At 32.4% G+C, this 144,179-nt stretch overlaps 1 protein-coding gene and 1 long non-coding RNA gene across 3 annotated transcripts; both read right to left on the bottom strand.

Moving 5' to 3' along the window:
• Nucleotides 1-39,939: 39,939 nt before the first annotated feature.
• LOC143058297 (uncharacterized) lies at nt 39,940-50,169 on the bottom strand. Its single transcript, XR_012972990.1, has 3 exons — nt 50,073-50,169; nt 41,680-41,938; nt 39,940-40,347 (listed from the first exon to the last, which is right to left on the bottom strand). It is a non-coding gene; the product is annotated as an uncharacterized LOC143058297 (long non-coding RNA).
• A 9,160-nt stretch (nt 50,170-59,329) lies between these two features.
• Nucleotides 59,330-121,808, bottom strand: LOC143058563 (tyrosine-protein kinase JAK1-like). 2 transcript variants are annotated; one of them, XM_076232053.1, is made up of 23 exons: nt 121,687-121,808; nt 107,512-108,510; nt 105,985-106,146; nt 103,392-103,549; nt 101,908-102,170; nt 99,500-99,640; nt 93,571-93,692; nt 89,633-89,845; nt 86,905-87,056; nt 86,202-86,361; nt 84,954-85,389; nt 84,524-84,673; nt 82,481-82,644; nt 81,200-81,404; nt 78,452-78,570; nt 77,809-77,981; nt 76,662-76,928; nt 73,169-73,230; nt 71,409-71,950; nt 70,158-70,463; nt 67,814-67,983; nt 66,934-67,212; nt 59,330-65,010 (listed from the first exon to the last, which is right to left on the bottom strand). In XM_076232053.1, exons 2-23 carry the CDS (start codon nt 108,433-108,435, stop codon nt 64,980-64,982), a joined length of 5,199 nt encoding a protein of 1,732 aa, XP_076088168.1. In that variant the 5' UTR covers nt 108,436-108,510; nt 121,687-121,808; the 3' UTR covers nt 59,330-64,979. The 2 variants fall into 2 exon arrangements, with proteins under 2 accessions (XP_076088168.1, XP_076088169.1); XM_076232054.1 differs by having other exon boundaries at nt 71,409-71,914.
• Nucleotides 121,809-144,179: the final 22,371 nt, after the last annotated feature.

The following is a 144,179-nucleotide window of genomic DNA, read 5'->3' as shown; positions in this document are numbered from 1 at the left end:
GAAGCGCAAAATGTGAAAATTGATAAACTAACAGCATCTGTGCGACTTAATCGTTATGCGATTGATGACCAAAATCAGTACAGTCGACGAGAGAATATCAGAATTTTCGGCATACCTGAAAATGAAGGTGAGAATTTAATTGACATTATCAAAGACTTATGTAAAGCCATGAAAGTAACTGTTAAAGACTCGGACATTGTAATTTGTCATCTAAAGGGCAAGGGCCCAGCAGTAAACCACGTATAATTATGTTACGGTCCAGTCGTGACTTAAAAGTAAATATGTTCACTAACAAAAAACTCTTGAAGGATAACCCTGTTTATAAATCGATATTTATAAATGAAGATCTAACTTCAATGAGATTCAAGTTGTTCCAGTTTGTTAAGAAGATTGAAACGGTGAAATCTGTATTTACTCGTGACGGAAAGATTCATTGCCTGACGAAAAACAATTCTAAGTTTGTTATTGAATCACCCGATGACCTCTTCAAAATTGGAGTAGACCATGTTGACTACAGTCTGTTTGGAATGGGAGATCTTGATTAGTACAGGCATGGAAGGCCTATAGCTAAAGCCCAAAAATGTAGTGAAATTATTCAAATATCAGTCAATTCTAGTGTTTGTGATGAAGGAAGGGATGGTATTCCTTGTATTAATGATGGAAACAGTGTGGAAAATGCAAGTGTGTCTTTCTATAATAATGTAAAATCCGATATTAATAGTGTTATTAAAATCTTGTCTTTGAATGTGTGCGGTATCAAATCCAAATTAAAAGCACCTGATCTAGAGGAATTGTGTGCAAATTATGATGTATTGTGCTTTTGTGAATCGAAATTGGATCAGTATGATGATATTGAAATTGAAAATTTTAAGGCATTGCCTCCTTTGAATCGTTCAAATGCAAAATGTAAATCTGGGGGGATTATTGTATTTGTGAGGGAAAATATATATGAAAATGTTAAAGTGCTGCATAGTTCATGTGAAAATGTATTATGGTTTGCTGTAAATGATGTGTTATATAAGAATGTTCTTTTCGGTTCTGTGTATATACCACCAGAAAATAGTAACTATAGTAAAATTGACATTTTCGATGTAATAGAAGCCGATTTAATCCGCCATACTGCTGAGAAAGACTACAACGTTTGCCTGCTGGGAGATTTCAATGCTCGTACGGGCATTAAGTCTGACTTTACTCTGCTGGACGGTTACGTGTGTAATTCTGTCCAGTTAGAAGACATTGTTGATGTTGTAAACTTGGAAAATTTTGATGTAAAAACTTCTCGCTATAACTTTGACAAAAATGTTAATAATTATGGTAATAGACTATTACAATTATGTAAAAATTTTGAAATTCTTATAGCAAATGGTAGATTAGGTACAGATAAGGAAAAAGGAGCCTTGACATGTAAAAATTGTTCTACTGTTGATTATTGTATTTTGTCACCTAATTTGTTTTCCTTTGTTTCTGATTTTCACATTTTACCTTTTGATCATATGATAAGTGATGTGCATAATGCTTTACACATTGAATTACTATGTAATCCAATTGTTACATGTGACATTGAAAATTTTGATAAAAACAATATTGTCAAACCTAAATGGGATAATAATAACTGTCAACTGTTTAATGATGCTTTAAATGCTGATAATATCAATGACTTGTATGAGCGACTTGATTCACTTGATGTTACATCTGTTACCAAAGATATGATTAATGACTTTGTTGTTGAATGTAATGATATTATTATTCATGCTGCTACTGATAGTAATATGTTAAAAGAAATAAATGTTAGTGAGAAGAAATGTAGAAAAAAACCTAAGTGTAAGGTTAATAAACCATGGTTTAAGGCAGATTGTAAAAGAAAAAGGAGTGATTATCACAAAGCCAAATGTTATAATTGGCGTGTCAAAACTGTTGATAGCATGAATAACTTAGTCAGATGTAGTAAAAATTATAAAAAGGTATTGAATTGTCAATATAATGAGTATAGACGAAACTTTGTCAAGAAACTCCGAAATCTTAGTCTGAATGATCCAAAATCTTAATGGACATTGTTAAATAGGTCAGGAAATTGTAATGGTAAAAATAAGGTACTTGAAAAAGTGTCGAATGAATGTTTTTTTGAGCATTTTAAGAAGTTAAGCAATGCACAAGAGGACAATGATTGTGATTTTGTAGATGTTGATAGAAATACTGTTACTAATCTGAATATTAATGTAAATGCTGTTATCACCGAAAAAGAGGTTGAAAATGCAATTAAGAATTTGAAAAATAACAAATCATGTGGTACAGATTTAATTTTGAATGAATTTTTAAAGTATTCAAGCCATAAAATGCTTCCTATATTTGTGAAGCTGTTTAATATTATTTTTGAAGCTGGTATTGTGCCAGACTTATGGTCGATTGGTGTTATATGTCCAATTTATAAAAACAAAGGTGATGTCACTAACCCTGACAATTACAGGGGGATTACAATACTTAGTTGTTATGGTAAACTTTTTACAGCTGTACTAAATAACAGACTTAATGTTTATCTTGAAAATATGAATGTTCTCTGTGAAGAACAGGCAGGTTTTAGAAAGAATTATGGAACTTATGATCATATATTCAATCTTAAATGTTTAATTGATTTGTACTTACACAAGAATAAACCACTATATTGTGCCTTTATTGATTATCGCAAGGCTTTTGACTCCATTAATATAACAGCTTTATGGAATAAGTTACTGCAAAACTGTATTGATGGTAAAATGTTTAATATTGTACATGCTATGTATGAAAATGCTAAATCTTGTGTACGACAGGGTAGTCAAATGTCAGATTATTTTCAAAGTAATGTTGGTGTTAGACAGGGAGAAAACCTGTCGCCTGTACTTTTTTCGCTGTTTCTTAATGATTTAGTCCAGTTTGTATCTAATGCATATGATGGGTTGTCAGATGTTTGTAATGCTGTTCATACTGCTCTTGATACTGATGAAATTTCTGTCTATTTAAGATTGTATCTATTATTATATGCTGATGACACTGTTATACTTGCTGAATCTAAGGCTGAGTTACAAGCTGCACTTAATTCCATGTATTTATATTGTAAGACTTGGAAACTTGAAATTAATGCTACAAAAACAAAAGTTGTTGTATTTAGGAAACATAAATCCCCTGATAAACCTGTATTTACACTGAATGGGGAGGTTTTGAATATTGTTGATGATTTTGCTTATTTAGGTATTATATTTATGTATAACGGTTCCTTTAAAAATAACCAGAATAAATTGTTAGAACAAGGTAGAAAAGCCATGTACAGTATGTTAAGAAAATGTAGAAGTCTAGGATTGCCTATTGATTTGCAATTACAAATGTTTGACACAATGGTAGCACCTATATTGTTATATGGGTGTGAAGTGTGGGGTTATAGTAACAATAATACTGTTGAATTTTTATTCTTACAATTTTATAAGATTATTTTAAATGTTAAGAAGTCAACTCCAAATTGTATTATATATGGAGAACTAGGTAGATATCCTATTGATGTATTTATTAAAAGTAGGATGATTGGTCTATGGAAAAGATTCATGTGTAGTAAGCAAGATAAGATTTCATCTATTTTGTATAAATTGTTATACACCATGCATAACAGAAATATGTACCATTCAGAATGGATACGTTGTGTTGAAAATACTCTAAATGAATGTGGTTGTTCTGAATATTGGTTAACTCAAAATGTGTCTAAATCTGTCAACCTAGCTAAGATTGTAAAGCAAAGGTTATGTGACCAATTTAAGCAGAAATGGTGTGCTACTGTGTATGAATCACCTAAATGTCTCAATTATAGAATTTTTAAAAGAAAGCATTGTTTTGAAAAATATTTAATAGAACTTCCTACAGATTTAAGGAAATCTTTATGTAATTTTAGATGTGTTAATAATAAACTGCCAGTTGAAAAGGGCAGGTTTTGGGGAATAGCAAGAGATGATAGAATTTGTGATATTTGTGACTGTAACTCATTAGGTGATGAATTTCATTATTTATTCCAATGTTCTTATTTCAAAAACGAGAGGAAAATGTTATTGCCAAAAGAATTCACTACAAATCCAAATGTTGATAAATTTCATGCTTTGTTTAACTCAGACAATTATAATGTAATATTCAAAGCTGCAAAATTTTGTAAAATCATACTTTCTTTAGTAAATGATTGAAGTTACTGTTTATATAATATGTTCGTCTTCCATATATTTGGAAATGTATATCATGTATATATGTTAACTTGTTCATTTAATCAACCTATTTTGTTATATTGTGTTAAATTGTATTCAATTGTATTTGTTCACATACCCTGGTTAAGGGTCTTGAGAAATAAAAACTTGAAACTTGTACCTTTAAGGAATATTTAGTCTCTGGTTGAAAGTTGTTTCTTATGCAATGATACCAATACTTATTCTAGACCTATTTCGATTAACAATATAGTATTAAAAAACATAACTAGGAATGAAGCATATTTTGTTATTTTTAATCTTGAAAGAAGAAATGGGCATAATAAATTGCTTTATTCCGTATATAATTTTGATTCGATCCCTACTGGTGTATGGATACTTAAGGTCATTACTCAATTCCTACTTGTGCTGAATAGGTGGGACTGTATAAGGATACTAAAAGTCCTGATTCGATTCCTACTTGTGCTGAATAGGTGAGACTGTATAAGGATACTAAAGATCCTTATTCGATTCCTACTTATGTTTAATAGGTGGAGCTGTATTAGGTACTAAGGGTCCTGATTCAATTCTTTTTTGTGCTGAATAGGTGGGACTGTATAGGAATACTACAGGTCCTGATTCGATCTCTACTTATGTTTAATATGTGCAGCTGCATTAAGATACTATTAAGGGTCCTGATTAGATCCCTACTTATGTTTAATAGGTAGAGATATATTAGGATAATAAAGGTCTTGATTCGATCTCTACTTATGTTTAATAGGTGGAGCTGTATTAGGATACTAAAGGTTTTGATTCGATCCATACTTATGTTTAATAGGTAAGACTGTATAAAGGATACCACAGGTCCTTTTTAGATCCTACTTATATTTAAAGGGTGGGACTGTATAATGATACTAAGGTCCAACCTATTAAACAAGATTAGTAATTGAATCATATATTTGTTATCTCCTACGGTTCATAATATTTAAAAAAAAAAGGAATTGAATCAGGACCTTTAGTATCCCCTTGCAGTCCCACCTATGAATCATCCGTATGAATTGAATCAGGACCTATAGTATCCTCCTACAGTCCTACATATTAATCATCCATATGAATTGAATCAGTACCTATAGTATTCTCCTACAGTCCCACCTATTAATCATCCGTAGGAATTACATCAGGACCTTTAGGATCCTACTACAGTCCCGACTATTAATCATCCGTAGGTATTGAATCAGGACCTACAGCATATAGTAACTAGGAATGAAGCAAATTTTGTTATTTTTAATCATTAAAGAAGAAATGGGCATACTAATTTGCTTTATTCCGTATATAATTTTGATTCGATCCCTACTGGTGTTTAATTGGTGAAACTGTAGCAGGATACTTAAGGTCATTACTCAATTCCTACTTGTGCAAAATAGGTGGGACTGTATAAGGATACTAAAAGTCCTGATTCGATTCCTACTTGTGCTGAATAGGTGAGACTGTATAAGGATACTAAAGATCCTTATTCGATTCCTACTTATGTTTAATAGGTGGAGCTGTATTAGGATACTAAGGGTCCTGATTCGGTTCTTACTTGTGCTGAATAGGTGGGACTGTATAAGGATACTACAGGTCCTGATTCGATCCCTACTTATGTTAAATAGGTGCAGCTGCATTAAGATACTAAGGGTCCTGATTAGATCCCTACTTATGTTTAATAGGTAAGACTGTATAAAGGATACTAAAGGTCCTTATTAGATCTTACTTATATTTAAAAGGTGGGACTGTTTAATGATACTAAGGTCCCACCTATTAAACAAGATTGGTGATTGAATCAGATCTTTGTTATCCTCCTACGGTTCCTATTATTTAACAAAAGTAGGAATTGAATTAGGACCTTTAGTATCCTCCTGCAGTCCCACCTATAAATCATCCTTAAGAATCGAATCAGGACCTTTAGTATCCTCCTACAGTCCCACCTATAAATCATCCGTAAGAATCGAATCAGGACCTTTAGTATCCTCCTTCAGTCCCACCTATTAATCATCCGTAGGTATTCAATCAGGACCTATGGTATCCTATAGTCCCACCTAATCATCAGGACCTATAGTATCCTCCTACAGTCCCACCTATTAATCAGCCGTAGGAATTGAATCAGGACCTTTAGTATCCTCCTACAGTCCCACCTATAAATCATCCGTAAGAATCGAATCAGGACCTTTAGTATCCTCCTACAGTCCCACCTATAAATCATCCGTAAGAATCGAATCAGGACCTTTAGTATCCTCCTACAGTCCCACCTATAAATCATCCGTAAGAATCGAATCAGGACCTTTAGTATCCTCCTTCAGTCCCACCTATTAATCATCCGTAGGTATTCAATCAGGACCTATGGTATCCTATAGTCCCACCTAATCATCAGGACCTATAGTATCCTCCTACAGTCCCACCTATTAATCAGCCGTAGGAATTGAATCAGAACCTATCGTATCCTCCTACAGTCCCACCTATTAAACATCCGTAGGAATTGAATCAGGACCTTTAGTATCCTCCTACAGTCCCACCTATTAATCAGCCGTATGAATTGAATAAGGACCTTTAGTATCCTCCTACAGTCCAACCTATTGAACATCCGTATGAATTGAATAAGGACCTTTAGTATCCGCCTATAGTCCCACCTAATGAGCATCCGTATGAATTGAATCAGGACCTTTAGTATCCTCCCTCAGTCCCACCTAATGATCATCCGTATGAATTGAATCAGGACCTATAGTATCCTCCTACAGTCCCACCTATTAATCATCCGTATGAATTGAATCAGGACCTATAGTATCCTCCTACAGTCCCACCTGTTAATCATCCGTATGAATTGAATCAGGACCTATAATATCTTCCTACAGTCCTACCTATTAATCATCCGTATGAATTGAATCAGAACCTATAGTATCCTCCTACAGTCCCACCTATTAATCATCCGTAGGAATTGAATCAGGACCTATAGTATCCTCCTACAGTCCCATCTATTAATCATCCATAGGAATTGAATCAGGACCTATAGTATCCTCCTCATTCCCACCTATTAATCATCCGTAGGTATTGAATCAGGACCTATAGTATCCTCCTACAGTCCCACCTATTAATCATCCGTAGAAATTGAATCAGGACCTATGGTATCCTCCCACAGTCCTACCTAATGATCAGGACCTACAATATCCTCCAACAGTTCCACCTAATGATCAGGACCTATAGTATCCTCCTACAGTCCCTCCTATTAATCATCTGTAGGAATTGAATCAGGACCTATAGTATCCTACTGTCCCATCTATTAATCAAAAATAGGAATTGAATTAGGACCTTTAGTATCCTCCTACAGTCCCACCTTTTAATCATCGATAGGTATTGAATAAGAACCTGTGGTATCCTCTCAAAATAGAGAAGAGTAGAATAGCATAAAGTATATCTAATAAATGAACGTGATTGTTTTCTTCTTCTTTATAAATTTCATTTACGGAATAAACCAAATGATTATTTCCTGTTCTTCTTGAATAATACGAAACAACAAAATGAAGGACATAGTTAATTCCTATATGTTTTTTTTATACCTTACTGTTACTCGAAATAGGTGTAAATTAAGCAAGTCTTGGTTTAATTGAAAATGAGTCAACAATCCATCAAGGATACTGAATGTTTAGATTTGATCACTACTTATAAATGTTAAATATGTGGGACTGTATAAGGATACTAAAGTTCCACCTATCAAACAAGATTAGTGATTGCATCAGACCTATGGTATCTTCCTGCAGTTTCACCTATTTGGCATAAGTAGGGATCGAATCAGAACCATTAGTATCCTTATACAACTCCACATATCAAACATGAGTAGGGATCGAATCAGGACCTTTAGTATCCTAATACAGATCAACCTATTGAACAAAAATAGGAATTTATTCAGGACCTATAGTATCCTCCTACAGTCGCACCTATTAATTATCCGTAGGTATCCAATCAGAAGCTAAGGTATACTCATAAAATAAAGAAGAGACTTACATCTAATAAATGAACCTGATTTGAATTTCTTTTCTTTATTAATTTCATTTACGGAATAAAGCAAATGATTATACCCTGTTCTTCAAATAACTAGAAATAACAAAATGTAGGACACAGTTAATTCCTATATGTTTTTGCTATACCATACTGTTACTCGAAATAGGCGTAAAATAAGCAAGTGTTGGTATAATTGTAAAATGAGTCAACAATCTACCAAGGATACTAAAGGTTCAGCAATCCCTACTTGTGTTTAATAGGTGTGACTGTATCATTGTATAAGGATACTAAAGTCCCACCTATCAAACAAGATTAGTGATTGAATCAGACCTATGGTATACTCCTACAATTCCACCTATTTGACATAAGTATGGATCAAATCAGGACCCGTGTTATCCTTCTACAGTCCCACCTATTAAACAAAAATAAGGATTGAAGCAGGATCTATAGTATCTTCCTACAGTCCAACCTATTAATCATCCGTAGGTATCGAATCAGAAGCTATGGTATCCTCTTAAAATAGAGAAAAGACTTTACATAAAGTATATCTATTAAATGATAGTGATTTGAATGTTTCTTCTCTTTCAATTTCATTTACGGAATAAAGCAAATGATTATACCCTGTTCTTCTTGAATGATAAGGAATAATAAAACGTAGGACATATCTAATTCCTAAGTTCTTGATGTGTAGGAGTCTATCTTAGTTCCTGATTTGATCCCTACTTATGTCAAATAGTTTGAACTATAGTAAGATAACATAGGTCCTGATTAGATCCCTGCTGATGTTAAATAGGCAGAACTGTACGTAGGAGAATACTAAAAGTCCTGATTCGACCCCTCCTGATGTTTAGTTGGTGGGACTATAGGAGGATACTATAGGTCATGATTTGATTCCTGCATATGTTCAATAGGTGCGACTGTAGAATGACAACAAAGTTCCTGATCCTATCCCTACTAATGTTTACTAAGTGATAAAGTGTAACTGTAAGAAGATACCATAGGTTCGGATTCGATCTCTACTTATGTTTAAAAGGTGGTGTGACGTAGAAGGATGCCATAGTTCATGATTCTATTGTATCTACGTCTATCTTGCAAGGTCAAAGGTCGATGTTTGCCTTTTATAAAACTTTGTATACGTCTCTCTTTGTGAAGATTCAAGGTCATGTTTTGCATGTTTAATTTTAGATAATGTATACGTCTGTCCTTCAAGGTCATAGTTCAAGGCCATATTTGCATTTTTTTTAAATGTCATACGTGCATCCTTCAAAGTCGAAGTTACAGATCATTCTCTTTTTAATTATGTATGCGTCTGTCCTTCAAGGTCAAAGTTCAGGATCATTTTTGTCATGCTTAATCTTACATTATGTATATATGTCTGTCCTTCAATATTTCTTCTTTTTAGAAATGGCATACATCTATCTATCCTTTAAAGTCAAAGTTCAAGGTTATTATTTTTTAATTGTGTATGTGTCGCTCCTTCAAGGTCAAAGTTCAAGGTCATTTTTCTATGTATTCCCCCAAAAAATTCCTAGCCCCTTTTTTTCTATAATACTCCAAAAGAAAAACCCTTTCAGAATGCAATTTTAATGTGTTTTGTATATAAGTATATTATTTCATATAAATTTTTTTGGAAATCAATAATTAAACATATAAGGTATTTATTATTCTGGTTTAAAGATGATTTTTATATATAAGACACATATATATTAATCCTGTTTCAGTCCCACCCATATAGAAAATTTAGCGTTTTAACATATAGGGTGGGACTAAAACAGGATTAATATATATAATAACAACTTTATATTACTCCATTTTAATAGTAAAGACACATATATATTAATCCTGTTTTAGTCCCACCCCTATGGAAAATTTAATGTTTTAACATGAAGAGTGGGACTAAAACAGGATTAATATATATAAAAACCACGTTATATTACTCCGTTTTAGTATGTATGACACATATATATTAATCCTGTTCAAGTCCCACCCCTATGAAAATTTTAGTGTTTTAACATATAGGGTGGGACTAAAACAGGATTAATATATAACACTGTTTTCTCATAATAGTATATATTTTTTCACTTTTTTTCTAATATTTGTGTAATTATACTTATAATTATTCTAAATAAAACATTCCGGTCGTCTTTATTCCAATAATCAAATGTTATTATAATTTTAATTAAAAACATAAAATCGATTAGATTCGAGGCAATTAAAAATGTTAAATCCTACGTGGGACTAAAGTAGCATTATACCGAGACTGTCGTAAAAGTGAGAGGTTTAGCGACATAAAACCAGGTTCAACATTTTCTGTATTTGAAAATGCCTGTACCAAGTCAGGAATATGGGAGTTGTTGTCCATTCATTTGATGTTTTTTGTCATTTGATTTTGCCATGTGATTAAGGACTTCCTGATTGAATCTTTCCGGAGTGCAGTATTTTGTGATTTTACTTTTTTTTCTACACATTTCTAGGAATATCATTGGTTCAAAGCAAACACGTGGATGACGTTAATTTCACATGTTGTTAGTGCCGAGCTCCTTTTAATACATGGTTAGTAGTGATGTTACGTCCCTTTATAAAAACTGTTGTTGAGGTGAAATCTTTAAAGAAATTGACGATGAGCAATTGAACAAAATAATTCAACACATTCAACGCTAAAAAGTTTTAACTGTTTGCATTTGTTTTTGTAAAGACCAATTGATGTAGGTTCGTAATACCAATTACTGAAGACTTGATCACATCGAAAGGCCACTAGTCTCAATACTAATAGTCGATAAGATAAATATCTTAAACATTGTGGTAGTGACCTAATACAATTTAAATGGGGACAGTAAATTCCATACTGTGAGGTCAGCAGTATACTTAGTAATAGTAGTGTAGCTTGTAAATAATTGTTTTTATACACAATGATTGTTATACATAAAAAACAATTGAAAAAAAAAATCTCTCAAAAACTGTTTTGTGTTGTACAATGTATACCTTAATTAACTTATTGCTTCTCTTATTGTTGTTATTTTTATATTTGTCATCATCATCCTTTTGACTGAAGCTAGCCATTGGGAAAATTTTGTACAGATAATGCAAAAGTGTCTATGAAATCTGTCAGTCCGCTGATCGAAATAGAAAGATAACTTTTACGGGATCTCGTAATAATCGTTGGTAATATACTGACTGATTATTATGAAATTGTACACATATATTCATAAGAGAAAATAAGTTATGTTCTTAATAAATTACAGTATTTATCAACCTTTTAATCTTTGCATTTGCATATACATTTATCCCTTTTAAAAACAATTATAATTATTACTATATCACTGTTATTTATTTTTGTATGTTCAGTAAAATGTATACCATCAAACAGTGACACCAATCAAGAAGGATACACTATTTCATAACGTATATGTTACATTCATTACCTATGCAAGTTCCTCTAAAGCGGAAATACATTGAGCAACAACTTGACCCTCCATTCTTTGTCCTGCAATGTTTTTACATTGTGTCAATTATTATAAAACAAGTTGCTTTCTTTAAAAAAAAAAAGAAATGCAATCGTAAACCCAAATGCTTGTTTGGCATTGAATATTATATAATAGTTTAATAAAGATGTATTGTTTTATATTATTTTTGTGGTATAAGAATAAGAAACTGACATTTATTATTCATTTAATGTAACTACAGTTCAATGTCATGTAAAAGGAATCATTGCCCGCTTCCATAGAATATTTTCTCTCTACTCTCTCCCGAAAGACATCCACTGGATTTTTTATTCTAAGGCGCTGTTTTTTTGGTGTTTTTTTTTAATAAGAGTTAGTTTCAAATGCAAAGATTATTTGTGTTTAAGAAATGCAATACGTGAACCTGTAAAATAGCTGTTTTTATTGAAATTTGATATATGTTCATGGTTATTTGAACAATGGCTTGGTGTTGATCATTATCATTCCTTAAGCCCCAGTCCCACTAGACCACGATCGCACCACGCTCACCGCGATCTAAAATAAATTTGGATCGTGGTGAGGTCGCGGTATGAGCGGCATGAAAATGTATATTTTCGTTGCTTTCACGATGCTACTACGTCCTCTCTACGCTTCTACAAAGATCCCGCTACGATTACACTACGTTCTCACCGCGCTTATTCTGCGATCTCACTACGCTTATCAAGATCTTTCTACGCTCTTCACGTTCTCACTACGACCATACCACGAGTTATCCGATTGCAACACGATCTTACTGCGATTATTACACGTTCTTACCACGATTATACTACGTTCATACTCATAGCGCGATCTTACTACGTTCTCAGCTATAACGTCAACATCGTGTTCCATATCAATACAGTTCAATTCCTTCTATTTCTGATTAAATCGTAGATTTCTCGGAAACAATACAGTCATGCCACCAAAATCTACCAGAACACGTGGGCATAGTGGTAGGAGTTGATGTAGAGGCAGAGGGAGCAAAGTAACGAATCCTGATCAAGCAGAGATGTCGGACCGACCAATCCAACCTAAATTACAACCTATTGCTGTTCGATGAAGCTCAATGACGATATTTTAGTGAACGATAACAGAGATGACATAGATGTATCAATACATATAGGAAGATGTGGTATGAGTGCCAATGAGACAACTCTCCATCCAAGTAACAATTTATAAAAGTAAACCATTATAGGCCAAGGATCGGCCTTCAACGCGGAGCCTTGGCTCGCATCAATCAGCACGTTATAAAGGACCCAAAATATTACTAGTGTTAAACCATTTAAACGGGAAAACCAACGGTCTAATCTATATAAAAACGAGAAGCATGGTTGAGCCGTTAGAGCAAATGGATAATTACATTCAAACAAACAAAATCTAGGGAACTTTTTTATATATTTTATGTGAAAATGACAATGAGAATGATGGTCGTAGTGTGAACGTAGTCAGGTCGTAAGAAGAGCGTGATGAGGACGGCAAGGGCGTACTAGAGTCGTACTATGGTCTTGAACAGCGTGGTATAGTCGTAGAGGAAGCGTAGTTGGGTCGCAGTGAGAACGTGATGGTCGTAGTGAGGTCGTGATAACGTCGCTGTGCGATCGTAGCGCAGTCTCTCCGAATAGAATCACGCTTTCGCTACGCTCTCGCTACGATTGTACAGCGACCTTTGCGATCTTACTACGATCTTAGTGCGCTCTCACTACGCTTCTACTACGACCTGATTTCGCCACGACCGCACCACGATTGTTTTGAACATGTTCAAAGTTGGCCACGCTCTTCACGATCTCGAAGACCTCACCACGACCGTGATACGACCTTACTGCGATCTACACGATCGCACTACGATCATCAAAATTTGCATTTTTTTCACAGATCGTAGTGCGATCGTGGCCTAGTGGGACTAGGGTATTACATCTGCTCTGCAAGGTTTTTGTGATGCTTAGGGTAGTAAGCATTGACAATCTTAAGTTGTGTGTGTGTGCTTTTAAAAGGTTTAGATGACAAATCTCTTTTGTTAAAAACAAAAACTTTTTTAAACCTTTTACTTTTTGAAGATATTTTTTGAAAGTCCCTTTTTATTTTGATGTTTTCATATATTTTAAATTGTGGGTCATGCAAAAGGTCAGCAAGTTTAATTGTAAATATATATAATTTGAATTACACTGTATCCTATTCACCTTGATGACCGAAACCAATTCATCAATAAAGTTATTTAAAGCCTAGACAAAACAGCTTACACCTTGTACTTATAAATTAACAAACAGAATTGAAAACAACAAAAAAGCTAACATGGTCAAACCTGAAACTACCACTGAATAACCATTACCTAAACATTAGTTTATTTAAGGTAGATTCATGGTATACCGCCATCTTGGATTGAACAATCACAGTAAAAAATCGGTCTAGTTATTTGCCTAAATCTGCAAATTTGGAGACAGATTTGCAATTTGATGGTTAGACTGTTTAATTATATAAAGAAAACTTGGCAATGTATTGTATAATTCAAAATAATTAAACAAATATCATTTTATTTTGCTTTTTGAATCATTTATTTCAAATGAGCCATTTAAGGGAAGATAACTCTTTTAGTAAAAAATTTATACTGGACAGATAGGGAATTTTTTTCTTTTTACTTGTAGCAAGAAAACAAGTTCGGTGACACCATTTTTTCTTTTTATTTTCTTAAAACATATTACAAAACCTATCTTTTCACAATTTATTTCAAAATTCTATCTCATAGATTTTTTTTTATGCACACAATTGTGTTTTTCCATAAACAATCTAGTAACCAAATTTTGGCAATTTTCAACGACTCATAGCTTGAAAAATAGCACGGTGACCCCTACTTTTTATTATATTTTTGAAAAGAGCATATTAAAATCTTCATTCTGGCTAAGTATAAGAAAATTCTGTCTCAAAAAAGATTTACTTATGATCTACCTTAAAGGCTACTTTTATTAACTGTTGTAAGGTGCTCTTTTTTTTTTATCTGAACACGATTTTTTCATTAACTTTTTTAAAGGGTGTCTTTTACATGGTAAAGTTACACTACTGTCTAAAAGTCTGGAGCTGGCATGTCAGTTAACTGCTATAGTAGTCTGTTGTTATTTATGTATTATTGTCAATATGTTTATTTTCTTTGACTCGGACTTTTCTTGAACTGAATTGTAATGTGCGTATTCAGTTCTAATGACTGTCTTATAAAGGAAACTGTGTTTTTAATTTGACTGTGAGATGTGGGATGTATTATCATTTTAAGTTTAAGCATGTCATCTTTAGCAGTATCTTTCCACTCCGAATTGATTTTCATGGAGTCAAAACATTTAATAACGAAAAGGATATAGATGTAGCTATAACAATCTGATTTGTTATTTTAATCAAGGAGGTTATGTGATCTTCTTGTTTTAATTAAAAAGAAATAATGTTGCAATATTTAAACAAAGAAAAAAAAAACGGAATTGTATTTTCATAATTAATTTAAACGGTATTTTCAATAAGCGATTTTTTGTTGTTGAAAAATCCTCGTTTTTTACATATATTCAAGGACGTATATTAGATTATATACGTCCTTGGTCTATTTCTGACGTAAAATTTTAATAAAATGCAAGAACTACTTCCTTTTAATTTCAGTATAAAACATAAATTAAATAGCCTGCTTTGTACAACATGTACATCTTTCCAGGGACCATAGACTTATAATCTTTAATGAAATGCTAGTAATACTACTTTTATAGATTTTAGTTTTGACAAATCTCGTTTCCGAATATAAATCGCATTGTTAACATGAAATCTTATCTCATATCTAAACACAGCTGGTTTCAACGTTTGACTCTAATTAAAGTAACTACTCATATATGTAAGGTGAATATTAGCAGCTTGTAATTGCGTGTAAGGAATAGAAGTATTAAAATGCTCATTAAAGTACCTTTCGTCATAATAAATTTCGAATCATATGTAACATATCTCTATAGCAACTTTAAGATGCTATTGCTTAATCGACAGGTCAATTAATAAGCTATAATTGCGCATGTATATGAAAGGTGGCCATAGAAAGAACGGATGTATTCCGAATAACATCCGAGGTTCCGAAAGACTACGGACATCGTCCAAAATATACTGCATAAACCCTCAGGGGTTTACGCAATTATAGGTGACCATAAATTAACCATTAAATATTAACATGATTAATATATGGCAAATCAAGCGATAATACACAATTGATTGCTTAAGTATAATAACAATTGTAACTCTATATTCCTATCTCTTCTTGTTCATATATAATACAAGGAATGATTTGGGATTGTCGTACATAAACCTAAGAATGTAAACAAGGAATGTGTCAAATAGACAACATGCTTTCTGAAAAATCTTGAAATGTATTTTAATTAGTAATAATATCAATAAATTAGCACACTAGCTTACGAATGGACAGAAAAGAAAGAAAATTGCTTCCAAACTTCATAATTCATATTCATAAACAATAACTACCACTGTGATAACAATTTCAATGACATTCTATGAGAAAATTACAATTGTAACACGTCAACAAAGCATAAAATGTATTGCATGCAGCTTTCGTTATGGGTTTCTGGATCAAATATGATATTGAAATCGTTTGGGAAGGAAATTGAATCATTATTTTCCAACGCCGCCAACCAAAATGGTTTACACATTTTTTGGAAACAGATTAATGAACAGGACGAAATTGAGCAACCAAAATAACGATATACTAGTAATTTTAAGGCATTCGTAAAGGCAACGAAGAGGAAATATACATTTTAGAACTGAAATGAAGAAGATGTGGTTTCAGTTTCTAGTGGGTCATTACAATGCATTTGGTTCTGACTCAATGAAAGATTAACAATTGCAAATCAATATACAACTGAGAAGATGTAGTTTGATTGACAATGAGACAACTTTATAAAAGAGACAAATTGACACAAGATATTAAACATAAAACGCTTCTAAAAAGTTATCAAACGTACTAGGATTATAATTTAGTACGCCAGACGCGCGTTTCGTCTGCATAAGACTCATCAGTGACGCTCATATCAAAATAGTTATAAAGCCAAACATGTACAAAGTCATTAAAATAAGATGATTGTATTCAAAATGTAACAAGACATGAAATAGAACAGAATTGAAATTATAAATTTAAAATGAAAAATAAGGAGAAAGTATCCATTAACTGTGTACTAATTATATCTTAATACAGACATTAGGTTTTTGACTTCAGAAAGTTCAAAAACAAGTTTTGCTGGTTTGAAAATTTAAGGTTGAAATATAGGTGCTATTAAAAGGGCAGACGAGTTAAACAAATAATACAGTAACATTCGCCTCAGCATAAGCAAGTAGAATAACGCTGATTTTATTATTTTGTCTACAATGTTTGATTAATTAACTGTTGGTGTGCAACGCTACTTTCAGCAAATTTGGAACGCCTGGAGAGGACAACTGGTCTTCTGTAGGAAAATTTAAAATCTTAGTCAATAAAGATCGATATCGAACTGCTAATCATTGCCAAGAATCTGTCCGGTTTAAGGGAGATAACTCAATTTGATAACAATTATTTGTATCGACAAGGACGATAATCCACCCTCGCTCCACTTGGGGTTCCTAGATAATTTAACATGTGCGATAAGACGCACAATTAAGGGGTTGAACACCCGCTGGTCTGTAAAGATAACTTCAGTGAAACCAATACCAGATGTTATCGCTAAAATAATTTTGATTCATGTTTTCTGTATTTTGGTGCAATTTGTAAAATTAATTGAAGGCCGGAGCTCCGATCTTTGTTGAAACTGGGGACTACTGAATAAGTGTATTAGTCCTAGTTGAAACATTGAAACGGCGCAAGATGTTTGACACAAATCGGTAAATGAAAACTGCGTATAAATAAATCAGATTTTCTTATTCAAAGTGGCTTGATTATCAAACTGACTAAAATGTATTTGAAATTTTAGTTCAACTAACACAATTGGCCGAAAGGTCGTTGTTTTACGATGTTTTTTTTATTATTATTTTTATGTGTATATATATAACAGGTACCTCGAGAATTCGGATTTCTGTCGTTTAATTCAATTTTAAAATTCATTGACAGTTAATAATCATTAAATTTACACTCACTTTGAGTGAGGATAACAGCACAATTCCGCGAGTTCTGATTTGTTTTTTTTTGTAAATTCTTTTGTTATAAAAGCTCTTTTCATATGTTAGTTTTCTCAATTGAATAATTCCATATTTTTTTTAATGTTGGGGCCTTTTATCATTTTATATCAGACTATACGTACGGTATGTTTTATTCCTCAATGTTGAAGACCGTACGGCCAAGTTGTCTATAGTTGGATACGACCACCTATACCAAGTCAGGAATATGACAGTTGTTACATGTATCCATTCGTTTGATGTGTTTTATCATTTGATATTGCCATTTGATTACGGACTTTTCGTTTTGAATTTTCCTCGGAGTTCAGTATGTTTGTGATTTTACCTTTTTTCGTTTGAACTTTGGTGGACAGTGGTCTTATTGGCAATCATATCACATTTTTTTAATTTACATATGTATGTTCGATGTGTCACTGGTAGATAACTTATCTTCAAATCGGTACTTTAGATCTTTTGTATTCTGTAGATACGTTTCGTGCACAATGTACAGGGAAGCATTTTCCTACTAATTTCAACAGTTTGGTCTTGTGTTGTGCTTTTATACCAAAGATAAAGTTGAGCACTCACAAACATTTTTAATCCCGCCAAACGCCACGGTTTCTAGTTCTGTTTTATAAAGTCAGGAACAAATTATTTGTAATTATGAGGTTGTAGTTTCTTGCTATCCACAAGAGAAAATATGACACAGAAATTTGGTTAGTCTTATGTGTGTGTGTGGTTTTTTCAATTTTGGTTTATTTATATGTTACAGAGTTTTGTGTGACGTTCCTTTCGCTTAACTATATATATAGAGAATAATACATGGCAAAATCCGTATCATATGTCGTATCATCCCGAGACATCAATATCAGCCCGAGGGCCTTTAGGCCCGAGGGATGATATTGGTCGAGGGTGATACGGCATGTGATACGGATTTTGCCATGTATTATACGCTTTATCATATATTTCAACAGAAGAGTATTATATTATATATGAACTGTTTGCTGATCCATAGCACTGGGTTACCTTCAGTTCTGCTTTTTTCTTGTTTCAAAGCCTTAAAAAAACTGCTCAATTATTTATACGAAGCACCTGGGTTACCTTACAATCTGTTGTTTTAAATATTTTGTTTATTATTCTATATATATTTATTTGAGTGTTTTGTATATTTTATAGTTGCATTTAGTGTGCCAAAAATATGTTGTAAAAACGTAATGTTCGTGACGTCACATAGAATATGAAAACTTAACGTTCGTGACGTTACATACCAAACAATGACATCATTCAAAAAATTGACCTATTTTTTGGAAAAATTTTCTAAGCAAAAAAACCCTAAAAAAACTGACTTGATGTATAAAAAAAAAGGTATGCGATACGGGTTTTACCATGCGATACAGGGTATGCGATACGAGTTTAGCCATGCGATACGGGGTATGCGATACAGGCCGGTAGGTGATACAGATTGGAAAAAAGAACCTTTATTAGATATACAAAATAGCTGTATTTTGTACTAAATATATGATAAATAGAGAATAATACATGGCAAAATCCGTATCATATGTCGTATCATCCCGAGACATCAATATCAGCCCAAGGGCCTTTAGGCCCGAGGGATGATATTGGTCGAGGGTGATACGGCATGTGATACGTATTTTGCCATGTATTATACGCTTTATCATATATTTCAACAGAAGAGTATTATATTATATGAACTGTTTTCTGATCCGTAGCACTGGGTTACCTTCAGTTCTACTTTTGTCTTGTTTCAAAGGCCTTAAAAGAACTGCTCAATTACTTATCCGAAGCACCTGGGTTACCTTACAATTTGCGTGCTGTTGTTTTAAATATATTTTGTTTATTATTGTATTAATGTGTGTGTTTTGTATTTTTCATAGTTGCATTTAGTGTGCCAAAAAATATGAAAACTTGACGTTCGTGACGTCACATACAATGTGAAAACTCTACGTTTGTGACGTCACATACCAAACAATGACGTCATTCAAAAAATTTACCTATTTTGAGGAAAATTTTTCTTAAGCAAAAAAAAAAACAAAACTGACTTTATGTAAAAAAAAAAAAAAAAAAAAAAAGTAGGGGTGTGATAAAGGGTATGCGATAAAGGGTAGGGGTGTGATAAAGGGTATGCGATAAAGGGTGCGCATCAAAGTTGCGCGATATGGATTAAACAGCAGGCTATTTATCACATATGCAAAACTACTGTATTTACTACTAAACATATGATAAATAGTTATAACATTATTGTATTGAATATCCCCCCCCCCCCGCCTTTGCGTTAAAGACCCATTGGCGACTATGGGTTGTTTTCTGCTCTTTTGTCGGGTTGTTGTCTCTTTTTATAACACATTTACGGTTTCCATTCTCAATTCTATTGAAGTTATAAAGCTACTATACGATATGGGTTTAGCTAATTGATACAAACCATACAGTAACTTATACGGTTGCACGAAGATAGTGAGAAAGCGTCATTTCAAAAGCAGATTATACATTTTGTTTGTATCTACGCTATGACAACAAACTTAAATCATACCTGAAAATGAATCTCGGAAATGTCATATTTATTGACCCTTTCCTGTTTTTGATAAAATAATACAAGCTTCCAGCATCGTTTCCACCATATATCCACCTCGAGTATCCACAGGTATATAGCCTGAAGCTGACATGTTAATTGTCATACAAGTACCTGTTCAAAGCTAACAATCTTTATCGTTTTGTGAAGAAATTATTGACTTTTTATTTAATATTGTTTCGGTTCAATGAATTTTAATTCAGTTGAAGAGCTTGGGATAAAATAAAATGACAAGGCAATTCTATAAACAGCAGTTTATTTTCATTTTATACAAGAATACTGCTGTTTTTAGATACGATTATTTTGGTCATCAACAAGTTTCTTTTTGACGGCGAATGTAAATTTATATCATCATGGTAAAACGTGTCCTAAAAGGTGCTAACTTTCTAATGTATTGTGCGCACACATTATTCGTATATTTTGTTTTAAGAAATTAATAACAGAAACTTTGATGAAATGATGAAAAATCTATAATCTGATTTTAACTTGCCGTACCAAGTGGTCGAATTAAGTGGTGTATTCTATATGCTGCATGTTTTATGCACTGTTAAAGTGCGACGAAATGGAATTGTTCTCCTGTATGATTGTGTATTCAAATCGTGAGAAAATATCCTTAAAAAAGGTTATACAAGTTTTGTTACGAAAAAAAAGCCAAAAGGACCAGTTAAAATGCAACTAGTCACTGGGGGAGTTGTCTCATTGACAATCTGCAATCATACAGCTACTGCTGAACTCTTTTTTTCCCCAAATATGAATAGAAACTATTTAATCCCATTAATTAAAAAAAATGTGATTGTGTATTGATAAAACACTCAGTTGAACGTACATCTATTTTAACTTTTAGATTACGATTGCATTCTCATATTTTATTTAATATCGGTTATAAGCACGTGATAACAAACACAAACAAAAACTTTGAATATATAATTAACTTCAATAATAAAAACGTGAATTTCATATTATTTATTATTTTGTAATTCCTTCAGCCCTAAACCAAGTTAATACAAAACGTCGTTTAGACTATATCACATGAATTATTATGTCTCAGCATGACTGTATAAACAAGATTGTGTAACAGGCTACTATCTGTTTACACAAGCAATGTATCCTGTTGTCAAATAGAAATTGATAGAATAAAAACTTAAAATCGCCTACTTTTAAATCAAATTTGGTGCAAGGAGACAATAACCAATTTAAAAATAAACTACACCACATTAAACTATAACTTTTCATCTTTCTCTTGGTCACAACAGCTAAGGAATGTCACCAGTAAAAGTATTTTATTTATTTTTTCAAAGCTGGCCACTTTTCCCTAAAAAGGACATTTTCTGTAGGTATAACGGCAAATGTAAGCCATTTGACATCACTGTATGAAAAATCTAAATTTGTTGCATGAAGTTTAAACATTATTTTAAAATAATTTATATCATTAAAAAGAAGACACATTAAGGATTATGGTGATCACAACAGCTAAGAAAAGAACTGAGAAGAAAATTGAATATCGTCTGTTAAAGATTATTTTCCACATAACTTCTATACATGTAACGATTGTCTCCATGTAGGGTATCTGAATTCACGCATGCGCAATGTCGACCGGACTGATTCTTGACAATGTATAAGTTCTGCGATCAAACCCGGTAATGAAAGTAAGAATCTGATCTGAAAAGACTACATGGAAAATTTATTTCTAACCGAATATCAGTTGTTCTCTCCAGGAATTCAAACCTCCAACGCCAATAAAACTGACCTATTCTTTTTGATAAGGTTTTACAACTTTGACAAATAGTAATGTCATGAAAGTGGACACGGCAAGATTTTAAAGTTAATATAACTTACTGAAAGTATTTTGGGGTAAGTTACACTGGTAAAAGAAAAAAAAACATTCCAGTATAAAAAATTTGTCAATTATATAAAATAAAAGAAAAGAAGACACGTTAACAATTCATTATCGTTAATTACTAGTCGAATGACGGACAAAAAACACATTGAAAAACAAATGACGAATAGTCAAACATAAATTAAAAAAAAATAATCATGAAGCCTTCAATGAAATAGGGAATGAAGTCATAAGATCAATAACGTTAGCGGTTCCTTTTATATCAAGGTGTAATACCACCAAATCATGGTACGTCACATCCGGTTGTATACGAAAATAGGTCGAGCAAAATATTCCTTTCAATTTGACAGTTTTAGGTAAATAATCCTACATTTTATTTCAGTAAAATATTTCTGTGTCATAAACATATGTCTTGTGTATTTTAAAGCACCATTTTATTTTGTTCGGGGTTTCTAGAAAATATTTTGGAAACTTGAGGTTACATGGTTCCTAAATCTTGTACACCGGTTAAAGGGGAGAAATTTGATTGGTTAACTTACAGTGATGGTTATTTTCTTATATGCAAAGAATTTTTCTGTAGTACTGGACATGATAAAACTCTACTCATGACAAGTATTTCTTTATTTAAAACAAAGATAAATCTGTTCATTTTTTTGAAAATTACAAATTTAACAAAGACTAATAGGGGAAATTCAATGGTGGTATTACACCTAATACGGGCAGCTGTACATGCACCTTTAACCTTGTGAGTATTCTAATGTGTTAAAATGTCTTGCTGTTTAAGTGAAATATTACTAAAAATGAGACATTCTGAGTGGATTGAGTCTCCAAAACACATTTTATGAGAAAATGTCCTTGAAATATGACTCTACCATGAATATTCAGTTGACAGAACAAGCCATACTTAGTGTTTTGGGAGGCTTTTTCTCCTTATTTCTTATATTCTGCTATGATAGAACATTTTCCTAGGAAATACTTTAATGAAGATATAGTTATTAAGTAAATGAAATTGCTTTGTATGCTGTAACAACAAATTATTCTCTGGAACGCGGCGTAAATTTAGTTTTTACGTAAGGACTTATTGAAACCTCCTACGAGATAGTAAACTTTTATATGGATTGTTAATTCTGCTTGGATACTTCAATTACTCATTTCTTATAACATTTATATCATAAATGAGTGAAAATTTCCCCATTATTTTTATTTAAAGTTCTGCAAAGTTGAAATATTTAGGGAAGAGAGGTATAAATTGACCAAAAGAGACCTTATAAAGAAGACAAAGAGTCCATTAGTGGTATTTATCTGCCTAAAATCATCTTGTGTATCATATTTAACTGTTTGTAGGCAGATGAGAAAAATATTTGATCCTTTATTGGTCCTCACTATATTCTCCCTTGATGCGGCATGATTTGGATTTGTCGAAGAAATTTTGCTCAAATCGCTGTAGATGTCGTCTTTAATTATACTAGATTTTTTCTCAAACTATTGAACTGATTATGACAAAACTTGACAGGAACGCTTGAAATAACCAGTATTACACAAGAAAAAAGTGAAGTTCAGTTTATTAAACAACAATGTCTTCTCAAGAACATTTCGTGAAGTTAATTATTGCAACTAAAATATCGATATTATGTTCATTAGATGAAGTTAGGACCGTGGAATAAAGAATGTAACTGTTGCAATGATAATTGGCATTGGATATGTGTTGACAGAGATTTAAGCAATAACGGTTTATAAGTCGATGATATATAACAATAACAAACCTACAACCATTGTAGCGAATATATGATGAACAATGGTGTAAATTAAACAGTTTACAGCTACTAAACATGCTAAAGGCAAGTTTAAAACTTTAAGATCAAAAATCAGATTTGAAACCACCAAATTAAGGTGACTTTTAAAGTATATTTGGAAAACAAATTCTCATGATATTTTATATGCCAAATCTCCTTCCATTCGCTATACTAACAGTCTTATGGTCTAACTTCAAATAACTTAATTCATTGTTCATCGATTTATGCGTTTTGTTTCAGATTTCTGTGTCTTCTGTCTCTCAAGATAAGCATTGTGCATGTCTTTACACTTGTGTTACCGTTAATGTCATCGTTAGCTGATATTCAATTGTAAAACTTATGTTGTTGAAAACTACGATTAGATTTCCTGAACATTATTTTGGTCATATATACATGTATGTGTCAATAAACATCAATTAATTAGAACTCACAAAAAGGTTCCACGAAACTTACGTGCACATTCCCCAAGGTATATTGGCCATTTCTGTAAAATATATGTCCAATAATAAAACAAAATCCAACTGTTCTAACCAAATGAATAAAGTTTTTGAATGAGTTAATACACTCACACTTGATATTTATATAGATCCATTACAAAGCTATTTACTCGATTTCTATAAATATTTCCTGGTCGTGATATATATTAGAAAAATGTCAAATTAACACATATTTAAAAAAAAAAAATACAGGCCTAATTATTGTTCAATCAAATGAACGAACATAAGGTGTCATCGTACAACCTTCAACAATGAGCAAAGCCTATATCGCATAGTCATATAAACAAGGCCCCGAAATGACAAATGTAAAACATTTCAAACGAGAAAAAAAAACCCGGCCAAATTAATGTACAAACAAGTGAGCGGAACAAAATGTAGCACAGCCACAAACGCAAGCCACTGAATGCAGGCAATTGACTCGGGATAGGCAGATACATGCATCATTTGGCGACTCTTAACTAATCCCCTAACCTTGGCAGGTGATGTAACAGTACAATATGAAAACGAACTAAAAAATATTTAAATCATCAGATGAATACAAACGTAAATGCATGTAAAGAAAACACAGAGTAGTCCTGGCCGATTATCTGCTAACAACAAAAAGACACGAAGTACAGATATGAGAGTACTCGAAGTAAGTGACAGCTAGTTCAAAACGAATAACTTCTTATAAAAGAAATCACGCATTTGTTAATAGAAAGATATGACGTTTTATAAGTGCCAATGAGACAACTCTTCATCCAAGTCACAATTTGTAAGGTCTTCAACACTTGGCTAACACAGAATAGCCAGCTATGAAAAGTCCACAAAACTACTAGTGTAAAACCATTCAAACTTGAAATCCGATAGTCTAATCTATATAAAAAAAAAAGATCAACAAGATCAACACATAACAACCACTGAGCATCATGTTCCTTTTATTGGTGAAACATCACTTGTGATAACAAAATAGAAACAAATATAACACATGAATTCTACAACCATATATAATTCATATGAATTTTCGACTCAAATATAACCATGCTCTATAGACCATGTAGACCATGATTCAATAATTTATAATTCATGCGATTGAGCTCAATTTCACAGCCTGAGATGACGATAAATGATTGTCGAATTAAACAAATACAAAGTAGAAATCACAAAAATAAATAACTCCGGGAAAATTTTAAAAAGGAAAATCCCTAATGAAATTGCAAAATCAACAGTTCACACGCATCAAAAGTATGTATGTTCTTGTCGGAACTATGAATTGGACATATTCTCATGTTGTACTGAACCGACATAAGGTCATCATCTGTAATTGTTTTTTGTATTGTTTCCGCTCAAATATACAATAAAACTTATGTTTTAATAGTTGTACTTATAAATTATGACTTTTTAAAAGTGGCCACTTAAAAAAGATAAAGCAGATATATTTGTATCAACAAAATGCTGCTTTGATAAAAAAAAAAAATGAACAATAAAAAATAGGCAATTTTTCCAAATGGAAACAGGATTAAAAAAAACGATAAGATAAAAGAATTCGCAAAATGTTCAGTTTGTTGGAACGATCTGCGACAGTAGTCTCATTACAATAACATCAATTTGCAAGATTGAAGAAAAAAATGACACATTGTACAGAATCTGACGAACGCTTATCGAGCCAAGAGATTGTTCTGAAGGGTTTTGAAAATGTATAACTTGAAACAAAACTCATGGATTCCGTTGTCCTGATCCATAATTTATTCTATTACCATTAATAAGGTAATTCAAATTTTCATTGTCATGTATTCTTCTGTTGAACATAACTTTTAGATATTCGTTCAGACGGTTTCTAAGATCCCTTAATCTGAAATCAATTGTAAAAAATAAAAGTATTATTTCATGTATATATATGTACTCTACCGAAACAAACCGAGATGCGGAATTCTGACGTAGATGAAACTGACAGATATTTACCTTAACGCGCGCAAGCAAACCTTTACCATTCTAAAAGACCCCATAAATTCAAAAGTATAATGCATCTACACCTTAAAAGAGGGACGAAAGATGTAAGAGGGATAGTCAAACTCATAGATTGAAAATAAATGGACAACGCCAAGGCTAAAATAAAAAGACAATCAAACAATTATAGTACAGCCTATACAACATAGACAGACAACAATAGTACAAAAGACACAACATAGAAAACTAAAGACTAAGCAACAAGAACCCCACCAACAATGGGGGTTATCTCGGGTGGTTAAGAGGCATATTCAGTCTATTAAATATTGAACTGTTCAATCTTTAGAAGTATTTAATAGGCAGTCTGGGGAATCTCAGTCAAAGTCTGAAGGATCACGAAAAAAAAATTGAATTAAAATATTAAAAAAATACAGACAGTCTTTATTGTTGTGGTTAGCGTTGAGAGGCTGCTCCTACTTAGTGAGTAAATATTTTGTTTGTTTAATCACTCTGAAGATATAAAAAAAGAAAATGTTGTATGATTGCCAATGAGACAACTGTCCACAAGACACCAAAATGACACAGAAATGAACAACTATAGGTCACCGTATGGCCTTTAACAATGAGCAAAGCCCATACCGCATAGTCAGCTATAAAAGGCCCCGATAAGACAATGTAAAACAGTTCAAACGAGAAAACTAACGGCCTTATTTATATAAAAAAAAAAAATAGCGAAAAACAAATATTTAACATATAAACAAACGACAACCACTGAATTACAGGCTCCTGACTTGGGACAGGCACATACATTTTGTACTTAAATAATGTGGCGGGGTTAAACATGTTAGCGGGATCCCAACCCTCCCCTAACCTGGGACAGTGGTATATAACAGTACAACATAAGAACGAACTATAAAAATCACTTGAAAAAAGGCTTAACTCATCAGATAGACAAAAATAAAACTGTTTGACTTAATAGTTTAGGAGAACATTTTTAATTCATAACTTAATCTATAAGAGCTACAATAATTGCATTTTATTCGACTTTTTAATCAGAACAGATGTGCCCATAACCTTTATTTATTTTCCTATTAAGTGAAATCAACCATGAACTCACTAATCAGAAGGCTATTTTATATATTTTATGATGGTATGAAACTTAACCCCTATCAGTATTTTGTTTTGATTTTCATATGACGAAAACATAATCTAAAATTAATTAAATTGAGGTCTGGAGCTGGCATGTCAGTAACTGATAGTAGCTAAAGGGACCTATATTAATTTATGTATCATTGTCATTATGCTTAGTTTCTTTTATTACCTTTTCTGACATCGGACTACGGCTTCTTTATAAACTGAATTTTACTGTGCGTATAGCTAATTTTTGTTTACTTATTCTACATTGGCTAGAGTTTTAAAAGTGCAGGGTTGATGAAACATTTTTAACCCCGACGCATGTCCGATGTTAATAATACCAACTTTTGATTCCGTATAATTTTTCGACAGGTTACCTTCTACGTGGTAGAACATTCTTTTACTTGGTGAATAACGAGCAAATAAAAAAGTAAAATCAAATATATAATCGGTGCAATTAGGTCGGAAAATTGACTGCTTTCCGAGGAATAAGTTATGTATAGACACTCTTTGGTCACTGGTGAGTCTTATGTAGACGAAACGCGCGTCTGGCGTACTAAATTATAATCCTGGTACCTTTGATTACTATTTGACAATCAACGTTCCCTCAAAATTGTACCGATTAAAATCGTGAGTTAACTTATTTTCATTGCCATAGCTTGGCCGATTACCAGGATGTCCAACCACATTGAAGATAACTTGTCGAAAAAACACTCATTTAAACGGCTTATATACAGACCCTAGTATATGTCTTGCAAGATGTTTTGTAAGTAGATAGCCGCTTTAACGTTAAGTTATTGTTTACATTGATAATCAATTATGGCCGAAACCAGTCATGCCAGTATAATTACATTACTATTTTTTAATTTTTGTAATCGAATTTAATCCACAATTTCCTATTAAACTATCCTGATGGAAGTCAGGAATAAGGCATTTGTTATCAAATAGTTCGATTATGTGTTTGTTGGCTTTCTCTCAATCGATTTATAATTGCCAGTTCTATTTTTGATTGATAGAGACATTTGTAGATGACTTATCCCTTTTACACGTTTGTTGACTAAACATTTTGCAAGTTTTTGGTTTCTATGGAGTGTGGCTTTTGGTTGTTCTTTTTGTCCTTAATAATGTACACCTCTGAGGAATCAATAAAATTGAGAATGGAAATGGGGAATGTGCCAAAGAGACAACAACCCGACCATAGAAAAAAACAACAGCAGAAGTTCACCAACAGGTCTTCAATGTAGCGAGAAATTCCCGCACCCGGAGGCGTCCTTCAACTGGCCCCTAAACAAATATATACTAGTTCAGTGATAATGAACGCCATACTAATTTCCAAATTGTACACAAGAAACTAAAATTAAAATAATACCAGACTAACAAAGGCCAGAGGCTCCTGACTTGGGACAGGCGCAAAAATGCGGCGGGGTTAAACATGTTTGTGAGATCTCAACCCTCCCTCTATACCTCTAGCCAATGTAGAAAAGTAAACGCATAACAATACGCACATTAAAATTCAGTTCAAGAGAAGTCCGAGTCTGATGTCAGAAGATGTAACCAAAGAAAATAAACAAAATGACAATAATACATAAATAACAACAGACTACTAGCAACATTTATAGAATTTTTCTTCTGAACCTGATTTTTGGGTTTATGTGACTGTGAAGAAATAATTTGTGAACAAATCATATGGTGGTGCACTTCTTATTTTGCTACGACCCTTTGGTAATGCCCAATTTTGATGTTTTCCCCATTTTTCATCAATTTCGACATATTTTTTGGCTATTATCGTGAAAAAATCACAGTTTAACAACTTAGTTTTTCTCATCCTTTAAATAAAGATGAAGTGGACCAATCTGAATAAATTTAACTAAAAAAATATAGGTAGGTGTAATTATAAGAAAGTTTAATCAAATTTGATGCTTTTTTGTGTCAAATTTACCATGCTTGTCAATTTTGTAAATTTGTGAATTTTCTCATATTTTTAGAAAAAAAAATCATATTATTTCAACTTTTTCCTTATAAATGATTGAAAAAATACATATTTGAAAAGACAAAAATGATATGGATGTACATGATTCTTGTAAAATATTGTTTTGTACCCCTCACCCATTTTCTCAAAATTTTGGCTTAAAAGACTGACTTGATAGTTGTACAATTAACAAAACTGGATTGCTAAACTTTATATTGTAAATACACAATTTTTTCACAGACTTATGTTTGATTATAATGTTTTTTTTCTACTCTTACCACATGTTTTGCAAATAATTCAAGAACGATATTTCAATGAGACTGAACTGTCAGAAGAATACATCCTTAAACATGGTCAGGTTTGCATGTACAGTCTAAACACAAGCTTTATTGTAATATGTGTGTTGTCTATGGCATACATATGTCCAGATTAAATTTTATTTAGTATGTAAATGAGGAATAATGTGAACAGCAAAATTATTGTGGCAGTTTAATTTTCGAGGAAAGAAGTGAAACGCGAAAATTAAAAGACCGCGAAAATTTCAGAGGTTGGCCCGTTGAAGCATACTTTATGGAATGTTTGCTCATGAATTGTCTTCAACTTCATTATTATTTTGGATTTCTTGCGTTTTTGATTTGAGTGCCACTATCTGTGTAGACAAAACGCGTACAAGTGTCATTCATTAAATGACTTGTACATTTGATTTATCAGGCTGATACCCAGTTGAAATAGAACAAAAGAATCTAAACTCTTTGTCAGAGAAGGCGATAAATGCTTACTGTGATGTTTACTATAGTAACAAAAATTTGTAAACTTAATTGAAACAAATAGAACGAAAATTTTCTTCTCAATTACGAAGTGTTTTATTTTAAAAACACCATTTGCATAAGTTTTCAAATTATCTATTACAAAGTAATGCAGAACAATTAGATATCAAGTCGACGACATGGCAATCTTTCAAGTTGGATGTAGAAAATGCATAAACTCCGATGTTTTCCCCCTACGACGGAGAACATATCAATCTATTAGTTCAGTAATTTTCGTGTCTGCCCTTCCATTATGTGTCTCAAAAACCAAATTCCAAAAATGGGTAACAATTGTATCGAAAAGAGAAAATCGAGTGCACCTTTTTATGTCAGGGCGTGTTTGAGGTGTATATTTTGTTTGCAAAACGTACAAAGCTAGAGTATTTGTTACATGTATATCATCTCGCTTCAGATTCTATCATTTTTATATATCAAAGCTACAGGTTAACTTTATAACATCAAACAATCACAGTACGAATAGATGAAATATATCGTTCAAGTGAAATACCTTTCTAATGAATCACAAAAACAGAGTAGGTGTATTCGAATAACTATTTTTTTTACTAAAAGTACTTAACCACAGTCTTTTAAAGTCTTTTAAGTTGATGATGAAAATGCATATCTTCGAAAAAAAAAGTGCTGTGTGTGATAACTAGGGTTTATAGTCTTCAATCACTGAAAATGTTAGTCTGCCCTTCCACGAAATATTTAATTAGATTTTTTTTAAATGTTTAAGAATTTTCGAAAATTCCCCCTGGCAACCGATTAGACAATAATTTTAAGTCGAATCAATGCAGACAAGATCATTAACTGATGCTCATTAGCTAATTGATACATTTGTCTTTTAAAATACAACTGACATATAAGGATCGTAATGGTGCTATGTGAATAAATTTATCTATCGGTTTTCAAGAGCAAAATTGGCAGCGCGTCATCCCTACAATGGCTACTATTTCTACGATTGTGGAAATGAACTGGCCTAATGGGGAGATAATTTTAATGAAGTAGAATCTTGACTGTTATGTGAACCACTATATGTGAAATCACCGATATTTTTACACATTATATGATTGGGATACAATATGTACTACTTCTGAACTTGTAGATGACTAGGGATGTTCTACATTTTCCTTTTTTTAATTGAATAATAATGTCTTGAAATCCTTTTGAAAGTGCCGCAGATGTCAGGTTAACAGAAATGCAACATTTATTTCAATGCAATTTTAATGATTTGTTTTTCTTAAAACAAATAATACAGATCATGCAGATCGACTGTTCGGTTGCTATATACTTTTTTGCAATCGTCAGCTATTCTTTAAAAATTCAAATGATTCAAACACTTCGTGTATTTATTTTCAAAAACAAGTTGTTTATAAATTAACAACCACTGAAAAGAACTTCCAAATGTTTGCCTGGTTAAAAATAACAGAGGAAAAACACCAGTCATTTGCTACGAATAGAATAATGCATTATCTACAGAACAAGTCTGTATCTGTAAGAAAATTAATGCAATTACATATTGATACTGATTCAAAATGACAAATTTTTCTAGTGGTTATATAGTTTAAGTGTTTGAAGAAAAGTTACTCCAATTCCAAATTGATTCATAGACATAACCAGCATTGCATTGCTTAACTTAACAAAAAGAACCCCAAAAGAACCACAACCACGTAAATTTCGAGTACCTGTTGTGTCTGTTGTGTCTGATGATGATATTACGACACGCCTTGGCTCTTCTCGATTTACAGGCACCAGTCGCGGTACTGGAAGAATTACACGTCTTATGTTTTCTCCTGAAGGATTGAAACCTCCATTTTCTACCTGTCCTCTACATTGATAAATGTAGCACATAACAAAGACCACGACTTTTAATTTACTCGGAATAAAAAACTTCTTTTCAAATGAAAGAAAGACATTTGTAATCAAGTTAAATACTTAACTTAAAAAATAAAAGAATTCATTTTCTCATGAATTTGAAATAGGAATACTGAAGAAAACAAATTTTCGACAGCAACTTAAAACATTACATTGTCAGACTTATTCTCGTGGATGATCTCAGTGCCCGAGTGGTTGAATTACTGTATCACCCTGATGTTGAGTTTTCGACAGCATTACATTGTCAGACTTATTCTGTTGGGGGATCTCAGTGGCCGTGTGGTTGAACTACTGTATCACTAACCTGCAATCCTGATGTAGAGACAATGCATTCACCAGGTGGTAGATGTGCTCGAATCTAATATGTATTAACTAAAATTAAAAGTATTTCCTACCAAAGGTCTTCGGGTAATCTATTCCTCGGATCATAAAATCCTTAGTTTTGCAAAACATTCAGGGTTTTGTGAACAGGAAATTTATAAAAATGACCATATAATTGATATTCATGTCAACACACTTTTCACAGTTAAAAAATAGTTTGCAATTTTACTGACCAACCGAAATAAATTCAACATTTATTGTTTATTCATGTCAAATAAAGATGGTCGTTTTATTAACATTTATTAGTTTCAAGTTCATATTCTGCAAATTCAAGATACAAATAAAGAAGTAAATTGGTAAAAAAATTATATCAATGTATCAATGATATTATGCGAGTATTAACTTTAGCATTTTATAGTTAATATATTACTTTTATTCTTAAAACTAAGGAGTTTCTTATCCCAGGCATTACCTTAGCCGTTTTTGGCACAACTTTTTGGCATTTTATGTCCTCAATGCTCCCCAACTTTGTACTTGTTTTTGATTTTTTAACTATTTCGATCTGAGCGTTACTGATGAGTCTTATGGAAACGAAACGTGGTCTTGCTTAACAAATTATACGTCTAGTACCTCTGATAACTATTTTAGGTATGACTCTGATAATCTGAAACTACCATATCATCACCTTTGCCGGTGTTTGTTATCCTCGGGTTGAAATCCATCTAGTTGTCGGAACTTTTACATATAGTGTGATTTAAGACATACAGTTTCACAGTACAGAATATAAAAGTTAAAACTCCTAAAAGTTCCAGGCATATAAACGTTTTGCACCTGTAAATATAAATTTTGCGCCTGTCCAAAGTCAGGAGCCTCTGGCCTTTGTTAATCTTGTATGATTTTTAATTTTAGTTTCTTGTGTATAATTCGAAATTTAGTATGACGTCCTTTATCACTGTACTAGTATACTTATTTTTAAGGGGCCAGCTGAAGGACGCCTATGGGTGCGGGAATTTCTCGCTACATTGAAGACCCATTGGTGGCCTTCGGCTGTTGTCTGCTCTATGGTCAGGTTGTTGTCTCTTTGACACATTTGCCATTTCCTTTCTCAATTTTATGTTGAAAATATGCCACACAGCCCTATATTTTGATATTTGAAAACAAAATAGTAGTGCATATGAATTAACTTTACATTCTACATGATAAGTTTTTTTCATAACTTCCTGGGACTATTATACAAATAGTCCCAGAAACTTTAATAATAGTAAAGATCAGTAAAATCATACTTAAACAAAAGCAAATACAGACAAAAATGATATCATGCAGATTTTGTATCTATAAGATAAAATATTATCCCTACCTGCCTAACCATGACAAAAAACGTACCGAGCCAAATTATTTTTTGTGAAAGAAAAATATAATATGTTACCTTTCTACCTACCGTTTCAACAAATAGGGTCGGAAAAGGGCAAACAAACAATATTTTAATTTAGGCCCGACCTAAAATCTAAACTTTTCAATAGACGTTTAAGATTCATCTGAGTACTCGCGAGTACTCGAGTATCATGACCGATTATCCGAGTATCTGAGTATTAAGTTTCAGATCTTTTGACATTCCTAATTTTTTGAAAAATTTAATCAGTCTTCTTGCTCCAGTTTGAAGAAAAACACTCTCACACGATGATCACACAGTGTTGACTGTTGAACCCCTATTATTGACATTTTTACTTAGTGTGTCTGATTGGTTTCTTCGTCTATCGTTGTCAATATAATTGAATTGTATGTGACTGTAATAGAAGGGAGAGGTTTGGTTAGCTATAAAACCAGATTTAATTCACCATTTTTGACATAAGAAAAAACCTGTACCAAATCAGGTATATGACAGATGTAATTCATTCGTTTGATGTGTTTCAGAGTTTGATATTGTCATTTTGACTTTCCGTTTTGAATTTTTCTCAAAGTTTGGTACTTTTTGTTATCTTACTGCTTGCTTATATTTCTAGTATTAGTATATTTTTTTTAGCTATGTATGAATATTATGACAAGGTGTTTCTCAAAATAACAATTCACACGAAAGAAGATGTTTAAAAAACAACTTAAAGGAAAACAGTCCGTCTTCCTGGTATATTTTCATATCAGTTCATATTCATGATTATAAGCGGAACTTGAAAATACAGGTTTAGCAATATTTACTGACAGTTATTTTTGTAGTTGCGATTGTTGTTGAAGGAGACGAATAGCTCGTGGGCATATCTGTATCATCCTGTTCTTTTACAGCTTTTTATCAAAATGGGGTTCAATCTACCATGTACTGTTTTCTTTTGTTTATAAGCATTAATTAGTTTATTAATGTCCTTATTTGTATATTCTAATTATATGCAACTTATGATGAATAGCTAATTCAGAATTGTACATGACTGTCATACAAGTGAGAGGTTAAGTAAGCTATAAAACCAGGTTTATTCACCATTCCTTCCATAAAAAAGGAAGAATTTGACAGTTGGTATACATCGTTTGATGTGTTTAAGCTTTTAATTTTTGCCACTCGAATAGGGACTTTCGATTTATTCCTTTTTGAATTTTCCTCGGACAAATGTCGGAGTTCAGTCTTTTTTAGTAAATTTATTTTTTATCAAATATAAGATGAGCATACACACCATAGAGAATCAAATGATACAATTTAGGTTTATGTTGAGGTGCTCGCATAATGTAAATCATCGATATAGTTTACATATGTGAGGGTTTAATGGGGAATCCTTCGTTTGTTTTCTAGTCAAAATTATTTCAATACCCTATTCTGGAGATAAGCTAAAAGAGCGGTGAAATATACCAGGGGGACAGTCAAATTCATAGATCGATAATAAACTGACAACGTCATGGTTTAAAAAATAAAATAAAATACAATGTACAACCAGACAAGTAATAGTACACAAGAAACAAAATAAAAAACTAAAGACAAAGCAACAAAAAAACACCAAAAACTGAGGGTCGATCACATAAAGTTAACTTTGACCTGTTTTTTTTTCGTTTATCCTTGTTAACATCCAAATTAATGTCATGCCATTAAGGAAGTGGGCAGTTCTACATACTATTCCATAAAAATTCAAAATGATTTGTCAAAAAGTAACGTATATCATGCTTTTTATCAGAAATATAATGGGAAGGATGGTTCACTGTCCTTTTTTAAACTTTATAGGTTATTATTAAAACATTCTATTATAAAAGATATATTTCATCTGAGTTATTTCCTTGTATGCATGAGCTATCTCCCTTTAAATTGCAAATTCAAAAAAAAATCAAACACACATATTCTTTTTTTTTTTAAAGTACAGCTGTGAATATGATAAAACACATAACTTTCTATATGAACATAAACAGTTTTGACAGATATCCAGCATTTCAATAACCAAAGAGAGAGAAATACCCCAACTAGCTTAAACGTTTTCATTGTCATCTATTTTCATTTTTTTGGAAATTATTTGTTTTGCGGTCATTAAAGTACATCACTAACGGAAGATTACAAAATGTAAAATAAAATAAGTGTTAGAATATAGTAATATAGTTTTGAATTGGGTTTTGTGTGATAAAAAAAAATATTTTCCATTCATATTCATTATACAATTTTATACATGAAATATATAAAATATTTGAAAGAGAAGTTATTTTTACAATAACATATATGTTGAATTTCTTTCGGTGGACAAGGTTTAAATCCGTGTTAGTGTTGCATTTCATAAGTTTGTGGTTTCAAAACGAAACAAAGCCGGTTGATATACATAGACAAAACCGGGTGATTCTGTAGTAAACAACATTGACCAAACCGGCTTTTTCCATTTTGTCATGACCCATTTATGTCATTCCATACATGTTATAACATGGAAACTAGAGCCACCAAAGTATTTGGTATTAATACATTTTAATGAGGTATGTTTATTGTCACTGCTATTTTACATCTTTCAACACTTCGCTATAATTGCACATATATTTTCGGACAGATTATTTTGTAGACGTAATAAATGCGAGGGATTTCAGTATTATCAAAATAGCCAAGATTTTTTTCTCTAACAGAATGATGATTAAAAATATAATTTTGCCTAGTGTCGTTCGTTACCTGTTCTGAACTCGGACTCGGGCGTCTTTTAAGTTTTGTTGTGCGTATTACTGTTTGTTACGTTCTCCTACATTGGCTAGATGTATGAGCGGGGGTGGACGGTTGAGATCTCACGAAACACGTTTAACCTCGCCGCATGATTGCGCCTATCCCAAGTCAAGAGCCTCTTGGCTTTATTAGTCTTGTATATTTTTTTAATTTTAGTTCAGTTATAATTATTTTGGAGGTTAGTATGACGTCTATTTTCACTGAACTAGTACACATTTTTATCTAGGGACCAGCTAAGGCCCACCTCCGGTTGCTGGATTTTCTTGCTGCGTTGACGACCCATTGATGTCTTTTGGCTGTTATCTGCTCTATGGTCGAGTTGCTGTGTCTTTGCCATATTCCCTATTTCGATTCTCAATTTTACTGATATAAGTCAAATGTTTACAAATTGTTATATTGATGAAATTTGATCTGCAGTGAGATTAACCTATAATAATTTTAAAAAATCACATTACAAAAAAAAAGCGCACTCATAGAAGATTTACCAACACTCCATAGATCGGTCCTCGTTAATTTAATGGACTTCTATATCAACAATGTCTTGGTTCAGTTAAGGTTGCGTGCTTTTATCCAGAATGTTGTAACATTTTAATGTACAATATCATGAAAGAAACTCTTTATAGTACACATTATTGATATAATATACCTCGAGGGTATCAACAGCCCAGTAGTCAGCACTTCGATGTTGACATGAATTTCAACTAAAAACGTTTATGGTCATTTATACAAATTTCCTGTTTCACCAAAGTATATTTTTTTTTAAAATACTAAGAATTGTATTATTACATGCATAAATTACCTGAGTCGTATTTTGCACTAGTTTTGGCAGGAATTCAGCTTACTTTGTGAAAAATCATACAGAGTCAAGCAAACAATACACCGAAGAGGATATCACTGCCATGCTGGACTTTTTAATTGACAACATATATGTTGAATTTGGAGGTTTGGTCGTCCAACAGACTATTTGAATCTCAATGGGTACCAATTGCGCTCCTTTACTTGCTGATTTGTTTTTGTATTCCTATGAAGCAAAATTTATCCAAGGGCTTGTACAGAAAGGAGAAAATATATTAGCCCAGTCTTTTAATTTTAAGTTTCTGTATATTGATGATGTACTGTCTCTTAATAATAATAGATTCAGTAATCTCTTAATAATAATAGATTCAGTAATCTCTTAAATTGAATATATCCAAGTGAACTTGAGAAAAAAAGATACTACCGACACAGATAAAACTGCTTCATATTTAGACTTTTTTTCTCGAAATGACTACTGATGGTAGGTTAAATACCAAAGTTTATGACAAACGCGATGATTTTAATTTTCCTTTAGTCAACTTTCCATTTCTGTGTAGCAACATCCCAGCGACACCAGCATATGGAGTATATGTGTCTTAATTGATACGTTACTCTAGAGTTAGCTCAAAGTACGTTGATTTTGTTGAACAAGGAATACTGTTTTTCCAAAAGTTGCTAAGACAGGGCTATGAATCAATCAAATTAAGGTCATCACTCAAGAAAGTTTACGGTCGCTATCATGAGCTGATTGGCCAATATAAAGTGTGTCAGAAATCATATCTGATATTCTTCCTCTGTCATAATAACCTTCCATCATTACCGAACTAAACAACGAAATAATACGACGGGTGCCGTATACGGTGCAGGAAATGCTTACCTTTCCGGAGTACCTGATTTCACTCCCGGTTTTTAGTGGAGTTCGTGTTGTTTTTTATTTCTTATTTTTTATAACTGTTGATGTAAATGTCTTTTGGTTTTGTGAGTCTTTGTTTACTCATTGGTTTTGATTGTTATTGTCTTCGCACTACTGTTTGGAATATTTCGGCCTCAATGCTCTTCAACTTTGTACTCGTTTGGCTTAATAACTATTTTGATCTGAGCGTCACTGATGAGTCTTATGAAGACGAAACACGAGTCTGGTGTATAAAATTATAAGCCTGTTACCATTGATAACTATTATGAGAGAAACATTGATGATGGCTCTATAATATAACATTGCGAAAAACAATATTTGATTATTTTTTTGGAGTTAACTACTAGCAACCATAAGTTTCGTAAATTCACATAAAAATTATGCTGAAACTACATTTCTAGATGTTCATTTATTTAAAAGTAGAAGATTTCTAAATTAAAATATATCGAATTTGAAAACACACTTTTAATCCACCAGTTTATTTTTTACACCTACATAGTGTCATATGAGACATGAGTTTTCCGTTTTATCAAGGGAGAGATTATACGATTCACAAGACACACACAGTATATACATAGTAGATATTAGAACAAATTCTTACACAACTCAAAGGAAATTTAATTATAGATTATCGTTGATCATCTCAACAATTGATTTTCTCGCGTGAGCCTGTACGGTAGTTACACTAAATGATAACACCTGATTCAAGTTAAAATAAACATGTCATTTCATCTATTCTGCATTTATCCTAAGTTTTATCTTTGTATTTTTAGTTTGTTGAGATGACCAATGATAATCTGTGTATTGCTATTTTACCTATGACGACGGTGTCTATTTCATGTTCATGTCAATTTTATTAGCAACGCCACGTGCCTACTTAGTTTCTAGCGATAATTTTCCATCTCAAGCGAGTAGCATGATATGAAAAATTATCAAAAAAAAAAGATCAAGGGAAAAAATGCATAACATAGCGATAAGAGGGAATAAAAAGATAAAGATACAGATAACAATATAAATGAGACAAGAACAAGGGATAATTTCTATTGAGACCCCAAAAAAAATCCTTTAGGTTTATCAACCAAATTTAACTCTGGCATAAGAAAACTTGGAACAAATATAATCAAGCATTGCCATATATTACAAAAAGATGTGATATGCAATAAGATATTCACAGAGAAAACGATTATAGCATATACAACATTTTGCAGATCAGCTATAATCAACTAAGATTAAAAATTAGAAAATATAGGACAATCCCTGGCGATGGCGAGTCGATATTTAAAAACCGAGTTTAGAAGGTAAAGAAATGCCGTCGAAACACTAAATTAGTTCGGGATTGATTCAAGTAATAATATCAACTTATCCAGTCAGTTCCAGAGATTTCCTAGAATATATTGAAATACCCTCAGGAATGAAGTATTTTCATTCCTTAATCTGGTGAAGAAACGGTTGATATGTATAGCATACATCTGTTGGCATAAAAGGATGATGGGTTCAATTTTAATATTCATTGGATTGATGCAAGCAATATAAATTTATCCAGTCAGTTCAAGCGAGTTTCAAGATCAAATTAAAATACCCTTAGAAATGAGGTATTTTTTTCCTCCATTTGATAAAGAAACGGTTAATATGAATTACATAAAGATGTTGGAAAATAGGGATGTTGCGTTCCATTTTAAATTCCTTCCATTCCTCTTCCGGTCGTTGTTGAAATTCCTGGTGTTGTGGTTGCTATTGGTGTTGTGGTTGCTATTGGTGTTGTTTGTGTTATAATGGTTGTTGGGGTCGTCATTGTCTCCGTCATCGTTTGTATTATCGCTGGTGCCAGGACCAACGCCATCGCCATCATTGCCATCATCGACATCATCGACGTCATTGATGAAAATTGAGACGCAACTAGAATAACCGCAAAATAAAAACACAATAAGGTACTGTACATAAAATGTTCGCCCAGATTTCACATAAATCAACTATATGTTAGAACTATTTTTAAATATCCTTCATTAAATGACTTATATACAGACCGTATAGAATATAATTATGCATTATCTACAGAACGATCCTGTACTTTTTTTATATATACCGGATAAAAAAATTGATACACAAGACGCAACTTTCGTTTAAATAAATAATCATCTGTGACGCTTGAATAAAAAAAGGAACCCAGACAAAATAAAGTTATAAAGCTATGAGAACCAAAACTGTCGATAGGTGTTGCCAAATACAGCTATGAATATCTTTTCCTGAGAGTGTGAGTTGTCTCATTGGCAATCACACCACATCTTCCTATATCTATGAACAGCTTTTCCTGGCAAAAAAATCTTTAGTACTTTGCAAATTTCAATCCTATGTAAACGGTTAGCTTCTTATTATAAACATAACCAAGATAAGTCATTTCAAACTGAAAGTGCCGACTACTCTGCTGGCGATTCGATAAAACCTCGACAAGCAATTACATTTTCACAGTTATATACTAATCTTAGTTACCAGGATAAACTCGAGACACGCGTTTTGTCTACAATCTACTCGTTAATGAAGATCGAATTGAAAAAGTGAAAAAAAGATTACATAATGGACGAAGTTGTAGAGCATTTAAAACCAAAACTTCAGTAAGGATTTACAAAAAAACAGCAAAGATTGTCTATCAGATATCCATCTGAATCAAGCATACATTTTTAAAGAAATTAAAATAGTTTCGTAAATGCAAAGATTTTTATCTCTTGTACTTGTTTCGCGCAGTCAAAATCACTTACCTGTTTGAAGTTGAATAGCAATCATTAAAAAATATTAAAAAGTATAGATATGAAGAAAAAAATGAAAACAACAGCTGACATTAATTACACATGTTCGAAGAAATTTTCTGGATTAACAGTAATCAGGAACGATCAAAGAGGAATGTTTGTAATCCAAGAATGTATACGAACCGAAACAGTTGAAGCGCTATACGATACAAAACAAAAACAAAAACAAATAAATTATACAATAGCCAAATCAATTAAAGGTCGACATTGGCTAAGATAATGCGACTTTAGTTCCTTATAACTTCGCAATTTTTAAGCGGCAATTTTCTGACTACTGAGCTGAAGATACCCTCGATGACCGATCGTCCACCAGTCAAGATGGGTTATCGTTCGTCTGGCGTATTAAATCATAATCCTGGTAACTTTGATAACTATTTACTCCAATTCCAAATTGACTTTTAGACATGACCAGCATTAGTATACATACCAAATGGAACTCCAAAACTCCCACCACCACGTGTACGTGAATTTCCTGTCTCTGTCATGTCTGTATCTGTAGAAGATATTACGATACGCCTTGGCTCTTCTCGATTAACAGGCACTGGTCGTGGTACTGGAAGAACAACACGTCTGATATTTTCTCCTGAAGGATTGAAAACTCCATTTTCTATTTGTCCTCTACATTGATAAACGCAGCATATTACACAGAGCACGAAAATAAATATTCTTGGACTGGAAAACTGCTTCTGAAATATAAAAAAAAAAGAAAATTTGTAATCAAGTTAAATATCTTAACTTCAGAAATAACATTAAAATTTTTTCATGTAAATTTGAAATATGGATACAGAGTCGACAGCAGTTAAAAATCAAAACATTGTCAAACATAGAACAATTACTACAACAGATCAAATTATCTGGAGGTTGACCTCGGTGGCCGGGTGGTTCGACTTCTGTATCACTAGCCTGTCAAAACTAATGTTGTGATTTTGCATCCACCAATCTAATCCATATTAGCTAGAAACGAACGTGTTTTCTACCAAAGAAAACTTAAGGAGGCTCGCGGGTATAAGATTTTCAGAAAAAAAATAAACATCTATTTTTCATTACAAATTTTATTTATTACCTTAAGTAGTTGTTACTTTATCATATGGTACAAAAATCATTCCAAAAAATCAATACGTGTTGGCCCCAGGTGACAGGTAAAATGTAGATATCATTGAAAAAGCTCCAAATTATCTCCCTTTGGTGCAACAATGCCATTTTTTGGCATAAAAATTGAAATATCTTTTTTAACTCATCGGTGACCTATATTTGTTATTATTGTTTTCGAATAAGCTGTACATAAACTAAATAATTGTAAAATTTAAGCAATTTCTGTAATTTAGTTATTTTTTAATTTCGATATTACCTATATTTTTCTATTAGTTCAACAGAAAAAAAGGACATTAACAAAATTGTATGCTTCTTTGAAGGCAGATGGTGAGCGTCAATGAACGGTGACCCCATTTTTCTATTTAATTTTTCTATTAAGTATAAGATAAAGTTCATTTATAGAAAAATAAAGGAAAATCCTATATTAAATAAAAAAATTGATTTAGACCCGCGAGCCCCCTTAAAGGGTTCTTTCTTGATAGTTCGGCTTTCCCAATCACTAAAATCTGACCTCAATGCAATAGACAATAATGATAAAAGAGGCATTTAACACAAACAAGGGGAGACAATTAATTAGGACATCTACTTACATGATTAACTCGACATCCTCCTGCCAACTTGCTAAATACTTAAAATGAATCCACTTTCACAAGATGCCAATAATAAATAATCATTTACAACTTATCAATTTCCAAGTATGTTATATTTAGTAGATCCATTATTAAAATATGCTAACCAAATTAGTTTTAAGCTGGACAATAGTTTCAAAAAACAGTTGAGTGTCTTATTATATGTTCACTGATAATTGCTGACAAATTATAGCCTGTTCAATTGTGAGACCAATATGCTACGTACATCATTATTTTGACAAGCAAATTCAAAAGATTATTTGTAGACAGCAAATAAAAATTCACAAAAATATTAATTCAAAAAGGAAAGTCCCTAGTCAAATGACAAAATAAAAAGCAAAAGTACACCAAGCGATTGTTATATTCCTGACTTGTTACAGGCATTTTACTATGTATGCAATGGTGGATTAAACCTAATTCTATAGCTATATATAGCTAGTCCAACCTCTCACTTGTATGACAGTCGCATCAAATTCCATTATATTGTATAACGATGTGTAAACAAAACAAAACCCAGATATAATAGGTATATATATAAATGTCAACTATAGGGGCAAAGCAGTTAACATTGTGTTATTATCTCACTCACTAGTAAACAAAAACATTTATCATGTCACAACAACACTATGGCGGGATGTACAAAGCCAAGACCTATGTAACAAAGAAACACGAAAAGGCAAATAAACAAAGCATATTAGCAAATCCCCCTTTTTCTATTTCTAGATATTATATATAACTTTTTTGTCCGTTCAATTTTTCGCGGGATCGATTTTCTTGTGCTTGATACTTAAGGACATTTATTTTGGGTTTAAGAGTCAAACATTTATAAATTATAATTTACGTTTCCGTTTCAAAATAAATAAAAGGAATTGTACACGAGCTAGATATTTTATGATTTCGGGTTTATCAAGAGATGAGATTCATTTTAAGAGCGATATTTAGAAAAATGGTTAATCCGAGGGATATAAAAATGTGTTTCAGACATTGCTCTGGTAGGACCGATAATTAAACGGCAATCGGTGGGTATATTTTTTTCTTATCTCGGAAGTTGGGACGTCACGAGCTTGATTGATTAAAATAAATATTTTTAGTTAAAGCCAACTAGTGTACAAATCTTGATATTTCAAGTAATTTTTTCTGATGATTTTTTTATTGTAAATTCAGAACTGCTCAGGATTGGCGATTTTGTTCGCAAGTAATGCATAACAGTTTGTTGATATTAATAATAAAAAAAAAGAAGTTCTGGTATGATTGCAAATGAAACAATTTTCCACAAGAGACCAAATGACATATAAATTAACTACTATAGGTCACCGTCTGGCATTCAAATATGAGTAAATATAAAAACGAAGATGTGGTATGATTGCCAATAAGCAACTGTTCACAAGAGACCAAAATGACACAGACATTAACAACTATAGGTCACCGTACGGCATTCAACAATGATCTAAGCCCATACCGCATAGTCAGCTATAAAAGTCCCCGATATGACAATGTAACACAATTCAAACGAGAAAACTAACGGCCTTATTTATATAAAAAAAAAATGAACGAAAAAACAATTATGTAACACATAAACAAACGACAACCACTGAATTACAGGCTCATGACTTGGGACAGGCACATACATAAATAATGTGGCGGGTTTAAACATGTTAAAACCCTGGCGAGGACTCCAAAATGCGACTGTCGAACAAGTGAGAGGTTTGTCGCTATAAAATCAGGTTTTATCCACCATTTTCTACATTGGAAAATGCCGGTACCAAGTCAGGAATATGACATTTGTTGTTCATTCGCTTGATGTGTTTTGTCATTTGATTTTTCCATTTGATAAGGGACTTTCTGTTTTCAATTTTCCTTGGAGTTCAGTATTTTTGTGATTTTACTTTTTATCACATGATCAGTAATATAAGACAAAGGAATAGGTCCGATAAGGGCCGATTTTGGCCTCAAATTTCAGGTTCATCTAACGAAAGATTTTGGACACTTTTTAAACACTTAAGTGTCTATTACAATTGATTCGATTAATCTATGTGAATGATTTCAACTGATTTAGTCATTAAAAAAGCCCCAATTTAAGCTTAAATATGATAAATCTATCAATTATGCCAAAAACGTCATTTTTCCGATGGTTTTTGTCAAAAATGAAAGTGGCCGCATCCGTGTTCATCCTCAACCTTTATATATGTTATGTATTATAATCAAATACAACTTACATTTCAATATTATGAATGAACACGAATGCGGCCACTTTCATTTAAGACGGAAACCGTCTAAAATTTAACTAAAATGCTAAAATAATGAAGATTTCGGTAATTTAGCATGACTTAATTATGCTTGTACCCGATATATGTGCATTGTATTGTCACAAACAGCCCATATTTATGTAGCAGAGGCATTCTTCTTTCCAATAAATAGCTAAAAGATTACATTTTCACAATTTTGTAAAACTGCTATATTTTGGGGCCAAAAGGTGTCTTACTGAACCTACTCCTTAGAACTGTACACATCTCAATTGTATCGTGTACTTGGCTTGGGGACTATGGTAAGCACAAGTAAAGAGAGACGAATAAACTGTTCTTCTAATAAATTTTTATTACATGATGACCATGCTACTGCATTGGCAGACGACAACTTACGTCATCATACTAGCTAAAACATGTTCTACCTTTTCCGATATAATAGATATATTGTGTGAGGCAGTCCCGATAACCAGAAGACCCAAAATAGGAATATAACAACTGACTATACGCTGTGTATGCAAATAGTATTAACACTTTTCACAGTTAATCATTTTAAAAATTTACTGAACAACCGAAATAATTTCAACATTTATTGTTCAGTCATGTCAAATCAAGCTGTATCAGGACCGTATTCTGCAAAGTCAATTACAAGATAAAAAAAAGCAATAATTGTGTCAAACAAAATATAATGCAGACGTATGTCGTTTAAAAAATAAATATCATTAATGCGCATTTTAACTTTAGGGTCAATATTTTACTTTCATGTAGGACATAAATAATCTTAAACTATCGAATCATCACCTTTGTCGGTGTTTGTTATCCTCGAGGGAAAATCCAACTAGTTGTTAATACTTTTACATATGGTGTGATTTGTTACATGTATACATTTTGATAAGTTGTATTAAAATCAAATGAACTACATTAAGGTGGTACCCAACACTTTCACTAAAATTAGTTTGGCTCGTTTAATTTTCATAAAATTTTGACAAAATATTCACTTTGACCCTTAAACAAAAATATAAAAATTTCAAAAATTTCGAACCAACCGTTTTGTCAGAAAAATTACACTGGTTATATAGAAGTTTGACAAAAATCAATTTTGATCATTGAAAAGCTTAATATTCTTTTTACAACACAACGTAATTAAAACGTTTAGCTGACTTTACAGAGTTATCTCCCTGTAGTGTTAGGTACCACCTTAAATAGTTCATACATATTACATGACTCATATTACCACCCCATTCAATCAAGGTAAGTGAAGTATACATGTACTCGCCCTAAACCAGGAATCTGATGTTCAGTAGTTGTCGTTTGTAAATATGGTTCATAATTGTTTCTCGTTTCAAATTTTTAATATAGATAAGACCGTTTGTTTTCCTGTTGGAATGGTTTTACACATGTCAATTTTGGGGCCCTTCATAGCTTGCTGTTCGGTGTGAGCCAGGGCTCCTTGTTGAAGACCGTATTTAGACCAATCAAGGTTTACTTTTACAAGTTGTGAGTTGGAGTAGAGAATTGTCTAATTGGCACTCATATCACATTTTTTTTTTTATCTACCTATGTTCAAGAATCATAAATCGATTGCGAAAAAAAAACAAATATAGATTACAAACTAAAACTGATGGATCATGACAGTTATTTTTTCTATTCGTTCCCTTATTTGACAATACCTCACGTTTGATTTATCGCCACATGTTATGAGCATGTATGAGCGAGTATACAGCTCGTTGTATAGTATATGTTTATCTTCTATGTGGGAATATATAATCAATTTACAACTATTAAGTTGTCTTATCTACTTTGCATATCATATTTATAAAGTAAAGCAAACTTTATAGACCTTTATATTATTGATACTGCTGCATTGTCACCCTATTTTTTTGGTTGATATATTGTTGGTGATTTAACGCAACTTTTAAGCGCCACTTTATGGAGCAAGCTGGAGATCCCAGTAAAAATCTCCGACCTCCAATAGGAACACTGACAATCATAATGAGTTAACATTGGAGAAGAGTGCATCCGCACGAGCGAGATTCAGACTCACAACCTCCGTGGTATCTTTTACGGGTTAACAAAGTCATATAATTTCAATATGCTTCAGCCAAAATCCCATCCTCCTTAGATAGATTTGCGATTCACATCCGAAATACGAAATATTATATCAAAGAAAGCACAAGTAAGAACATAATCATTAATAGCATAGATACAACAAAGAATACCATTTAAATAATCCAACTAAAATTAATTCTACACAAGTATCAAAGTATTATAGTTTCCAATGGGAGTAACTCTAGTATAAAAAAGATAAGTACATTATAAATAGCATATATCACAGGATGTCTCGTCCTGTCAAAACAGTATTTTAACAGGTCATTGATTAAGGTAGATGGTGAGTCTAAATTAAAATCCTTGAATTTTGAACAATTTGTCAAAATTTTGTTACATCATGTACATCATGCCTTTTTCAAAACTATAACGAAAAGTATGGGTCACCAGGCGTTTTTTCAGGCTACAGGTTCTGCCAAACTGTATAGACAATGCATGGTTAAACCAATTTTGAGTGCTATAAAAACAAGAGTGCACACGCTGAAATGTCTCGCCTTCTTTACTAATTATTGATATTATGTTGATAGTCCTAAGTATAAAGCTTTATTAAAAACTGTCACATAAACTTAGCATTAACCAAGATAACTAAACAAAGACCAATGAACCATGAAAATGAGGTCAAGGTCAGATGAACCATGCCAGGCAGACATGTACAGCTAACAATGCTTCCATACAACAAATATAGTTGACCTATTACTTATAGTTTAAAAAAAATAGACCAAAACACAAAAACTTAACACTGAGCAATGAACCGTGAAAATGAAGTCGAGGTCAAATAAAACCTGTGGGACTGACATATAGATCATAATATATTTCCATACACCAAATATAGTTGACCTATGGCATATAGTATTAGATAAAAAGACCAAAACTCAAAAACTTAACTTTGACCACTCAACCATGAAAATGAGGTCAAGGTCAGATGACATCTGCCCGCTAGACATGTACATCTTACAATCATTCCATACAACAAATATAGTAGATCTATTGCATAAAGTATGAGAAAAACAGACCAAAACACAAAAACTTAACTATAACCACTGAACCATGAAAATGAGGTCAAGGTCAGATGACACCTGCCAGTTGGACATGTACACCTTACAGTCCTTCCATACACCGAATATACTAGACCTATTACTTATAGTATCTGATATATGGACTTGACCACCAAAACTTAACCTTGTTCACTGATCCATGAAATGAGGTCGAGGTCAAGTGAAAACTGTCTGACGGGCATGAGGACCTTGCAAGGTACGCACATACCAAATATAATTATCCTATTACTTATAATAAGAGAGAATTCAACATTACAAAAAATCTGAACTTTTTTTTCAAGTGGTCACTGAACCATGAAAATGAGGTCAAGGACATTTGACATGTGACTGACGGAAACTTCGTAACATGAGGCATCTATATACAAAGTATGAAGCATCCAGGTCTTCCACCCTCTAAAATATAAAGCTTTTAAAAAGTTAGCTAACGCCGCCGCCGTAGCCGCCGCCGCCGCCGGATCACTATCCCTATGTCGAGCTTTCTGCAACAAAAGTTGCAGGCTCGACAAAAACTACACCATTTATTTCAAGGAAAAAAATATGAGACGATAGGTCTAATAGTATGCTTTCAGATAAGAAAAACATACAAATGCGCTCACCGGTCTCGTCGTTTAGCTATACAATAAAACAAAGGTAAATTCACAACATATTCTATTATAAAAATTACTTTATTTCAGTTATCTCCCGTCATACAATGAATCTAAGTTATCTCACCTTATGTGGCAAAGTTATAAAAATGAAAAAAATCACAAAATTCTGGGATTGTTTTGGTTGAATACAGCCGTAATTATAATAAAGCATATAATTTTTAATATCAAAGCAAAAAGTCTTGCAAATGAGTTGCATACTACTCACAAAATGCAAATTTTAGTAAAAACCTAGACCGATTGTTATCTGCTTTCTCCAGATTTAAGATGAAGGAAGACACCCACACCACCTTAAACTGTAAAGGGAGTTACATTTTTTGATGATGTGATGTTATCTCTAGTTTGTGCTGTTTTGTTAAGCATTTTCTATTTCTATGTAGCAAAATTCCAACAGCGCCTGTATATAGGTTAAATATATATGTTATAGAAGGTAATGTATTCTAGAGCATTGATTTTTTATCATACTTTTCCTTGATAATCGTTTACTGCTTACAAAGAAGTTTTTAACCAATAATTACTAGCTAGGACGTTAAATAAAAACCTTCCAAAATGCCATCTTCATTTGATTGAACGTTATGAAATATCTGTTTCATTGAGGTCAACGGAATGAATGCACTTGTCAATGCACGAATTCCACCCTTGCAATTGCAAAACAAGCTAACGTTAAGGCAGAAAGTGAACCAAACACATAAATTGAGACTGCAAAGCACGAACCAAATGAAAAACTCGAATTAATTCAAGTGCCCTTTAACACTGGTAGTTAAACATGGTAGTTTCGTTTTAGTCCAATGATTATTAATGTTTTATAAAGTTATTGACCACAGCAAATTGATTGATGATATTTTCAAACCCCAATCCTAATTGATTGTCAGTTTTCTCATCGAAGGTCGGTAGTTTTCTACAAGAAATCCGGCTTCCTCCAACAAAACAAACTGGCCGCCGTAACATAGCTGAACAGTGGTGCTTCAAAGTGGCGTTAAAAACACCAAAAAAAATAAAATAAAAATAAAATTGATATGCTATTTATAAAACTTAATCAAGTGTAACTTACCATTAATAAGTGTGCATTTATCAGCATGTCCTATTGATTCTCACCATGAAATACTACTATTCGTATTTTATTGAGTTCGGTATTTTTCCTTATACTTATTTACCTTTAAATCGGTTACATGACAAGGATATACATATTCCATCCATATGTTTAATTAAGTTATTTTCATGTCAAGGTTGAACACATTAGCGAAAGACATTTGGTTTATTTTTTTTATAAATTGATCACTAAGGAGCTATTGAAATCAGACAGTAAAAATACATTTTTTGGGGGGAGAATGTTATATGTGTACGTGTTACCTTTTACTGAATAACAAAAGTGTACAAGTTTCTGTATCAATTAACAAATACAATTATATGTGAATACTTGCTAATTAATCCAATATTGCAATCCTTTCACACAATTTTATTTTGGAATTTCTAGTTGTTTATTTCTTTGAACATTTTAATTCGAGCTGCTGGTAGTTTGTGTCATATTAGTATCTCTTCATATGATTTATAGGAAACATAACATCTTCTTCTGAAAATCAGCTATAAAACATGTCAATCAAAACACTTCATCAATACAGTCAGTGTCTCTTCATTACTACCTGAAGAACCTCACATTTATAATATACAATATCTAAATAGTTCAATCACTTGATTAAATTATTATACACTTTTTTTATAATGGTTTACACTATTCTTATTATCTTAAACTGAGACGTGGTAATCAGCTTATCGTAGAACAATGAAATTAGCAGATACTAAGGAAAGTACACAACCTCATTCGTCAAGACCGACATAATTTGTGCAAAAACGAAAAACCATGGAATGAAAAGCTAAACACAATAGAGGTTGCACTTTGTAAATGCAGCTGTTTCTTTTCTCAAACCACGCCTCTTTTGGGGAGATTTAAAATATTCATAGAAAATTAATTTTGTTAACATACTGGTTCCCAGTTATGAACTCTGTGGTCCATCTCATAAAGACATAACTTGGGAATGTCACCAGTAAATATACATGTGCATATTGTATATATTGAAATCTGTGGTAACCTTTTATTTGAGGTAGGGGTAGTTTAGAAAAGTAGTGTTAGCTTAAACTGTGAGAAGTTTAGGGCATACACGTTGAAAATATGCCGCACAGCCCTATATTTTGAAATTTGAAAAGAAATTATAGTGCATATGAACTTTCAATTCTAGGATAAGATTTTATTCAAAACTTCATAGTAAAAGTGGTACAGTTTTAGCCGTAAAAGGAGTTCCTATATTAAACTGCATTGTTTATATTTACAGAAATGCAACCTATAAACGTATGTTTCTCAATATTCAGTATCCACGAAAATATCACTGAATATTGAATCAAGTATAATTTTATATGGTATGGTTGCCAATGAGACAACTATCTAACAAAGTTCAAGTGAAGTGGATGTAATCTATTAAAGGCAACCGTGCGGCCTTTAATAATGAGAAAATCTATATCAGTATAGTCGGCTATACAAGGCAGAGACACAAAACTTTAAAACAATTTAATTTAGAAAAACTAACGGTCAAATATCTGACGAAACAATTTACAAAAAACAAATATGACAGACAAAAACCAAAGAAACCACAGACCTACAGGCTTGAAACAGCAGACAGCCACATACCTCAATGAAATAGCTTTACAACAACATCGAACAAAAAATAATAAACAATGGTTAACTAGCTTATCAATCTTTTTTTAAGAGAAAAAAACTATAGAATAAAAAGGTAACTGAAAAGGGTAGCCAAAGCCATTTTTTTTAAATAATAAATCTTCATGTTACCGTTTGAAAAATAATAAACCTCTCATACAAGTGAGAGGTTTAGCTAGCTTAAAATACAGGTCTATTCCACTGTCAAAATAAAGAAATGCATGTACCAAATCAGTTATAATTATGACAGCTGTTATGCAATCGTTTGATGTGTTTGAGCTTTTGATTTTATCTTTTGCCTAGGATTTTTCCGTTTTGAATTTTCCTTGGAGTTCGCGGTAATGTTGCTATTTTATTTTTTAAAATTATTATTCCCAGTATTCATTTATTTATTAAGCTATGCAAGAAATTATATAAGTTTGTCTCTCGGAATGACAAATTATACAAAAAAAGATGTTTAGATAGCAGCCAAAAGCAAAACAGCCCGTCTTCCTGGTATATGTTCATATTTATTCATGATCATCACAGCGGAACTTGAACCATAGGTGAAACAAGACATATATTGACAGTTATTTTTGTAGTTGTGATTATGCAATACATGTCGTTTAAGGAGATTCAGAGCTCATGGGTATACATTTACAAGCCGATTCTCAGTCAGGAACCTGTTATTCATTGCTTATAATGTAATTCGGTATGTCATGTACTGTTTCAATTGTTATTTAAGCATTACTAAGGTTGTTCGGGTCTTTATTTGAATTGATTTAATTATATGTAATTTATGATGAACTATGACATATTAATCATATATTACAAGAACTTAAAAATTGAGAAAGAAATTTGGGAATGTGTCAAAGAAACAATAACATTACCAAAGAGCAGAAAACAGCCAGATGCCACCAATAGGTCTTCAAAACAGCTAGATAAAATGGTGTTTAAGGGATGTCAGTGTTAGTCGGTCTGTTGCATCTATTAATGTTGAAGTGCTACATTCATGATTAGATATAACTTAACCTTAAACATGTAATTATGTTATAAGGTTACTGGATATTTCTCATCGTTTATTCACCCTATAATATATAAATTAATAACATCATACCACTAAATCTAACTTACCATTATTTTTAAACGGTATAATTCTTTGATTCAAATATGAAATAGTTCTTCTATAGACGCAAATATTCGGCTTTATTGCCTTCTCTTATGTTATTGTTTATCCGATCACTTTTAGAACAAGGCTTTACTTTTGATAACTATTTACATTATATAACCACAGTTTGAAATAAGATATTTTTTATCTAGGTGGTACATTTGTATACTAAATATAAATAGGACAAGTATATGTTGTTTTTTGCAGGGGCGATTAGGTGAACATGTCATTTTGGGTAAAATTGTATGCCACAACTAATAAAATATCTTTATACCAAGTGATATATCTTAGAATGAATATATTGAGATGCAGTATGTTACATGTCGTAATGTGAAAAATAAGGGGGATATCAATAAAAGTACAAAAGCTCATTTATGTGAGGGCAAAACAAAAAAAAGATATATTATCAGTCTAAACGCATATATTTATAACTGTTCGGATTAAGGTTACGCTCGTTTATTCGACCGTCTGTCCCGCTTTATGTAAAAGTTTTTTCAGATTAAAGTTTAAGTCAATGCAATTTTCGTTAAAGTTGAAGTTCATTTAAGATTATACTTAGTACAAATGTTCATTAGCTATGATTATTTTAAAGCCACTTTAGTGAATTTACCCCAATTTCACGGTCCACTCAACGTGGAAAATGATAGTGCGGGTGGGGCATCCGTTTACTATGGACACAATCTTGTTTTATTTTTATATATAATGAAATGACCTATAAAGGAAATATTGACAAAAAACTGCATGAAAAAAATGAATTCAATACTATAAAATTTCATGCATCAGGAATGCTGAAACCCGAATAGTTGAACGCTAAGGGTGTATACATACCACAATATGACCAAAATGGACCTAAAAATAATAGCCAAATCCATATAATTTTTAAATAATAAATTTATCTTGGTTCCCTTCAGTATATGTTTTTAAATCAAAATCTGGTTTAAAGTATACATACATGTATATATTACACAGAACGAAGATTACCTGACAAAGTATCAGAAAGACGGAAAATAGTGTAAGATGTTTAAGAAACAGCCAGAAGGACAACATCCTTGTATAGTTTCGTGATCAACAGGTGACATTCATAATCTTGACAGTGGAAGTGAAAAAAAGGTTATATATTGATAGTTTGTATTTTTGTTATACAGAACAAGTGTACGTGGGTTTATTTCAGGGGCAATAAGAGGAACCTGTCATTTTGGGTAAAATTTTAAGTTCTTGTTTACCACAACTAATGAAATATATAGTAGTCAAGTGATATATTATAAAATGAATATATTGAGATATAGTATTTTACATATTGTAAAGTACAAAAATTAGTAGAGGACACCTTAGAGATTTTCCCCCAATTTCACGGGGCACTGAATATGGAAAATGATAGTGTGAGGGACCCATATACTATGGAAACAATATTACTTCATTTTATTATAAATTGACTTATATAAGAAAAAAAAAAACATTGACGTGCAACTGCATGTAAAAAATAATAAATACTCAACTATACTAAACAGTACTATACAATGTAATGCATCCGAATCGTTTCTTGGGTTAACTTTCACTAGGAAAGCTAAAGGCCGAATACTAGTAGTTGAAAGCCAAGGGTGTATAAATACCGAAATGCAATTTAGTTGACAAGCAATATGACCTAAATGGAACTAAAAATGATCTAAATTTTGAAATAATATATTTATCTTATCTCACCCTTAAGCTTGATTCTCTACAAATAAATGTTTTAAAATCAAAATCTGATTTAAAGTATACATATATATTGCACTGGAAGAGGATTCCCTAACAAGGTGTCTATCAGAAAGTAAAATAATATAAACTGCTTATTTGTTTGCTAGTTAAGGGATTGTATTTTCAATAATTAGGACCGAGCAGTCAAAACTGTGTAAACATACGTACGTTACAGACCTACAACACAAGTAATGAAAAAAATATACAAATACATCTTGTGTTGAGCAAAAACCCGAAAACAAACGGCCTGCAAAAGATTAAGTCAAACAATTTATTTTAAACAATACCAATATGTGCATTCTTAACAACATTCAAAGTGAGCTTTCCCTAAAAAAGGTCGTCCCAATTATTATCTCAGATGTTATGATATTGTAATTATTGTACTTATTCATGGTGGCCTGATTTGTGTTGTGTGGCCTGATAGTTGTTTACAGAATATTCTTAGAAGTGTGCAGTTTAGAAATCACTGGAACAATCACAGAATGATAGGAACTTTCCATTTGACTTACATAATGATTCCAGAATGATCCTAATAAAAGATTCGTTATATAAACTTCTACATTTTACTAGAAACTTCCGTTGTAACTTTGTAGGACGTTCCATTCCAGAGTGTTCTAGAATTTTCCGTGACAACTTTATATATACAGACACTAAAGTTAAACTCGCAAACATACACTTAGACTTAGACATCGATAGACATTAATATACATAGCATTTAGATCGACACTTTTATTCTACAAACAACATCATACTGGGTTACGACCGTAGTAGTGAACGTAATATTCAGATTGGATTCCGAAAGATATCCGGATACAGATAAAGATAAAAGATTGGACTCATATTTTAACAGTTAAGTTGACGATTTTCTGTGTTACGGCCAGAAATTACCTTTAAATTGTAGCCAACAATAGACACAAATCAAAATTGTTAAATTTTATTATTGATTTGTGTCTTTTGCTGGTTATATTTACAACGTTTCAGGTTTCAACCATTGTATTATTAAATGTTGTATATCCGGGTATCGCTTTCATATTTTAATGGTTTTCAATTCAATTTTGTTTAAAGTGACATGTAAATAACAATAAGAAATCCACATAGTTGAAAAAGTTTAAGTAAAACATAATAGTTTTAATTACAATGACATGGAAAAAAACAGTTAACGTGAACACGTACAATTCCAGGAAGTTTTTTTGTATTCACTATTTAACTAAATTGTAATCGTTATTCAAACAAATTAATCTAAATGTTAATCTAGGAATTATGATAGGGAGTTTTATGCAAAAAGACTCATCAGTGACGCTGAGAAATAGTTAAAAGCCAAACAAGTACAAAATTGAAGTGCATTGATGACCCAAATTTCCCAAAAGTTGTGCTAAATACGGCTAAGGTTAATAATGCCCGGCATAAAAAAAATCCTTAGTTTTTCGAATATTTCATACTTTTAAGAACAGCAAATTTACAAAAATTACCATACAATAGATGTTCAGGTCAACACCGAAGTGCTGACTACTGGGCTAGTGATACCCTCGCGAACGAAACGTCCACCAGCAGTGACATCGACCCAGTGGTGTAAAAGTACCATGCTTATAATTCAATACATGACTTTCCTTTTTTTCTAATTTGCCTTGGAGTTCTATATGTTAATCATACTTTTATATACAAAACAATAAAAAAAAATCCAAATACAATATACAGTAACAAAATGATAAACTTGCGCGCTATTAATACGTTATATGATATATTTCAATTTAGAAAAATAATACATTGGACGGAGTATAACAAATTATCTCTCAACACGACAGCTAAATTTTGATATTAAAAAACACGAGCCTTACCGAGCTTTTCAGATGAATGTTAACTATTGAAAGTGTTCAAATATACACGAGTTATAGTGGTGGAATCTGTTTCTCTAATGATTTTTATTCTTCCATTTCAAAGATTTGCAGAAAGTGTGTTCTTTATATGTGACATCATCATGCATGGTCGCCTTTTGTCAAGACGCCAATGTAAGAAATTCAGACGAATCAAAGAAAAGTTTACGTCATAATTACATTTCTGCTAATCATTTGTCGAGAAAAGTTTTTCACAATTGGTTGGAAAAAAGTTCCAAAAAAAAGAGAGAGAAAAGGATAATCAATTCGCCGTTTCAGAATCTAACGCATCCTGGGTAATATTTTCAAAAGTGTACACCACAACGTCCTGATTGGTTAAAAATGTCATAAACAATGGAAATTTAACTAATGACGTGGCGGTATTTTCATTTTGGGGTACGAACAATGAAATAACCCATGATTCTTTAGATTCTTAAACGGCCAATTGAGTACGTGGAAACTAAATCCATTGAATAGCCCGAATGCAAAATATAATAGAAAAGCGATTGACAAAATCATGATGCACATACACAAAAGATTGGCCATTGGAATGATCCGAATGCATAATAACAAATTATAAACCACCAAATTAATACAGATGTACAAAACCAAAACGATGTCCATTTGGGAAATGAATTAAAGCACCCGCAGTTTATGAGTGTGTGAATCTATATTTAGATACGATTATAATCGTCTAACCTGTTAATGTACAGATTTCGTCTTTTGTTTTTATTTGACATGTTTGTCGGATGATACATGCATGGAACGCTTAATCCGAACCCAGTGTAGCTCCTTTTGAATTTCATGTGATTCCCGTGGTTTTTTTTTTTTAATTTCATGCGTCCGACGCGCTTTTTTAGATTTACTATCATCAGGAACGCATAAAGCCGAATATTTGAAAGCCAAACATTTATAAGGACCGAAAACGTTGAAGAGCTATAAACCACAAAGGACCTAAAGCATAATATTCAAATCCATCTAGGGTCAACTTTGCTTAAGGGAGTCGAATCTTTAGTTTTTGTTATAGATAACCAACGATAATCTATAAATATACAGTCCATTTATATCAATATCAGGGAAAAGATAAAAATATAAAGCAGACCTTTTAGTTTCAGTAGTGCTTTTACTGTCTTGTTCACTGGGACATATGAGATGCAAGCACTCACTAAAAAAGATTGTCGAGAGACAGGACGTCATTCATACATCTGAAGTAACGAACACGAACAATTCACCGTTTCAGAATCTAATGCATTCTGGGTAATATTTTCAAAAGTGTACACCAAAGCGTGGTGATTGGTTTAAAACGTCCTAAACAATCGAAATTCAACCAATGACGTAACGTTATTTTCATTTTGGGGTACGGACAATGCAATTACCCATAGTCCTTTAGATTCTGAAACGGCCAATCAGTACACATAAGAGTGTTACAGTATCGATCTATAAAACTAAACAAAGATGTTGTATTTCAAAGAAATTTGAAAGAAATGATACCCTTTGACAAGAGGAACATTTTATGAAAAATCTGGAAAAAGGACAAAAAGGGATCAGGTTTAACCAACCATCATGTTATTGAGTCTTTCGATTTCTTATAGGTATGAAGTAAATCCACTTTTTAAATGTTTCGAGGGCATATAGCCTACGTTACATATACTCACATATTAAAGATGGCATTAATTTTACTCCACAAGATGTCTATTTAGATAACAAGTGTCCCTTCAGTGATGCTCCAAGGTTAAACAACATTTCAGAGCTTGAGTTTTAAAGTTCTGTAATAATTCCCAATTTTACAGTGTATGCTTTGCTGAGAACCACTCATATATCACATTGAATTTGTAATCACTATATACCAGGTAATTTTGATAGTATCTTTTCAAAAGAATAATTTTACAACACTACTGTAAATTCAGAAATTATTGAGAGTTTTTTATTATTGTAAAAATTGCGACAGAGAGTGTTACATAATCGATCTATCAAACTAAACAAAGATGTTGTATTTCAAGTTGTCCATCACTTGATGATATCATCGGTGTATTTGTGTTTACATGATATCTGTTTCATTCGAGACACATTGCCGAGTTTTATTTCTAGACAAGACTTACTTGCATACGATATTGCATTATAATATTTGAGTTCTTGTTAAATAACCGGATCCGGTTACTTAAAACATGGTTATCTATTACTTTTTCATTAAGTATATTTGATTTAAAAGTAGGAAAAGACCACATGTCTTTAATTTTTAGGATCACAAAATCTACAAAAATGCCATTTAACATAATTTTTGCGCATTGTGATGAAGACTGTACTTTGACCTATACTGGTTTACTTTTATAAATTGGGATTTGGGTGGACAGTTGTCTCATTGACACTGATACCACTATCTTATATAGATTGTTTACACTAAATACAATTACCTATCATTCCCAAAAAAAGGATTCAAAATGACCTAATCACAGAAATGTACCATCAACAGCCAGTCATTGACCAATTAATATGTTAAAAGCTAACTAGTAACTTCTGCCTTTTTATCCATAAATACATACAAATTGGTTTTCCTGTTTGAATGGTCTACACTAGTCATGTTCGGTATCCTTTATAGTTAGGTTCAGTGTGAGCCAAGGCTCTGTGTTGAGGCCATACTTTGACCTATAATGGTTTACTTTTACAAATTGAGACTTATATAGAGAGTTGTCATTGGCACTAATACCACATTTGTTATATCTATAAAATATGACTTTTCCAGTATATTACATCTCTGTATACATCACATTCAAATCGTCTCAGTCACTACCTATTCAGCGTTGTATAGTCTTGAAAGTGAGATATAAACCACTCCATATAAATTAACAACATTCAATTGGTTTATCGTTTATTAATATCTCAGCAACAAAAACAAAGGTATATTAAAAAGATTCTGATAAATATACTGTAAACTGTCACTTCAGAAATTATTAAAAAGTTTTTATTGATTCGCAATAATAAATTGTGTCCATAAATTCTAAAATAATCAACCTTCATCAAAGTTTGGAAATATCTTATTTCCATTTTATGATTTTTGCCAGCACTCAAGGATTTTTCAATAATAAATGCACACATTTTTTTCTGAAATTACAGTTACTGTATAACCATATATAATATAAGTATATTTTTTATGTGATTTGTTACATAAAACAATGAATTGAACATTATACAAAGATGATGATTTTTTATTAAAAATATGAAAATATATTTTAATTTAAAAATTTTACTGAAACAACATAAAAGTGTATATCAGACCAATAGTTAAATAATTGGTAAGAGACAGGGAAGCAATAAAATAAAAATATCATTTGAATTAAAAGATGGTAAAAATGAAATCCAATTGCATTAAAATTTAAGGGCATACTATACAGTTTTGATCCAGTATATACATTTTGATAAAAATTTCAATATAAGACTATTTTTACCTGATAATCAAATATGTAATAAAAAATATACCTTCATGCGCTACTTTTTGAGTAAAATGAGGTTGAAATTTTGAATATTTGCTAAAAATTTGGATTTGTGGCCGTATTTTCCCCTTTCGGAAAAATGTCATAACTTTTTTGTTTAAAATTGTTTTTTGTTAAATAATTTGCAATTTCTGTATTTTATAAGTATTCTAAAAATTCTTACATTTTTGATTCAGAAATAACTCATATTTATCAAATTTTCATGAATGTAGAAAAAAACATCATTTTTTTCTGTATATTAATCAAATTTTAAAAAATTGCACCATTTACGTTTTCATGAAAAATGGCACACATAATCTTCTCCCGTAATCAATCCATTTTAAAAAAGAGGGGTCCATGAACTCATTTTTAAGATAATTCAGTTTGAACGATAAAAATCAGTCGAAAACTGAATCATTTCCCGATAAGTCAGTTTGATGTCGCAAAAATAACAATTTACGTTAGCAACGTCATTACCTGCCTTGTAACTGTATCGTATGCCCTTAAGGGGTAGACCTGGGTCACGGGATATAATCCTTAAAATCGGTAATGTGAATGTTTGAAACATGCTATTGAAATAATAAGAGGCAGGTGGTACCTAATGCGCCCTGACAGATTATTTATGCGTGTTTGTTTTATTTATCAACATACTTTTTGCTAATCAAATATACAAATTTGAAAAAAATGATACCCTTTGAAAAGTTGAACATTTTATGAAAAATCTGGATAAAGGACGAAAAAGGGATCAGGTTTAACCAACCATCATGTTATTGAGTCTTTAAGTTTCTTATACATATGAAGTAAATCCACTTTTTAAATGTTTTGAAGGCATATAGTCTACATTAAATAGAATCACATATTAAAGATATGGCATCAATTTTACTCCACTAGATGTCCATTTAGATCACATATGTCCCTTCAGTGATGCTCCAAGCTGAAACAACAAGACAGATCTTGAGTTTTAAAATTCTGTAATAATTCCAAATTTTACAGTGTATGCTTTGCTGAGAACCACTCATATATCACATTAAATTTGTAATCATTATATACCAGTTTATTTTGATAGTATCTTTTCAAAAGAATAATTTTTGAAATGTAAATCAACAGCACTACTGTAAATTCAAAAATTATTGCGAGGTTTTTATCATTGTGAAAATCGCGACAGAGTTGTGAAAGAAATAATTCAAACTCGCATTTTTTATTTTTATTTTATATAAACTAAGCAGGATTTTTCCAAAAATCGTAAAAATTAAAATCGCATTTAAGCCTAACATGACAAAATCGCAATAATCAATGCACGCAATAGTTTCTGAATTTACAGTATAATAATGATTTTTACTTCCAATCCCCAAACTAAATGAATAGCAGTTTATAATACAATGGTAAGAATGGAGATGGCATAGTGTAGCTTAGAGAATTTTTAAACATGTAAAATACCGGTATTTTTATATGGACACAACACAAACAGTTTTATTTACAATCCTTCAAATTATAATTGACTTTCCTGAATAATAATCTGAAAGCTAATATACTGTACAATCTATTCAATAATTGACTTAAAACTAATGTGTTCACTGGAAACATGAAATATGATAATAGATATAGATAGATGTGGTATGAGTGCCTATGAGACAACTCTCCATCCAAATAACAATTTATAAAAGTAAACAATTATAGGCCAATGTACGGCCTTCAAACGGAGCCTTGGCTCACACCGAAAAACAAGCTATAAAGGGCCCCAAAATTACTAGCGTAAACCCATTCAAATGTGTGTCCACCAGAAACATGAAATATGCTAATAGTTTATTTACACATGAAGATATTAACATAAATCTTAATTTCAGATTAAGTTTGGATACTCTTTTGCTTTCAAAAATAAAATATGATATAGATACATCACAATAAGAAGAATATTTATGTATTTATGTCATATTATACTTTTTTATTAAAAATTAACAATATGTAGTTTATTCAACTGAAGATTCCCTCAACTTCTGGTACTAATAAAACGGGGACCTTCACTAAGATAGCTATGTCAGTAGAGTTATTGTTGATAGAGTATGCATAACTGTTGAAGAATAATAAGTTCTTACATTATGGTTGCACTTGGACCTCAAATATGTACACCTATCTTAATTTTTATCAACATTGGACACACAACATTATACAGCTGACAGGACTGTTTGACCCATAAAGATTGTTTGCATTTGTATCAATACAGCTACAATAGAATAATGGTGGTTTGTCCAGTAGCAAATATAACATATTATATGTAAATATATAATGAATAACATGAAAAAAATAAAATTAAATGAGCAAATGTAAATCTAACAAAAATTATGACTAAATATCATAATATCATAGCAAGATAACACACCTTATCCCTATTTATCTGTCATTACATCAGTTTCTGAAAATTAAGACATCACTACAGAATATATCTTACACAACAAAGGAAAAGTGGTTGATTTATAATGTGAATAGTTCAAATGTTCTAAACTTATGTCGAGTGTCACAGACTCACAAATAAGGTCTATCTTTAACAAATATGGCACTTTTATTAACATATTAGCTACATTCCAATAATTAAAGTTTATAGATATAAGAAGATATGGTATGGATTGCAATGAGACAACTCTCCATTATAACTATTTTCTTAATTTTCCTTTAATTGTTCTTTCTGTATACATTGCAACTTCCATCTCATGCTACTAAAGTGATACAACTTTTCCTCAGTGGAGTAGAAAGGGAATGTATAATTTCATCTATTTCTGACATTTATGTTGTTGAGTAAAACTATGTATTTCAGATAATCAATTTGCCTTTCAAACTCAAGGATGCTTCTTGGCTACATCAGAAACACCATCTTGCTAAGAAAAACTATTAATTTATAATTATCTACACAAAGTTATCTAATAAAATAACTATTGACCATAAATACAATTATTTCCATTATATACAAAATCATAAACATAATAACTCTTCTGATCTTTTATTAATAAGTAGCTAATTATATAGTGAACATCAAAACAAACTATACAGTCATACGACAAAAGTGAGTTCCCACTTAAAAAATGTCCTATCATTTCAACTAAAATCATTTTTTTTTCAAAAAATTATTACCAAGTAAATCTATGAGCGATTTTTATAAAATAGATACCATAAGATGCAGAAATGTCTGAGTTTTTTTTTTGTTTATTTGGCCATAATTTTGGTGAGGTTTGGTTTCATTATCTAATGGGTTAAACACAAATGCAAATTTTTACGATTTTAATATGACTAGAATACATATATAGTAAACTTTTCAAGAAATATTTTTGTGGAGTATGTGAAAAAATGTATGACAAAACTGTATGTATTAGTATTAGGGCTGATTTAGAAAGACATTTATGTTAAAGGAATAGAATGTTGTATTTATATGTGTTCCAATTAGACCAGAGCTTAAATAATAAAAACATGAAAACAACTTTGAAAACATGACAATAAATGAACATCATTATTTTCAGCACATAACAATATGAAAATCTTCTTGAATCTTACACCAATATTAACAAAAAATAACAAAAAATACTTCAATCTAAAGAATTTATAATTAGTGAGTATGTCTTTGGTTTGTTAAAACATTGAGCAGTTTGCTCAATATCAACTCTACATTCCAAAAAATGATGCCACACTACAGCTAAAAAGAAGGTGGGACATTTTTTTTTAGTCTGAAATTTCTTTATTAAGGAGGCTGCAATATATATCTCACAAAAAAGGGAATATACAAAGGGCACATAAAAGCAATTTGTCCAACAAAAAGAACTCAAAAGGTTAATCAACAGTCAGTAAAACACTTCTCAAAAATATAAAGATACAACAGAGACAATACTTATAGATTATCGTTGATCATCTCAACGAGATTGATTTTCTCGAGAAAGGCAATCGAGTTGAGATGACCAATGATAATCGGTTTATCGCTATTTTACCTATGACGACGTTGTCAATTTCATGTCAATTTTGTTAGCAATGCACGTGCCTGCTTAGTTTCTAGCGATATTTTTCCATCTCAAGCTAGTAGCATGATATGAAAATTATCACAAAAAAAGATCAAAGGAAAAATGCACAAAATAGCGATAAAAATCATTAGTAAAAAAAAACATATATGAAAAACAGATATGACAAACAGTCTCCAAACAATTCACAGAAATCAACAACTGGCCAACAATAAAAAATAAGTTCAATGAATAAATCTAACAAAATGTGAATAATAATTATTTGGTTGCTTGAACTATCTGTGACAATATTTTTAATTGGATGATGAATATGAATATATGAGTCACATCACATAGAAATCAACTATATTCAAATTAATATCAATATATAAATCTGTTAACTTATTTCCATTCAAAAAATCTCTATGGAAAGTCTGTAATTGTTTGAAAAGATGCGTTCCACATGGTCCCCAAATTTTGAATTATTTAGTGAGAGAACATCATCTATATAGCGGAAAGTAGAGTTAAAGGATTACGCTAACTTCTTATCTGTCTTCCTAAGAAGTTCCTGCATGAAGTCAGCCTCATAATAACAGAAACAAAAAAAACCAAAAAATATCATATTACTATTAGGTCAATATTACAGACAAATGTATGATGTTTGATCCTTAAGAACAAATCAAGTGGTACATTGAGGTAAAAATGTTTTTAAAACAACATGTTGTAAATAGAAACGACCATCAGAAATGAATATGTTTTAAAACCTCAATCTGGAGATTTCAAAACATTGATTCTTTGTGCAAATGTAGAATGAAAAACCAAATTTGAAATTTGATTTATAATTTAAAAATATCTTTCAATTTTTTGTCTCACATCAATTGGACCAAGAGAGAAATTTAAACAACATACAAATGAATACAAAAATAATCTGACTTTTGGACTAGAAAGTTGTTGCCTTGACAATAAACTTGATTTGTTCCTATACTATGTACAAATGTTATGTTCTATGGGTCTTTGTCTTCCTTATATCTGTCCCTACTGGGTGCTTTGACCTCCGTTCAGACATCATTCACTGGACTAAAATACGATCTGTAATGAAATATAACAATGTATTGTTCAAAGTTAAGTGAACTGTTAGCCCCTTAGGGTATCACCAGTCTATGCCAGTAGCCAGTACTTCTTTACTGGCATGAAATACAAATACAGTCAAACCTGTATTAACAGACCACTCAAGGGAGAATGCAAAAGTGGTCTCTTTATACAGGTGGTCTATAAATCCAGGTTTCACAATTTCAATAAAAGGAAGCTTTTATGTACATTATAACTTTTGAACATACTAGTGTAAGTAAACAATACTGTATTGGTCTCGTATATATATTGACAATGACTTATTATGAGAACTGTTCATTGTGTATTTAAGATTGTTCCTTGCCTTTTTGTGTTTTCTTTTAATTTTAAACCCCAGGGTGCAGAGCTCTCACATTTTCTTTAAGATATTATATTAATTGTCTCATTATGCAAGGACTTTCATTTTATTCAATATAATTTGATCACCTGTTCCTTATTACTGAATCATAACTGTCAAGAACAATTTATTTTACTATCCATGTTAATTATAAAGTGTAATAAATTTCATAATTGTTGTTTTTGGCAATTTTTTTGACAATCATCAAATTGCAAATAGCTCTGTTTGAATAACAAATTTCACTCTCACGAGTTGAACTTTAAAATAATTAACTATAACTTGAAAAAGCGATCTGGGGCTTAGTAATAGACCTCCCTATTGTTGAACTTAGTGGTAGTCAATTTACACTCTAGGATTGCAAAATGCTAGAATGTCCACAATCGGCAATTCTTCAATGAATAAGATACTCTGTTTGGATTTTCACACATTATGAACTTGAGTATAAATGAGGAGACTTTCATTGTTGTAGATATGCACATCTGGTGTAATGAAATTTGTACCTTTAATGTTATTAAGTGCTTATAGTAACAACTACAAACATTGACAAACATAAACAAGTTAATTTGTGAGCTATTGCCTACATATGACACCCTTAATGATTAGTACGCAGTAATCAGGAAGTAGAAAGAAGTAGAAAAGTGATGGGTGAATAACACAGCACACAATACACTTAACACAGCACACAAATTATACACTTAACACAGCACACAATACACCTAACACAGCACACAATACACTTGGCTCATTTACATGATTGATTGATTGATTGTTGGTTGCTTAACGTCCAGTGGCAAATATTTCATGCATATTCAGGACGAGAACAAGTTCACAATAAATACAATAGGTAGGTCTTGTCATAACAGAGGCCATTAGGGATGAAGGTCGGGGAAATTTAGACTGCCACTGAAAACTGAGGGTATATTGGATAGAGACAGCAATTTTGCCTTGCAACAGGCCACCTATGGGCCCTCAAAGAGTTGTTGCAAGGGTTCTTAACATGCAAAGAGCATGGCACTCTCTTTACACGAGACATCAGATTTAACGTCCCCATTCTGACCGGACGTGACTGCGAACTTAATACATCCTGCACAGCGAAACAGATACTCCTCTTCGGCAAGCGTTTTACTGCAAGTCGGGAGAAGACCAAGTGATCATATTTCTATTCCCCAGTCACCCTTGGGGGTCATTCACATGATAACAGAAAAGAAAACTTGTTATTCTTCCAATTGTAAATTTTTTGAGACTGTTTTTTCTTCTATTTAAAGTAAAATTTGTTATCAAGAACAATTCATAAAGATATAACACCAGTTCAGCAGATACCTTCAAAACAGTAAACCTTTATTCTTTAAATTCCAGTTTGTCCACAGAGACAAAGACATTTAACTGTTGAACTCTTTTGTTGTATAGATGTGCCATTTTTTTTAATTATTTTAGATATCAAATAAACAATACCTTGGAACATTCATTTAAGTTTTTTTTACAAATTTTGGGTTATATGTGTGCAGATAGATAAAAAAAAAATGAGTAAAAATGTGTGTTCAACTTACTGAAATGTTTGAACTAATCCTGAAAAACTTGGCCGTTGTTTTGGTTCCATTTGCCAACAATCTTTCATCAGTAGATATACATGATCAGGGCATTGTTCTGGCTTTTCTAAATGACATCCCTTATTTATAATGAACTCTGCAATTTTATTCATCTCTGTGTCTGTTCCACAAATGTTTGGATGTTTCCCGTACGAAAATATTTCCCACAAAACAATCCCATAACTCCATATATCTGACTGAGTAGAGAGTTTTCTTTCTTGAAAAAATTCTGGAGAGCACCTATGGAAAGAATACAAATGATTTACAAAAACAAAATATGAAATAAAATACAGAGTCAAATAAAAAAATTAACTGTTGACACAGAGATATGTCTTGCCTGTGTGTAACTTTGCAAAAGAATGCTTTTACATGTAACCATACATGGATTAACAGATGTATTGGAAGTTGATGTGACTGTCATACAAGTGAGAGGTTTAGCAAGCTATAAAACTTGGTTCAATTCACCATTTTCTACATATTAAGAAAATGCCAGTACCAAGTCAGGATATGACAGTTGTTATCCATTAGTTTGATGTGTTTTGAGCTTTTGGTTTTGCCATTTGAATGTTGACTTTCCTTTTTCAATTTTCTTCGGAGTTCAGTATTTTTATGATTTTACTTGTTTTAATATTTATATGCATAATGTAAATTGCTATCAAACACAGCTTATATTTTTAACATCTACTTGTATTCATAATACATGTAATAAATTATGATACAGAATTCTATCATCGTGTATCAATATAATATAACTTCATACCAGTGTTTGTATTCATAATACATGTAATAAATTACGATACAGAATTCTATCATCGTGTATCAATATAATATAACTTCCTACCAGTGAACATTCATTTTCTTATCGCCTGATCGTCTGTAATAAGCCTTCTCCTGCAGTAGTTTGGCCAAACCAAAGTCCGATATCTTGGTTGTTAGATCATTGGTCAATAATACATTTCTCCCAGCTAAATCACAATGAATAATGCTTCTCTCAGCTAAATACTTCATGCCCTGCAAAATAAAAATCTTAGATGTTATTCAATATTAAATATGGGTCTCATTGGGGTCTAAGTGTGACATGGGATTGCTGATTTTTTGTAAGCGTGAAATGTGAAAGTCAAATTATTGAGCCGTAAAAACGTAAAATGAAGTCTAGCAGGACAAGGGAAACTCTTAAAAACAGGAATCTTACAAAACAAATAGCGGGGGATATGGTTTATCTCTATCTATAATATATCATTCAAGATAATAATCAAAAGCTGAAAATGTTCTTAAAATTACCAATTCAGGGGCAGCAACTCAACAACAGGTTGCCTGAATGGTCTGAAAATTTAAGGGCAGATATATCTTGAGCTAATGAACAATTTTATTATTGAAAGATTTGCCTCAATTGCTTTGGGTTTAGATATATGAGCCAAAAATTGCATTTTACCCTATGCACTATTATTAGCCATGTCTGCCATCTTGGTTTGCAAAAGGTGTCATCAGACACAATTTTTAAACTACATACCCAAATGATGATTGTTTATAACTTTGGTCAAATTCATCTTAGTAGTTTCAGGAGAAGATTTTTGTAAAAGATAACAAAATATGATGAAAAATTGTTAAAAATTTACTATAAAGGGCAATAACTCCTTAAGGGGTCATCTGACCATTTTGGTCATGTTTACTTATTTGTAGAACTTACTTTGCTGAACATTATTGCTCTTTGCAGTTTATCTCTATCTATAATAATATTCAAGATAATAACTGAATACGGCAAAATTTCCTTAAAATTACTAATTGAGGGGCAGCAACATGAGCAACCAGCTAACAACGGGTTGTCCGATTCATCTGAAAATTTCAGGGCAGATAGATCTTGACCTGATAAACAATTTCAACCCCGTGTCAGATTTGCTCTAAATGCTTTGGTTTCAGAGTTATAAGCCAAAATCTACATTTTACCCCCTATGTTCTATTTTTAGCCACATGTGGCGGCAATCTTGGTTGGTTGACCAGTGTCACCAGACATATTTTTTAACTAGATACCCTAATGATGATTGTGGCCAAGTTTGGTAAAATTTGGCCCAGTGGTTTCAGGAGAAGATTTTTGTAAAAGTTTACAGACGCCGGACGACAGACGCCGGACGTTCAAACTACCATATGACCTGAATGATAAGTGATGAGAAAAGCTCACTTGGCCCTTTGGGCCAGGTGAGATGAAAATTATATCCTAGGATGGAAAGTTCATATGCACTGCTATTTTTTACAAAGGTCAAAATATAGGGCTGTGTGGCATATTTTCAACATTTATATGCCCCAAACTTCTAAGAGTTTAAACTTACACTAACATTCTTTACTAACACTTCTTTGACTTAAGGGTTCCCACAGATTTCAATTTGATCAATCTATTGGTAACATTCTCAAGTTATGTCTCTATGATATGAAACATAGTATAGAGATCATATCTGGGAACCAGTATGTAAACAGAATTAATCATCTATGAATATTATATATCTCCCCCTAAAAAGAGGTGTGGTTTAAGAAACAGCTGTATTTACAAAGTGCAACCTAGAGACTAAGGGCACTATTAAAACATGTAGACACATTTTTTATCATTGATTAGAAATATATAATTCAGCTTCTTTATAAATAACAAAGAATTAAAATATAAGATTACAATTAAACTCAGGCATTGTGTAAGTGTACAGGCTCAATTAGATCTGCATCTTTAAAATCTTTACAGGTTGAAATGTATAATCAACCTTTCAAAATAAGAAGACAATGTCCGACCAAAGGTGAAGTTAACAATACTTTCATTGTTGATAATCACTAAAAATTGTTAAACAAAAACATTTTTACATTAATTTCATATATATATATATATTTTTTTATTAAAAAGTTCTTCATTCTAAATATGTATGCAAATGTCAACCCTTTTGCAACCCTTTAAAATTACGAAAAAAGAAGCATTCAATATTTATAATTAAATTTTTTCGCTAGGATCATGAAAAAAAACTTTTCTTTGAAGAGTTTCTTTTATTTATCTGTGCACTTTATTTAAATTTTTGAAGCTAGTGTCATCATGAAAGTTACATTTCGCTTTGATATGAATATTAAAGTCAGAATGATGCAAGATTGCTGTTAGCCAATCAAAATAAAGTATTATAATGAAACATACATCTAATGTAATTATTGAACCTTACCTCAGCAACACCAAGACATAAATTTAGAAGTTTTTTTGTTTCTAAATCTACTTTCTCGTGTTTACATTTCTGTAAATGTTTAACGAGTGTTCCATTATCCACCAGTTCCATCACGAGTAAACAGTCTGTTCGGCAGAACCCATAAAACTTGACGATATTTGGGTGGTCAAGATCCTCTAATATTTTAACTTCTGTCTCGATTTCTTCCTTGCTATTTACACTCTTTTCTTTTAAAGTTTTTATGGCTACGTTTATGTCCCGACCATTCTTCCTTAAAGTTCCTTTGTACACCACACCAAAATTTCCCTGTAAAAATATATTATTACCATCATCATTTTAAACGATGCAACAGATTTACAGACTTTTTATTAATTCATGTTATTTTAAGCAGAATTAAGTAATTAATTTTAATGGAACTTGTTTTCAATATGCTGCAATAGGGTGGAGATTACTGTATTGTATTTTAAGCTTGGCCTTCGTAAAGCTTGATTTAAGTGTCACAAATACCCATTTACCTAGCTCACGAGTCGCTGGGTAAACTCAATTTGCAAACAAATTTATATTTGATGAAGGCCAAGCTTAGAAAACAATACAGTTATCTCAGGATTATCAATCATATGCATTGATGGACAAACAGATTTAACCTGGAGGCCAGGAGACAAGTTACATTACAGGGCTCTTCACGGTTAGTTCGGCCATATTGGATAGGGGGCAGATTTTCATAATAGAGGTAAAATGGTGTGAAAAATACGGGAAAACATCATTAAATCAGAGCAGTTGCTTGGAAACATGCATAGGATTTCCCATACTTTCATACTATTTCCACCTCTTTCAAAAAAATCTGCCCCCAATCCAATATGGCTGAACTAACCGTGAAGAGCCCAATTCTCTCCTATAGAATACAGACACATAACAAAGGTAACTTCTATCAAGAAAAATCTTTGACAGTCTTGACAGGTCCCTATCTTATTAATTACTTGGCCTTGAAGTCATAAAACTTGCGAGTCAGTTTTTGTACTCATACTCCAAAATCAGCCAATCAAAATATTGGATTTCATGTTTCGAGCATGATTTTTGTGCTCCAAGCACTGAGCAAAGTTTTATGACTTCAAGCCCAGGTCTACCAATACTGTTACATTTAAAATGTTGGCGTTCAATTCAAATTTCTATAAGAGCAATTTTCTGTAGATCCGACCCAACAGTTAGCTCTATCTACAGGTTTTACTGTAAATACCTATATTGTATACTTACAGCACCAAGTAAGTTATTATCATTGTAGTGAATACATTTTTTTTCCAATAAATAGTTGAGAGGAATGGTGGCTGGTGGCATCAGTACCAGGGGTGTCGGTGGCAGTGATGTTCCTACCACGCCCATCTGGTGGCCAGAAACTGTTGGTCTTGGTGGACTTGGGCTAGCACTAGCAGGTCCAGTCTGATGGCTAGGTGCTGCTGAGTTTGGAATACTAAGACTGAGCAGTGCTTTAGAATTATGAGTCACAGTCCTTGTTTTAGTTTCTGGTGAGCGAGTTATGGGTCCTGGTATTTTTTCATCAGAATTGTTGGTGTCTTTTGGTGCATTGTCAATTGGCTTTTTATTTAAAAGTTTTGCTTGACTTGATATGTTATGAACAGTTTCCTTTATTTTGTCTTTATGTTCCAAATGCACTTCCTTTGCTTCTGATAGTTCTTCTGATTGGTTGGAAGAATCAGACACAACTCTCTGAGAGCTTCTATCTGATTGGCTTGAATTAGACTCTGTGTTTTGAGAATATGATTGATTATTTGAGGACACTGAAAAGATATGTATACTGTATAAACATTTATTTTCGTGGGGTTAAAATTCTGTGGTTTTGTATCCAAAAGTAAAATCGTGGGGATTAATTTTCGTGGTTTTTAAATTTTTGAAAACAATCATGTAAATGTCACTTTATAAATGACAATATTCAATAAAACTGATCTTAACTTTCGCCATTGGAAAAATCAATAATTGCATTCCATAGTAACAGTGAGCACTAATCAATTGTTGTGACCTGCACACGCTAACTGGCTTTTACACACCTTTGAAGTTTTATCACAAGACAGTGATTGTGTAATAAATATATTACAACTAGAGGGCATTACAGATGAATTAGACTGTTAAATGACATTGATTGACAGTTCTTGATCATTAGTAATTACTGTACAAACAAAGGATTATCATCTGATTTAAAGAAAACCTTAGAATATCAATGTCTAATCAATTAACCTATGATGTATGCATTTATGTCCATCATTTCTATAATGTCAATAAGATTTTGTGAGAACATAAATTAATGTAAGTCTACAGTTAAATTTTCGTTGGGGTTTTACTTTCCTGGATAATTCTTATCCATGAAATAAACGAAATTAAGTCCCCAACAAAAATTTCTGCTTTTACAGTATATATCAGATAATAAAAGGAGGTCTCAGTATAAAACACTTTTTGTTGTTGTTAACAAGAACATTAAATATGTGTTGAATAAATTGTATTGCCTGTTACATCTGTGATATACAGTCACCTTTTTTACATAAATAAGGCCGTTAGTTTTCTCGTTTGAATTGTTTTACATTGTCTTATCGGGGCCTTTTATAGCTGATTATGCGGTATGGGCTTTGCTCATTGTTGACGGCAGTGCAATCCTATAGTTGTTAATGTCTGTGTCATTTTGGTCTTTTGTGGATAGTTGTCTCATTGGCCATCATACCACATCTTCTTTTTTATACCATCAATAAAATGCCATTCTAACATTAGTATGATAGGTTGTAAAAGACATTAAAGCACTTTCAAGGAATTTTTAGGCTATGAAACTGAAACATGATTTGTAAGTGAAGAAAACATTAAATAACATACATGAGTCAAAAAATTGTTCAAATACAGAAATTTCTTGCTTGTCAGGACTTACCAGAAAATGAAACAATGTTGTTGCTTTCAAAGTCCACTTTCACAACTTTAATTGTGGAAGAGACAAGACAACTTAAAGTGAAGTTTACCTGTTTCTCTTCTAGCCACTGCTGTTTCTTCTCTGTTCTGTTGATGTATATAGATCAATTCCCTATAAAAATAATCATTTTATTATAAAAATAATCACCTCACTATAAAAATAATTACTTCACTATAAAAATAATCACTTCACTATAAAAATAATCACTTCACTGACATCACTATGAAAATAATCACTTCACTATAAAAATAAGTCACTTTTCTAAAAACTTAAGTCACTTATCTAAGAAAATTAGTCTTTTCTTTGAATTTAAGACATACATGAAAAATAAATGTATACATGTAGATATAAACCCCTTGCCATCACATTTTGTTTAAATTAATTTCTCATTCAAATTTGACTTTGGAAGTTAAACAGATCATCCTTTCTGATGCAGACCAAGAAAAGAAGAAAATCAATCAGTTAAAATTCTATCATTCATAATTTTTCATATTATTTTTCAATTTTCTGAACAACAACTGTTCAAATACAAATTTGCCTCCTTTTCCCTGCTCCTTACAGTAGCTACAAAACATAACCAGATGATCCTAGATTCTTGTACTGGAGTCAGGGTCAAGGAAGACCGTCCTTCCAATGAGTTTTAAATTCTCTGACCCGTTTATCCCCATATTTTTTTTAGCTTCCGTAACTTAGTCGGACTTGCGAGACAGCCTTTTTGGTGCCTTTCATGGTTTCGCACTTTTCGACAGTGAAGCAATGTATATCAAACGATGTTTGTGACCAAAATTATGTGTCCACTTTCGAGATGAAAACAAAACTGGTTCCACTTCTTCATAAAATTAACGGTAACTAGTCACTGATGTTCTCCTAATAACCAATCGTCTAAAATACACAAGATGTCACACAGGCAATTATGAATTAATATCTTCCGACGCAAAAATTTTCAATCTTTTTTATTTTCTGTTATAATTATATTTTATTCAATCTATGCAACATAAATCAATCAATAATTACCAAAATTTGACATTTGCAAATCATGTGGTACTGACCGTTTTCGCATTTTTTTGTTATTTTGAACAATCGGTTATTAGGGAGACCATCAAAACTGGTTTACAGAATTTTTGCAAGGAAGAGAATATCAGTTTATTAATATCGAAGCCGTTGAGTGACATTCTGCGTAAACTTAGGGTAACGATTAAAAAAGTGCACACAGTTATGCACTAGACCGGTTGGATTATTGGCAGTGTACATTAACTAGTCCGAGCTTATTTAAACTAGATACGGGCTTCAGGCTACCGCTTAACGTAGCAGACTGGTTTTGGTGATGGTGATGTGTTTGTATATCTTACTTTACTGAACGTTCTTGCTGCTTACAATTATCTCTATCTATAAGTAACTTGACTCAGTAGTTTAAGTGGAAAATGTTAGTAAAAATTTACAAATTTTATGAAAATTGTTAAAAATTGACTATAAAGGACATTAACTCCTTAGGGGGTCAATTGACCATTTTGGTCATGCTGACTTAATTTTAGGTCTTACTTTGCTGTACATTATTGCTGTTTACAGTTTATCTCTATCTATAAAAATATTCAAGATAATTACAAAAACAGCACGGGTTGTCCGATTCATCTAAAAATTTCAGGGCAGATAGATCTTGACCTGATAAACAATTTTGTCCAAGTCAGATTTGCTCTAAATGCTTTGGTTTTTCAGTTATAAGCCAAAAACTGCATTTTACCCCAATGTCCTATTTTTAGCCATGGCGGCCATCTTGGTTGGTTTGCCGGGTCAAGTTAAGATTAATTTGGGCCAGTAGTTTCAGAGGAAGGATTTTTGTAAAAGATAACTAAGATTTACGAAAAATGGTTAAAAATTGACTATAAAGGGCAATAACTCCTAAAGGGGTCAACTGACCATTTCAGTCATGTTGACTTGCTTGTAAATCTTACTTTGCTGAACATTATTGCAGTTTACAGTTTATCTCTATCTGTAATAATATTCAAGAAAATAACCAAAAACAGCAAAATTTCCTTAAAATTACCAATTCAGGGGCATAAACCCAACAACAGGTTGTCCGATTCATTTGAAAATTTCAGGGCAGATAGATTTTGATCTGTTAAACAATTTTACCCCCATGTCAGATTTGCTCTAAATGCTTTGGTTTTTGAGTTATCAGCCAAAAACCGCACTTTACCCCTATGTTCTATTTTTAGCCATGGTGGCCATCTTGGTTGGTTGGCCGGGTCACCGGACACATTTTTAAAACTAGATACCCCAATAATGATTGTGGCCAAGTTTGGTTTAATTTGGCCAAGTAGTTTCAGAAGAGAAGATTTTTGTAAAAGTTAACAACAACAATGGAGGCAAAGTGGTGAGAAAAGCTCACATGGCCCTGTGGGCCAGGTGAGCTGAAAAGCGACTTTCACAATAATAATAAGTCACTTTCAGTATAAAAATTGGTCACTTTCACAATAATAAGTCACTTTCACTTTAAAAATAAGCCGCTTTCATAATAATAATAAGTCACTTTAAAAATAAGTAATTTTCACTCTAAAATTAAGTCACTTTTACTATAAAAATAAGTCACTTTACTATAAAAATAAGTCACTTATCATGCTTATTTGAATTTCTATGTCAGATTAAAAGTATTCTGGTAGACAAACTCACTGGAACTTCCAATGTTTAATAAGGCTAATGGTTATTAATCCTTTATTATTTTCAGTTTGCAGATTAAAAAAAATAAACAAAGAGGGTGTACATGGTACACAGATGATGCTTCCGCTTGCATGTAAAGTTAAAATGGAGCATAACTCGAGAATGGTAAAGTGACATCACCAAATTCCATATTTGATTTGTGTTTTGTCGTATATAGCATTGTACATATGGTGATCTATATTTATTAATTTCAGTGTCATTTAGACTCTTGTGTAGAGTTGTCTCATTGGCAATGCAATCATACCACATATCTTTTTTATATTGTGTATAAGTTTTAGGACATAGAAGTACAGAAAAAGCACCAAGCCAAGGGATACAACCAATGTTCCCTCAGGTGATGAGAGGAGTATAAAGAACACAAATTTTTGGGGAGTTAATTTAGCAAATCATAGACTTTTATGTATATCTTTACAAAAAGAGGGGTATAAATTTGTTTAGCTTTTCTCAATTATTTTGTTAACCATATTAATGTGTTGAACCTAACCTATATTTTCATTCCCACACCGTAGCCAAGGGGTTTGTTTTGGAAGTATCGATAATAAAGGCGAGTTAACACAAAAGCGTCTTCAATGATTCGTATGCTTTACTAGAGTCCAAGATATACAAAGAGAAGTCAGCAAGTGACAATGTTGCAGGCCCATTGTTACGTGAAAATGGTGGTAAAACGTTAAGCAAATAAAAGAGTATAAAATACTAAACTGAAACTATAACTAATTCACAACAGGGTCATTAAGTTTAACCCTTGTAAGTCTGTAAGTCTGTACATCCCAAAATTGGTTACCGTTCTCTAACTACATTTTTAAAATATTACATCATGTTCATCCTACCTGCATCTTTTATGGACCTCACTAAAATCTGGTCTTTCTTCAGGCTTATGCCTCCAACAGAGATTCATTAATGTATAAACATCCGCAGGACAGAGATCAGGCTTTGGCAGACGCTTTCCTCCATTAATGGAAGACATAAGATGTTTGACCTCTGAACAAACTTTTGGTGAATCACTGTGCGTAAATCCTTCCCATAATACAACACCATAACTCCAGACATCAGCTTTGTGGGAAAACTTACGGTGGCTGAGTGCCTCAGGTGAACACCTAGAAATCACAAACATTGTTAAAGGTACAATAAAATGTCTGCAATTCAATATCTGCACATGCTAAAATTTATAGCTCTTCTTAGTTTTAACAATAGTACTGTATCTTATTCTAACATTTAAATAGAATATTTTGTGTCAGATAGTCCAAAATAAATATTATCTTATATTATGACTGAATTAATGTTGAAAATCTGTATTATGAGGATTTTATATAAGTTTCACATACATTGACCTATAATGGTTTACTTTTTTTTAAATTGTTATTTGGATGGAGAATTGTCTCATTGGCACTCACACCACATCTTCCTATATTTATTGGATGGAGAGTTGTCTCATTGGCACTCACACCATATCTTCCTATATTTATTGGATGGAGAGTTGTCTCATTGGCACTCACACCACATCTTCCTATATCTATTGGATGGAGAGTTGTCTCATTGGCACTCACACTATATCTTCCTATATCTATTGGATGGAGAGTTGTCTCATTGGCACTCACACCACATCTTCCTATATCTATTGGATGGAGAGTTGTCTCATTGGCACTCACACCACATCTTCCTATATCTATTGGATGGAGAGTTGTCTCATTGGCACTCACACCACATCTTCCTATATCTATTGGATGGAGAGTTGTCTCATTGGCACTCACACCACATCTTCCTATATCTATTGGATGGAGAGTTGTCTCATTGGCACTCACACCACATCTTCCTATATCTATTGGATGGAGAGTTGTCTCATTGAATTGGCACTCACAAAATATCTTCCTATATCTATCACATGTACATAACATATTTCATAATCCAGATCTTTGATCTTTAATAAAACTGCTAACAATTATTTTGTTATCTCGAAATTTATTAAACAGGACTTACCACCATGCTGGTAAATTCTTATTTTCTGATCTTTTATAGTAATCTTTTTCTTTATCTAATAATTTGGCCAATCCAAAGTCTGATATCTTGGCTCGAATTTCTGAACTCAGGAGCACGTTTCTTGCTGCCAGGTCGCAGTGTAAAATTCTTTTAGAGGATAAGTATGCCATACCCTACAAAACAATAGTTACATTTTAAAGTAAAGATGGCTCTTATTTTATATGTATAATTACTTCCCTTGAAACAGTGGCATGGATGTCCCACTGGTCATAGGATAAGTGAACATGAAATAAAATACAGAGGAAACAAATTCTTTTTTTTAATTGTTATTACCAATGTTATTTCAACTGATCGGGCAGAGCTTCATTTAATTTTGCATAAGGACAGTCTATTAGAAGATGTGTGTAATAAGGATGCATTCCATTATAACTATTATTGATTTCTAATCACCTGTCAGTGTCACCAAACTGATATACAGAGTGTATAATATGGGACAAATAACTGGACACTCCATTGATGAGTTTATCCCAAAACACCTGTCTAAACATGCAATAGATGGACTGGTTTTAAATAGGCCAACCCGTTAAACCCCATCCAGTCAAGTGAAATAAATCAAGTAATAAATATCTATCACAACACTCACATCAGCAATATCAGCACATATCCTTAATATCTTAGTGACCGACAACATATTTTTCTCCTTCTTTTTCTTCTTCAGGTAATCTCTCATACAACCTTTCTCTATATACTCCATTACCAGCACTGAAACAAAAACAGCAGTCTATTAATAATACATAGCTGAGAGGGTGATAGAACAGATTGTTACCCCAGAGAAAACATTGTCAACTGAGGTGATTTTAATTGTTCTGAATGTTCTGTAATTACGGTCTATTAAATTTCAAAATAAAATTAACCAACAATATATGATGACTTGTACATAAAACAATTAATTATTAATAAAGTGCACTATTGATCAAGATTCTATGTGAACAGTAAAAAGTATTCAGGCCTGTAGCCAGAAGATTGTCTATGTGAACAGTAATGAGTATTCAGGCCTGTAGCCAGGAGATTGTCTATGTGAACAGTAATGAGTATTCAGGCCTGTAGCCAGGAGATTGTCTATGTGAACAGTAATGAGTATTCAGGCCTGTAGCCAGGAGATTGTCTATGTGAACAGTAATGAGTATTCAGGCCTGTGGCCAGGAGATTGTCTATGTGAACAGTAATGAGAATTCAGGCCTGTAGCCAGGAGATTGTCTATGTGAACAGTAATAGATTGTCTATGTGAACAGTAATGAGTATTCAGGCCTGTAGCCAGGAGATTGTCTATGTGAACAGTAATGAGTATTCAGGCCTGTAGCCAGGAGATTGTCTATGTGAACAGTAATGAGTATTCAGGCCTGTAGCCAGGAGATTGTCTATGTGAACAGTAATGAGTATTCAGGCCTGTAGCTAGGAGATTGTCTATGTGAACAGTAATGAGTATTCAGGCCTGTAGCCAGGAGATTGTCTATGTGAACAGTAATGAGTATTCAGGCCTGTAGCCAGGAGAGTATTCAGGCCTGTAGCTAGGAGATTGTCTATGTGAACAGTAATGAGTATTCAGGCCTGTAGCCAGGAGATTTGAGGGTTTCTTATTATCCCACTTTTTAACAATAAAGGCAATATAAAAGTGGACATTGTGATATTGAACTTTGACTTAAGTCTGTGTGTCCCCTCTTAAAATGTTTTGCAAATAAATATATATCTATTAGATATTAGAATGAAAGTTGTTATTACTGCAATGAGATTTATAATAAAAAAAATCTTGCAAAATGTCTGAATTTTCAGTATCAATTGTATGTTTTGTAGGTGTAACATGAATTCAAGTCACAATGTTACCTATATAATTATATATATATACCAGTATCATTACACTACAAGTACTTGTAACTGTTTCAAGAATTGACCCTCATGCAAATCATAGGAGAAACAAGAGGCTGTCACAACGACAGCAAACCGGATTTATTAACATTTATTTGTGTCCTGGCAATATCACAAAAACCATTACTGATGAATGGTGAAAGTGAAAATTGTCAATATCAAATTTGACCTCTATTTTGTCATCAGTATCAACATATAATAATTTGAAAAGCTTAGATTGAATGGTTCATGAGTAAATGCAACAATGTGAATGGAAACACCATTTAACGATCTTTCAAGAACCATAACTCCTGAACGGTAAAAGTCAAAATCGTCATTATTAAACTTGACCTCTATTTTGTAATCAGGAACAACATATAAAAATTTCAAAAGCTTTGGTTGAATGGTTCATGAGAAAATGCACGGACATGACTGGAAACACCATTTTTCAATCTTTCAAGAACGGTTCTTGATCGAGTGACAAGTAACGCATAATTTGTGCATTCTATGTTGCAATGATAAAAAAATAATACATGTGAGAGAAGAAATACAATGTAGCTATTTGAATAAGAATTTAACATGTTTAACTAATGGAAATCAAATTTATAAAACATTTTTCTTTTTCAATTTCAGTTTCAAATCTAGCCAACACGGCAACAGATTTCTACAGGACATGGGGATAAAAATATCATAGAACTGTTGGATCAGCTCTCATAGTACCAGCTTTCTTCTGATGAACTACCCAGTTTTAACCAGGCATTGGGAGCAATGGCAGAGATAATAGATGACATTTTACATTGCCAAAAAAAAAGAAACATAATGACATTCTTTCAAATCTTGATGAAGCTAATTCAGTCAAATATCAATTCCTACTGTGGGAGAGCCTTTTCAATTATAAAGAAATTGACACTGAATTCTGATCAGAACTTGACTATGTTACATTTGTATTGTGTGGTGTTATCAAATAAATGTAACTAAACTTGAAACTGACAATTGTTTTGAATATGTGCCTAGTGGTGGTGCTTTAAAAGCAACATAACAGACCACTGTTTAATACAATAAAAGTTCACAGTAGAATATATATATTTTTTTTATATTCACAAATTTGTATGAAATTATGAACATTACCACATTCATATTAACAAGTCCGCATCTACGTCACGCGTTTTCACACGTTTTTTGACATATCATGTGATGTCATGACATGATTTCCCATTGTCAGAGGTTGACATGTATGCAAGAACCATAACTCCTGAACGGTAAAAGTCAAAATCGCCATTATTGAACTTGACCTTCATTTAGTTGTCAGTACCAACATATTAAAATTTGGGAAGCTTTGGTAGAACAGTTCATGAGTTAATGCACGGACAACATTTGATTGCCGCCCGCCCGCCCGACTGACCGCCCGACGTACATCCCCAAATCAATAACCGACATTTTTGTCACAAAAATCCGGTTAAAAAGTAAATGATCTATTAAGTATACATACTGTTGTCACTGACACCTATAAAACGAACAATATTATCATGTCGTAGTGTTGACATTAGCTCAGCCTCGTTTCTAAATTCCTCATTTTCCATGACAGACTGATATCGGTCCTCCTTCAGAACCTTGACTGCTACTTGTTGTCTTTGGGATGATGGGTCCTGGGCACTGGTACTCAGATAGCCTCTCTTAACTTCTCCATAATGTCCCTGCAATCATTTTATAATAAGGTTTATAACATGTATAATTAGGTCAAAGCCAGTAAAATGGATGCAATCAGCACCTTTATGATTAGGCACTAGTCCAATGCCTCAAAACTAATAAAAATTCATTCAGATTAGTAAGAATTAGAAGTAGTCAATTTTAATGGAACAGCACTTAAAACATAGTCTGCACCAAAAATGTTTTCAGCTTCTGGTCTGAAGACCAATATTTCAACATTCTGGTTGGTCCAAATAAAGTTTTGCAAAAACTTACTAGTCCAAATAAATATCTTTAGTCTGGGGCATAGGACTAGTGGCTAACAGTGCAGACCGTAAAACATCTTTATTATGTAATTTTAAAATTATTTTAACTGAACATGTTTTAAATTGTCAATTCAAAAAAATTAGGCTTAATCAATTGCCCAGAAACTGTCTTATTCAGTGATTGTCCTTAATTCTGTCTATCATATTTGTTTCAGGGTTATTGTTTATTTAATCAATCAGATTATTGATTTCAAGTTTTATCAATCATTATGTCAGGACCTTCTATAGCTTAAATACTATAAGTTATATGGTTCGCTACTGACCCTGTACGGATCCATAGAGGGTTAGTAAAATCCAAAGGAGTCAGTAGTGAACCATATAACGAATTTATCACATACACTACTTATTCTGTTGCGTTTTGTAGAAAATTAAACAATAAAACACAACAACATTCATAGATGACATCATCATTAACAGTATACGTGACCTCATGAAACCCCTAAACATTTAATAACCCGCTACAGATTCATTTGAGGTCACCATGTGACGGTATTAAACCAATCACAACATGACAATTTACCTGTGGTGCGATTATATACAATATCATGGTTTTGCTCATTATTGAAAGCAGTGACCTGTTTCTGAGTAAAATTACGAAAAAAAAATTGTTGGACAAACATTCCAAAGATAAGCAGACTACAGATGTAATTGGAATATTGCCCAACTCCTAGAATGGGAACTTAATAACATTATAATACACAGCAAACAAGTCCTATGTCAATAATATAACACAATAAAAACACAAATACTGAACTTACAGATCCTATTCTTCCTTGAAGTTTGAGCCGCTTGCTGTCAATTAAGAATTTAAAATCCAGGAGTTTGTTATTGTGGAAGAGTTTTTCCCGGCAAGGTTCAGTGAAACCTCTCCTCACAGCAGGCGGTGGTGATGTTTGATTAACCTTTAAATTAACTCTCATATCTACAAAGGGAGATAATACAACAGTAACACATGTAAAACATCATTATATACTGTAATTTGAAAATGGTGGTTTATTTTTTATATTGCAAAAATTGCCACATGGTATATAGTCTTCAAACATAAAAAAAGCATTTAAATTTTTATTCCACTTCATGTCGGTGACTTTCCTAAAATTATAATAAATGTGTCTTTTTTTCCACTGCTTCCAATGTCCTTCTTTAATACATAAGCATTCTCTATGTATCCCCCTATATTACATTGTCATTATCCAAATGTCTCCTGTTATTACATTGACATTACCTTAAGATCCCTCTTTATTTCATTGTCATTATCCCAATGTCTCCTGTTATTACATTGACATTACCTTAAGATCCCTCTTTATTACATTGTCATTCTCCCAATGTTTTACTTTATTACATTGTTATTCTCCCAATGTTTTACTTTATTACATTGTCATTCTCCCAATGTTTTACTTTATTACAGTCATTCTTCCAATGTTTTACTTTATTACATTGTTATTCTCCCAATTTTTTAATGTATTACAGTCATCCTCCCAATGTTCTAATTTATAACATTGTCATTCTCCCAATGTTTTAATTTATTACATTGGCATTCTCCCTATGTTTTAATGTATTACAGTCATTCTCCCTATGTTTTAATTTATTACATTGGCATTCTCCCAATGTCTCCCTTATTACATTGCCATTCTCCCAATGTTTCACTTTATTATATTGTCATTCCCTTAAAGGGACACTAGCTGTTAAATTCATGTACACGGAATTTAATCAAATTCTCACATTTGATTTATAACAATGTAAAACATTTATCCAAAGTATTAAAAGTCTTAAATAAACAATTAACATGACACAGGCATGAAAATACCTAGCTTCTTTTTGTGGGTATTTTAGTCTAGACGCGATCTAATTAACTATTGATTTGACCTTTAAAGTCATCCTATGATCATATAAGCAATGTAAACATAAATAGAGATATAAAAAAGATTATGCAAACTCATGCTGTTGGATTTTTCTAGGTTTATTCAATTTCATATTAAAGATGAAAAATACATGTTTATCATCATTTTTACCTGTATAAGAACAATTTATTGTGGATCAAATCAGTCAATCAAGCAATGTACCTTTGTTTCACTTTCAATGTTGACATTCTTTTCCTTTAAATAACTGTACACATACAATTCACGTGTTATCTATCTTAAGCTAAGGGGTTAAATTGAAGTTCACATGAATATAGATTCAATGAGGTCGAATTATTCACTTGCAAGTGATTAATTCATAATCAATGTTTTTTTAGCTTATTTTGACAAAATTGAACCATACTGGCTCACTTTATTACATTGTCATTAACCCAATGTCTCTCTTTATTACATTGTCAGTCTCCCTTATTACAATGTCATAATCCCAATGTTTATCTTTATTACATTGTCAGTCTCCCTTATTACAATGTCATTCTCCCAATGTTTCACTTTATTACATTGTCATTAACCAAATGTCTCTCTTTATAACATTGTCAGTCTCCCTTATTACAATGTCATTATCCCAATGTTTCACTTTATTACATTGTCATTAACCCAATGTCTCTCTTTAAAACATTGTCAGTCTCCCTTATTACAATGTCATTATCCCAATGTTTATCTTTATTACATTGTCAGTCTCCCTTATTACAATGTCATTATACCAATGTTTTACTTTATTACACTGTCATTCTTCACATGCCACTTTTTTTAACAATGACATTCTCCCCTTACCTCCCCTTACAACATTAATTAAAATATGGTTTACTTTTTAAAATATTGAATTGGATGGAGAGTTGTCTCATTGGCACTCATACAACATCTTTTTATTATATATATTATAAGTACCTTCAGCTGTCCAGTGTGTATTGGTGTCACATTCTAAATACTGCATAATGTTAGGAATGTCTTTCATAAAGGCTCTTTCTAACTGGTCTGGTGAAGGAGTAAATGACTCCATGTCACTTTCATTAATCTCTGAATATTCACGATGGTACTCTGAAATGAAATAAATAATCTCTGAATATTCATGATGGTATTGTGTAATAAAATATATTGTTGATTAATCTCTGAATATTCATCATGGAACTCTGTAGTGGAATATATTGTTGATTCATAGTGAAGAATCTCTGAATATTCATGATGGTATTCTATAATGAAATCAATGTTTCACAAGCCAGTTACAGGGCAGATTTCCTACCAAAGGTTCCAAAAACATAAATGGTAAAGATAATTGATGCAATAACATCTAAATTAACAGTAGTAAAACTAAGCATACCATGGTCCACATAACCAGAATGTACATTTCTCAGATCTCGTAGAATTATATTTGTTTCTATTCTATCCTCTGCTTTCGCCCAACATTTTGCCATAATGTCTGTGACAGTTCTTTTAATCTTTACGTTTCTATCAGTGCTACTGGTACTACTGTATCCTGTGCTATAAATATGTTCCTCCGGATCTAACACACTACTGGTTCTCTGCCCATTATTGACCTTTGAGTAATCAGGTAATTTAGCCTCGCTTTCATTCTCCTCACAATCATTAGTCCTGACTTCATTGGAATCTCTGTCTGATGGGTTCGTACATTTTGTATTTCCATTATAACTGGAGTTAGCAGATGAATTTGTTGCTCTACTCCTTCCCTCGTCTCCTTTGGTGATCAAGTCTTCAGGAAAATCAATAGTTTTACCACTTAGGTAAAATTCTTGAATCTGAAAATGGAAAGAAGTCATTTAATTGAAGAAGTGAGAAGGCATAAACATGTTTAACCCTTCCAATTCTGTATGTGCATGCATGTCTCAAGGCAGAAAGTTGTTGATCAACTTGATGCAATCTTTCATAAATTTAATGATGTTACAATAAGATCTTTAGTTTTTTTTCTTTGAAATTGTTTCAGATTTTGTTATCCTAAAAGATTATTATTGCAAACTACTTTTGACTTACCAGTTTTTAAGGGGGGTTATTATTACCACTGTAAAACTATCATTGGCTATGGATAAACTCAAAACAGAGCAACCTCATTAAAATTCAGGGATGATCTCAGGTGTTCTAGAAGTTTAACCAGATCTTCTCAGTGGTGGATCTAGAAATTTTCATAAGTGGGGGCCTACAGGCTGCCTAAGAGGGGGGCCGCTCCTGTCACGCTTCAGTGATTCTCTATATAATCAACCAAATTTTTTCCCCCCTAACTCCGCCTCTGCTTGTTTCTTATAATGTGACGACTGTCATGGCTTTAGTTTTTGCGATAGTACTACTGTGAATTCAGTCATTTTCGTGGGTACTAATTTTCGTGGTTTGAGGAAAACTTACTTACTTATGGCTATTTAATTTCTTAGTTTTAGCACGTCTGCATACATTCTTGTAGAAAACTCATAATTTGTTGAACATTTTTTTCATGGTTCTCCTTTAACCACGAAATCTACGAAAATTGGTATCCAAATGAATAATAATGAATCCACAGTATCTATAAGCCTTTTATTAAATTGATGGAATTCCATTGTCTGTTTTCCTTTAATGTTCTTACCTTATCACTATCAAGATTGAAGTCTTTGAGGGGCTGTACTTCCAATGGACTTCTTCCTAACGTAGCACATTCCCACAAAGTTGTACTGAAGGCATAAACATCACCACTAATTGTCATCTTTGACATGTCTTTAAATAACTCTGGTGCAACCCATGGAAGTCTGCAAATACATAAACAATGTGAAATTTTGGCTAAAATATTAATTATAAATAAGAAGTGTAAATGAGATAGCTCTCTGTCCAATTCATAATATATAAAAAGGTTAACAATTAAAAGGGACAAAGAACAGCCTTCAACACAAAGCATTGGCTAATAGGCAATAGCAAACTAAAAAGGACTCCTAAAGGACTACTGTAAAATTATTCAAACAAGAAAATCAACGGTCTAATATATCTATAATAAACGAGAAATAAGAAACAAGAACTATTTGTGTTTTTGTTGCACAGTGTAAAGTTAGCATTCAAGTTTTTTTTGTCATTTTATTGTTTTTCTACTTATATACTACAACCTATTGCTCCTTTGATATACATTGTCTCCATCTTTTTTTATCTATCATATTTATTATTACAACATGTACCAAGCAGATGGATTCGCATCAACTATTAGCCACTGGACACTGAGCAATAAATTTTTAGCAAAGTCTTGCATTTTGACATAAATTTTGAGCTTTTTTTTTTAACATATAGAAGTTCAGATATCAAACCTTTTTGTATTGAGTACATGACCAATGGGCAGCTTGTTATAAATATTTAACATTCCACTATCAGCCAGCTTGATGAAGATATCTCCAGCATCATATTTAAACACCATCACATTCTTACAACAGATACTACCATGATGCAAGTTCTTCTCATCCTAAAAATATATAACAACATATATTTAAAAGATGTAAATTTTTTCATCTTAAAAAAACTACAACTTGAGCATTGCAATTAATTATTTGATGTAAATTCAAATAATTGTCCTTTAAATGATGTAAATTCAAATAATTGTCCTTTAAATTGTCAACTTTTGATTGGTCTGTAGGAGAGGGTGACATTAAAAAAAAAAAAGTCTCCCACTCAGCCATAGCATTGAGTTAATTGTCTCCCTTATATTAGCCAATTAAAATCTGGCATTTTAAAGTGAAGCATAATAATATTATTTATTCCTGTCGAAATAATATTCCAGAATACTTTTTTCATTTGGAACTTACATCATGAAGGAATTTCTATTTCGTGACAATACCATCAAGATAATCATGTTCTCAAAATCAAAATACAAGATTCTGATAATTTTGTAAAAGAGGAATTTGCATTGTAGTTTACAAGAATTTACTTGACTACGACTTGAAATACAATAAACAAGGAAAATAAGAATAATATCCTTGTTGATCATCACAAAAATAAAATTTTTATATGAAAGAACTGAGAATAGAAAATTCTCTATATGTAAATTTAAATGGTGATAATAATAAGGTAGACTATTTCACAAAAGGGGAGAAAATCTAAAAACAGATACTGTAAATTCAGAAATTATTGCAACGTTTTAATTATTGCGAAAAATGGGACAGAGTTGTAAACGCAATAATTAGAACTCCCATTTTGAAATATTTTATATGAATTTAACAGGATTTTCTCAAAATTGTAAGAATAAAAATCACATTTAAGTCTAAAATGACAAAATCGCAATAATAAATGCACGCAATAATTTCTGAATTTACAGTATTCTAATATAGAAATAATATAAGCAAGAAGATGTGGTATAATTGCCAATAAGATAACTCTCCACAAGAGACCAAATGACACAGAAATTGTAGGTCACTGTATGTAAAAAATCAATTATTTCTTATATGTATACACATCAATAGTTTTAGAAAATAACAAAAATGTACATTGCCAAAAAATTTCAAGTATGAAGAGTTAAACATGAGAAAAGTTTCAACAAAAATCAATAAAGTTATTAGGAATTTTAGAATTAAAACATTCATAAAAAACAACTAGATGCTCTGCAGGGCGCAGCTTTATACAACCGCAGAGTTGGAACCCTGAACATTGGGGCAAGTATGGACACAACATTCAAGCTTGATACAGCTTTGAATTTGGATTGTGATTAAATAGTTGACACAACACAGGTTTCTGACACATAATGAATGTAGTCTAAGAACTTAAACTTAAAAACTTTAAATTTTAAATTGGGCATTACCTATTATGGTCCAATATCCAAAATATAAATACATGGTTAGATTCAGCATATCAAAGAACCCCAAGAATTCAATTTTTGATGAAATCAAATAAAGTTCAATTTTGGACCCTTTAGACCTCAATGTGGACCAATCTGATAACCGAGCCCAAACATCAAAAATCTAAATAAATGGTTAGATTAAGCATATATTAAAGAACCCTATGTATACAATTTTTGTTGAAATCATTGAACAAAGTTTAATTTTGGACTGCAATTTGGACCAACTTGAAAACTGGGCATATAATCCAAAATCTAAATACTGGTTTAGGTTCAGCATTTCAAAGAACCCCAAGGATTCAATTTTTGTTGATATCAAACAAAGTTTAATTTTGGACCACGATTTGGAACAACTTGAAAACTGGGCCCATAATAAAAATTATAAGTACATGTTTAGATTCAGCATATCAAAGAACCCCAAGGATTCAATTTTTGTTGAAATCAAACAAAGTTTAATTTTGGACCACGATTTGGACCAACTTGAAAACTGGGCCAATAATCAAAAATCTAAGTACATGAAGTACATGTTTAGATTCAGCATATCAAAGAACCCCAAGAATTCAATTTTTATTTAAATCAAACTTGGTTTAATTTTGGACCCTTTGGACCTTAATGTAGACCAATTTGAAAATGGGACCAAAAATTCAGAATCTACATACACAGTTAGATTCGGCATATCAAAGAACCCCAATTATTCATTTTTTGATGAATTCAAACAAAGTTTAATTTTGAACCCTTTGGGCCCCTTATTCCTAAACTGTTGGGACCAAAACTCCCAAAATTAATCCCAACCTTCCTTTTATGGTTATAAACCTTGTGTTTAAATTTTATTGATTTCAATTTACTAATACTAAAGTTATTGTGCGAAAACCAAGAATAATGCTTATTTGGGCCCTTTTTTTGGCCCCTAATTCCTAAACTGTTGGGACCAAAAACTCCTAAAAATCAATCCCAACCTTCCTTTACTGGTCATAAACCTTGTGTTTAAATTTCATAGATTTCTATTTACTTATTTTTCAATTTTTGCAGTTGTATAAAAATAAATCATTTCTGCCAGAACATTAATGGCCAGTATTTTAATTATTGACCCAAACTAAATAACTCATAATGCCTTGAAAATTAACATATATCATGTAAAAGAGGATGGATAAATAATTTCTAATAATTCCAAACTAAAAATTGACTTGAAATGTAAATCCATTGTGACTTACCATGTATAGTAAAGCCTCAGCCAGCTGTATTGCTATGTAGATAAAATGTTGCAATGTAAACGGCTTTCTCATGTCAAAGAATTTTGCCAGGGACCCATACTGTGCATACTCCTCAACAACTTGTGATGGCGATGTCAAACAAAGACCTTGTATACCAACAAAAAACCTGTTATCTTCAAATCCTAGCTGTCGGCAAATTCCCATTTGTAGTGACTGGAAAAAAAGAATATTGTATATAAGGCAAATAAACAGGGAATGTGTCCACAGGACACAAATGATGCCACCATTTTAATAAATCATAATAAATAAAGAGTCATAACTCAAGAACTGTAAAAGTGAGGATATACTGTATTATGGTCCTTCCCTAAGCCTATATCACCCTGCTCTGACACACAGTAATTCTTGTATCAAGACTTCAAATTGAGACCAGGCTTTATCAGCGATGTCACAATGTGAGAGGAGAAGTTATTAGCTATGTCACAATGCGAGAGGAGACGTTACAGCCACGTCACAATGCGAGAGGAGACGTTATCAGCGATGTCACAATGTGAGAGGAGAAGTTATTAGCTATGTCACAATGCGAGAGGAGACGTTATCAGCAACGTCACAATGTGAGAGGAGAAGTTATCAGCAACGTCACAATGCGAGAGGAGACGTTATCAAGCTTTCGTCAAGCATAAAACTGTCTTAGAGAGAAAGAAAAGACCAGGAACAGAATGATAAAAAGATAATCGTTTTTCTTTGTATAGATATCGTAAAATATTAGCCGCTGGACACAATGTGAAACTTTTCAGCTTGTTCGCTGCACTGTCCCGCCAAAAAAGTTCACATTGTGGCTCCCAGCTGATATTATACGATATCAGACCTGCCAACTTTTGAAAATCTCCATGGGGGATTTAGTACGCGACCAGATTTTTAAGGGACAATTTTTGCAGCGTTTCTGTGTACATTGTTTTTAAATCTTAAAATAGTCTCAGGTCTCTTCTTTTTCTTTTAGTATACTAATATTGATCTTATAAGCCTTGATTTCTTTTATTTTCATGATTCTAGTACTTATTTTAAAATTGACAAAAAAACTGAAGAATAGAGAAAAATGGCATTAAAAAATAAAAGATATCAAGTGAAAATCAAAGCCTTAAAGGCTGTAAAAGCAATTGCTGCCATGTTAATGTTTGGGGACTTTTATTTTTCATCCACATATATACAAGAATTAAACCTGACATGAGTGTTGTCTAGTTAAAAGTAAGAAGGTTTTAACTTTATATAAATAAAAGACTTTAGCAGAAAGTCATTTTTAATATGTTTTATATTTCACAAGGAGACAACACGTTTACCAGGCTAAAGTTGGGGTCAAATATACATGTGCTGAAACATATAACTCAAAAAGAAATCATCATGGATTATCCCCTGGTAGTGTTTGTAACTTCCTTGGCAATAATTTCCTTTATTGATTTAATTTTAACAGTTTTCATTATTAATTTATATTTAACCATTAACACAAATGATTAAGTTAAAACATTTCAACTTTCCAGACGCAAATGTTAAAAAACGGGAAAGAAATAAAATATCTTACAAGACATAAACATGTAAAGAATAAATGTATATTTCAGCTTAATAAAAATATTTTCATAACGTTACTTTGTCATCATTTTTAAAACTAAGTTCCAAACATTATTGCTCAGTTAATATGTGTCCTTCTGATGCGGTACGAGCACAGGCACTTGTTTCTATCCATAGGAAGGTCGACTATCCATATAAATAGTTTTATATGGATAGTCGACCTTCCTATGGATAGAAACAAGTGCATGTGGGTACGAGATAACTACAATTCTCATGCAATCCCGAAAAGGGGGGTCATCACAGACAAACATGACATTAAATCGTTATCACTGAACTAGTATATATATTGTATAGGGGCCAGCTGAAGGACGCCTCCGGGTGCGGGAATTTTTCGCTGCATTGAAGACCTGTTGGTGACCTTAATTCTGCTGTTGTATGTTTTTCTATGGTCGGGTTGTTGTCTCTTTGACAAATTCCCCATTTCCATTCTCAATTTTATTATACGAACAAGAACAAACAGCTCTACGTTGCTTTGATATTTATCAATTTTCAGGAAACATTGCGAAAAATGATCTTCAATATTTCGAAAACATGTGAAATAAAATTGCTAACACGGTGGACCGTCGAGTGTCAACAAACGTAGTAGACTTGTTCACTGAAAAGACGAGGATAATGGTTTCATCTGACATTTGTTATGCAAACCCAGTTTTGATCATGATATTTAAAAAGACGTACTTTTTTTCAATCTATGTATTAATAAACTAGAAAATTCCAAATTGTAAATATCTCTTTATGTGGACCGACTTGGCATCTACTACGTTTGGACGGGTCCATTTCATTAGTAAGGTGATCGATAAATATTACGGAGTTTTGACAGAAAAGGAAAACGAACTTATTGTTATGTGTTTTCAACAAGGGTTTCGTTCCGCTAAATTATTTGCGCAAATAAAGTTTGTCTATTTTTAGATTACAGGTAATAATTTGACACTACGCATTAACCTGTGTAGTGATTTTGATTTTTCGATAAATGTATGAATGAACGATAATTTTATGAATGAACAAGAGCACCTGACCTCTTAAAGAAACACAAATTAAACATAAAAAACCGTATTTATTAGGAGATAATTCAGTTAAATTTTCAATACTAAATCAACAACTGAAATGAATCCATATTTTGTTGAAACATCGTACGAACGGCGGAAAACGGAATCGCATTTATAAAAATGTACTTTTTTCACTCGTACTTCTATGTTATTTGATAGTCAAACGGTTGACCCTTTAAATACAAAAATACATCTTCAAGAACATATTCTGAAACTTCTTAAATTCACTAACTTTTTTTTAAAGTTTCAAGCTATGTATTGCATTAGAAAACATACATAGGTGTTAAAGAATGACTGACCAGGAGCCTGTTTAACAAAATACTATGGCTCGATCTGGGCGGAGTCTCTGATCTGGGTCACAAAGATGGCCATACGCGACGGCATAAAAGCAATTGCTTTAAAAAAACCTTTTCTCCCACCAAAGACCTTCTTATCTTTGGACCATGATTCAAAAGACCTAAACCTATATAACCTTAAGTTAGAAGGGTAAATACAGATTTTGATTAAGTCTATCAGTATTAATGAGAAAATGGATAAAATTTGAGTTATCGTTCTTTGGAGTTCTGAGGTGCTCTTACCGGCGGAGGTTTATTCACAATAGAAGAATACAAAATGGCCTCGATTTTAAATCAACAGACACATGTCTGATTTTAAGATAAACGATGTTTTTTTAAGAGTTTATTACAGTTCTCATCTTTAAGTTAATTACGATTTCGTTATGGAACTACGATAAACGTTGCAAATTGTGATCATATGATAAATTGATTAAAAATGAAAGGCCAACTGACGGAATTTCTGTTTACAAATAATAATATTAATTAAGAATCAATTATCTTTGAGGACTGTTATGACCCATCAGGTAATCCAATTTCTTGCAACAACAAATCATGACACCTGTTGTGACCGTTGATAAGAGTAGGATTGTAAACTTGTCATAATATGTCCCCAGGTAAAGTTTTTTTTTAACTTGATCAGAAAAAATTCAAAATCGGAAACCAAATAATTTTTTTCGGGTATATTTTGTGAAAATCAGGATTTTGACTTGTTTTACGATCCCGATATCGGGATTTGGGTTGAGGGATGAAAATCGGGATGATACCCTGAAAATAGGGATAGTTGGCAGGTCTGCAATATCAATGCATAGAAAACCCCATAATCTATACATACTTGCCCAGTTGCATTATAAATACCTAGCAATAATTTCATTTTTTTTTTTTTTTTAATTTACAATATATCTTTTTCAATATGATTGTGACGTGGGAAATCATACAATACCTCATAACAAAGTAACTCCTGATTTCTTTCTTTGGGTCGGTGATGTCTGATCTGTTTTACAGCTATAAACTTGTCACTTCCTCTCACACGACCTTTGTACACCTCAGTAAAGTAACCATTGCCTACAAAAAGAAACAGGCCATTAGGATTACTTCTGACCTTACCTACTAGCACACTTCAGCAAAATTACCATTGCCTAAAACAAACAGGTGATCTAAGGAGTACCTTTTACTTAACCTACCATTTCACTTCTGTAAAATAACCATTGCCTAAAACAAACAGGCAATCAGGATTACATCTGACCTTACATAATATAGCTACCATTACATTTCACGTAAAATAACCATAGCCTAAAACTAACCAGTCAGGGGCGTTACTTAAACAAGTTATTTTTTTTAATTACTTATATAAGTAATTTTTTATTTTAAAAATAATAAAATTACTTAATAGAGTTATTTTAATTTTCAATAGAAACATAGACTAAATGTAGTTTTCATGATTTTAAACAACATTTTATATCATAAAATAAAGAGTTTATCAGATTTGAGAGGAGTATAGAGATAAAAGGTTACTTTAAAAATAATGACAAAAATATGACTTGAATAAGTTATTTTAAACATTTTTGAAAAAAATAGCAATTACACTTATCTAAGGCAAATATGTAATTGACTTAGGTTACAAATTATAAATAACCTCAGGTCTTAATTAATTCACAAGTATCTATCAATTTATATCAGTCTACCTTCAAGATTTTAGAGGAAAATGATAATTTAATAGTCCCAAGAGACCAATCTTTGACCCAGAAGCGTCGGTATGAAAGATAAGTGCGTCGGAAAGTTAATTAGTGTTTCTGAAGAATTAGTTTTTATATATCAAGGGAAAAATAACCAGATAACTGTGAAAATTATTTAAAGCTAGTAAAATCTATATTCTTGGACACCTTTAAAAATAATATTCAGAAAAATAACTTATATAAGTTATATTTAAATAAGCCTCGTTTTCAACATTACTTGTATAGGTAATTTTAATTGTTACTTGTTTAAGTAATGCCCCTGACTGCTAACAGGCAATTAAAATTTGCTATGACTACCTATCAACACATCAGTTCTAAAAGTGTGATTACCTCTTTTTCCTTTAAAACATTTTTAAACTCTCTCTTTTCACCCTGTCACTTGTTAGGTAGGATTCAATCCTTTACAAAACAAGAGTGCACACGCTGAAATGTCTCGCCTTCTATACTAATCATTGATATTATGTTGATAGTCCTAGGTGTAAAGCTAAGCTTTATTACAACTGTCACATAAACTTAACATTAACCAAGATAACTAAACAAAGACCAATGAACCTTGAAAATGAGGTCAAGGTCAAATGAAACATGCCAGGCAGACATGTTCAGCTAACAATGCTTCTATACAACATATATAGTTGACCCATTACTTATAGTTTAAGAAAAATAGATCAAAACACAACAAGAGTGCACACGCTGAAATGTCTCGCCTTCTATACTAATCATTGATATTATGTTGATAGTCCTAAGTATAAAGCTAAGCTTTATTACAACTGTCACATAAACTTAACATTAACCAAGATAACTAAACAAAGACCAATGAACCTTGAAAAAGAGGTCCAGGTCAGATGAACCATGCCAGGCAGACAGGTACAGCTAACAATGCTTCTATACAACATATATAGTTGACACATTACTTATAGTTTAAGAAAAATAGACCAAAACACAAAAACTTAACACTGTGCAATGAACCGTGAAAATGAGGTCACGGTTAAATAAAACCTGCTCGACTGACATAAAGATCATAAAATATTTCCATACACCAAATATAGTTGACCTATGGCATATAGCATTAGATAAAAAGACCAAAACTCAAAAACTTAACTTTGACCACTGAACCATGAAAATGAGGTCAAGGTCACATGACATCTGCCCGCTAGACATGTACACTTTACAATCATTCCATACAACAAATATAGTAGACCTATTGCATATGGTATGAGAAAAACAGACCAAAACACAAAAATTTAACTATAACCACTGAACCATGAAAATGAGGTCAAGGTCAGATGACACCTGCCAGTTGGACATGTACACCTTACAGTCCTTCCATACACCTAATATACTAGCCCTATTGCTTATAGTATCTGAGATATGGACTTGACCACCAAAACTTAACCTTGTTCACTGATCCATGAAATGAGGTCAAGGTCAAGTGAAAACTGTCTGACAGACACGAGGACCTTGCAAGGTACGCACATATCAAATATAGTTATCCAATTACTTATAATAAGAGAGAATTCAACATTACAAAAAATTTGAACTTTTTTTTCAAGTGGTCACTGAACCATGAAAATGAGGTCAAGGACATTGGACATGTGACTGAGGGAAACTTCGTAACATGAAGCATCTATATACAAAGTATGAAGCATCCAGGTCTTCCACCTTCTAAAATATAAAGCTTTTAAGAAGTGAGCTAACGCCGCCGCCGTAGCCGCCGTAGCCGCCGCCGCCGCCGCCGGATCACTATCCCTATGTCGAGCTTTCTGCAACAAAAGTTGCAGGCTCGACAAAAACTTAACACTGTGCAATGAACCGTGAAAATGAGGTCAGGGTCAAATAAAACCTGCGTGACTGACATAAGCATCATAAAATATTTCCATACACCAAATATAGTTGACCTATGGCATATAGTATTAGATAAAAAGACCAAAACTCAAAAACTTAACTTTGACCACTGAACCATGAAAATGAGGTCAGGGTCACATGACATCTGCCCGCTAGATATGTACACCTTACAATCATTCCATACAACAAATATAGTAGACCTATTGCATATAGTATGAGAAAAACAGACCAAAACATAAAAATTTAACTATAACCACTGAACCATGAAAATGAGGTCAAGGTCAGATGACACCTGCCAGTTGGGCATGTACACCTTACAGTCCTTCCATACACCGAATATACTAGCCCTATTGCTTATAGTATCTGAGATATGGACTTGACCACCAAAACTTAACCTTGTTCACTCATCCATGAAATGAGGTCGAGGTCAAGTGAAAACTGTCTGACAGACATGAGGACCTTGCAAGGTACGCACATATCAAATATAGTTATCCTATTACTTATAATAAGAGAGAATTCAACATTACAAAAAATTTGAACTTTTTTTTCAAGTGGTCACTGAACCATGAAAATGAGGTCAAGGACATTGGACATGTGACTGACGGAAACTTCGTAACATGAAGCATCTATATACAAAGTATGAAGTATCCAGGTCTTCTACCTCCTAAAATATAAAGCTTTTAAGAAGTGAGCTAACGCCGCCGCCGGATCACTATCCCTATGTCGAGCTTTCTGCAACAAAAGTTGCAGGCTCGACAAAAATGTATGATTTATTCATATTTCCATTAAAAAGATTCTTGTATTCAATATTCAAATTGTTTCTGATTAAAAATAAATAAATGAATATAAAAAGGAATTACACCTTCCATACAACAAATATGGTTGTTTGCTTATAGTTTAAGGAAACAGACCAAAACACAAAAACTTAACACTGAGCAATGAACTGTGAAAATGAGGTCATGGTCAAATAAAACCTGAGCAACTAAGATGTAGATCATAAAATATTTCCATACACCAAATATAGTTGACCTATTGCATATATTATAAGAAAAACAGACCAAAACACAAAAACTTAACTATAACTACTGAACCATGAAAATGAGGTCAAGGTCAGATGACACCTGCCAGCTAGACATGTACACCTTACAATCATTCCATACACCAAATATAGTTGACCTATTGCATACAGTATAAGAAAAACAGACCAAAGCACAAAAACTTAACTATAACTACTGAACCATGAAAATGAGGTCAAGGTCAGATGACACCTGCCAGCTAGACATGTACACCTTACAATCATTCCATACACCAATTATAGTTGACCTATCGCATACAGTATAAGAAAAACAGACCAAAACACAAAAACTTAACTATAACCACTGAACCATGAAAATGAGGTCAAGGTCAGATGACACCTGCCAGATGGACATGTACACCTTACAGTCCTTCCATACACCAAATATACAAGACCTATTGCTTATAGTATCTAAGATATGGACTTGACCACCAAAACTTAACCTTGTTCACTGATCCATGAAATGAGGTCGAGGTCAAGTGAAAACTGTCTGACGGGCATGAGGACCTTACAAGGTACGCACATACCAAATATAGTTATCCAATTACTTATAATAAGAGAGAATTTAACATTACAAAAAATATTAACTTTTTTTTCAAGTAGTCACTGAACCATGAAAATGAGGTCAAGGATATTGGACATGTGACTGACGGAAAGTTCGTAACATGAGGCATCCATATACAAAGAATGAAGCATCCAGGTCTTCTACCTTCTAAAATATAAAGCTTTTAAGAAGTTAGCTAACGCCGCCGCCGTAGCCGCCGCCGCCGCCGGATCACTATCCCTATGTCGAGCTTTCTGCGACAAAAGTCGCAGGCTCGACAATAATCCCCATATTTTCACCCCTTTTTGTCCTCAATGCTCTTCAAATTCCTTCTTTATTAAGCCTTTTTGCCTTTTTTTTATTTTTATAATTCATTTTATCATTTGAGCCATTAAAAGACGTCTTATCTATCATGATAATGTAGGGTTATTGCATGAATATTGGTGAATATTGTCCAGAGTAGAATTTTTTTTATTGCAAGAGCTTGCGAGTGCAATATATGTTCTACAAGGGACAATATTCCCCAATATTCATGCAATAACCCTATTATTGTATCAGTCAGGGGCATTACTTAAACAAGTAACTTTTAAAATTACCTATATAAGTAATGTTGAAAACAAGGCTATCTTAAAAATTACTTATATATTATGTTTATAGGTGACCAATTATACAAATTTTACTAGTTTAAACAAATTTTCATAGACATCTGGCTATTTTTCCCATGAAATATAAAATCTAATCCTTCTGAAACAATAATTGCTTTTCTGATGCACTTATCTTTGATATCCACGCTTCTTGGTCAAAGATTGGTCTCTAGGGACTATTAAAATATCGTTTTCCTTCAAAATCTTGAAGGTAGACAGATATAAATAGATAGAAACTTATGAATTAATTAAGACTTGAAGTTATTTATAATTTGTAACCCAAAACAATTACATATGTTCCTTAAACAAGTGTTATTACTAATTCTTTCAAAGATGTACAAAATAACTTATTCAAGTAACATTTTTGTCATTATTTTTAAAGTAACCCTTTATGTCTATTCTCCTCTCAAATCTTACAAATTCTTAAATTTGTGATATAAATGATGACGAAAAATTGTAAAAATTCATGAAAACTACATTTAGTCCCTGCTTTTATTGAAATTTAAAATGACTCTATTGAGTAATTTTATATTTTTTTAAAACAAAAATTACCTATATAAGTAACTAAAAAAAGTTACTTGTTTAAGTAATGCCCCTGACTGTGTATAGCAATATAATATTTGAAAGTAAAATTTGGTTTAAACTAAAATTTTGTTGTTGATGACATCATGAATTTTGAGGATTTATTGCACTAGTGCAAGATTGGAATTTATTGCACGCTAATGTTTGGTTACTTTCTGTGGGAAATATCATATTGCTATGCAATAAAGAGTGATCAATATTTTAACTTATTGTTAATTTAATTTTATCCTTTTGTTCACATTCTAGTTTAAAATATCAACTGAAACATTGTTGTTTAGTTATCTTAACTTCTTCTTCAGAACTGAATTTTGACTAAAACCCTAACATTTTCTGCAGAATGGAATTTTCAACAGATCCCAACATTTGCTGTAGAACTAAATTTTCACTAAACTTTACATATGCTGCCGAACTGAATATTTCACGGACCAAAACATGAATTTCAGCAGTACCTAATTTTTCGTCTGTCATGATGTCCCCCTGCATGTAGACCAATGGCTGCTTTTTCTTTGCAATAACACCGGAATCTTCGTCTTCTGTATTTGGAGTATCTGATGGGTTAACAAACAAATTCTTAAGAACTTCACAACATTCTGAAAAAAAAAAAATAACACAGTTTTCATAATTCAGTTATCAGACAGTAGTTGGTTTCATGAAAAACATACGATTAAGATTGATCGTAAGTCATGAACAATGCAGTAAACTAAATCTTAGTCATTAGTATTTTTGTGTAACTAAGTTTCAAGGTTAGGTTACAACAAATGGAAGTGTTTAACGACCTTGACTGGCCATACAGCCCTCGCACGGTAGGTAATGTTCTATAAAGTAACTTTTCAATGTTCAAACTTTAGTTTCAATTTTCTTGGTTACATAGTTTTTCCATTGTGTTCTTTATGTGATGTTGCGAAAAGAACGCTTATACAGTAGACTCCCCTTTGCTATAATAATGAACTAGATATCATTGAGATGGGAGCCATCTCTGTGGGCCCCGCTGTGAATAATGTGCATTAAAAAATTGTATCTTTACCATAGGACATGGGTTTGTCAACTGAAATCAAAGTTTTTGACCTTGACCTTTGACCTATGAAGTTGTAAATAAATTATGACACACCCTTTGGTGTTGGTTTATAAACATGTCAAGTATAAACTTTGAAATGATAAAGGTTCTCAAGATATAGAGCGGACACGATCTTTACCATAGGACATGGGGTTGTCAACTGAAACCAAAGTTTTTGACCTTGACCTTTGACCTAGGAAGTTGCACATAAATTATGACACAACCTTTGGTGTTGGTTTATATACATGTCAAGTATAAACTTTGAAATGATAACGGTTCTCAAGATATAGAGCGGACACAATCTTTACCATAGGACATGGGGTTGTCAACTGAAACCAAAGTTTTTGACCTTGAACTATGCCCTAGGCAGTCGTTCATAAATTATGACACACCCTCTGGTGTTGGTTCATATACATGTCAAGTATAAACTTTGAAATCATAACGGTTCTCAAGATATAGAGCGGACACGATCTTCACCACAGGACACAGGGTTGTCAACTGAAACCAAAGTTTTTTGACCTTGACCTTTGACCTAGGAAGTTGTACATACATCATGACACGCCCTCTGGTGGTGGTTAATAAACATGTAAAGTATAAAGTATGAAATCATAATGGTTCTCTAGATATGGAGCGGACACAAAGTGTTACGGACGGACAGACGGACGGACGGACAGACGGACGGACAGACGGACGGACGGACGGACAGACTGATCACTATAGGGGACCGCCTTTGGCGGGACCCTAATTATTCCTACCATTCTTTGGTTTGACTATTATAGGATTCTTAGCCAGAAAACAAATCTCTGATAAAGCCTTGAACAGTTCCCTTGTCATGTTGTACAAACCCCACAAACCCCCTTTGCTATAATAATGAATTATTCCTACCGTTCTTTTGTCTGACTATTATAGGATTCTTGGCCAGAAAACCACTCTCTGATAAAGCCTTGAACATTTCCTGTGTCATGTTGTACAAACCCCACAAACCCCCTTTGCTATAATAATGAATTATTCATACCATTCTTTGGTCTGACTATTATAGGATTCTTGGCTAGAATATTACTCTCTGATAAAGCCTTGAACAGTTCCCTTGTTATGTTATACAAACCCCAAAACCCCCCTTTGCTATAATAATGAATTATTCTTACCGTTCTTTGGTCTGACTATTATAGGAGTCTTGGCTAGAATACCACTCTCTGATAAAGCCTTGAACATTTCCCTTGTTATGTTATACAAACCCCAAAACCCCCCTTTGCTATAATAATGAATTATTCATACCGTTCTTTGGTCTGACTATTATAGGAGTCTTGGCTAGAATACCACTCTCTGATAAAGCCTTGAACATTTCCCTTGTTATGTTATACAAACCCCAAAACCCCCCTTTGCTATAATAATGAATTATTCATACCGTTCTTTGGTCTGACTATTATAGGAGTCTTGGCTAGAATACCACTCTCTGATAAAGCCTTGAACATTTCCCTTGTTATGTTATACAAACCCCAAAACCCCCCTTTGCTATAATAATGAATTATTCATACCGTTCTTTGGTCTGACTATTATAGGAGTCTTGGCTAGAATACCACTCTCTGATAAAGCCTTGAACAGTTCCCTTGTTATGTTATATAAACCCCTCAAACCCCCCACCCATCCCCCTTGCTATAATGAATTATTCATACCATTCTTTGGTCTGACTATTATAGGAGTCTTGGCTAGAATACCACTCTCTGATAAAGCCTTGAACAGTTCCCTTGTTATGTTATACAAACCCCAAAACCCCCCTTTGCTATAATAATGAATTATTCATACCGTTCTTTGGTCTGACTATTATAGGAGTCTTGGCTAGAATACCACTCTCTGATAAAGCCTTGAACAGTTCCCGTGTGGTGTTATATGATTGTGATGTATCTCCCTCCAAGAAAAACTTGTCATCCTCTCTAAAGAAATACTTTGTCCTGATTTGTCCTTCGTTTGTGTAGACAATAGCAAACTTGTCCTGTTTATGAATATCTTGTTTCACAATAAAAAATTCATGGTCAGATTTCTTCAGTTTCTCTACTGCAAGCTTTTCACTAAAAATGAAAAAAGAAATGTTCAATAAAAGATAAAAAACAAGAATGTGTCCAAAGTACACGGATGCCCCACTCCCACTATCATTTTCCATGTTCAATGGACCGTGAAATTGGATAAAAAATATAATTAGGCATTAAAATTAGAAAGATAATATCATAGGGAACATGTGTACTAAGTTTCAAGTTGATTGGACTTCAACTTCATCAAAAACTACCTTGACCAAAAACTTTAACCTGAAACATGCACTTTCATTTTCTATGTTCAGTGGACCGTGAAATTGGGGTCAAAAGTTTAATATGGCTTTAAATTAGAAAGATCATATCATAAGGAACATGTGTACTAAGTTTCAAGTTGATTGGACTTCAACTTCATCAAAAACTACCTTGACCAAAAACTTTAACCTGAAGCGGGACAGACTGACGAACGAATGGACGAACAAACTAACGAACGGACAGACAGACGGACGGACGAACGAACGGACGCACAGACCAGAAAACATAATGCCCCTCTACTATCGTAGGTGGGGCATAAAAATGATGTAATTATTCAAACTCATCATAAAATTGTGTATGCCTGATGCATGTGTTGCCAGTGAACACAGAATAACACAAGTTAATATAAGGATGGAATAAGGTACAATGTTCAAGAGCATTGAGGGTTCAAAATTTAAAATGTTTAGCCTTTACAGCTAAGACTCAAAATTCTAAACATGCTAAATGTTTAGCCATTACAGTTAAGGCAATGAGTTAAAAGGTCCAAATAAAGTACGAAGTTGAAAAGTATTGAGGACTAAAAATTCCAAAAGATTTGCATAATATAGCTACAGTAACCTAGTCATGGGGAGAAAAAGCCTAATTTTTTAAAAAGAAAATCAAAGTTATGTAAACAGTTAATCTAATAATAGTGACCATAATAATGAAGTTTCATATCAACACAAAGTGCTTTCCAATCAGCATTAAATCATGTTCAAATATTTTGAACAAAAAATATGGATTCAAATGTTATTCAAATTTTTCAGGATGTTGTGGGTAGTGTGGGTATAAGCTAGGTAAATCACAAATCAATTGTTCAACCAAATTGAAATTTTCTATAAGCTTGTATGAAGACTTTTACAAAATTATGAAATAAAATACCACTATCAATGAGACATAATTTTCCCCCAATAAAGGATATATTTTTTTTATAATTTCATGATTCTATATTATAAAATTTAAGATTACCTGATAGGTCCATGACATTTCAGGTTGGCAAGTTGTTTGAGGGAATGTGGCGCCACCTGGTCACAGAGTAAATGATGATAGTTGTGTATAACTCTATAGTAACCATCTAAGCCAGAAATGAAGGATTCTGCAGTTTCTACTGTGTCAAAAATCAGCATCTACCAATAAAAAAAATGAAAAATTTATGACTATTTTAATATGTTGTACATACAATGTACATTGAATACACTTTTTTTGTGAGTAATAATTAAAATGGATTGAAGACTTGTTTTATTTCAGTATATATTTTTATTTTGTGATTAAGCAAAATTTGGACACAACATGCACAAGCAGTAACAAGCCTATGAAAATGTAACTACGATACAGATGGTTCACCTACAATATATACCCATGGAATCCAGGGTTACCATGGTTACCCTGATAGTCCAGGATTATAATGTACTGACCAATGACATAGCATTAGTTCACTGGACTCTTTACAGTCCAGAATTATAATGATCTCACCAGAGGTGTACCATTAGTTCTGTGGACACTGTCAGAATTATAATGTACTCACCAGTGGTTAACTATTAGGTATGTGGACTCTTACAGTCCAGGATTATAATGTACTCACCAGAGGTGTCCCATTAGTTATGTGGATTCTTACAGGCCAGGATTATAGTGTACTCACCAGTGGTGTACCATTAGTTATGTGGACTCTAACAGTCCAGGATTATATTTACTCACCAGAGGTGTCCCATTAGTTATTTGGACTCTTACAGTCTAGGATTATAGTGTTCTCACCAGTGGTGTACCATTAGTTCTGTGGACTCTAACAGTCCAGAATTATAATGATCTCACCAGAGGTTAACTATTAGTTCACTGGACTCAAACAGTCCAGAATTATAATGTACTCACCAGAGGTGTACCATTAGTTCTGTGGATTCTTACAGTCCAGAATTATAATGTACTCACCAGAGGTGTACCATTAGTTCTGTAGACTCTTCCAGTCCAGGATTATAATGTACTCACCAGTGGTGTACCATTAGTTCTGTGGACTCTTACTCTAGGATTATAATGTACTCACCAGTGGGTTACCATTAGTTCTGTGGACTCTTACTCTAGGATTATAATGTACTCACCAGTGGTGTACCATTAGTTCTGTAGACTCTTCCAGTCAAGGATTATAGTGTACTCACCAGTGGTTTAACATTAGTTATGTGGACTCTTAACAGTCCAGGATTATATTGTACTCACCATAGGTGTACCATTAGTTCTGTGGACTCTTAACAGTCCAGGATTATAATGTACTCACCACAGATTAACCATTAGTTCTGTAGACTTATAGTCCAGGATTATAATGTACTAACCAGTGGTGTACCATTAGTTCTGTAGACTCTTTGTCCAGGATTATAATGTACTCACCAGAGGTGTACCATTAGTTCTGTGGATTCTGACAGCCCAGGATTATATAGTACTCACCAGTGGTGTACCATTAGTTCTGTGGACTGAAACAGCATACTCACCAGTGGTGTACCATTAGTTCTGAGGACTCAAGAGTCCAGGTTTATAGGGCCAGGGTTTTTTAACTTGTTGGTTTACGGATTTTACCCATGAAAAAGTTGGGTCGTTCGGTCGGGAAAAAAAAAGAAAAAAAATATCTTTCAAGACAGGAAAATATGCAAAATAAATATATATCTTACCTTTATAACAATATATTTGTTATGCTATTTTGCCATCATTTCTTAGATATTAGTTCAATGAAATCAGCTGTCATAAACATTGCATGACATTCTAATAATTTCCCGTAAACAAAAAAAGGGGGTGTTGCACGGACAAAGATGAATTAAATCGTCATTTCACAAACAAAAAAAACAGATTCGCATAGCTCTTAATCAATTCCAGAAAACTTGGTGAATTATGATCTTCAAGCACGAAAACTGATAAAGAAAAAAAATGTAAAAACGTCGTACGAAAATAAGTTTCAACACATGTGTCAAAATACGTAATAGACTCGTCCACTTGAGAAAACGAGAATATCTGGTTAATCTGTTGTCATGCATTCCCGTTTTTTTTTTATCAAAATGGACAATATCTTTTTATTATCTATGAAACAAGAAAATTCCAAATGATTATTTAATATTCAGTACTTTAACTTGACGTGTTCCACCTGTCCACATTTGGACAAGTCTATTTCTATCAGATACTGCATCTTATGGACTGATGACAAATACGGGAAACGAACTTATTGTGTAATTGGTTTTAAACAACATTTGAAGGTCAGTTATAATTGATTCATCTATTTTTAGAAACATAAACTGAAAGTTTTATTTTTTCACTGTAGAAAGTGTTATCAATTTTGTTAGTGATAAACGCATTTCATTTCATAAAACAAGAATATTTTAATTATTTTTCAGGAATAATGCATTTGTTAGGGTCGGCGGGAATAAAAAAGCATGAAAAGTGAATTTTATTTTTATTCTAGAAATCGGCAAAATCGGGTCGGCAGATCCGTAAACCAACAAATTTAAAAATCCTGGCCTAGTGTACTCACCAGAGGTGCGTGTACCATTAGTTCTGTGGACTCAATAGTCCAGGATTATAGTGTACTCACCAATGGTGTACCATTAGTTCTGTGGACTCTAACAGTCCAGGATTTATTCATGTTGTTATTTCCAGTTTTCTTGTCTGCCATCATATAGTTATCATGATGTATATCAATTGACTGGAGCTCATCAATTGCGCAGAACAAAGATGGGACACTGCGATCTGATTGCTACAAAATTACCAATCAATGTCATGTATAATATTTACAAGTAGCATGTAGGTTCAATACATATAACATTGTAGTCATAATTTACTTTACAAAGGAATATAATTCACATGTTTGATGTTGGTTTCTGTATCATGTGTATGTTCTGTGTGCTATATTTAGACAATATACGTATAGTGTCTTGAAATATGAAATTTATTTGTATGAGGCTTAGAAACGGGGGAAATGCGAGGTTCTACTGAGCATTTCCCCTGTTTCGTGCCGAATACAAATAAATTTCATATTTCAAGACACTATACGTATATTGTTTTTATACTGAAATCGATAAAAAATTTAAAAAATTAAAAAAAATATGTAACAAACAGTGTTAAAAAAAAGTGTTTGGAATTTCCCTCTTGGGGTACCATTTTGGGGTATTTCCCTATGAGCGTAGTCTAGGCGGTAAAACATAGACATTCTAAGGAATTATAGAAAGGGAAAATGAACTTAATTAATAACATTTAATAAACATGGTATATAAATTACCAATTTATAGACATAACAAGTTAAATTTATTAAAGTTCGACCTTTGTTACTACACGTTGTCATGGTTGTGACGTGACGTTGTTGATGAAATACAGTAGTTCCGGTAAGTAGGCGGGGCTTATAGGTTAGTTGGGGTCATTGACGTATAAAGCTAACGTTTATACGTATAGCTTTATCTGTATAGTAAAACAGCTGATTGCAGTATAATATATGTTTTTACTAGTTTTGTCATATAGCTGTATAGTGAGTCATCTGTTTTGAATTATTCCACATTTTGTAATGTTACTTTTTTTAACATTTAAAGGCAACTTACTATGGTTTTGTTCATTATTGAAGACAATACAGTTTTGCTTACATCCATTTACTTGGTGGATAATACTGTGCTAGCTCACTGAATATTAAAAGAAACATTATATAACCATGATCATGATGATCACATGTATGTATTAAGGCCAAATAAAAATATATGTGTGGTTCCAATAACCCTACCTTCCCTACTTTTTTGCCTCAAAAATACCCTACCCTAAAGATTTTATTGTCTTTTTTCATCAAGCACTGTTTAAGTCAGAATGTTGCTCCCATAGAAACGATAGACTCAATATAAAAAAAAATATAAAATAAAAAAAAGTCCCTACCTACCTACCCTAACTTTTTTTCAGATGTAACTGGAACCACACATACTTTTTTATTTGGCCTAACTTGATTAAGGAGTAAATTACTTTCAAACTATGTTTCCAATTTGCAACCATAATATTTTTAAGAAAGTCTGTTATTTTTAAGAAAGTCTGTTATTTTCACCTCATGTTATATAACACTTACCAGGTCAAAACAGTAATGCCTTACCTCTCTAATAAAAACACCAAACCCATTTTGCGTATTGACTGTAATTTCCACTTTTCCCTCCATTTCAGCCCTTTTTGAAATATATCTCTCTCTAACGTCCATCATAAGTTCTTGGATATAATGTACCATCAAATCAACCGTAGTCGCAGCACGATTTTCCTTGCTGTATTCTGTTAACGTTGCCTTCATATTTTTTTCCAGTTTATAGTCCTTCCAACAGTTGTTTCGCTCTCTGCTAGGTAACACATGATTCAAGCTGGACTCTATTCCATTCATCTTACCGAAATAACAACAACAATTTGAGTTTTTTTCATGGTCAATATGATCGAATACATTCTCTGGAGAATCCAGACCATACAGCCTGGACATGATTACTAAGTCTAACACTGCATTTCCTCTTGCTTTGCTTGATTGTACAAGCTCACCATAAAAAGTGTTCAATCTGTCAGAAACAAAGTCGTTTTTGACTTGGAAGAAGAGATAATGAATCAAGTAATTAACATGATTAGGACAACGATCTTTGTCATAGCATAAACTCTGTATGATATGGCCTTGTAGTTGACTTTTAACAGGCAAAAATCGTATTCGAAGGTATAAATTATTTAGTCCTCTGAATCCATCTTTCATACTGTCACTCAAACTCTTTCTTGGATTTAGCCATGTGCAAGTTTTTCTATCTTGATCGAAACAGGCCAATCCAAATAGATGGATAGCTGCTGGCCCGATAGTCTCGGCCGGATATCTGTCCTGAAGAAGTTTGTAACACAGATCTTGTACAGGAAGTGAGAAATCCTCTGTTGGTACATTGTAGTTATCGGTTTTTATTCCATGTAGTTTTATGTTAACTGACTGGTACTGATCATTTCCAATCCCTCTCATATATATGGTACCAGATTGTCTTAATCTACTATGATGATTCCCCATTGATGTTATTTGATGTTGTTATGGTCACTCAAAAATGTCAAGTGAATTTTGTTCTCTCTCATTCATTTAAAATTTCTACAACAAATAATCTGGTGTTAGTGATCATGAACCTGTTAAAGGTATGACAAGACAGCAATTATTCTATTAAGAACTAGTTTCTCTTATTGGATAGCAAGTTATCACATGACATTTGTATTCTTCAGTAAAAAATTTAATCTGTCTTTCAAAAAACAAAACAAGAATGTTTCCATAGTACATGTAGTACACAGATGCACCACTTGCACTATCATTTTCTATATTTAGTGGACCATGTAATTGGGGTAAAAACTCTAATTTGGCATTAAAATTAGAAAGATCATATCATAAGGAACATGTATACTAAGTTTCAAGTTGATTGGACTTCAACTTCATCAAAAACTATCTTGACCAAAAACTTTAACCTGAAATTTGCACTATCATAAAAGTTTTCTATGTTCAGTGAATCGTTAAATTGGGGTCAAAATTCTAATTTGGCTATCATATCATAAGGAACATGTATACTAAGTTCCAAGTTGATTGGACTTCAATTTCATCAAAAACTACCTTGACCAAAAACTTTAACCTGAAGCGGGACAGACGGAAGGACGGACGGTACAACAGACAGACGGACAAACAAACGGACGCATAGACCAGAAAGCATAATGCACCTCTACTATCGTAGGTGAGGCATAAAAACAGACCAACAATCCATCTGTTAAAGAATTTTTACATGGTAATGACCAGTAGGGCATGGTTTTTCTGTTAGTGACGACAATTTCATATCAAAGTTGTCAGGTTGTTGGAATGTTTACTGTAGGTTTTTGTTAATCATGTTAATTATAAAACTAAAGAAAATTTTATTTATATTCCTATATATACTGACATGACTGAAATATTGCACTTAAATGAATGGCAGTAACTTATAGACTCACTATGACTGGTCTTCAGTCTTTCCTAAAGAAATTGTATCATAACTCCAGTGCTTTGAACAATTTGAATTCATGAGAATTTTTCAAAACATGGTAACTGAATGAAATTAATAAAAAAATTTCTACATCTCGGTCATTATTGCTGTCTTAATTAATACCACTGTCCTGTGGGTAGTCCATATGATAATGACAAGCTTTTCATTAACTATTATATATATCAAATAAGTCTCTAGTCCAATGCCTCAGACCAATGACGGCTTATTCTCATTTCGCCTTAATAGCTGTCAAAATAATTATATGAAATTAAACCCAGTTTGCCTTAGTACAAAAATAATAATTAACTAAAGCGAAATGGGACCTTCAGTAAACATTGTAATTAAGTTATGCTTTGTTTGTATTGCAATTAGTTATTATTTGTTATTTTGATGTCAAATTCTACCATGAAATATGATTTATGTTTGGTGTCCCACTTTTTAAATAATTTTTTTTTATAGCTGCTCTTCTTTTCTGAATTTTTTTTTACTTATGTGTTATATTTTGTAAATAATGTCTTATTAGATATGACACATTGTATATGGATATTTCATATTTCAATGAATAAAGAAAAGACAAATATTATACTATCATAGCAAATATTTCATATCTAAATCAGCACTGAATTCAAAACCCAATTTTAAATTTGCATACTTATATAGAAAATGTACATGTTATATGTTTAATAATAGCATGAGAAAAAAACACTTAGTCTAATACATATAACATAAGAATTATTTCCATATAGTTCATATTGTTAAAAACAAGGCACTGATGTACACATTTGAATGTTCAAAGTTCATTTAGTTTCCAAGTTTGAGGATGTAAGATGCTGCATCACCATACTGAGTTAATATGTTGGTTGGCGATGTTTTCCAGGAGATCGAAGAATCTTATATAATTTGGACCAAGCTTGAAGAAGTCAAGTCATAGTATATACCATGTAATTCAGAGGTTGTCGTTTGTTTATGTGTTACATGTACATATTTCTTTTTCATTCATTATTTGTACATAAAAAAGGCCGTTAGTTTTCTGGTTTGAATTGTTTTACATTGTCATTTCGGGGCCTATTATAGCTGACATATGCAGTATGGGCTTTCCTCATTGTTGAAGGCTGTATGTTGTCCTATAGTTGTTGATATATGTGTCATTTTGCTCTCTTGTGGAGAGTTGTCTCATTGGCAATTATACCACATCTTCTTTTTTGTATTTTTACATGTATTATCTTTATCATATATAGTTATAATAACACAATTTAAAAAAAATATATCATTTTATTTATTTTATTAAAGTTTCTGTAATAAATTAAGCATAAAAGAAGCAGCTTTCATACTGACTCATGTTTTACTGTTGATATTTTTTCTTTAAAATCATAAAAATTGTCACAAATTTGTCACTTTATAAAAAAATAATAATTCAAGAGAAATAATTTCCTAATTAAATGTTGCTAAAATTGCTATAAAAACACAGAGGTTTAATTTGTTATTTAATATTTTTATCTTAATTCACATTTCGCCTTAGTTCAATTCCCATCTGGCCTTAGTATATTTCTTACCTTTTTTACCTTGAATTCACAGCTAACATGGCTAAGGCGAAATGAGAACACACCCCAATGACATGGCCAAAAATTTAATCAAACACAGACATAAATAATTGCCAGCATTGGCGGATCCAGGAGGGGGTCCAGGGTTGGAAAATTTATTTTAAACAAAACTATTCAAAAATATTGCTAAGTGACATACATGTACATAAATTTATCAGACCAGATTCTAATCTTAAAAATGTGGCTCCATCTTTTAAATTGGATTTAAATATGTCTTACATGTAAATTCAAGGTCAATTCAATCCGTTGAATCAAGAAATTTTCATTAAAAATAAATCCTATCAAACAATAATTGCTACATCTGTTAAAATGTTAAATTCCTTTGTTTATAAAGTCATGAAAGTCAAATTATTTCCAAAAAAGTCTGAGCTGGTTTAGCAAATACTGGACACAATATGGAATAAAAATCAAAGACATAATATCTCTTTATTAGTAACTGTTGCAATTGTTCTTCATTAATTTGATAAAGTACTCTGTTTTATGGATTGGCAACCTAGATCCTCTCCCAACTGAATTTTAAACAATGTTTTCATAAAGTTCTATAATAAACAAGGAGAACAATACTTAATTTTGTTAAAAGGAAATGCATTGTATTTGTTATTGAATTGTATCAGTTATTTGTCAATTTAAAATGATTATTTATCACAATGATTTTTACAACAATGTAAAACAAGGAAGTAAAAAGTAACCAAGTCCAAATGACAACACTGAAGGAAATCAAAACTAGGTCAACTATAAATAGTTTATGAATTAACTGACAGTGGGCAACAGCTTTATTTATTAAAACTATATATATAGCCACCTTATTTATCCTGAATAATTATTTTTTGAGGGAAGGGTAAACATTATAAATATAAGAAAAATTATATATGATCATATATGCATAACACTTAGTTTTTACTTTTTACAACAAACAGGCTATTATTTAAACTTGAAATTATATTTAATAATGGGCAATGATGGAATTTGCAAAATTTCTTGTGCTTGAAAAAAATTCCATGTTTATTCTGTATTTTAATGTTCTCTGCTGTACACAATACTTTCTATTACAAAGAAGATAGCACATTTTCAATAGAATGTACTTCACTGCTGTGCACAACACTATCTATACAAAATATATTGTATTGAAAGTATTATGTGCCACTCAAAACATTATGATACAGAAAAAACATGGAATTCATAGATTAGCATAGATACATAAAGAATAACCATATATTGTCTCAAAACATAATTGTAATTTGTACAAGACTTAGAAACAGGTAGATAGCAAGGCTGTGCCAAGCATTTCTACCTGTTTTGAGCCGAGTACAAATAACATTTATATATCAAGACAATATACGTAATATACTGCAACTCTCATAACTGTTCTAAATGAAGTATTTAGGGTAAAAACCATCATTGTTTAGTTTTGAGCAAAAGACGTAAAATTTCTGCGCACCTGAATGTTTTATTGACGTCATAAATAAAACTCTATGGAAACGCATTGTCAACATCATAAACAATGGGACTGTCAGTGAATATACGGTCAATTCAATTTGACTGCTCAAATTGCACAGCTCCCGTATATATAGAATTATATATAGAATTTACATACACATGCATAACTATACAATTAGACTGTAAAATAATTAATCAAAGCACCATTTAAGGGTGCTATAGGCAGTTAATCAAAAACCCAAAGGCAAACTTGACCAAGTTTAGATGAATAGTGTAAATAATTAGTCAAAATATTTATCTGAGGCATTGTTCTCAGCTATTTCTAAAGTATCAAATAACATGAATAATGCTTGTACAGTAATGTTTATGTTATGCAATCCTACCACTTTCAAAAGTTATTTCCAATTTATATTTATAAAGATTCAATGTCTGAGATTATACACATACACTGTCCTATGTTAGGGGAGAGTTTTGTGCCAGTTAAGATGTTTAAGCCGCCACATTATAAATGCACCTGTCCATGCATTTGAATGGGAGCATATAGTTGGAAACATCCCCCCCCCCCCTTTTTATCAAATGGCTGGATCCGCCCATGATACTGATAAAAAATAAATATTATTATTCAACAAATGGTGTATAACTTGAATAGTTTTACGTATTAATGGTTTTGATGTTCTTAAAGATACTACTCAAGATTAGGAGTGCCAAAGGCGAAAAATATAGTTCAATGGTTTCACTTTTTTAAAGTATTTAACTGCACACTTTCCCTTATTACTGTCATTATACTTTGAATCAATTTGTTTAGGGTGAAAAACATTAAAACTTGGGATGCGTTTTAAAGGAAACTAAAACAATATCAAGACATACATTTCATACAGCTATACAATTTGACGCAAATTGATACATCAAAAGCAAAATTTGCTAACTGTCAGTTAAATACTAAGAACTTCTGTATGTACACGTATCAGTGGAGGACGTAATTTCGTTCATCAAAAATGTGTCGGACTTTAAAAAACACTTACTGAATTTGTAGAAATTGTCATTGTAAATAAAAAATTACAGTAAATAAATTGTATGTAATAAATGTATGTATTGTAAATATAAAATAAATGTCTTCAACTTTTATTATTAGTACATATTTCTAGTCCCATCGTACATTACTGTTTTTCATGTAACAATAACGCAATGTATAGCCTCAATAATTATTGTTACATTCGTAATTAAACAGGTCCTTACCCAACCATGCATTCCGGCATTTAGTCTCCAATGTAACAGTAATATTTTTATTATTGTTACATTTACATGTAACCGTAGCTGAGTGCCATTTTATTAACGTCTCAAATTATAACTGAATTAAAATATCTTGATTACGGTTTAACTGTCTTCAATTACTAATATCATTATAAAAAAAAAAAACATTTATTTAAACTTTAAATAACTGTAATAGTAGGAATTAAGAAAAACTTGTTTGTAACTTCAACTTGTTGAAAAGAATCCATGACAAGTCGCCCCACTGGCAAATTGCCCCACTTTTAAAAAAAAGCCCCACTCTTGTTTACCAGCTCGCCCCACTTATGAAAAGGGTAAACACCCATTGCAAATAGGTATGATAGCATGCCCCCCTTATGAAAAGGGTTAAAATCCCGCTGAAATACGGTCTGTCAACTGGCCCCACTCATGACAAATAGATAAACCACTTATAAAAAAGATGCAATCCCGTTGTATATCTTTGCATAGGCGGAACCAGTGGGCCCCCCTTTCTTGGGAAAGTTTGGTTGATTATATAGGGAATCATTGAAGCATGACTGGAGCGGGGCCCCCCCTTAGGTCAGTCAACGCCCCCCCCCCCCCCTTTAGGAAAAGTTCTGGATCCGCCACTGCTTTGTCCCTGCCCACGTCAATACCCAATACCTTTGAAAACCTAAGGGAAGTTCTATAAAATCAAATTCCTGTTAAAAACTCTGTTTTTGCAATAAAGTTATATAAATGTTAATCACGCATCAATTTTATGATTATGATACAATTAACAGGTTTCTTTTCAATTGTTATACAAATAACTTAGCTTACAAGTATAAGTTATTCTCCAATAATGATACGAAAATGTATTTGCAATTATATTTTACGAATGTTAAAAAAGTTTAATAAATTTCGTTTTTTTTTGTTTGTATTCAGTGTAGATGGCCCCGTAGATTTACGAAAATCAAAATAAGTTTTCATTTAAGTGCGGCTAGTTGGTAGACCTAAAAATTGTATATAGAAGTAGATTTTTCCTTTTTTCAACAAGTGGGGCGAGTTGACAGGGGAAAAATTAACTGGATTTAACCCTTTTCACAAGTGAGGCGACTTTTTAAAAAAGTGGGGCGAGTTGGTAAACCAGGTTGGGGCGATTTTTAAATTTTTTTAATAGTGGGGTGAGTTGGTGAAAAAGTGGGGCGATTTGGTGTGGGGCGTTTTGCCAGTGGGGCGATTTGTCCTGCTTCCGTTGAAAACATAAACGTTTCTCGAGCCTCGTTAGTCGTTATAACCATTTTATCGTATCATGCGATTTCTTTTCACATTATTTTCATTGGGAAATCGTTTACCAGCATAAAGTTGCTGAAGGAACCGCATAGAATTGATTCAAGAACACTTGTGGTAGAGACGATTTTCATTGGTTTTATTATTTTAATCACTTCTCTGTATAGTTTATCATTATTACTTATTGATTAGTTTATCTATGTATTATTTAATCATTAGAGTATTTAGTAGTAATCAGCTTTGCTTGACCACACATTGTGTTTAAATGTGAAAAATTATAAAAAGAAACATTATAACAAAAAAGTCGTATTTTTCTGTACGGGAAAATCGAAAAATCCTTGAAAATCAAAAACAATTACGGTGTGATACGCGTCACAGATTCGGACTTAATATTTTACAGAATATGCGACTTTGGAAGTTAAATAATGCCGTCCTTTAGAAAACAGTTGTTAAAGTTTTAATCTCAATATTTATTGAAGCACATTGAGGTAAATCAAAGCACGTGTAGCATTATGTTACATTGTAACACCAAAGCGAAACAATCTTAAAATTACCTCGACATCGACCAAGGATTTGTATAGTAATACAAATCCTTGCATCGACCAATCAGAAAACTACAATAACAACAACTTTATTTGACAAGCATGAAGGAGGTCATTTGCGAGATAGCGGAATAATATTAACAAGAATACAAATGAGCATACATTTGAGATTACTGAATTAAGATGATTTGAATAATCTCAATCATTTCAGACAAAAAACGAATAAAATGATTAATAATAAAGTACCTATGTATCATCAGAATTTTCCCAATTTAAAAGGTACGTAAATTTTGTCTTCTATGTAATTTGAAATTGCCGCCAACTTATATCAGCTGATTAATAGACTACTGACGTATGTAATACGTATCGATGACAAACAATATGGACCATAATTTGCTATTGGGCTCGTTTCCTATAACGATAGAAAAGTGATAAAAATGTGTATTTCTGTAAGAAAAGTTGTAACTACATCTAAAGATGCCTTTATTTTTATCAACATACAAGTGTATGCTACTCTTCCCTAGAAAAAAAAATGGAAATTAACAAATTTCAAAGATTATACGACCGTATTTTTGTGTCGCTTCTCACGTTACTTTTTGCTTCCGAAGTGCATAATGCTGACTAATTTATAGATAATCGTCACCGGCAAATTCGTAACTTTTGCTTTCAAATAATAAAGAACATCGACCAATAAGAATAGTCAGAAGAAAATGCCGAGAACTATAAGTATTTCTGTAGCAGGTGTAAGAACACTGGCGTTACTTTCATTTCCGATTTCGTAACGCAAATTTTAGATGATGTAATCTGCTTTGTTGTAACAGAATTCTTTATATCAATATGCAAATATGAACTCTCGCGAGATGTTCAAACAGGTAAATCAGAGATGATTTTCATTCTAGTTTTGTTCTTCGTAATAATTAAGTTAGAAAATGACGTTATTGTTATGCGTTACATTTCACACGAAACAAAAGTCCAGTTATTTCCTTTTTTTTATTAAAATTGTTTTTGTCCTTAAGTTCTAATCATTTCCCGTTATAGGTGAAACATGTGACTAACATGTGATCACGCCCTTACGGCCGGATATACGAAATACTAGGTCTAAACATTGTTTTTGTTTCCAACGGGATGTTAGCAAACATAATCTGTAGACTTGTTTCGTCTTGTATCAAAAAGGAAAATACAATTTTCAAAGAGATTGCACCGGGGGTCTATTATTTTTCCGATGTGCATAATGTTACATACGATCTTGTGTGAAAATAAATGCCCAATGACTTGACAAAATCGATTTCAGATTTGACGATGTTATAACACACTTCGTTTCCGGATAACGATGTAAAGGGTCCTTGGAAAATTCAATCGAAATTACGTCTCTTATCATTGTGCCGATGCTCGTTGGATTGATTTTGCTTCAGCAGTAAATATTACTGGATATTTTAGGTGAATTAAGATAATTAAATAAAAAATACATGTTAATATACCCTTACACTTGGAATGTATAAATTTGGTATCTTTGTCACAATTTTTAATAATTTTTTTTTATTCATGTTCTGCAAACACTTTTCAGAAATGCAATAAACTTGTCAAAGGAGAAGTAAACTTTTACCATACATGACTTGAAAGGAAGTACTTTATTGATTTTAGCCCACTAAAGTAGGTTAAAATGTGGAAACCATGTAGATGGTGTACAGGTCACAAATATCACATGGTGCCTATTTTAAAGTTTTTTTCTTTACTGAATTTAAAGAATTTTACATTGCCAATGATTTGGAATAAATTGTATATAACTGGAATTTCAAGACCAAATATAAATACATTTTTTTGGCTAAAACATCAAGATACAACGATTATGGTATCCTGTATCAATGAAGAAAATATGGAAATTTCTGAATAAATTGTACTAATTGTTTTCAAAACAAGCACATATTTAGGAGTTTTATAATACAGTTACATTTAAGATGGATTTTAAGAAAAAGTATACTGTTCGGATTATTTTAAGTAGATTTTGCAATAAAATAAAACTAAAAAAATGCTTTCGGTTTCTTATGGTTTCCTTTTAAAAAAAACTTTAATCTAACATCGAAAATAGATTTTAAATATAAACATGAAGCAAGTAACACTAGTAATGGTGTTCATTTATGTCTTTTGAAATATATTGTGCAAAATAAAGAAAATAAAGATTGGTTTCCTGTTTGGTTTCCTGTCACGTAAACGGTGAATCAAAATGTATTAATTTTTTCTTGAAAAACTCAATTGTTCCATTAATACTATTCAAACACCAACACAACCCACAGAATAAAAGTTAAAGTTTTAGAACTTATAAAAAAGGATACAAAAAGAAACCAAAGACCGAATACCAAATTATGGTCCATATTCCTACGACATTTGCCATTTTGGGAAATGTAAACGACTCATCTTTATAGAATTTCGGCGATCAAATATTTCATACAATTGTTCTTTGACATCTTAACCAACAGCACAGGGAATAATAAACTATAGAAGGATTTCTATCGAGCACTACTTCCCATGTGCAACTTCAAAACTTTTGGGAAAATCAACGACCATTTAACCTTTTTATGGTAATATTTTTTTTATTTCAGAATAAAAAGTATGAAAAAAGTGTCCAATTAGTTATAAATAACATGATAGCCAGCAAGATAATAAAAGTGGCACATATTTCAGCATTTATTGGGAAGCACATAAATCTAGGGTGCTCCCATAAAGCAGCTTAACTGCTTAAAAACCCTTGGTTTACAGCACATAATATAATTATTTGAGAAACAAGTGAACCTGGATGCATGGATGGAAGGACCGACAGACAAGGGGTAAAACAGTATAACCCCACAATTTAAGCTGTTAGTTTTCTTGTTTGTTTTAGATTGTCATTTCAGGCCTTTTAAACAGTCCAACAGTTTACAGATCATGAGCGACGATTTACAGAAAATAACCGAAAAGGCCTGAAAAGGACCAAAAAGAAACGAAAGGAACCGAAAATAACATACATATATTTATTTTGTAACCAAATTTACTACGTCTTTTAATTGAGCTAATCCATTTCAATTAATATTTTATAGTGTGTCTTTCTATGTCATTGTATGTTGTGATGCCACACTACTGTTTCAGATAAGGGTGAAAGTTTGGTACCATTAAAACATTTAAACCCACAGCAATTGTTTGCATCTGACCTAAGTCTGGAATCTGATGTTCAGTAGTTGTCGTTTGTTGATGTGGTTCATAAGTGTTTCTCGTTGCTGGCTTTTTATATAGATTAGACCGTTTGTTTTCCCGTTTGAATGGTTTTACACTAAAATGTTTTGGGCCCATTATAGCTTGCTGTTCCATTTGAGCCAAAGCTCTGTGTTCAATACCGTTATTTGACCTACTAGTAATGGTTTACTTTTATAAATTGTGACTTGGATGAAGAGTTGTGTCATTTGAACTCTGACACATGCCACATCTTCTTATATCTAAATATAAACACGAAATTTTGATTTTGTTAACAATTCCTAAAAAAAAAATTTATAAAACAAGAATGTGTCCATAGTACACGGATGCCTCACTCGCACTATCATTTTACATGTTCACTGGACCGTGGAATTGGGGTCAATACTTTAATTTTGCATTAAAATTAGAAAGATCATATCATAATTTACATGTGTACTAAGTTTCAAGTTGATTGGACTTCAACTTCATCAAAAACTACCTTGACCAAAGACTTAACCTGAGCTTCACACTATCTTTTTCTTTGTTCAGTGGACCATGAAATTGGGGTCAATACTTTAATTTGACATTAAAATTAGAAAGATCATATCATAGGGAACATGTGTACTAAGTTTCAAATTGATTGGACTTCAACTTCATCAAAAACTACCTCGACCAAAAACTTTAACCTGAAGCGGGACGAACGAACGGACGAACGAACGGACGAACGGACAAACGGAGGAACAGACCAGAAAACATAATGCCCCTCTACTATCGTAGGTGGAGCATAAAAATCTCTGTGTTAAAAGTCTAAAGATTTTCTTCAAAAATCTTGGTTTTATTTCCCAAAAAATCCCCCAAATCCCCTTTTACTATGAAATGCAATGAAACAATAAATATTCATGCATTGGACGAAGTTTCCCCTTGGTATGTGTATTAATTGGGCCAACTCCTACTATATTATATACTATCTTTGCTGTTTAGATACTATTTCAGTTTGACAAATTCGTAACTAACAGGGCTACAGAATGGGTCATATAAACCTTAAGTTTTAAAACATACATATTGTAATGTACTGTTATACCACTGTCCCAGGTTAGCATGGTTATATATATAGGAGGGTTGGGATCCCGCTAACATGTTTTACCCTGCCACATTATTTATGTATGTGCCTGTCCCAAGTCAGGAGCCTGTAATTCAGTGTTTGTCGTTTGTTTATGTGTTACATATTTGTTTTTCGTTCCTTTTTTTATATAAATAAGGCTGTCAGTTTTCTCGTTTGAATTGTTTTACATTGTCATATCGGGGCCTTTTATAAATGACTATGGGGTATTGGCGTTGCTCATTGTTGAAGGCCGTACGGTGACCTATAGTTGTTAATGTCTGTGTCATTTTTGTCTCTTGTGGGCAGTTGTCTCATGATGCTCATTAGCAATATACTACATCTTCTTTTTTTATAAGAAACTTTTGTGGAAAATATCTTTTCATTTAGGGGAAATTCACCTAATTGCGGACAGCTGCGATATGGCGACGGAAAAGGAATATCACACTTTTCAATAAAATTATGATAAAAATAAATAAAATAAATATATAAAAAAAGTGTTTTTTTTTTATTGACACTCTATTTTGTTGCAATGATAATATCATGTTTATTACTTATGATTTACGTTCATGCCATGTGATTGAAAGAACACGCTATAAATAGTTTGAAACCCGGGAAATTTGGAAAAAAATCCAAAGTCATCGTGTCACAGTCAATACACAGTTATTCATGTAAGTATGCTTATTTATGTGTTGAAAAGAAATAGGCATTATGTATTATATTCAAGAACACATTAAAAAATATGAAAAGCAAGTGTCCGCATTAACACTACCAAAAATAATATGATAGCTGAAATGCGGACACAAGATTTTTTGGACACTTGTTGTGGTGCTATGTCAATACCATGATGTGGAACATACACAAAATTCTCTTAGTATCTATATACATTTGTATATGGCAGTAATAATGCGAATCAGATACATAAATATGATATCAATAAAGATTTGGGTTGATTTTTTTTTATTTCATTCTTCATATTACAAATATTATGCATTAATGGCAGTCTGATTTTTACTACAATTGCATACCTGTCAATTGACCCGTATTTCACAGTTCTGAGAAATCACCCAGGACACCCGCTGGTTCATTGATGTAACACTGGAATTCCGAAAATGACCTGTTTTCACTTGGATTTCTTAGCCTTGAGATTGATTTCATAAGTGATTTTCCTTTGGAATACCGGCCAATTCGTAATTCTTCCATGAACAGAAAGTTCAGCTAGCTGTGTATACTGTCAAATTAAGTGACCCATTAAGTGCATAGGCTTTGCTCATTGGTGAACAATTGGTCTCTTGTGGAGATTTGTCTCATTGACAATCACACCACATCTTTTTTTTTTTATATTTCATGACATCATAATTTTGGACTTAGGGAAAACACTGCATAATTAGTTATCAAAGGTACCAGGATTATAATTTAGTACGCCAGACGCGTGTTTCGTCTACATTATAAGACTTACAAATGTATCAGTGACGCTCATATCCAAATATTTATAAAGCCAAATAAGTACAAAGTTGAAGAGCATTGAGGATCCGAAATTCCCAAAAGTTGTACCAAATACCGCTAAGGTAGTCTATCATGTCTATGCCTGGGATAAGAAAATCCTTAGTTTGCATGTCAGGTTTCGTTTTTTCTTTAGGCCTTAATATTTTCAAAAGATAGTTATGTCAAATTTTCTTCATGCACCAATGTATTAAAACCAAAGTATATGTACTATTGATGCTGGTTAAACCACACCTTTAAAGAAACATCGTAATTCACTTGTTGACAAATGAACAGTTTTTGTTGATCACTGCTGACAGTTGAATTTATTAAATAAATATAAAAATTAGCTAATGACAGTCAGTATCAGATTTAGATTAAGCTACTCACATCATTCCTTTACAAAGTAAACAATCTTAAAGACTGAGATTCACATTCTGTCAGTTGTTTTCATGATAAATTTTCATCGCTTGTTTTCTGAAAGTAGAATTCCTGGAAGTGCATGATCTAAAATAGAGAAAAAGCTCAAGGCATTCCGAACGGTAAAGACTGGGATATGGTCGTATCAAGTTTTTGCAACCTTCGTGTAGTGAGTTAGGGTCCCAGACTAATATTAAGATTGCCTATAATAAGTGGGTGACTCCGAACCTGATATGCACAACCCGTCTAATTATAATCAAATTGTTATGTTACTTGTACCGCTTACGACGAAATTTCAAAACCTCTCGCAAAAAAAGGTAATAATAATATTTTTTTATAATTACAATAAAAACAACTAAAATTATAATATCATACTAGAAAAAAAGAAAAGAAAACCCCACCCTAAAACTAGTATCTGTATAAAAACAATTGAAAGGTCTTTCCTGTAAAAGTGTTTTTGAAATGTACTCTTTACGTACTTTCAATTGATATACGACAAGCATACCTTCTGAAAATTTTCCCTTTTTACGCTGAAACTGGCCGTCGTGATATATTACAACCCTTGGAAACTAAATTTAGATTATAATAATTATAAACAAACAAATAGGCTTCAAATTCAAATTCAAATATTTATTGCCATATGAACTTGAAACAATAAGTTTGTGGCAAATACGAAATAGGTATACAACTGATACGCATACACAATAATTTAATTGCAATACTAGTAAATAGTGTCTGTGGTCCGATATCCTTATGCACCCTCGATGACTTTTTAATGAAGGGCCCGGCCAAGTTTTATGCATATCACATTTATAGTTGTACTGCAGCGTATAGAAAATAGAACAGCCTTATAGTGTACATGCAGTGCTTGCATTATGCTTTTTATCGCTATTTTGTGCATTTTTCCTTTGATCTTTTTTTGTGATAATAAGCTACTCGCTTCAGGTGAACAATTATCGCTAGAAACTAAGGAGGTACGTGGCGTTGCTGACGAAATTGACAACGTCGTCATAGGTAAAATAGCGATAACCAGATTATCATTGGGAGATGATAATAATAATAATAATAATAATAATAATAATAATAATAATAATAATAAATTCTTTATTTAAAGAGGGTAACTCAATTAGAAATAGTCTAATTTTCATTGAGGCCCTCAAACAAAATACATGCATACAGTTAACATTCATACATTCATACATTAATTTACAATATATATTACTAGTATATACACAATTCAATCATTGAAATATACAAAGGGTAATAAATGACAATATTTGATATAGTTTTGTTAGAGGAAAACAAATTAGTTGACTTGCATATAATTTTCAAGAAAATGATTATAACTATGTTTCTTGAATAATTCCACATTAGGACATTTTTTTATTTCGAGTGGTAAATTATTCCATACTTTGGTTGCAGAATAATGAAAAGATTTTTTATAAAAATTTGTATTTGGTCTTGGAACAAAAAGATCATTATTAGAGACAGATCGTAAGTTGTGGCGTTGCACATCATCAATATTTAGTATTGCTAAGTAATCAGGTGTTAGCCCATTTACAATTTTATACATTAGAATTGATTGTTGGTATTTTATTCTTTTGGTAAAAGATAACCATTTTAAAGAAGAAAACATGAAATTAGATGGAATAGAAATATTGCATTCCAGTATAATTCTTGCTACTCTTTTTTGAAGTTTTATGATTCTATCTGAATCTTTTTGTAATAAATTTCCCCAAACTGAACTACAATAGTCTATATATGGTAGAATATATGCATTATAAAATAGTTGCCTTGTGTGTATTGGCAAATATACTTTAATTTTATATAAAAGTGATACTTTAGATGAGATAATTTTACATATACGATCAACATGATCTTCCCAGCTTAAATTTTCATCAATGTCTATTCCAAGTAATTTGAAAGAATGGACATTCTCAATACATGTTTCGTTGACGGTAATACATAATTCTGATAGTTGTTTAAGTTTTTGTTTTACCAATCTTAAGATCTGTATACTTTTTGGTGATAATTCAAAATTATGTTTTTGAGTTATTAATTATTTTGTAGACTCATATATAGACATTTTTATGATAATATACATGTAGGTGTTTTTTTTATGGTTCCGTGAAACTACTATTGCACTTTCGAATACCGGTAACAATTAAGAAGGGCGTACAATAATTATAGATTATCGTTGATTATCTCAACGAGATTGATTTTCATCGTTGATCATCTCAACGAGATTGATTTTCTCGCTTTTATTATCTCAACGAGATTGATTTTCTCGCTTGAGCATTATCGTTGATTATCTCATATATATCTATGCTTTGCAATGAAGATTTCATTCAACGAGATTGATTTTCTCGCTTGAAATATTACTCTAAAATAAAATTTTGAATCATCACCAAAAAGTATACAGATCTTTACATTAATATAACTAAGAATGTATAAAGTTATAAGCAATACTCATAAATTGTTTTGAGATACGTCGCGACATGTGATACCCCCACCCCCCCCCCCCCCCAACCCCCCCACCACCAATTTTATTTTTTTTTATAAAAAAAACAACCTCGATATCTCTAAAAAGAAATTTTGAATCAAAAAATATATACAGATCTTTAGATTGGTATAACTGAGAAGTCTTTAAAGTTTTAAGCAATGATCATAAACCGTTTTTAAGATACGGCGACATGTTAGATCCCCTCCCCCCTCTTTTTTACAAAATAATTAATAACTCAAAAACATAATTTTGAATTATCACCAAAAAGTATACAGATCTTAAGATTGGTATAACTAAGAATTGTGTAAAGTTTTAAGCCATTACCATAAATCATTTTTGAGATACGGCGCGACATGTGAGCACCCCTCCCCCTTTTTCTTTTAAAAAATATTCAATAACTCAAAAATAAAATTTTGAATCTGACATCACCAAAAAATATATAGATCTTAAGATTAATAAAACTAAGAATTGTGTTAAGTTTTGAGCAATAATCATAAATGGCTTTTGAGATACGGCGCATCATGTGAAAAAAATACACCCCTGTTTTAGTTACAAAGTCCCGTTACTCAAAAAGTTTTAATCTTATATTCATCAAAAAGTATACAGATCGTTTGACCATCATAAGAAACAACTATGTTAAGTTTCATGAAATTTGGTTACGGTGCGACATGTTTACGCCGTACAGACACATGGACAGACAGACGGACAGACGAACAGACGGACATTTTTATACCATAAGTTTTAAAATACGTCCAGTCAAAATTTTGACGGGCGTATAAAAATTAACACAGAACTGCCATAACATTACTTCCAATATTTGAACATGCAAATGTATTTTGTTGATATTTTGATACCTTGCCTAGCTAGATGCTTTTTTATGATAATATACATGTATGTGTTTTTTTTTTTTATGGTTCCGTGAAACTACTATTGCACTTTCGAATACCGGTAACAATTAAGAATATGCCGATCTTCTGATGAGACTTTCTTTGTATTGTGTTTTTATCCTTCTAGATCACCTAGTTACATTTCAGGTTGTGATCGAGTGCGAGTTTTTGTTTTATACAACTTTTATTTTTCTTAATACAGTCAAAATGAGCATGGAAATGGTGAATGTGTCATAGTGACAACAATTCGACCAAAGAACAGACAACAGCCGAAGGCCACTTATGGGTCTTCAATGCAGCAAGAAACTTCCGCACCCGGAGGCGTGTTTCAGCTGGCACCGGTACCTAAACAAAAATGTATAGGGATTGTTTTACTTGAACATTCGTTTTGTCCTTTTTTCTTGTATACTTACAGGTATATTTTTTTATTGCCTTTGATATAGATACTCTAGGAGTAAGTACCCCTTGATCTAAGTCGCAAAATTTCTGAATTTGTGTTCACTTTTATTTCAAATACAATAGATCTATGTAATACGACAAACAATAAACAATCAAATAAATGCAGAGAGAACTCACTGTTTTCGGTTTCGGCTAAACTAACCAATGAATGTACATATTTAATCAACAATACTGAATCAATTCATTTACCATTAAATGAGTTGAAGATGAAGATTGTTGTTTGCATCTCCCGCAATGGAGGGGTGAGGGGTTAGAAATTCGTTCGGATAGCGGGTTAATTAACAAGTTAATTGACGTGGAAAGTGCGTGTTCACAGTTTCGGTATGCAAGTTATCTTATGTTGTTCCTCGTAAAGAAAATGTACATAATAGTACAATCGATATGTCCCTGATTGTTCTGTAAAAACTGGTCTAGCACTAGGTTCACAAATTAGTAAGTTTCTGTGTATCAGCTTACTACTATTGGTCGGGATTAATTGTATTGTCGGACTATTGGTGTGTCGAGCCAATGGGGCGTCGGACTAATGGGTTGTCGGACCAATGGGGCGTCGGACTAATGGGTTGTCGGACCAATGGGGTGTCGGCTAGTGGGGTATCGTACCAATGGGGTGTCTGACTAACGGGTGTCGGAACATCGGGCTGCCCCAGGCGATCATTCCGCAACTCCTTAAAACTAAATAATTCAAGAAATCTTAAGTTGAATAAAATCGACCGCAGGGAAAAAATCAGTAAACGAGGTCTGGCAAGACGATACAAATCGCCGGCATTTTTTAATATTGGCAAGTAGGTGATCTTCTGGTAACAGAAGAAACAAAAGTTCCTCTAAGGAAAATTAGAGTGAACGAGGAGCACGATCCCACACTGACGCTAGGCCATAACTTGAATAGCGCTTCCTCGGTACTCGGAGGATAAAATTCAAAACTGGTAACAGTGATGAACCGGCCGTTCTGGTAAACAATAGAAAACCGTTTATAAAAAAACACAACTTTCCTGTGGTACCAGAAGTTTTTATTTCATTCAAGAAATTAATTTATGACCTTCATGTACGTGTCGCTTAGAACACGACCATACACCAAATGGTCAATATTATTCATCCATGTAATTTGCTCTATGGGTTGTTTACAGAATTTCAACGGAGGCAATTTCTTGGCATACAGCAGATTATAAGATGCGTAAAAACTAGCACTGTCTATGGAACGCCATGCCTGTCTTCTGATGTTGATTTTTAATATGTTCGGTGCTTTATGCATTATGTTCAGAAGTATTTATATTATGTTCAGTAGTTTTCATATTATGTTCAGTAGTTTCATATTATGTTCAGTAGTTTTGACATAATGTTCAGTAGTTTTGACATTATGTTCGGTGCTTTGGTTATTATGTTCAGTAGTTTCATTATTATATGCAGTGGTAGTTAAATTATGTTCGGTACTTCTGACGTTATATTCAGTGCATTTTTCATTATGTTCAGTTCTTTCGACATTATGTTCAGGAGATTCAATATTATTTGCAGTACATTATGTATTATCTTCAGTGGTCCCGGTTTCTTCATATTCGATGGATTATTCATAATGTGCAGTAAAATCATCAGTATTATATTCTGTTCAATGAACTATATGTTCAGTGGTTGTATCATTATGATGATGCAGTTAAAGTCGGGAAATCAATAACGGAAATTGTCGGCAACATGACAAACAGCAAAAACAAATAATAAAAAAACATATTCTATAGCTTTTGTATTCCTAGTGGGTAACCCTTTTGTTGGTTTGTTGTGGCATATTAATCTCAGGCACCGACTTTTAACAGACCAGTAACAATCTCCTTGTAGATATTCTTATAGTATTCTGCATCCTACCCCGCTACAAGGTGCTCAAATATCAGATATCTATTTGAAATAACCAAGGTTATATACGAGGTTGTGGATGAGGTTAACAGAATAGAGAAAGTTGATTCATAAATATGACCATATCAATGATAATTCATGTTAACACCGATTAGCCAGTCTTGAACATGTATTTGGATACTGTCAATCTATTCCTCTTCATTTGGCTGTAGGCTATCTTTGGTGGATCTATAGAGACTTAATCCAGAAATACTTTGTATTTTGATATGCATTACCTGCATGTCTAATAGACAGTCTATTGTAATCATATTTACACTTAGACCTAACTAGTTTTTGTGTATATAGTTTGAATTTGGAAGATTAAAAATCTTCATAAATGATTATAAAATGGCAAACATACTGATACTCAAATGTTCATTGTTTGTAGCACTTTGTACAATATTTCATTCTATTACCCTTGCATATCGGCATACATTTTTCTGTTAATCTTTGAATGTATGAAATTTATGACTAGTTGTTTTCTGTTTTTTCTGTTATTGCAGAGCTTTTTGTTGTTAGTGGTCATTTTTGGCGGTCTGAACTCTATCACGAACTGTTTTATCATTGTTGTAATAATTTCTGACACAATGCAGGAGAAGAATGTAAGGCTAACTTTGTCTACAATAGTGGTCGAAATGGTATGTCAAGATTTGTTAACTCGTGCAGTAAGCTCATCATATATATACCAGGATATACAAATGATTACGCCAGACGAGCATTCCGTCTACAAAAGACTCATCAGTGACGCTCGAATAAAAAATAAATAAAAAGGCCGAATAAAGTACGAAGTTGAAGAGCCTTGAGATTCCTAAAAACTTTGCCAAATACAACAAAGGTATTCTTTTCTGAGGTAGAAAATCTTTTTTTTTTCAAAAATTCAAAATTTGTAAAAAGTTAACTTATAAAAATGGCTATATCAATGATAAACCATGTCAACACAGAAGTGGGACTACTGGGTTGGTGATACCCTCGGGAATAAAACCAGCAGTGGCATCGACCCATTGGTTTATTTTCGAGGTAAATATCAAATGTACATAATCTGCATGGTAACATAAATGAACAAATTCTGATAATGACCAGTTCAACATTTCATTCCATATCAATAATTAAGCAACCCTTTATTCTCTATTCTCTATTTTTTTGTCCACCTTTTATTTGGGGGCGGGCATTATTTTCTATTCTGTAAACTTCATCCACAACCTCATATTTCTTGGGTTATTTCAAATAAATATCTGATATTAAAGCGCCTATTAGAGATGTAGATTGCAGAATACTATAAGAATATCTACAAGGAGATTGTTGGTGGTCTGTTTAAAGTCGGTACCTCAGATTAATATGCTACAACAAACCTCTCAAAAGTCTCTCTATTGTCATGGTGTATCAACGACAACGCATGCAACTTCTTATTTCTTTTTTAAAAATCCTTATCTCCGTCATAAATATGCGTGAAATATTTGCCACTGTACATTCATAAAAGAAACAATCAGTCAATCAGGACATCTTACAAATTTTAAAAGACAGGAGTATATTTTTCCTTTTGAAAATTGTCAACGTGTGAAAGTAAACCAAATGTATTTAATTATTGCGTCCATTTCTTCTACTTTCATTCCATCCCGTAAAGGTTTCCATAACGAAAACGTCCGTCGAAAATATCTGCGTTCTTTTTTAATCTTCGACAATTTCCGTTATTGATTTCCCGACTTTAACTGCATCATCATAATGATACAACCACTGAACATATAGTTCATTGAACAGAATATAATACTGATGATTTTACTGCACATTATGAATAATCCATCGAATATGAAGAAACCGGGACCACTGAAGATAATACATAATGTACTGCAAATAATATTGAATCTACTGAACATAATGTCGAAAGAACTGAACATAATAAAAAATGTACTGAATATAACGTCAGAAGTACCGAACATAAATTAACTACCACTGCGTATAATAATGAAACTACTGAACATAACAACCAAAGCACCGAACATAATGTCAAAACTTCTGAACATTATGTCAAAACTACTGAACATAATATGAAAACTCTGGACATAATATAAATACTACTGAACATAATACACAAAGCACCGAACATATAAAAAATCAACACTCAGAAGACAGTCATGGCGTTCCATTGAAATCAGTATCAAGTATTTATATAAAAATTTTCCATCCTCAATTTAAAAGCATTCGGAAAAACGTGGAATTGCAATTGCAGTTCACGATATAACTGGACACAACCACTGTAATATTATGTTATTCTAGACGAGTCGAAAAGTTCATCCTCTACAATAATTGCCATACTCCATTTAGTCCGAAATCAATTGTCTCCAGCTGGATCCGTTCCCGGTCTTCCTAAACTCACTAGACATATACCTGAAAACATTAATTAAAAAAACAACAGCAGAAAAAATAATACAAAATAGGTGATTGTCGGAGTAGGTGGGTGGGATTGAATAAGCTTCCCGTTCAAACGTTAGAAAATTTGGAAGTGACGTCACAATACGCTAAAGTCAGGTGACATACACGGTCAAAGTTCAGAATGAAAAGATAAAAGGGGGGACTCGAGAATAAATGCGGAATTTTAACTTTTATTAAACCTGTATTATCAGTAAACCGATGAACATTATTATCGGTACCAATGTTTCGGAATATTCTGGCTTATGTATGCCAGGCTTATTTTATATTTAATAATAACAGAGGTATTTCTTTAATTAATTGTCTTCCAAAAAATTTTAATGCAATTTTAAATAACAGATTGAATAAAATCATAGATGGGCAACTCAGTTAAAACCAGTTTGGTTTTCGAGAAAACCATAGGGCTTCTGACAGCATTTTTGTATTAAAATCTTTAATAAATAAATACATTCATAAAAAGAAAAAAGGTTATATATTTGTTTTGTTGACCTCCGTAAAGCATTTGATTCTGTATGGAGAATAGGTCTTTTGTATAAATTAGTGAAAACAGGTGTTAGAAAACCATTTTTCAATGTTATAAAAGAGCAATATAATAGAACAGAATCTTCAATTAAATATAAAAGTCAATTTTCTAAATATTTTAACATTTCAAGAGGGGTAAAACAAGGGGATTCATTGAGTCCGACATTATTTAACCATTTTATTAATAATGTAATCATGCTAATCAAAGAGTTATATAAAAGAAATTCAGATCCAGTTTCATTAGTTTCTTCAAATATTAACTCTCTTCTATTTGCAGATGATCTTCTTTTAATATCTGAAACTAAAGAGGGATTACAAAATAGTTTAAACAATTTAAGTGCTTTTTGTGATAATTGGCAATTCAGTGTAAACGTAAATAAAACTAAAACTATGACTTTAAAGCAAAAGTGTTCCAATACAGCTAACTCATTTGCAACATACAAAGATATTCCAATATCAGACACAAATGAGTATAAATGTTAAGGAATGTTGATTAAAAATAATTGAAATCTTTCGCACAGTACCATAGATCTAACAAAAAAAGCTAAAAAGTTCTCTTTGCGATGAAGTTATATACTAGTCCATTAAATAATATACCAGTTAAAGTTGCAAGTAATCTCTTTGATTCATTAGTTAAACCAATAGCTTTATATAATTCAGAAGTTACAGTTTTAGACTCCTATATAACATATTTTAGGGCCAAAAAAAGAGCAAATAACTCTGGAAAACAATTGGACCCCTTTTATTTCATTGATAAAACACCTATAGAATTTTAACCTTCAGTTTTGTAAATATAGACTTTGGATGGAGAGTTGTCTCATTGGCACTCACACCACATCTTCCTATATCTATTGGTATAAGGAAAACTTCATCAAATTTAGGTGCAAGAGCTGATCTGGGGAAACTTCCTCTGGAACTTAACATTAAATTTCAATCTATATTGTATCTTATTTGATTATATTCTGATGAAATTAATCCTCTTTTAAACGAATCCTTTATTTTGTCTCAAAACTTAGACTCGGCAGGAATTTATTCTTGGTTCTCATATGTAAAACATATAGTAGAAGAAACTGGTATGGATTTGGACACTTTGAAAACATATTCCTCACAAAAGATAACTAAAAATATAGGAGAACAAATAAAATTAAAATTGAAGCATTTTTATGAAAAACTAGTAAATGATAAACTATCCGATATAAAGGATAACAGCAAACTCACTATTTATAAACATTTAAAAATAAATAGTACAGAAGAAAAATATTTAACTTGCTCAAAACTTGAATTCAGAAAACTGATAACAAAATTTAGATTAAGTGACCATAATTTATCAATAGAAAAGGGAAAATACCTTAAAATACCAAGAGAAGAAAGATTATGCAAAATCTGTAAACAAATTGAAGATGAAATTCATTTCTTTTTATACTGTAATAGAAACCATAATAATAGAAAAGTTTATTTTGATTTTTTGATAAATGAGAATATCCACTTTATAAATTTAAATGACATAGATAAAATAACATATATATTCAACCCAATTTCACACATTCAGGTAAATAAGCTAGGACTCTTTTTAAAACAGTCTATTGAACTGAGGACAGGGGACTCTTAAAATATTTACTTTTATTGTGTAATATATTAATGATCTTCTTGTTATTTTTTTATTTTCATTTTGTTATGTTGTGTCACATACTATAAATATGTAGTTTTATGGCAATAAAGATTTGAATTCAATTTTAAAAGTATAATTGCTATAATATGTAATTGTCTAGTAAGATAAATATCTTTGTAAACACTTATACATGGTTCGACTGTTTCTTTACGTCAGTCTTTTAGTAACAGAGAATACATTTGCACAGAAGCCTGATGTAACATACAAGGATTTCTAAAATATATATATAGATACTTGTTTTCTTTTCAACTCCTTCATTTTGTGATTTGATTAAAACGAAGTTACAGGTAAAGTTATTTTGCACTTCTGAAATCAACACTGACTAATTCGATATTCATAGGGAGAACAATTTAACGGTCGATTTAAGTAGCGGTAACAGGATGGACAAGAACTTCAAGTACGCTGCTTGAATTTAGTTTGTAGATAAAATGTTACATATGATAATAAAGAAGCTACGATTTTTCGTCAGAGTTATTATTAACGTTCTTAAAAAGTCTCTTTTGTAGATATCAAGGCGATCAGATCGGGGAAAATTATTTGAAATGTGTTACTCTGACATAAATCCTACAAGCTTTCATTTAAACAATTACAACAGTTGCTGAAATTTCCATTAAGAAAAAAATATAGCATAGGTATACTAAAAATTTGACATTTTTGCATGAACCCCCTGAGGGGTTCATGCTTATATATTGGCGAGTTTTGGATGTGTCTATGGGCCACTCGATATCTCTCGGCCGGAAGTCAGAATAAAATTCTCGGAACGTCTCGAAAGTTTTCGGTCATTTATACAGGTCTTAACAGGTTGTTATCTACGTCTTTGATATTGTCCCTTGATGGCCCTTGACGACGCTATTATAAACGACCACTGTACACTGTGTGTATCTGGGTCAATTATAACGTGGTATTTTCTGTTGTTTCGATAACATGTAAACTAATTAATTTTGAAGATTTAACCACGGGATACTGTGTATTTCATCATAGACTTACGGGAGAGAACATTCTGGTTAAAATATTAATATTAGATAGGAAAACAGAAAGATAATATTATCAAAAGTATTTAATTCAATCGGAATCAAATAAATAAATATATATATATAAAATATGTACTGTATCTATGTTTCTGAAGAAACTAACAATGATTGAAAGCAGAATATTTTCAGAGTTGCAATTAAGAAATAAGTATTTTATATGACAAGATCGTCTGCTTTCATTTTTAAATATTCATTTTTAAAGGAAACATAAAAATTTAATCTGAATAAATTCTTGCATCCTTTAAAAAAAAAATGTTTATAAACAATAATCATTATATTTCTACGTTAATTATTTCATACCATTTTTAGTATTTAAGTTTTATGAGTAATAATTATATTTTTTGTATTGTAATATATCCATAAAACGATAGTAAGATAAATCTATTAGATATTTAAATTTTTAAGGTGCCAGTCTTCGTAAGAATCAGGCAATTTAGGTAAAAATTAAAACATGATAAGAAAAAACCCACCGAGTTAATCATGCTATTTAATACTAACCATCATGCTGAGTTAAAAAGTATTAGTCTTTCGTTTGTGTGTGTCTGGTAATATCAAATAACTTGGTTAGAAAATTGGTTAGAATGATAGCAAATTACAGAGTTATCTCCCTTTATTCGTTAATTTCTAGTGCATTTCAACCAAATTGTATCTTCTATTACCAGAGCAGAAAACAGAAATGCATGTTATTGTTGTGCATACCTACATATTATGAACTAAAATCAATGTCAAATTGGGTTGGGTTTTTTTGGTCATGTTTTCACCACTGTCTGATTCTTAGGCAGACTGGCACTTAAAACGGTCGTGAATAAAAATAGTTGTGTGTTTTCAATTCATAAAGCATGATTTTAAATCCTTGCAGCTCACAATAACCGTAAAAATAATTTACAATCACAACAAAATTTAATAACAACCATAATGTTGATTATTTTATACTGTTTTAGTATGGATTTAGAAGTCTTTGCTTATATTTTGTATAGTAATATATTCACAAAGTGGAATGTTAGAATTTAAAAATAGATTCATTCGATAAATAAACTGTCCCTCCGTAAATACTTGACGTTCGTGTTTAAGACATGAATCAATCAAATTAAGGTCATCACTCAAGAAATTTTACGGTCGCCATCATGAGCTGATTATGACAAAAGTATGTCAGAAATCATATCTGATGTTCTTCCTCAGTCATAATAACCTTCCATAATTACCAAACTGAACAAAGAAATAACACGAGGGGTGCCGTATACGGTGCAGGAAATGCTTACCCTTCCGGAGCACCTGATTTCACTCCCGGTTTCTAGTGGAGTTCGTGTTGTTTCTTGATTATTATTTATAACTGTTGATGTAAATGTCCTTTGGCTTTGTAAGTCTTTGTTTACTCCTTGGTTTTGATCGTTATTGTCTTTATTGATATTATATATATTCAAAAGAATTTGAAAAAAATTACTAACAGGAACTTTAGTTTATCATAAAGTTTTAATTCAATTTTTGTTTTTTTGTTTTAATAGTTTAACCTTATAGCATCTATATATTTGTACTATGGTACGGTTTTGAAAATTGTATTGATTGTGTTGACCAACTATCCTACACGTCTTCATTCATTCACATTATAGATCACATTTCAAAAGCACACTATCGGTTAAAATGTCAATGAATCCGGAGTCAAAACATTTAATGTAGGCCGTTTGGCAACTATTAGATTAAGATATGTGATGACAGGGCCGTAGCGTAATGGAGGCAAATGAGGCAAATGCCTCACTTTTGAAACGACGACCAAACTTTTAAAGTGTCATTTTTTTTAATTATAGATTTTACATTATCAATATGCAAGTTTCGCGTTTCAAATTATCTACCAGCACACTACTACATCCAATATGTTCAATCTGCAGCAGCGATTGCAGCTTTTACCATAGCGAATCGATGACGGTAAAAAAATAAGTGTTCCGAATACAGTTAAGAATTGAATGCTTCTTTTTGTAAATTCATTGGGGTGTAAAAGCGTTGACCGAAGTACATTTTGTATGAAGCGCGGAAGCGCTTCATTCTAAAAATGTGCGAACGGTCAACGCTTTTACAACCCTATGAAGTTACAAAAAGAAGCATTCAATACTTATAATTACATTTTTTTTAGCTATGATCAAGAAAAAACGAATTTTATATTGTTTTTATTTAATTCACCTGTGCACTTTAATGTGGGACCACGTGTTATCATGAATGAAAAGTTTTATTGAGTGATACAATTGCTTACGGAGTAACACGTGATGTGCTGTTAGCTAATCAGAATAAAGTATTATAATGAAACATACATCTAATGTAATTATATCAAAATAAAAAAAAATGAAACAAATCTTAATGTCGTTACAAAACTGGTTGAAGATGGGTATTTTAAAGAGAAAAAATATGAAAAAGGTAACTCATGAGTATAAAAACACCCCTATAAATATGCTGGCTTAATACTTTCCTTGATTTATTTTTAAATCGAATCATTATAGTTATTAATCTTTACAGTAAAATAATTCATTGGCCAAAAATATAATAATTATTCATAATTAATTTAAACAAAATCATGAAGCGCCTTTTCTATGGAAGTCTTAAAAATGTATAAGGCAATTCTTGATTTTTATTTATCTTTAGTAAAAGTAGGAATGATATATTTTTGGTATTGTTTGAAAATAATTGTTTTCGTGTTTCTTTTCTGTTTATGATCAGCATTGTCTGGTTGTATGTAAGCGTGTTCCATTGATTCTAGTGCGGTAGGTCGTGGGTTCGAACCGCGGTAGGTCAAACCAACGACTTAATAAATGATAGAATAATGTGTCCAAGTAAAGGTCTTCCATCAGAATAATGTGTTCAGATAGGTCTTCCAGCGGAATGTTTACAGATAACTTGTGATCACTTGTGACATTAGAACGTCAAAAATCCGGTTAAGTAACAATGTTGGTCTATTTTTCTCTGTACCTATTCTTATGGTTAATGATTATGTATAATAAATATATTCTTATTGATGCTCGTCTTATAGAAGCTTATAACTTGATGTTGGACATACATATATATATATATACAACTCGTCTAAACATCAACCCAACAATGTTAGATCTGTAAATTTGCTTTCGCAATTTTTTGGTTCTTCCCTCGCCGGGATTCGAACCCATGCTACTGTGATATCGTGACACCAAATCGCCTGCACTGCAGCCGTCCCGCTAGACCACACGACCACCTGGGCTCTAAAAAAAAAGAGCTTTCGGTGGGCATGTGTTACCTTTCCACGTCAGTTTTAATCTAGCGGCGTACCGTACAGTACATGATATATAAGGCATGAAGATGTTATTGTTACAGATCAGCTAAATTATCTATAGTAAAGGATCCTACAAATTAATGTAATATACAGTCACAGAAAATAATTACATTCATAAGTACGTCTGAGTCAGTGACAACTCTACAACAGATGTATCCATCGGATCGCCATCAATGATGGTGATACATGGCTGTGTACATAATGTATATACAACTCGTCTAAACATCAACCCAACAATTTTCGATCATGCCCACCGAAAGCTCTTTTTTTTGAGAGCCCAGGTGGTCGTGTGGTCTATCGGGACGGCTGCAGTGCAGGCGATTTGGTGTCAATAATATCACAGTAGCATGGGTTCGAATCCCGGCGAGGGAAGAACCAAAAATTTGCGAAACCAAATTTACAGATCTAACATTGTTGGGTTGATGTTTAGACGAGTTGTATATACATTATGTACACAGCCATGTATCACCATCATTGATGGCGATCCGATGGATACATCTGTTGTAGAGTTGTCACTGACTCAGACGTACTTATGAATATAATTATATATATATAAAACATACATAAGTCAAGAACGTGTGTTGAAGCAGTACAGGTCACAGGAGAAAAGGAAAGTTTTAGTTGACCAACAGAGATTAACTTTAATATTGAAACTTGATTTGTTACTTACTAGGCTAGTTAATAAAAAAAAACGCATTTCTGTTATATTTTTTAATTTTTTATTATAGATGGTAATGCTGGAAAAAGCTTCTCCCGTACATGTCAGGCACCCGAACCACCCTAAAAAAAAGCCCAAAATTTTTTCGCCTCGCTCCGCTCCGCGAATTGCCTCACTTTAAACAGACCTGCCCTACGGCCTTGGATGACGCAAATGCGTATTCTTTTCCTGAGTATCAGTGAGATGCTTTCTATTTACTATTTCGTGCGCTAAAATACTACTTGCATGTAATAACACTCGTGAAAGCTTATTTTCGTTTTTGTTATTTAAATTCAGGACACGGCAGAATGAGCTCTACATGTGACTTTCAAGCACGGTCATCATTACTCACGGTATTCTGACTTCGAGTTGTTTCTCTTTTGTTTCTTTTTTGAGTCACTGTTCTATTATAAACTTGGACCTTTTCGAAAAGCTAAGAATTGTCTACCCAAGGAATATATTCTTAACTTTGTAATGTATTAAGCCTTTTAACTTTTTTCATTCGAGCGTCACCGATGCTTTTTTGTAGACTTAACTCGTGTCTGGCGTCCATCATTTTAATTCTGGTATCTTTTTACATCTACATACCTTTTTATATAAATTGATCATTTTGTAAGTGTGTACAGGTATTCATAAACATCTGAATTAGGAAATTCTTCGGCAAAACTAAGTTTTCCTGTAGAATGTTTAAATGAAATCCTTAAAATTTGAGATGTTTTATGGGTCCCAATCAATTGCATGCCACAGGTTTCACCGCATACAACATCTACCATGAGTAAAGACAGCTTCAAATACGACTTCTTTGTAATTGTAGAAAATAAAAAAATGTAAATTAGATAAAAAGAGATCTAACCAATAGAAACTGTTCTTTTAAAAATATGTATTCTAAAAGTAATTTTGATTGGTGAATAAAACAAGTCCAACCAGCACGTGTTCTAGGGGTTTTTATAGGAAACCCTAAGGAATCAAACATTAATTTACTGGTATGGTTGGACTCAAAATAAACATTTATAGACATCTTTGTTTTATTCACCAGGTTCGTAAATTTATAAATTTTGTTTAATGAAAAACATAACGTAACCTTAATAATCTTTTAATGTAACAGTTTATAACAGAAATCTTTCTTAATTAAAGTTACCATTAATATCATGATAAACTATTTTAATTAATTGATAAAGTATTTTGATAATTGTTAATTCAATTTCATTTTAAGAATCAAACTCTTTATTTCATATTTATGTATTTGATTAATTTACTGGTATGGTTGGACTCGAAATAAACATTTATAGACATCTTTGTTTTATTCACCAGGAAGCCTCGAAAGAACATGAACGACAGTCCCCCAAACTGTTGTAGTTAAAATAGAAACATAGATATGTAAAACAGAGACCAGCAACACATTAAACCCTTCAACGGGAAAGGGGAGGCAACTGCCTCAGTCAACACTTTCCCCCTCTTTCTCGCATAACATTTGTACTTACATGAGCAACACGACGGGTGTCACATAGGGAGCATGATTTGATTACCCTCCCAGAGCACCTAAAAGGACATCAGTTTTTAGTGGGATTCGTGTTGCTTCGTCTTTATTTTTCTTTGTTGTGTTTTGTGTACTATTGTTTGTCTTTTTCTTATTTAATAGTTTAATTGTCTTGAGATATCTGGTATCCTTCGTTCTTCTTTTATAGCTGATTATGCGGCATATGTATTGCCTATACCTCCTCAGATCTCTATATACATGTAGTGTTCTTGCTATTGGTATATACATTGTACAAGTACCTGGCCACGTCCACTATAATTTTTCGTTAAATGAATTCTATTTGTGTCCTTCTGATTAGTTGAGACTTTTTCAACTTTTTTTTTAAAAGTTCGTTCTTATGTCGTACTGTAACCAGTTTGGTTAAATTTGTCTTAGTAGTTTCAGAGGAGAAGATTTTTGTAAAAAATTACAAAAATTTACGAAAAATGGTTAAAAATTGAATATAAAGGGCAATAACTCCTTAAGGGGTCAACTGACCATTTTGGTCAAGTTGACTTATTTGTAGATCTTACTTTGCTGAACATTATTGCTGTTTACAGTTTATCTCTATCTATAATAATATTCAAGATAATAACCAAAAACGGCAAAATTTCCTTAAAATTACCAATTCAGGGGCAGCAATCCAACAACGGATTGTCTGATTCATCTGAAAATTTCAGGGCAGATAGATCTTAACCTAATGAACATTTTCAACCCATGTCAGATTTGCTCTAAATGCTTTAGTTTCAGAGATAAAAGCCAAAAACTGCATTTTACCCCTATGTTCTATTTTTAGCCATGTCGGCCATGTTGGTTGGCAGGTGGGGTCATCGGACACATTTTTTAAACTAGATACCCTAATGATGATTGTGGCCAAGTTTGGTTAAATTTGGCCTGTTAGTTTCAGAGGAGAAGATTTTTGTAAAAGTTAACGGACGACGACGGACACCAAGTGATGAGAAAAGCTCACTTGGCCCTTTGGGCCAGGTGAGCTAAAAAAAGAATTTTGAAAATCAGCCTAGATATAAAAAAAGGTGAAAAAATTAATCTCTCCTTTTTGCCCCTTCCAAGCCCCCTCCACCGGAACCAACATAAAATCCTTTATTCTGACCTGACATGTGTCAAGGATCAAAATAATAAAAGAATTTTGAAAACCGGCCCAGAAATAAAAAAGTTGAAAAAATTATGCTCCCCCTTTTTGCCCCTCCAGAGCTCCCTTTACCGGAACTAACATAAAACCCTTTATTCTGACCTGACATGTGCCAAAGAACCAAATAAAAAAAAAGAATTTTGGAATATGTTATGTTTATATATATACTATAGACTATAGTATAGTACAATTGTATTATATTATAACAGGGTTTTGTTCCACCCAATAGCAATCCACCCAGGGGCGGATACAGAAATTTCAAAAAACCCAGACAAGTGTCACACTTTAAAAATGATTTTCTATTGTTTCAAAACAATTTTGTTCACTCACAAAAATTGGGGGGGGGGGGGGGCGTGGCGGGGGCTTAATCTGCCATTGTCACCATATACCGGTATGCCTTGAACTAAAGTATCAAAAAATGGTCCTTCCCCCTATAAAAAAAATGAAGGTTTCCGACTATATATCACTTAATGCATCTTCATCTACATATCAAGATCCAAACAAAAAAGTCAATCAACCATGAAATTAAAAAAAAAATCCCCCTTTGCACTTTCCGGAGCCCTACCCTACCACCAACTTAAGGTTCTTCTTTGGTCAAAATCCCGGCCTGTTTATAATGTCTGTTTGGAGCAAACTGTAATCTGTTATATCATATATTATACATCAAAATAATCGTCTTTACTCACACTACATGAATATGACATTGAAAAAGCATAAATTCACAACTATAACTTATTATTCAGAAAAATGCACTCCCTTATAAAAAAAAAAATCCAGAGCATTTATATTATCATTTTGCTTGTGAAAGTATGCAAAATGTGTTCGTAAAACATCAATGCAGGGCAAGCTGTCCTTTTTAGAAATAAAACCTATTTAAAGTCAGTCAAACGAAAAATGTGTTGAATACTAAAATGAAAGTACAATTTGAAGGACATATAAACCTACTTTCACTTTCATGTTAACATTTTGTTTTTCTTTCTGGTGATCTAATTAGCAATTTTTAAAAATGTCTAAAAAAGGACAGCTTGCCCTGTATGGATTTTTAAAGAACACATTTATCATATTTTGATAAATAAAACGAATAGTTCAAAACTGCTCTGGACTTTTTGCAAAAAAAGGGGGCTGACATATAAACCTACTTTCACTTTCATGTTAACATATTGTTTTTCTTTCTGGTGATCTAATTAGCAATTTTTAAAAATGTCTAAAAAAGGACAGCTTGCCCTGTATGGATTTTTAAACAACACATTTATCATATTTTGATAAATAAAACGAATAGTTCAAAACTGCTCTGGATTTTTTGCAAAAAAGGGGGGCTGTTTTCCTCAACAATAAGTTATGTTTGTGAATTTATGGTTTTTCAATGTCATATTCATGTAGTATTCATGAGTAAAGACAATTATTTTGAGGTATAATATATGACATAACAGATTATGGTTTGCTCCAAACTTTTGACTTTAGTGAAACTTTATTGTCTTTAAAACCCCCTGATTCACAGAAAATTATGGGGAACAAAAGGTCCCCATTGTCTGTTTTTCAGTTTGAAACTGTTGCCTTCATCTGGTGCCTATGCATTTCATCCTTTAGGACCTCATACTATTTTAATGCAGCCCTCCCCCTTTTCAAAATGTAATGGAAAGGCACGTCCATGCTGACTCTGAGTAACCGTAAACATAATTAAAAAATTAAGAACGATTATCCGTCTACATTGATTTAATTTGAGAAGACGGTAAATCCATCTAGTGTGCTTTAGTGTGTAGACGGAAAGTCCGTATAGTTTGCTTTTATTTGTAGACGGAAATCCTGTCTAGTTTGTTTTTAATTGTAGACGGAAGATCCGTATTGTTTATTTTATGTTGTAGACGGGGAATCCGTACAGTTGTTTTTATCTCTGTTTTTTGTTCAATTCGGTCGGCTTCGGTCGCTGTGTTAAAACATTTAAATGCCGTTTGTATTAGGTTTTTTCATTAATTTGGAATGTTTTCTTTCTGATTTGCAATTATCAAATTGATAGAAACACGCAAACATAAAATATTTGGACTTTTCTACCCACCGATATCGACACTTGTGTCCTCCATTTTGGTGCAATTCTGGATTAAAATAGCCGGAAATCTCGCGAGATCTCGTAAAACTCGAACTTGATAAAGGAACTTCCGGTTCATGGTGATGGTTGATGTCTCCTTTGGTGCTGGGAATATTTGATAAATATATTGTGTTGTATAGTGTTATAAACCGTAACAAAGTGTATATTTTGTACAAAACAATTGATATATAGTATTATCGACAAAAAAACATTCAATTTAAACCTACTTTTCCTGTCTACAAACAATAACATTTGGTAGCTGTATTTTGATTTTCGCGGGGCCCGTGCACATCCGGTCCGCGTATATTCAAACCAACATTCAACACTGAACAATATATACTACAAAAACCTCATCTTCTCTACAAATAATACTATAAACAAAAAAGTCTTTATGCTAATTCACAGAAAACTGAATAAATTCCTCCAACGGAGTAGGTTAACTCCTTCAGGTCGGCCTAAATTAACACCCATCATAATAACTGACAGTAAAGGGTTTAATTTAAGGTCTCAAGCATTCACACCAGCTGAGAAAGACCTAACCTGGTATTGTATGAGAGGAGCAAGAATTAGAAACTGTAGAGAGTGGATTCGAGAATCTATTGATGCGATTATAGAAGAAGAAGGCAATATATGGGTGTACATATGGGCAGGAACTTGTGACTTTACTGCTAAAAACGGAAAATATATATCCCTGCGTACTCACGACACTGAATCAATTGATGAAGACTTTATTTCAGAAGCCAACCTAATTATCCAATGCGTCAACGCCCATCCTGGATGTAAAGTAACTATTTTAGAAATACCACTATATAGCATTGTAAGTTGGAATTGGGCAGCAGGTATAGGTAGGGACGATAGAGAAAGGTTTTATGACCAAGAAAAACAACTGGGAGAACAAATAATAGCGGTCAATCGAAAAATAAGAGAGCTTAACGAAGCAAGCGAAAGTTACTCTCCAAAATTTAGCTCAGACCTTACACTCATACAAAAATATAGAAAAGGTAGTAACCATCAAGTAGCTAGAAGGGTCCAACACAGATTTGAATTATACTTTGAAGGAATACACCCTAGGCAATTACTCTCAAAAGTTTGGCTGAAAAAGATAGAACAACAAACAATAAAAGACTGCTGGGAAAATATAAATTAGTATTCTACGATTTAACAGAGAACATCTTATCTGTAAATTGTAAGCGTGGGTTTCTCCACACTAAACTGTATTAAATTGGAAACCCTTTACTATTCAAACTACACTCTTTTATACATGAAAAGAAAAAGAACAAGAATGTGTCCAAAGTACACGGATGCCCCACTCACACTATCATTTTCCATGTTCAATGGACCATGAAATTGGATAAAAAATATAATTAGGCATTAAAATTAGAAAGATAATATCATAGGGAACATGTGTACTAAGTTTCAAGTTGATTGGACTTCAACTTCATCAAAAACTACCTTGACCAAAAACTTTAACCTGAAACATGCACTTTCATTTTCTATGTTCAGTGGACCGTGAAATTGGGGTCAAAAGTTTAATTTGGCTTTAAAATTAGAAAGATCATATCATAAGGAACATGTGTACTAAGTTTCAAGTTGATTGGACTTCAACTTCATCAAAAACTACCTTGACCAAAAACTTTAACCTGAAACATGCACTTTCATTTTCTATGTTCAGTGGACCGTGAAATTGGGGTCAAAAGTTTAATTTGGCTTTAAAATTAGATTGATCATATCATAAGGAACATGTGTACTAAGTTTCAAGTTGATTGGACTTCAACTTCATCAAAAACTACCTTGACCAAAAACTTTAACCTGAAAAACTTTAACCTGAAACATGCACTTTCATTTTCTATGTTCAGTGGACCGTGAAATTGGGGTCAAAAGTTTAATTTGGCTTTAAAATTAGAAAGATCATATCATAAGGAACATGTGTACTAAGTTTCAAATTGATTGGACTTCAACTTCATCAAAAACTACCTTGACCAAAAACTTTAACCTGAAAAACTTTAACCTGAAACATGCACTTTCATTTTCTATGTTCAGTGGACCGTGAAATTGGGGTCAAAAGTTTAATTTGGCTTTAAAATTAGAAAGATCATATCATAGGGAACATGTGTACCAAGTTTGAAGTCGATTGGACTTCTACTTCATCAAAAACTACCTCGACCAAAAACTTTAACCTGAAGCGGGACAGACGGACGAACGGACGAACGAACGGACGAACGAACGGACGAACGAACGGACGAACGGACGCACAGACCAGAAAACATAATGCCCCTCTACTATCGTAGGTGGGGCATAAAAACAGGAAATGTTCTCTCCTAAACAGTAAGCGTGGGTTACTCCACACTAAACTCA

Source organism: Mytilus galloprovincialis, chromosome 14, assembly GCF_965363235.1.
Source record: "Mytilus galloprovincialis chromosome 14, xbMytGall1.hap1.1, whole genome shotgun sequence".
NCBI classification, from domain to species: domain Eukaryota; kingdom Metazoa; phylum Mollusca; class Bivalvia; order Mytilida; family Mytilidae; genus Mytilus; species Mytilus galloprovincialis.
The sequence above is the reverse complement of the archived record's forward strand: the minus strand, read 5'-3'. Positions and strand labels throughout refer to the sequence as shown.

What these genes read in the sequence shown, in the direction of transcription:
- LOC143058563 (XM_076232053.1), bottom strand. Translation starts at nt 108,435, where the DNA reads ATGGGGAATCATCATAGTAGATTAAGACAATCTGGTACCATATATATG. An exon ending in TTGGTGTTTTTATTAGAGAG is followed by an intron (nt 106,147 to 107,511) that starts GTAAGGCATTAC and finishes GTAATTTTGTAG; the next exon opens with CAATCAGATCGCAGTGTCCC. An exon ending in TATGTCTTGGTGTTGCTGAG is followed by an intron (nt 67,984 to 70,157) that starts GTAAGGTTCAAT and finishes TTTATTTTGCAG; the next exon opens with GGCATGAAGTATTTAGCTGA.